At 35.2% G+C, this 139,825-nt stretch overlaps 14 protein-coding genes and 2 long non-coding RNA genes across 38 annotated transcripts in view; 6 read left to right on the top strand and 10 right to left on the bottom strand.

The window, feature by feature from the left end:
• LOC148175528 (retinal guanylyl cyclase 2) overlaps nt 1–6,392 on the top strand; it is a 42,462-nt gene extending 36,070 nt beyond the window's left edge. The window contains exons 10-18 of one of the 4 annotated variants that reach the window (XM_088035890.1): nt 613–762; nt 1,245–1,557; nt 1,682–1,946; nt 4,026–4,218; nt 4,271–4,448; nt 4,653–4,664; nt 4,766–4,990; nt 5,574–5,850; nt 6,240–6,392. In XM_088035890.1, the coding sequence (XP_087892016.1) occupies nt 613–762; nt 1,245–1,557; nt 1,682–1,946; nt 4,026–4,218; nt 4,271–4,448; nt 4,653–4,664; nt 4,766–4,990; nt 5,574–5,850; nt 6,240–6,392 (1,766 nt within the window). Of the gene's footprint in view, nt 1–612; nt 763–1,244; nt 1,558–1,681; nt 1,947–4,025; nt 4,219–4,270; nt 4,449–4,652; nt 4,665–4,765; nt 4,991–5,573; nt 5,851–6,230 lie in introns of all 4 variants that reach the window. The other 3 variants (XM_088035889.1, XM_088035892.1, XM_088035891.1) reach the window with 3 other exon arrangements.
• A 3,409-nt stretch (nt 6,393–9,801) lies between these two features.
• Nucleotides 9,802–13,864, top strand: Hr83 (nuclear hormone receptor 83). Its single transcript, XM_088036988.1, has 7 exons — nt 9,802–9,811; nt 9,867–10,001; nt 10,040–10,140; nt 10,214–10,271; nt 10,325–10,465; nt 12,877–12,972; nt 13,021–13,864. The coding sequence occupies exons 1-7, from the start codon at nt 9,802–9,804 to the stop codon at nt 13,599–13,601; spliced, it is 1,122 nt and encodes a 373-aa protein (XP_087893114.1). The 3' UTR covers nt 13,602–13,864.
• On the bottom strand, nt 13,611–40,374 carry LOC148175525 (GATA-binding factor A-like). Of its 2 annotated transcripts, none has more exons than XM_088037132.1 (5): nt 40,285–40,374; nt 20,620–20,986; nt 19,569–19,741; nt 19,275–19,524; nt 13,611–14,567 (listed from the first exon to the last, which is right to left on the bottom strand). In XM_088037132.1, exons 2-5 carry the CDS (start codon nt 20,951–20,953, stop codon nt 14,248–14,250), a joined length of 1,077 nt encoding a protein of 358 aa, XP_087893258.1. In that variant the 5' UTR covers nt 20,954–20,986; nt 40,285–40,374; the 3' UTR covers nt 13,611–14,247. The 2 variants fall into 2 exon arrangements, with proteins under 2 accessions (XP_087893258.1, XP_087893259.1); XM_088037133.1 differs by having other exon boundaries at nt 19,275–19,509.
• LOC148175526 (uncharacterized) lies at nt 16,045–16,568 on the bottom strand. The gene is made up of 2 exons (XR_015770207.1): nt 16,261–16,568; nt 16,045–16,208 (listed from the first exon to the last, which is right to left on the bottom strand). It is a non-coding gene; the product is annotated as an uncharacterized LOC148175526 (long non-coding RNA).
• Nucleotides 40,375–49,922: 9,548 nt separating the features above from the next.
• On the bottom strand, nt 49,923–61,914 carry LOC148175524 (uncharacterized). Of its 10 annotated transcripts, none has more exons than XM_088036561.1 (7): nt 61,756–61,914; nt 58,213–58,840; nt 56,492–56,887; nt 55,926–56,054; nt 50,932–51,052; nt 50,499–50,640; nt 49,923–50,416 (listed from the first exon to the last, which is right to left on the bottom strand). In XM_088036561.1, exons 2-7 carry the CDS (start codon nt 58,813–58,815, stop codon nt 50,290–50,292), a joined length of 1,518 nt encoding a protein of 505 aa, XP_087892687.1. In that variant the 5' UTR covers nt 58,816–58,840; nt 61,756–61,914; the 3' UTR covers nt 49,923–50,289. The 10 variants fall into 10 exon arrangements, with proteins under 10 accessions (XP_087892687.1, XP_087892684.1, XP_087892685.1 ...); XM_088036558.1 differs by having other exon boundaries at nt 61,760–61,914; XM_088036559.1 differs by lacking the exon at nt 61,756–61,914 and adding an exon at nt 61,459–61,542.
• Nucleotides 61,915–65,349: 3,435 nt separating this feature from the next.
• On the bottom strand, nt 65,350–95,121 carry LOC148175523 (uncharacterized). Of its 2 annotated transcripts, none has more exons than XM_088037565.1 (8): nt 94,996–95,121; nt 83,694–83,896; nt 83,396–83,640; nt 75,249–75,355; nt 74,680–74,937; nt 67,282–67,457; nt 66,416–66,707; nt 65,350–66,366 (listed from the first exon to the last, which is right to left on the bottom strand). In XM_088037565.1, exons 1-8 carry the CDS (start codon nt 95,027–95,029, stop codon nt 66,065–66,067), a joined length of 1,617 nt encoding a protein of 538 aa, XP_087893691.1. In that variant the 5' UTR covers nt 95,030–95,121; the 3' UTR covers nt 65,350–66,064. The 2 variants fall into 2 exon arrangements, with proteins under 2 accessions (XP_087893691.1, XP_087893692.1); XM_088037566.1 differs by lacking the exon at nt 67,282–67,457 and adding an exon at nt 66,926–67,047 and having other exon boundaries at nt 65,354–66,366.
• Nucleotides 95,113–101,077, top strand: LOC148175522 (uncharacterized). Of its 2 annotated transcripts, XR_015770195.1 has the most exons (3): nt 95,113–95,223; nt 97,537–97,704; nt 100,516–101,077. It is a non-coding gene; the product is annotated as an uncharacterized LOC148175522 (long non-coding RNA). The 2 variants fall into 2 exon arrangements; XR_015770194.1 differs by lacking the exon at nt 100,516–101,077 and having other exon boundaries at nt 97,537–100,394.
• Nucleotides 100,978–106,121, bottom strand: pbl (epithelial cell transforming 2 pebble). 5 transcript variants are annotated; one of them, XM_088037563.1, is made up of 12 exons: nt 105,796–106,121; nt 105,318–105,667; nt 104,577–104,789; nt 104,385–104,528; nt 103,633–104,301; nt 103,226–103,360; nt 102,829–103,176; nt 102,374–102,767; nt 101,737–102,323; nt 101,424–101,681; nt 101,249–101,305; nt 100,978–101,169 (listed from the first exon to the last, which is right to left on the bottom strand). In XM_088037563.1, the coding sequence occupies exons 1-11, from the start codon at nt 105,866–105,868 to the stop codon at nt 101,285–101,287; spliced, it is 3,192 nt and encodes a 1,063-aa protein (XP_087893689.1). In that variant the 5' UTR covers nt 105,869–106,121; the 3' UTR covers nt 100,978–101,169; nt 101,249–101,284. The 5 variants fall into 5 exon arrangements, with proteins under 5 accessions (XP_087893689.1, XP_087893687.1, XP_087893688.1 ...); XM_088037561.1 differs by lacking the exon at nt 101,249–101,305 and having other exon boundaries at nt 102,829–102,998; nt 103,047–103,176; XM_088037562.1 differs by lacking the exon at nt 101,249–101,305 and having other exon boundaries at nt 102,829–102,980; nt 103,047–103,176.
• A 544-nt stretch (nt 106,122–106,665) lies between these two features.
• Nucleotides 106,666–108,352, bottom strand: LOC148175520 (U2 small nuclear ribonucleoprotein auxiliary factor 35 kDa subunit-related protein 2). Its single transcript, XM_088036189.1, has 5 exons — nt 108,179–108,352; nt 107,996–108,087; nt 107,118–107,936; nt 106,947–107,067; nt 106,666–106,899 (listed from the first exon to the last, which is right to left on the bottom strand). Exons 1-5 carry the CDS (start codon nt 108,184–108,186, stop codon nt 106,698–106,700), a joined length of 1,242 nt encoding a protein of 413 aa, XP_087892315.1. The 5' UTR covers nt 108,187–108,352; the 3' UTR covers nt 106,666–106,697.
• Nucleotides 108,353–108,446: 94 nt separating this feature from the next.
• On the bottom strand, nt 108,447–110,493 carry LOC148175519 (MKRN2 opposite strand protein). Of its 2 annotated transcripts, none has more exons than XM_088035518.1 (5): nt 110,086–110,493; nt 109,732–110,028; nt 109,094–109,238; nt 108,971–109,048; nt 108,447–108,926 (listed from the first exon to the last, which is right to left on the bottom strand). In XM_088035518.1, the coding sequence occupies exons 3-5, from the start codon at nt 109,225–109,227 to the stop codon at nt 108,503–108,505; spliced, it is 636 nt and encodes a 211-aa protein (XP_087891644.1). In that variant the 5' UTR covers nt 109,228–109,238; nt 109,732–110,028; nt 110,086–110,493; the 3' UTR covers nt 108,447–108,502. The 2 variants fall into 2 exon arrangements, with proteins under 2 accessions (XP_087891644.1, XP_087891645.1); XM_088035519.1 differs by lacking the exon at nt 110,086–110,493 and having other exon boundaries at nt 109,732–109,862; nt 109,921–109,992.
• On the top strand, nt 110,000–118,656 carry eys (eyes shut). The gene is made up of 9 exons (XM_088035516.1): nt 110,000–110,090; nt 113,659–114,479; nt 114,527–115,241; nt 115,288–115,952; nt 115,998–116,947; nt 116,994–117,200; nt 117,249–117,440; nt 117,488–118,011; nt 118,056–118,656. The coding sequence occupies exons 2-9, from the start codon at nt 113,680–113,682 to the stop codon at nt 118,458–118,460; spliced, it is 4,458 nt and encodes a 1,485-aa protein (XP_087891642.1). The 5' UTR covers nt 110,000–110,090; nt 113,659–113,679; the 3' UTR covers nt 118,461–118,656.
• Nucleotides 118,657–118,691: 35 nt separating this feature from the next.
• On the bottom strand, nt 118,692–120,106 carry Uba5 (Ubiquitin-like activating enzyme 5). Its single transcript, XM_088035517.1, has 4 exons — nt 119,892–120,106; nt 119,514–119,846; nt 119,279–119,465; nt 118,692–119,231 (listed from the first exon to the last, which is right to left on the bottom strand). The coding sequence occupies exons 1-4, from the start codon at nt 120,020–120,022 to the stop codon at nt 118,725–118,727; spliced, it is 1,158 nt and encodes a 385-aa protein (XP_087891643.1). The 5' UTR covers nt 120,023–120,106; the 3' UTR covers nt 118,692–118,724.
• Nucleotides 120,107–120,323: 217 nt separating this feature from the next.
• Nucleotides 120,324–120,829, top strand: LOC148175516 (COP9 signalosome complex subunit 9). The gene is made up of 3 exons (XM_088036160.1): nt 120,324–120,492; nt 120,541–120,613; nt 120,660–120,829. Exons 1-3 carry the CDS (start codon nt 120,424–120,426, stop codon nt 120,695–120,697), a joined length of 180 nt encoding a protein of 59 aa, XP_087892286.1. The 5' UTR covers nt 120,324–120,423; the 3' UTR covers nt 120,698–120,829.
• Nucleotides 120,830–120,883: 54 nt separating this feature from the next.
• Nucleotides 120,884–124,567, bottom strand: Dp (transcription factor Dp). 2 transcript variants are annotated; one of them, XM_088036159.1, is made up of 10 exons: nt 123,773–124,567; nt 123,461–123,582; nt 122,752–122,824; nt 122,633–122,703; nt 122,411–122,586; nt 122,200–122,356; nt 121,796–122,154; nt 121,668–121,750; nt 121,534–121,617; nt 120,884–121,486 (listed from the first exon to the last, which is right to left on the bottom strand). In XM_088036159.1, exons 1-10 carry the CDS (start codon nt 123,819–123,821, stop codon nt 121,272–121,274), a joined length of 1,389 nt encoding a protein of 462 aa, XP_087892285.1. In that variant the 5' UTR covers nt 123,822–124,567; the 3' UTR covers nt 120,884–121,271. The 2 variants fall into 2 exon arrangements, with proteins under 2 accessions (XP_087892285.1, XP_087892284.1); XM_088036158.1 differs by having other exon boundaries at nt 122,200–122,365; nt 123,773–124,566.
• A 335-nt stretch (nt 124,568–124,902) lies between these two features.
• Fsn (F-box synaptic protein) lies at nt 124,903–127,622 on the top strand. 2 transcript variants are annotated; one of them, XR_015770180.1, is made up of 4 exons: nt 124,903–125,531; nt 125,582–125,668; nt 125,714–125,888; nt 125,939–127,622. XR_015770180.1 is itself a non-coding variant. In XM_088037253.1 (3 exons), the coding sequence occupies exons 1-3, from the start codon at nt 124,946–124,948 to the stop codon at nt 125,806–125,808; spliced, it is 768 nt and encodes a 255-aa protein (XP_087893379.1). In that variant the 5' UTR covers nt 124,903–124,945; the 3' UTR covers nt 125,809–127,621. The 2 variants fall into 2 exon arrangements, 1 of the variants encoding a protein (XP_087893379.1); XM_088037253.1 differs by having other exon boundaries at nt 125,714–127,621.
• A 2,342-nt stretch (nt 127,623–129,964) lies between these two features.
• Nucleotides 129,965–133,243, bottom strand: LOC148175513 (transmembrane protein 164). Its single transcript, XM_088037410.1, has 6 exons — nt 133,028–133,243; nt 132,662–132,981; nt 132,499–132,615; nt 131,469–131,547; nt 131,318–131,418; nt 129,965–131,166 (listed from the first exon to the last, which is right to left on the bottom strand). The coding sequence occupies exons 2-6, from the start codon at nt 132,974–132,976 to the stop codon at nt 130,918–130,920; spliced, it is 861 nt and encodes a 286-aa protein (XP_087893536.1). The 5' UTR covers nt 132,977–132,981; nt 133,028–133,243; the 3' UTR covers nt 129,965–130,917.
• Nucleotides 133,244–139,825: the final 6,582 nt, after the last annotated feature.

Below are 139,825 nucleotides of genomic sequence, written 5' to 3'. Positions count from 1 at the left end.
AATAAAATTCTCACCCTTAATAGATTGACGGAAAATTTAGTTCACTTTTTTGCCATCAAGTAGATAAACGAGGAAGAAAAACAGCCGTCTTTTAGTGATTTTGTGTCAAAAGGCATGTAATTAAGGTTAATAAGCCAGTAGGAAGCAGATTAATTATAATGCCATCGCTTGTGGCTTATTTGCTATTAATCACACCCCCTGTGACAAAGGCTGTTGCTGATTAATATGCAACAGGAATATATGACAGACAGGAACTTTTATCACATTTTGTTGGTGTTTTAATTGCGTTGTTACACGAGCACATCCGAGTACAAAAATAATAAAAGTACTTCGCCAAGTTTCCGTAAAAAGTCCCTCAGGACTCGACAAACTCACTCGATATTCAACTTTGGTAAATTTCCTGTAATTCGGCTGAATAATAGAAAGAAGAGTTCTTGACATCACTGTTAAACCTCCAGACCTACTCGTTATATATTTATGACGCAATTAGAAGCAGCCTCAGCAGAACGATGATGATTAATAGCGGCAATTTATCGCTTCGGCGAGCACTTTTAAACAATTAATTAATTCACAAATTAAAGAAGCCTGCTCACATTTAACTTTTTTTTACAGAACTGTTGTGGACATCCCCGGAACTGTTGAGACACTCTAGTTTGAGAAAAAAAGGGACGCAGCCCGGAGATGTGTACTCGTTTGGTATTATTTTACAAGAAGTGGTGGTGAGGGGGGAACCCTTTTGTATGCTTGCTTTGACGCCAGAAGGTTAGTGGTAATGTGACTTGTTGATGATATGTGAAAAATGACGTTGCTTCGTGTGAAGGAGATATTAAAACATCAGCGGCGGAGGGTGATAAAGCCGGGTTATTAATCTCTGAATGGGAGGCCATCGGTTAAATGTGGTGGATGCGCCGCAACAAATATCAGTTTTTATTTTCCCAGTGAAGGTTTTTAATTAAATACTTCAAAAGGTTTAAATCGCTCGGATTGACTCGTCAGAAAACCGAATTTATTCTGCACTTCTCCATCATAATATCCCCGATTTTCTGGAACTGTCATTTGAGAGCGCCGTCTGGGATATCGGAAGTTTTCAGGCGGGCCACACTACCAATATTTGTGTCAAACTTCGTACATAAATATTTGTCTAAAGGGGTAATGGAATCAGAACAAATTAAGTTGATGACTAGGCAATGTTTATAAATTGGGTGATTAATAATGAAAAGATGATTTCTCTGATTCTCTTCCAGAAATCATAGAAAAAGTGAAAAAGCCGCCCCCGCTGATCCGGCCGTCGGTGAGTAAGGGCGCCGCGCCCCCCGAAGCCATCAACATAATGCGCCAGTGTTGGGCGGAACAGCCGGAATTGCGCCCGGATTTCAACACAGTCCACGACCAGTTCAAGAAACTGAACCATGGGCGAAAAGTGAACATCGTGGACACCATGTTTCAGATGCTAGAAAAATATTCTAATAACTTGGAAGAGTTGATACGGGAACGAACCGAGCAACTGGACATCGAGAAGAAGAAAACCGAGCAGTTGTTGAATCGGATGCTTCCAAGGTACTAGTTCATAATTAAGTAAATAAGAAACTTCAGCGCATATTCTTTGAGCGCTCCAACTTCCGTTATTACATTCGGCGAGTTGAGAGTTGTTTTCTAAGTCTTTTTCTCGATGAAATTACAGTTCAGTGGCAGAGAAATTGAAGTTGGGAATGCCGGTGGATCCGGAGGAATTCGAACAAGTTACGATTTATTTTTCGGACATTGTTGGTTTTACGACGATATCGGCGTACTCGACCCCTTTTCAAGTGGTCGATCTTTTGAATGACCTCTACACGTGCTTTGATGCCACCATCAACGCTTATAACGTTTACAAAGTCGAAACGATCGGCGACGCTTACATGGTTGTCGGAGGGCTGCCGGTGCGCGTTCCCGACCACGCCGAACAAGTAAGAAGATTTTTACTTTGATCCCGGTCTTAAAGTTTCCAAAGTTCGAGTTCCTGGTGTACAAAACGAGCCGTAGGCGAAAACAAGTCCTTTGTACTATTTTTTTTAATAAAAAATTTGAATTTTCCAATTCTAAGAATTTTCGTGTTACACGGTTGGTAATGGTTTTGTAACCACGACTTGCCACTTGATTTTCAAATTCAATTTAAAATTTGACATTTATTGATAGTCACTGAATTTTAACCTTACGTAAAAGTATGCAACCTCCCACTCTGGAGGATCAACAAACCCTGCCGATCCATTTAAATACCATTGAAAGAGTTGTTTAGATGCAGTAATTGTTTTTTGTATTGTAGTTGGGTTGCAACTTCTTAAAATGTATTGCTTTAATGATAATTTTGATAAGTGAATGGTAAATGTTTAATTTTCGCCACAATACAATCTGCTATCTCTATTAATTTTTGGCATATTTAGCTAAATTTTGATAAAATTGTAAAGTTCCTTTTTAGGGATGCAACTTACAACATTGCAAAATTTATGACGATACTAGATACACCAGATATGTAAAATTCAATCTATTAGGAATTTTTGAATAAAGCTACTTCGCGTTGGGAATATCTCTAAAAGTTAGGTATTATTCTAAGAGAAGTTGCTTAGAATCGAATTTTAACTTCATTTATACCAAATGGGGAGTTTTTAACAAAAAAAAAAATTAAATAAAGTTCTTTAAGCAGTAATACATTGTATAATAAGAATTGGCCAACCAAAATGAGCCATGAATTCTTTAGTACATACAATGTTGTCAATGCTCTCTTACACAATTTTGAACCACTTTCAACTTTAAATTTATTAGTTCCTATTAAGTATAATTTAATGCGAACTAAAAAATAAACAACATCATTTATTTAGCAGAAATGAACAAAATAATAATATTTCATTATCAATAATTAACGATCGAATTTAAAGATATTAATATTTAAAAAAAAAATTAAAATAAAAATTTTAAGTTGAAATTTTGTAAGGAATGTATTCTGAGCAACTTTTCTTAAAAAACGAAGATGTCCAACACCAAGGAAAAGTTCACTTTATTCCAAAACTCGTGGACAATCTATCATTTCCAAATTCTTTCTTCTAAAATAAAGGAAGATAAAAGCTTATTCAATTAAAGTAAAAATCACTGTATTATTTTTTCGTCTAATCTGCAGATATTTCAATTTTATTTTAATTTTTATCATCAAGCGACAAACGCCTGTAACTTTTTTTTGCGATTTTTAAAATATCAAATTTGTTGGGGTTTCTGGACCACTAATGACGCCAAAAGTTTCTTAAAATAAGCAATTACTACTCAATGGCAGTATATCTAATACATACAGCCGCGGACAAAAAATCTTAGACGTCAATGTCATCTAATTGTCACATGGTGTAAAACCCCAGAATTTGTAACCTTACTTTTTTGCATTGTTAATTTTGACAGTTTTGCAATATTGCAAAGACCTGACTGAAGATCATACCATTCTGGACTTTTCTAATTTTAGCGGCTTTAAATACTTCAGTAATGACAATTCCGAATTGACAACTTGTCAATACTTTGATGTTTTAAACGTCAGTAATGACAATGACAGTAATGCACAGACTACACTCAAATTTTTGAAACGTCAGAAAAATGACATCTAAGATTTTGTGTCCGCGGCTGTATTTAAAAATTTCAACCCAACCGTAGTAAAAACACAGTCAAAAATAATTAAATATTGCATTTAAACAACGCTTTCAATGGTATTTAAATGGACCGGCGCGATTTGTTGATCCTCCAGAGTGGGAGGTTGCATACTTTACAGGCGGTACTGCCCGCATTTCATTGTTGGCCGCAAAGGACAATTCAGTTATATTGATACATTTGTTATTCACGAATCGTAAAATCCGTAATGTGAAATTGACCAAGAACGGGTGACAGCAAGACTAATTAGTTCTGCCAACTCTTTAAAAAAAAAATCCTACTTTGAGTACTCTAATGGACCTATAAGAGCGGCAAATTCGAAAAACGATTTTAAGTGCATAGCCGAATCATTTTATTTATGCTAGATCGCCACGATGGCGCTCGACCTTCTCCACCAGAGCGGCCGCTTCCGCATCACCCACCTCCCCGGTACGCCCTTGCGGTTAAGAATAGGTCTCCACACAGGCCCCTGCTGCGCCGGTGTCGTCGGCTTGACAATGCCGCGATACTGCTTGTTCGGCGACACGGTCAACACAGCTTCAAGAATGGAATCAACAGGTGTGTGTAATCGCATGTATTTATGAACATGAAATTTTAAATATGTTCACAGGTGCGGCGTGGAGGATCCATCTCTCGGAAGCGACGAAAGAGAGACTGGAAAGGGCTGGAGGTTACCAACTCGAATACAGAGGCCCCACGGAGATTAAGGGAAAAGGGACGATGGACACGTACTGGTTGCTGGGGAAGGCTGGATTTGATAAGCCGCTTCCCGTACCACCGGCATTGGGGTGAGTTGCCTTGAGAATGGTGGATGCGCCGGGTTTATAAACCAGTGGATAACTATTTCATGGAAAGTTGTCAAGTGACGTTTAAATCGATGATTCGGCTCGGCTCGTTTATCACGTTGCAAATTGAAAGAATCTTTTTTGTTTCATCGGCGCCTTCACCACCGTAAAACACAACTAATAAAATTTCGTTCTTTTGTGCTTCAGAGAGAGCCACGGGTAAGAACCTCCTCCCCCATCCCCTCCCGTCAAAGTTTCCCCCGTAAAAATGCTCGCTAAATTTCGCGGTCGCTGTTAATTGCCACATGATATTCCTGCAGATTAGACGAAAGCCTGATTATCGCCGAGTCGATATCTGGTAATTTGAAGCACGAGGAAACGACGACGTCGGGTGATTCGATTTCGGTGGAATCTCGTCAGCAGCCAGCCACCGAAGATCATCAACCAAAATCACCTAACCCCAATCCTTCGTTTATTAAAACAATGGAACACTCGAAATTCTCGAGTCTCGTCAAGACACAAGACGAGCCGTCGAACGCAGCGAGGTAAGAAATTGGAATATTACATTTTGATTGGATTGCAAGTAGTCGGAAAGGATTAGGTGCGAAATGACAGATGTTGAAGCGATTTTTCTCAAAAATGCGGAGGAGTCAGTGGAGATCCTTTTTCATTATAATAAACACGAGAATTTCACATCAGCGGGTGAAAATAATATCGCGCACTACAGTTCCGAAAGATTATTATGTTTAAATATCGCTGCGAGCGCATTCTAAATTGCTTCTTTGTGCTGATATTTGCTATTCATGACGGGAAAACAAGTAATCGCGAAAAAACACGGAAACAAAAAATTCCTCGCAATCGCGACATGACTTTAAAACTCATTTCAGAGACACCTAATTTGTTGAAAGCATCTCCTTCAAATTGTTATGAACATTGAACTTGTGAAATTCTCTGCAACTGTAATTAACTAACTTGTTAGAATGACAACCACACAAAGCTGGTGTGTACACTTAATTTTACGTGTTAATTAAAATTTCCATCAATTAATATTGAAGCTGCTAGTTTTGAACATTACAAAAAATGAACCACCTTGTTTGTGCAACGTAACGAATTATCGTACGCTTTCAGACACGATTATCACATGGTAAAAAGTACATCAAGTGACACTCCAATGTCTCTAGGAACGCCAGTATCAGCAACTGAAGTCGCGGCGGCCCTTCTAGGAGCCTCGACTAGCTCGCTGTGTGGTTTCAGAAGACACCGGAAAATCGAAGAAGAAGATCTGAGCACCCCTTATAACCATTACAAATGTCTTAGCCCCAAGCATCGAATTGGAAAACTTCTTCGCAGACAGTTCAGTCTCGATAGAACCGAGGAAAGTAGGGCGGAAGATTCCATGCAAGTTGTAAGTAACTTTGTACGATAAAAACTGGTTTTATGGCACTTTTCTTGTGTGATATGCGAGCTTTACTTAGCTTTCTGTTTTAATTAGAGCTACAAGTTAATTTTCTTGTCAAAACATTGTACAGTCGCGATTTTATATGCATGTTCTTGTTTGTTTACAATTAGGTTTAGACGTTGCGATAGCGAAGAGAATGATTTAATATAAATACGTAAAACCGCCCCCTGGGGGCAGGTTTCGTGGTGCGAAACAAAACACGCAGATTTTGAATAGCGAGCGGATAATTCATGTAATTAAAACAGAAACCTTTTTCAACGATCGAGTTACACAACACGCGCATGTGTATTGTTGGTTGCCTACATTATTGCTCGAATCAATTGAAGTTTTTTCAGGGAAGTCCTCGACTGTTCAAGCAGAACTCGGCAGGTGCCGCAGACTTGGAAAAAATCGAAGAAGTCCCCTTGAGGATCCCCATTTCGCCGGCTCCCAGCACAACACCGTTACAATGCAGTCTATCGATATCAGTAGATTCTCTCATTCATTGAGAACAAACGACAGAATAATCGACGTAATACAATAATAAATTAGACAATCATGGTTCTATTTTTTGTTAACATTTACTTATCGCCGAATCGGTTTTGGTCAAGTATCAATGTATTGTGGGTATCTTCAAAATGCACGAGCTTTTTCAAAATTGCCACAATGTCGTTCCATGTCAGCAATAGAACGTATTTTTTAGTTGGAACTTATTACAGAGCGCAAATTTCTAAAGGTCCTTTATGGTGTACAAAGTTTCCTAGTTCTAGGAAACTTTATCTGTGTAGAGTTAGGCTTTATAGCAATAACGTGTATCAAAAAAAAGGACAAACTTTGACGATATTCTAATAGTAACGTGAATCAAAAGTTTACCTCCAAAAGCGTCACGTATAACTATAGTACAAAGTGTTTATAAATGTTTCTAGCATCAAGGGTGCCTCTGGAATTCCTGTCGTACACTATTTTGCCGCTTTGTTTTCATAGTGAATATAACTATCTTGAAAATTGTTTATAATGTTATTTACGTCAATGACGTTTTGTGTCCAAGTTTTTGATTTTCAGGTTTTAAACCACAACTAGAACAGTTTATTTCTCAAAACTTACTTTGCTCCAAGTTTGAGGTTAAATATTGCAAATGTCAGTTGAAAAATCGAAACCCACATTTGTAATGAGCGGCAAATTTCTTTGACATTTCATAGCCACCCTTGATGCTAGAAACATCTATAAACACCTTGTACAAAAAACCTATAGTTATAAAGTAGACCTAGTATTATTCTAAATCAAATGTTTAGCTCAAACAGCACCTTCAATCTTGTCAACTGAACTACCACTGAGTGTATACCAACGCATTATACCTACAATTCATAATCCCTACTTGTCGTTTTTCGTTACGAATTTATTGTGACGAGAGCGCGAAAAGACCAAATCAAGCAGACCAGGGCTAAGGAATCTGAACGAGCCTTAATATGATAGTGTAAACTTACCTTAACCTCGTTTTCTTCAAAATCATCAAAAGTCTTGATAAACTTCACTCAGTGAGTCAAAAATCGCTAGAGAAGCCACCATAACACAATATTTGCACTGTTTTCATGAAATAACAGACATGAAATTCGCTGAAAACGTACGATTTGAAGACCGCGGCACAATGAGCTTCGTGGAAACTCCGGTTAGATCGAAAGTCGCTAAATTCACACTGGAAATAAACTTCCGTCACTTTTCATGAGATTTGTGATACTCATTTGCGGCAAGAAAATCACCTTTTGCATGTCTAGACAGTCAAACGTGACATTTCGAATAGTTGGTTTTGTTTTGCAAGTTGGCATCGCTGCATAAATGTCAATTGTGTCAATTTGTGTGCAGATTTGAAGGCCATGACCTTCGAAAATAATGAAGGTAAATTAATTAAGTAGAGATTCCACAAAAATTTGCTGAAACACATTTGAATTTAGATTAATCTGCCATCGTTTGATTAGAATGAGATGCTACCAACCTATTTTCCAGCTGATGAAATTCCCCTAAATGAGGGAACGACGTAAAGTTCATTTTTTTATTAAAAAACCACCAACACCGCACTCTCCTACCACTTTACAACCGGCAACGTCGTCGATGGTGACTTTTTGGTGATAAAATCAAATAGGTTAGCTGCCTGATTGACAATTTGATTACACAAAACGGCCTTTCAGGCTGTGCCGAGTCTTTTCACTATTAAATCGTTTGATTTGCAATCGAACAGGCTGTAAAAGAAACGTTTTTAACGGAAACACTGCCTAATTTTCAGAAATGTCACAAATTTGACAGCTATTTTCTCACCAAAAATCTCCCTAGGCAACGTTGCCGGTTGTAATGCAGGGGAAAATTGCGGTGTTGGTGGTTTTTTTTTTTTTTTTAAACGGACTTTATCTAATTCAAACCAAAAGTCAAAATAAAAAACTATTAATACACCTCATTTATTTTGAATACCACATTTCAAGGTCATTATTCGTCCAAATTTTGGGACTGTACACGAAATTTGACAGAATTTATGTATTGGGTTGTACTGTGAAAGGGTAGTTTTACGACTGTATGTTGGCACTGGTGTTGTCATCATCTTGTCATCAGATGACAGACACTTGACAGAAATAATAACAACGATGAAGTTTATCAATTTTCGATGAATTGCATTACAAATAAAGTGGTATTGCGTTTTATTCCATTGTGATTAAAAGTTTAGGACTTTAACTTCACAACAAATTAGGTAGACGAGACATTTATTAAGGATACAAATGTAGTGGTGCTATTGTTTACAATGAACAGTTTGAAATGTGATAATGCCTGTTAATACAAATTAGGAAGTTCTGAATTTTGACAAAAACTTGAATAGTTGCATAGTTTTTTGTTAAATCTAGAAAGTGTAAAGTAGCTCGATATACGAAATGGTTATCATCATCAGCAAGTTCTTCTAGTTCGTTGTTCGTAATGAAGATAGTACCAGCAGTACCTTGGTCGTAATTTCAAAAAACAGTCCTCGTTTTTGTAAAAGACATCGCCAGAGTCAATAGATGATGTGTTCAGTACAACAATAAATGAAAAATAATGCTTTTCTTTAGGCGCACTTGCCTTGACTGTATTTTTTCTACTTGTAGTTAAACTCGGGATGTGGAATGGCTCTACCGTGGATTGTTTTTGAACCAACTTATCAGAGTGTATACGCGAAGTCTACGTGAAATTACATAAAATTAAAAACTTTTCAGGTTATAGTAAACAAATTTATTTTGACAGCGCCCCACTCCACCCCAGTTTAAACGTATTGCCAACGGCCGCTAATTACCCTAAAGTCTACATACACTGCGCGCTCACATACACCTTCCGCCACTAAAATTTGCACGGAGGTATAGGTTCTTAACAAGGAGTAATTGTCGGCGCACAAAATTTCGTCTTTGACACGGCTAGAAAATCTCGGAAATTGAAATCCTTGCATTTCCAAAAGACCATTTTCTAGCCTAGTGAAACAAATAACTATTTCGGGTCTGGAATTAATTAAAAAGCGTACAATGTCGTTAAACGACACAAAATTGCGACGAAAACTGAAATAATCGTAAAAAATTGTGAGCTCGTGAGAACTCGGGAAGGATCGGCGCGCGCGAAATTTGAAATCACTGGTTTGCTTGCACCGGAAACTTTTCGCCTCTCCTTTGTAGCCTACAAACGATGAAATTGAAACGCACATTTCTTAAACTTAGCTATGTACTCTACCATCAAATAACTGTGAATGAATGTCCTAAGTTAACGAAAGACTAGAAACATCCACGTGAATCTGTACGTTTTTCTAGTTTGAATGTGACGATTTTTTTATACCTATAGTTACATTTATATCAAAATTAAGTGTAATTATGATTGAGTAGACAATCCACTCAACGGTCTTTATATAGACGCAAATCAATGTTGATATGTTTAAATATATATTATTATATATATAAATGTTGTTAATACGTATTAATTGATAGATTTATCAACATCTTTTCTATTCGAATTCATTCACGTATTCTTATCTGTAAATAAACACAATAAAATTAAAGTGAAGTTTTTTTCCAAGACACTTATTCCTCCCTTTCCTAACCCGAAACAGTCAATCCCTGCAGGTAATCATTACAACGTGTCACTTCATCAAATATTAAAGAGACACTCGCGTTGAGTGTTGATTATTGTTGTATTAACGAGTGGCGTCAAAGGCCACGTGTTAAGGGTGACCTGTTCACCACCGTTTCAACAAAAACACTTGTAATGGTTTACCTGTCAACTACCAGTCAAATAAGTACCATATAAAGCCGCGAAATTGTAACGTAACAATCAGATCGTCTCAAACGCCAGAAGCGATAAGTGTTTAGAAAGTATCAGAAATATCGACATGGGTAGAATACAAACAAATTTTAAGATAGAAATATTTTTATTTTGTTGCATTTAGGACGGACTTTACCAACTCCGGTGCCTTGTCGAGTTTGTGGAGACAGATCTTTTGGGAAGCACTATGGGGTTTATTGCTGCGACGGGTGCTCGTGCTTTTTCAAGAGGAGTGTTCGGAGGAATATTATGTATACTTGTATCTGTAAGTTTTTCTACCAATATTGATCCAAATTTTGAAAATTTATTTTTTAAAACTGCTTTTTAGATATCAATACGTTTTTTCTTGACCACTGATTTTTTTTTAATTTTTCAAGAAAATTTTTTTTTCGACCTGAGAACTATAAGGTTCTAACATTTGCATTCAGTGTTTACCTTATCATTGATATCTTTTTAATTTATTAAGTAACTAACTTATTTTCATATTTGATAGAAAATGTTTAAAAAAGTCGCAAAACAAACAATCACGTCGCGATTTTTCGAACATTAGAACAAGACAAAAATTTAGTTGATGACGATTTTTGAATTGATACGTTCAGAACGACGTACTTACAATGTTTCTATTTTCAACTACTTAGTTAAATTGGGACTCATTTTGTCACCAACATTTATTGCTCCAACTGTGAGTTTTTTCATTTTTTTTATAAAAGCATTTTTTATTAATGATTTGTTAATTCAATTTGACTAGAGAATTCGATGTTAAAATGTCTTCAGTTCTCAAATTTTAACCTGGGAATGTTAATTTCAAAAATGCAGTGCGAATCTACATATAAAGTATAATTTTGTAAAGTTTAAAATTCCTAGGCAAACCATTACCTCCATAGGAATTCAAATTAACTGTTCTCCCAAATTTTTACTCATTTTATAACTTACAATTTTTAATTTTTTACACAATTTTTTAATAAAGCGTTTTTGAATCATACCTTGTCTAAAAAATAATTTTCGAAAAAGTAAGAAAACTACAATTTTATTAATTTTTTTTGTTCAACGCTCTATAGAATTTAATTTGGCTAGAAAGACAAATTAGTGGTCAAAATCTCATTAGTGTTGAAACTATCGAAGCAATTTAATTTCTAAAATATTTTGATTTGAATTCAATTTGCATTTAAAGGTTTTTGCCACAGATTTTTAAACAAAATTAAATAAAACTTAAATTAAATCTTCTATTTTTGCTTCCAATTCTCAACAAGCAAAAATTTTTGGAAAATTGGATGCCAAAAAATGTATGGAATCATGAAACAATTTTTTATATACAGGGTGATTTATACGGCAGGCGTTTTTATTTATGAACCGATTTCAAAAATTTAAAAAGCAAATTAAATGGTTTTTAATTTACTGTAAACTGATGATTTTAAATTTTTTCTAAGTGTCTTAGTATCTTTTGGTCGATACTCAACTTTCTTATTTTAAATTGGCAACCATTTTTTTTTTTCATAATTTGGAAGATATTAATTTTCTTGATTCAGAAATGTGTAATATGTTCTACTTTTACAAAAAATATTTAAAAAAAAATATCAAAAATGAAAAAATTTAGGCAATAAAAGTTAATCAAATCTAGGACATTTACGAAAATTTTAAAATCATCAGTTTATAGTAAATTAAAAACCATTTAATTTGTTTTTAAAATTTTTGAAATCGGTTCATAAATAAAAATGCTACAACGCCTGCCGTTTTTAAAAAATCACCCTGTATTTTATAAACATTAAGAAAACTGCAATATAGGGAGCTTTTTTATTCAACGCTCTGTATAGTTTAATTTTTATGGTTCGAAACACGAATTGGCCTTCATGACGTCTTCAGTATTAAAACCAACGAAGCGATTTAATTTCGAAAATTGTATTTTAGTCTGAATTCAATTCAAAATTTGCAAGTCCTAATCACAGGTTTTTAAACTAAATTAAATAAAGTTTGAACTATATCTTCTATTTTTACTTGCAATTCTTAACAAGCCAAAAATTTTTAGAAAATTAGATAAGGTACATTTTTGGTACCTAGGCAAAAAATCAAAAATTTAGAGAGTGAATTTTTTTCTATGTTGGTAGCCCTAACGAAATACATTTGTACTAATTTTATGATTTAAAATCAATACCCGGGCTATAAATTTTCCACAAGTTTTGGACTAATTGTTTTTGCAATTCTATTTTTTTATTCAGTTTTAATATCACCAGATACACAAATTGACAGTCATTTAATTTCGCAAATATTTCGATTAGAATTCAATTCAAAATTTGCATTCAAAAATTTTTGAGACGGGATTTTAAACAACATTAATTAAAGTTTGAACTATATTTTCTATTTTTGCTTTTAATTTTCAACAAACAATAGATTTTTGAAAATTAGATGCCCAGGGAATGAATAATTTGGCGTAAGATTTTTTTTTTAATGTTAGTCCTACCTAAATAAATTTGTGCCTATTTTTTTACCAATGTTTAGATCGTGTATTTTTGAATTATGACATCTTGAAATAAAATTTTTGAAAATCCAACCAAATTTAGGGAATTATTTTTTTCCAACTGACTACACAGTTTAATTTGACCAGAAATGATAGCGCGAAACCATAAAATTTTGTTTAGAATTTCCGAAAACGAATAATAAATAAAAAATAAACTCTTTTAGCCGGCGACGGCCGCTGCATAATCGATAAAGCTCGTCGCAACTGGTGCCCCTACTGCCGCCTCCAGCGCTGCTTCGCCGTCCAAATGAACGTCTCAGGTAACTTCCTCCAACCCCCAACCCCACCTTTAAACCTCTCTGTTGTAGCCGTCCAAGAAGAACGAGGCCCTAGAAAACCGAAAACGAAAAAATCCGACTTTTGCGACATTTTCACCCCTTCACTTCTCCCTCCTGAAACGAACCCCACTCACGAACTAGCCGCCCAAATCCTCCTCGTTGCCATAAAGCAAGCCCGATGCAACTCAGGCTTCGGTCTCTTGACGCGTTTTTCCCAAAACTGCATCCTCGCGAATTTATGGGCGCCTCTATTCCTACTGCGAGCCGCATACTGGCCGTCAGATACCGGCGTTTTTCCGGGGGTGGAAAACACAGTGAAGAGAGTAAAAGAGCTGAAGTTGGACTCTGTTGATTTAGAACTGGTGGAGAATGTTTTGTTGTGCAGAAGCGATCTTTTGGAGAACGTGGAGCAAGCGGCGTTGACTCAGAATTTGATGATGAGGTCGTTGGATGGTTTGGCTCTTCGGAGTGTCTTGGACCGGCGGAGAGTTGCAACGATTTTAGCGACGCTGCCCGTGCTTTTCGCTCCTTCAGCGGCGGTGCTGCACTCTTTACTTTTCAAGCCAGTGATCGGGTCTGTTCCTATAGAAACTGTTATTTCGACTATTTAAAAACCGGAAGTTTGTGTCACATGTTTATTACAGATTCTACCGATACATGAAGAAACTAATATGTACATTTTATTACATGTGAGCCACAAAATTTTTGGCTAGGGTAGGCCGTGAAATTTTGTTTTTGATATAACCTCAATTTTTTAATGAAAATATGTAACATTACGAGGTGCAAATAAGAGAAAATCAAATGACAAATGTCAAACTACTGTCAAATTTCTTTTGTCAAAGCCTACCCTAAATAAAAATTTTGTGAATCACACGTTACTAACATTAAATGACTGCACATATTTACAAAGACAAGTGCATGCTACAAATTTTGTTAAATGTTTAGTACGGCGTACCACAATGGTAAATATATACAGCGTGTAACAACTAAATCTTTTATTCCTACGATAGTCTTGTAGCTCAATATGAGCATGAATAAGAACACATGACAATTTTAAATAAACGTCGCTAAAATTGCACGAAACGCGGTCATTTCTTTCGTAACCTAGCTTACAATAATTTAAACAGTTTTTATAAAATTAATAAATACAAACTACTCTACAATCACAAATAAATACACAAACGCGTTCCTACAACTTGGATCTTGATCATCACGAAAACCGAATAAAATTCAACCTTTGGTTTCATTTACCTCGCACTAAGACGAAGCCATCAACTTCGCCGCCGCCGTGACGTGGTGTTGGTGATGGTAAGCGACGTCTCCGCTGTTGGTCGCACCACCAAACCCGAAAATTTGTTGGTACGGATACGATGGTTGGTTCTGTATACAACTGTACTCGTATCCTGGCTCGCTTTTAATGGCACTTGTACTGGTGGCGGGCAAAAGGGAGGTTTGGCCTAAATACGGCCGCTCGACGGGAGATGACTTCTCGACTTGATGGTTGTGGTGATTTTGGGGCTGTTGAGATTGGGACGAATGTTGCTGAGACGGTTGGTGGACTATCGACGATTTGGTTTCTGGAAAATGGAAAAGTTGGGGGTGAAATTTGGTGGAGGCGCCGGGAAGAAAACAGTCGTTGGCGATTTAGTTAAAAATTGGTTCTTCAATCGCTAGACGGATCGGCGCGGTTTAAAGCTGCGTTCTTCCTATAGATTCTTGTTTTTTTTTCGTATTTTTCTAGCGATTGGTTTTCGAATTACAGGCGCTCAAACGGTACCAGTTAAAAAATAAAAAAATAAAAAAATAAAAAATAATTAAGAGCGATCGTAGATATAAAATTAAAACTTGATTAAATTAAAAAGATATATACAGGGTGGCCCATCTAAGACTTTCGGGCTCAATATCTTTGTCATTTATAAACGGATTTTTCTAAAATTTAAAATATAATTTCTTGAATAGGTAAGGATTGATGTGACATTATCAACGCCATCCTTGTCTTAAAAATGTTAATTTTACTTGTCTTATTTTAAATTTTAATTAGTGAAGAGTTATGTCATTTTATAAAACAGCAATAATTATACGCGTGTGCCAAAAATCAACCGTCTAGCAAGTCAAGTTGCCGAGAAAAAGACAAAAAAGAACCTCAACATTTCCAAAAGATACAAACTGATAGTCGCCTATGAAACAATCGACTTCTACAGCGAGTTTAGATTTTGGACATCCCTGACTTGTTGACGTTCTTGACATTTGTGACATTTATTTGAGGTTATGTTTATTTTTGAGCATTATGATGAATACGATTGATTTAAACTTGCACATTCACGAACTGTTGTCCCGATCTTTTGTAACTAATCACAATGCATTGGACCGCGCATCGTTTCTCGCCATTTGTGTTATTTCTCATTTGAGGTTATGTTTACTTTTGAGCATGATGTTGAATATCATTGATTTCAACTTGCGCAGAACGATTTATCTCGATCTTTTGAAATTGAAAACTAATCACAATGCATCAGACAGCGTTTTAGTGCGAAAATTTCGTAGGCACAAGGAAATGTGAGCGAAAAACTTGTTGAAAGTTGGTCGTCACCAGAAAAATGATTGCAGAATGGTTCGCTATGAGGTGCAACAAGTATTCACGACTCCTTTAGCATTGTCACAGGTTTATTAGAAATGGAAATTCAGTGACACGTATACAGTAAAGCCATATGACTCATTTATGATTGCATAAAAACAGTCATTTCAGTTATGATGGAGACAGAATTAGATGATCACAAGATTTCGTCCTTTTTCAAGAAACTACTTGACTTTGATTAACAAATAATTTGTTACAAGGTATTTTATTGTAGGTTACTAAGTTTTAACAGTGAATAAACTATACCAGTGACAATTATAGCAATGTAACACCATATTTTCTACAATAGTAATGAACGAATGTACAAAAATTTACAAATGTATCAGATATTTACACTGTACTCTGTACTTTGAACATTTATAAGAAATGCAAATAATGCTGGAATATTGCGTTTGGTCACTGCCATTTTGCTTGTTGGCGGTGAGACTTGGCTTTTTCTTTTTTACTATCAACTCATTTCTTGAACTTTCTGGTAACGAAATAGACACAAACAATTAGGGGCAGCATAAGTTTTTGGATATGTTCTGGGATGGTGATGATTGAATTTGCGGTCCCTTGAGCCAAGCAAATCGCTTGTCGCTTTCAACTGGAACAATTGCTTCGATGGTACTAGTCATTTTCCTTCGCTGAACACTTACCATATAGTGTTGCGGCGACTCTTCATCGAATTCATCAACAAGCAGGGTTTCGCACTTTTAGCAGCTTGGTTACTGTCCGTCAAACATATCCACTCATGTTAGAAGAATCCAAGTGGCATGTCGTTCATGGTGGTCAACAACACCGTCCAGGACGTTCTGCAATCGTTCTTAATGCTTGCAACAGAGTACGATAGGGTGTTAATGAAAGTCCCTTTCATATTTGCATCTTTTGGCGGTTCAATGAGAAAGAACAGGTTCAACATTTAAAGTAACAGTCCGTGTTGAAGTACTGCATCATTTTTAGTGTGTTGCTTTCAGTCTTGTTCGTCTTTTTTTCACTCGTCCAAGTTATTAATGAATGTTACAATGCTCTAAAGTTAAATGGTCGTTTAAAAAAATAATCCCATAGAAAGAGTCGACCGACGATACTTTGTTAGAAATATCATGTGTGCAATTTTCATTGGAACGTAGGTATAGATGATGTCCATTGTCATTTTGTTCTTGCACTATTTTTTTGACTCGTTATTCTATCTTAGTGAGAAATCGTCGTGATACCGTGCAAGCACATTTTCCATATCATAATAGAGGGGGTATAGTGGCCCTAGATCGTTAGGTAGTTCGCAAGGTTTGTTGAAGCAACAAATACAACTCGCAACATCATGTACCATATTCAGTTCGAAAGCACGAATCTGAAATATCAGATGTAAACAGTGTTTTCCTACAATTTGCAATGACCTTAGAAAATGTAACTCACTATCATGCGTTTTTGGTGATCCAAAACCGCGTAGTTGTAGGTAAGTACATGTATCTGATTTCCATATTACTTATACGTCGTGGTATCATTAGTTGGTTTCCTATTCGAAGTTGCATTAGCCAATCTTTCGAAACGGAATATTAATGGTACTGTACGGCCAATTTGGACTTTCTTGGTAACACCTTTTAGCATGGCGGTCTTAAAAGTCTGCACAATTGAACCTACATTTGTCGATTCGACCTAGTTTCTACAAATCATAATTGAAACATACGAATTTATTAGTTGCATAGCCACTAAATACCATAAAACTCCGTTTTGACATGGGTAAACTTGTCTTTGTCGTTAGTCTTGTAGGTGCTGGGCCACTCAACGATACAGCATTCTTCGTTACTTTTGCATACCAACTTTACCGACATTCACTTGTGAACCAAGTGATTCAAACACTCATGTAGGTACAAGCTAGTGCGCACAAATGGCACATAGCTCAATTCTGCACCAGCATTTTTCGATAGCAGCACTACGTCCTAGATTTCATACGTATTATGAACCAATTTTGACTTCTTGACTACGGCAGTTCACATATTGGAGCTTCGACCTCAAACTACTTTGGATTAATGACATTATAAACAAAAGAAAAATGTTAAAACTATCTAGTACCATACATTTTATAGGCGCAGTAAAGAGGTTTGCTGAAAAAGGATGAAATCATCTAATTCTGTCTCCATCATAATTGAAATAACTGTTTTAACGTAAATGCAATCATAAATGAGTCAAATCGCTTCACTGCATAAGTGTCACTGAATTTCCATATCCAATAAACCAGTGACATTTCTAAAGAAGTCGTGAATTCTAGTTGCACCTCATAGCGAATCATTCTGCAATCATTTTTCTGGTGACGACCAACTTTCAACAAGTTTTTTACTTACATTTTCTTGTGCCTACGAATTTTTTGCACCAAAACGTTGCCTGATGCATTGTGATTAGTTTCCAATTTCAAAAGATCGAGATAAATCGTTCTGCGCAAGTTTAAATCAATGATTTTCATCATCATGCTCAAAAGTAAACATAACCTCAAATAACAAATATTACAAATGTCAAGAACGTCACTGACGTCAGCGATTATTGACAGACCGAACGCAGGGATGTCCAAAATTGGGCGTGGGAAATTATTTTTTTCATAGCCGACTATGATTTTGCATCTTTTGGAAATGTTGAGGGTCTTTTTTCTCTTTTTCTCGGCAACTTGACTAGCTAGACGGTTGAGTTTTGGCACACTCGGATAATTATTGCTGTTTTATAAAATGACATAAATCTTAAGTAATTAAAATTTAAAATAAGACAAGTAAAATTAACATTTTTAAGACAAGGATGACGCTGGTAAAGTCACATCATCCTTACCTATTCAAGAAATTATATTTTAAATTTTAGAAAAATCCGTTCATAAATGACAAAGATATTGAGCCCGAAAGTCTTAGATGGGCCACCCTGTATATATACTACAAATAAAAAAAATTTTAGAATCGCAGAAAATTTTTGAGTTTAATATTTCTCCTTCAAGTCAGATATTTTTAAAGTGCGTTTTTCAAGATCAGTGGAACTTATTTAATTTTATTCCTAATCATTTCCAACATGTCCTTGAATTTTTTCAGATTGTTACGACAATTGGTTTTGCAGTTATAGTGATTTTAGCAAGAAAAAAATACAAATTTTGTGTTTTCTCTTGGCTCAATCAACTATCTCATTTTAATTATGCAGTTTATAAGCTTTTGCAAAACTAAATCAAGCCACTATACATATTTATAGCAAAAATTATCATGTTATGCAAATCAGATATCAACAACTTCACTTTTCGTCTCGTCAGCTCCGTCATTAAAATAAATTAATTCCGCTTTTTCTCCTATTTCAATCTGCAAAACATAATTGTAACTCTTTCATTTGCGTGGGTTGTTATAAATATTAATCATGATTAAATGTACTAATATTGTAGCACATCAATCACACAAAGCTGGTTACATAAAACCGTCGAGTTATTTAAAAATCGTACTTTTTGTCTCAAGCGTCGTAAGTGAACGCGATGATAAAATCGGCGCGCGTGTAAACTAAAAAACATACAAAAAAAATCGTTATTATTATGCCACATCTCTTTGCGCTTTACCAGGACACCATAACAACGAAAAAGTGCGTAGCTGCGTGACATCTCATTATCATAATTCCCCTTTCCTTCCCCTCCAACCAATCAGATAAACTGGGCGTTTCTTACCTTCAACGGAGGCGGAGCCACTGTCATCTCTCTCCCCACCAACGGGTTTCTTCGGTTTGCGTTTGCGTGTTTGAATTCCATCCTTCCTCATAGCTAAAGGCCGGTTCACACCGTGGAGTTTAAAGTATAAACCGCAGGCGTTACAAACGGGCTCTCCGTCGTTGTTGCGACGCCAGAGCGTCGTTGTACGGGTACCGCAGTTGGTACAACAGAGACCTAGTCGTCTGGTTGCCGTCTGAAACGAGAAATCCTATCATCAATTCAGAGAAGGAGTTTGAGGGCTTTTGGGCTTACCAGTCGCTTCGAGGGTTTGATTAAAGGGCGGTTCATCCCGTTCATTTTGTGGTAGAGACCGCAAGCGTTGCAGAGGTAGTGGCCGGTGCCGTCGCGACGCCAGAGAGGGGTGGAGATGGCGCCGCAGTTCACGCATTCGCGGCCTTCGCCGAACTGGAACTCCATCGCACCGTCTGGAGAAAAAGAAAACGTTCGATGACTCTATACCGATAGACTAAATCAGGTGTACCAACTGTACGACAACGCGTATATTTTACTGGTTGTCTTATCAAAACAATATTGTAAGTGAAAACTATAAAAACGGTTGTAAAGATTATTTATATTACGCAAATAAATTATCAACATGCAGGTACTACTATACTCTAGAATGAGATATTATCCTATATTGTCCACGGAGTCGTAAATCACAAATTGGAAGGCGTCTTAATTCCTAAATTCACGCATATGCGTAATATTCATTATCTTATCTCTTGAGGTGTTAAGCCCCAGAGTGTTCTCTAAAAGTTGCGGCAGCTTAGCCGACTCAAGTGGTAAAGATTATTTTCCAGATCTGCGCTCAGGAAACGCCCAAAGCTTTGAACTTGATTTATACTGATGCGTCTTATCACAATCATATCCTAATGCAAGCTTTAAATAACAGAGTGGCGTCTCTGTGAGAACCGACGCTCGTAAAGCCAATTATCTCGCTCTGTTTATTTGCAGAACTGCCCACAACTTTGCGAAATTTCTCAAGCGTCATTACCTCAAAATTTACAGCTTCAGTTAATTTAATTATGGAAAAACCTTGAAATGGTACGACTCTATGGGCGTAAAACTGAGTGACTCCATCAGCGTCATAAAAGTTATACCTACACTTATAGAGTACCAAGTCTCATCTCAAATAAAGAAACGATAGAAAATTTAACAGTTTTTAGAGACATTCCAAAACGAAGTTGCTAAACCTGTTCCATGTTTATAGCCGTTGTTTGCATAATTTAGTTGGTAACACTGCAATGAACCAAAATCAAAAATGTTGTGTATTTTTGGTTGCCTATTTCGCAATTTTTCTTACCATAAGGCGACGTCCTCTGGAAGCCCGCTCCGTCGTAGGCCCTCCATGAGCTCATCATCATGTTCTGTGCGTAAAACTGCCCTGCTGACAGCGCCCCGGCGTGGGGCGACGTCCCCAAAGTGTGTGCTGCAGGAGCTGCCATCTCCCCGTAGGAGCCTCCAGCGTGTGCCCAACTGGTCTGGTGAGCAGCTGCTCCGAAGTGTCCACCAGCAGGTGATGGATACTGAGGTACCGCTCGGCTACTGGGGACGTAAACAGGAGACTGTTGAAGGTGTTGGTGGAACCCCGCGTTGCCGTCGCTGTAACCTCCACCGCCTCCGCTTGAATGGAACATGGTTGAAGGTAGCAAAGGCTATTTTCTGCTCATCTGCAAAGATTGATCAGTAATGAGCTTCCGGTAATCTATTAATTTGTAAAGAAGAGCCTCGGTAATTTATTAGCAGTCATGAATATACGATACATTAGAGGGAAATAAAATAAATCTTCGTCCATTAGAGGCGTCGTAATTTAGAACGTTGAAGTGTTTTGGTGTATAGCAAAGTATTTGTGGTATTTTACGAAGGTTGGGTAGGGTTGTACCGCTGAAAGTCATTAGTGCAGTCGCGAGCTGGATTTTGAGATGTGCTGCACAAAGTGAGCATTTCCAGGAACTCGCACCAGACCACTCTTCTTCGCAATCTTTCTGATTTACGCCGCCGTCATCTTATCAGAACACTCGCTTGTTTATAACTCTGATGTGGCGGCAATCGGAATCTTAAGAGGCCGAATATTGGCCTGTTTCTAAAAACAGACCGACTAATTTACATACATGCACCAATTCCATTCAAATAGCCCGCGAAACAATCTCGTCGCTGATTGGCCACTTTCCGTGCAAACTTCACGTTAGTCATGCGCAACTGTTTTGTTGTCGTTTTGAAAGTGCGAAAAACATAAATTTGTGGTGTTTTTACTTTGTAATTGTTTTGTTTTGTGTTTGTGGAGTTTGTGGCAATAGAGACACCCCCACTCTCATACGTTCACGGCGGTTCTGCAGTCCCTAGAGCCTCGAAAAAGTGAGGTTAGTGTTGTTTAATGTTTTTAAAAATTGTCCAAAATTTAAAGATCAGGGGGGATAAAAACTGACTGATACTAAAAACAGGACTACAAATAATCATTTTCTAAACAACTAGCCACGATAGCATAGGTGGGAAGCTGATTTGCAAAAATCACCCTGGTGTGACGTCATCACCCACTTGATTGACCCAGTTTTTAGTTTGGTAACTAAACCAAATAAAGGTGGCAGCATTGTTTTTCTTTGTCAAAATTCCCCGTCTTACTAATTTATTATCGTTCTAATCTATAAGATTAATATTGGTTTTCACAAATGCGTGTATTACATGTGTACAGATAAAATAATAAACAAACAACGCTCATGACAATAACAGAATTATTTATGCACTTGTAAAATTTTCCAACTAGATATTTATCTACACTTTATCCTACTGTAATTATAGTCTTAAAAGTTATGCGTTTCCTGCATTAAAATCGAGTTAATGCTTCTAGCTTGATTTATATCTAGTTTTATTTATGTAGGTTTAATGTTACAGAAAAATTATCACTATAATCAGTATAAAGAGGGCAGATATAGCTATTAAATAATTACAGTTTGGTACTTTTTCTAGATTCCGGCGTTTATACTTGCTCTTTTTTGCCCGCAATATGACTTTTGCCCGACTTGTCACTCGTGGCCGTCATAATGAATTAAATATGTCATGAAATCCAACTGTTTTCGCAAAGTCCCGATAAAGAATTGTGTAGCTAAATGCGTGGGTCTCGTTGTCGATAAGATATAACAATTTTATCTATTTTGAATGTATTTAACTTACACTAATTGTGCAGATAACACTATCACATTCTTTACGATATGCCACCGTTTAACTGACTTAACTCATCATTCAAAGCACATGATTTTTTATTATTCCACCGTACTTTAAATAAATTTTACATAAATTTCCATGGGGATTGAGGAAGTTACTGTTTTTGTTTTGAAAAATTTCGATACTTCCATATATCAAAGGTGGTGTAAATATCTGTCAGCGATCGTGTGCCAGTAATGTGACCCGTAACATTCCTGACATCGTATTAGGCCATGAATAGCACCTTCCGACTCCTAAATCTAGAGTGTCTTGCTTGGAATTTACTAACATAGCCTTCACCACCAATAATTACATCCCTTTAAACGGCGGTCTTTTTATAACATGTGTGCGAGGTTAGCTAGACATGTTTGTAAAACTTTTAGTTGGCATAGGTTGAGTTATAGAAGGCGGAGGTACCATCACCATTCGTCAAAGAAAGTAAAGTAAAAAAAGAGGTGTTTGTGTTGGTAGCCCTGCAATGCTTGAGGTAGAATAATGTTACTATATTGACGTGTCGCTGAGACTTCTAAACGCGATTTTCTAATTTATTACTTTAGGCGTAGATGTCTTGTATTCACTGCAAAAGTTCAGAATATTAAGATTGGTCACCCACGATATGACATTTCTAACTTCTTTAACATAATAAATCAGGAAGTATAAAAGTGGATTTCAATGTTAAAAAATATTCGTGACTTCCAGAAATCTGATTATACAGCCGAAAGTTGAACATAGAGTTTTAAAGAAGTTTGCAACTCGATGCATTCGTCTGATTTCCCAGCTTAAAAGTGACTAATACTTAGAACTGCCCCCTTCAGGTAGGTCTAATTCTTCGTAACAAATATAAAACACTTATCACTCTTATCCTGAAGCACTCGTCGGTTATGTGCATTTCTTAGATAAACCACCCAACCAACGGTGGCGATATTTGCCCTAGACTATTCTACTTTTCTTAATCTGCAAGCTGCACTTTAAAAAGCACATGTCTAGGATAACAAGTCGACCTAATGAAGGACGATAAGATAATCCCCAAAATTACCTGTCCAGCCAAACTCTAATTATATCAAAGTACAAAACAGGCGTTCGTTCTCATTACTACATCACGACTTTCAGCTAAAATATGTCCCTAATCTAGCCCATTGTAAAATGAATATTAATGAATAAACACAACAACGAAAAGCCTGCATATTTTTTGTCACAAGGGAAAGAAGGCGGGTCTTATCAATATTTCGTTTGAAATGGCGGCGTTATCACTATAATAACAACATTACTGATTAGTTATTTATGTCTTGTTATCACCAGCATTGAATACACACAATGGAAATACATATCTGTTATCACCACTTTCATGTCGGTAGTCTTATCGCTTTGTGATAAAAACACTTGCCTTTTACATCCTAGTGGGTACGCTAATTATTCCGAAAAAGGGTGGACATACGCGTAAGGGCAACTCTGGACTTATGTCCGGCCAGTCAATTTTTTTGTCAACGCCTGTATCACTCTGTATAAATTAGTATAGTGTTGTACATATTATAAATATATCTGATGATCAGCCATTGTGATAATGACGTCACATATACTATCCACGGGTTATTACTCGGTTGGCTCCGCCTCGCGATCCGGTCCAAGACCATGAGATTCCGGACTCTCCATCACCACAGAACCAGCAAGCTCCATTACGATGAACATGGAGATAATTGAGTTGGCCAGCATCACAAATTACCTAATCTAAAAGATCTATGGATAGACGGAGGCGGATTGGTCGGGGAAAGAAAGTCAATATTTTGAAATTATGGTGTACTGGAATTGTTGTAGAAATTATAAAAAAATCGAACGGATCATAGCAAATATTTATTTTTAAACTCGTACGTTGGAAGCAGATGTCTGGTTTGTTTTAAATTGGAATGTAGAGCAATTTGGATAAATATCCACGACATTTTTGCGCAACTTTGTCTGCAGGCATTTCAGTTTTGTAGTTTTTATAAATTATTTTTAAAATGTAAAGACATTTTAGTTAAAATGTTTGGTTGTAATTGTAAAATGCCTAAAATAGCCGTTTTTGTTACAAGTACCAAAAATACAGGTTTTGCGGGCTAATCGTTGATGTTTACGGATGAGGAGTAGCCAAGCACAAATTGTTTGTAACTTTCAAAAATTTGGCCCTCTGGCGACAACCCAAAAGTTCAAACGACTATAACTCAGTTCTTTGTTGATGTAAATTGAAAATTCTCATGTTTTTGGATTCAGCGTGACATTCTGCGTAAAATGAGCCCAGATTTGTTGAGTTTCCTTAATAAATAAACAAGGCATTGGCCAAAAACTGTTTTGAAGACGTCATTTTAGGGTGATTTTCAATCAATTTTTTCAAAATGAAAACGACGTTAAATAGCTTTGAATTACACATCAGTCGAAAGAGGAGCTCGAAATCTATCTACCGGTCAAATTTGAGATCAATCGAACGAATAGTTTACGAGTTATGACCATTATTAAAAAAATTGAAAAATTTTCATCGATTGAGTCGGAATTTTTTTTTGCCAAAAATCGACTATCGAATTTTGGGCTTTTGATAACATTTTCTAACGTAAAATGAGCCGAGAAAAAGAATGGTACAAACCGCATCTCAATATCTCAAACAGTTTCCGAGATATTTAACTTTAAAATTTACGAAAAATGAGGAAAAATGAAAATCAACTTTCCGAAAATTTGATCGGCCATAACTCAGTTATTTGTTGTCGGATGTAAATTTAAATCCCAGATTTGGAATCCGCGGAAAATTCTGCGTACACTGATGTATAATAACTTAAGATTACTCTTAAAAATAAGCGAGATATCGATATCAGAAATTTGGCATAGTTTTAGTCATAAATTTTTACGAAAATTTGCAAATTTTGACTGTAGAAAAATCAAAGAACTTTTTCTTATGTAGAAAATTGCGAGAAAAACGATGGCGCAAACCGCATCTCAATATCTGTAATAATTTCCGAAATATCGAGCACAAATTGTTTTGAACCTTCAAAAATTTGGCCCTCTGGCGACAACCCAAAAATTCAAAGAGCCATAACTCAGTTATTTGTTGACAAAAATTGAAAATTATCATGTTTTTGGATTCAGCGTGAAATTCTGCGTAAAATGAGCCCAAATTTATTGAGTTTGCTTAATAAATAAACGAGGCATCGGTTAAAAACTGTTTTGAAAACGTCATTTTAGGGTGAATTTCAATCAATGTTTTCAAAATGAAAACGACTATTAATGGTATTAAATTATACATCAGTCGAAAGAGGAGCTCAAAATCTATCTAGTGGCCAAATTTGAGATCTATCGGAAAAATAGTTTACGAGTTATGGCCAAAAATAAAAAAAATTAAAAATTTTTATCGTTTGAGTCGCAATTTTTTTTCGCAAAAAATCAACTATCGAATTTCGGACTTTTGAGAACATCTTCTAACGTAAAATGAGCCGAGAAAAAGAATGGCTCAAACCGCATCTCAATATCTCAAATAGTTTCCGAGATATTTAACTTTAAAAATTACGAAAAATGAGGAAAAATGAAAATCAACTTTCCGAAACTTTGATCGGCCATAACTCAGTTATTTGTTGTCGGATGTGAATTTAAATCTCAGATTTGGAATCTGGGGAAAATTCTGCGTACACTGATGTATAATAACTTAAGTTTACTCAAAAAAATAAGCGAGATGTCAAAATCAGAAATTTTGGAGCCCCCCCTTATTTCAACGACACCACGTTTATACTAAAATCGTGTTTTCATAGGTAAAAACCAGAATCCAGCTCTTTCCAAATAAACATTGTGGCAAGATAAAGCTGGAAAAGATAAATTGCGGCATAGATAACCAAGCTAAAACAGGAACAAATTGTCAGGAAAAAAATATGACACTCGCGCCTAATTAATTATGCTCGAATTTTTCATCGTAAAATTTCCCAACTCTGATCCTTTCAATTTGGCGATTTTTAGTCTGCCCTGTGTGAAACCAAAGGGCGTCTGCTCTTTTTTACTAATGACCTATTAGATCAGATGTCCTACTCGACACGTGTGTCTAAGACAGATGTCACAAGGGTCGTGAAAAATTGCCACCATTAATTATACGCCCATGTGTCTGGAGCGAAGGAAAAATTGTTATGATTTTTACAAGATAATTTTATTCTAATTAGAGTGATTTGATGAGTGTGAATTAATGTGGCAAACGCTGCATAATATGATCGTTTACATTACCACATTACGAAATGCGGATTCTGGAAGCTCGACATAAATTATCATGGAAATGATTCTGTTTAATTTAGATAATGAAAATTAGCATAATGTTAGGTCGTTATCTATGGACTGTATTATTTGATAAGTACTGACAGGACTCAAACAATGATACTGAAGCGTTTCACTTTAAGTAGCTTTAGCAATTCGTTCTCATTTCATCAGCGTTGATTTACATTACACACCTAGCTGAAGATATGTCTAGATAAAGCTTAAGACATCTTGCAGAAACATAATTTTGTTAAAAATGGAATATATCAATCTTAAATTAACCAAAGCCATAAATGGTGGATTTGTTTGCTTCTTGATACTTTAAATAACCACCTTCTTTTAACTACACTTTCGTTCATCTATTTTAATTAAATTTTTTGCTAACTTCACTTTTTTTTTCTGAGTAATATCTCATATTTTGTCCAAATAAAGAAGTTAGTTTAGGGTGGATGTAGGTATGTCTAGCGGATATAAGTAAACTCGACCAATTTGTGAAACCGAAACTGGGGGCTGTGGGCGCTTTCGCCTGTGTAAAATATAACTTACTTTGTTCAAAATGTTACAAGCATTAATAAAATTAGTCTTTCTGCTACATTACTTTCATTTTTAGCAACGTTTATTTATCAAGTTTTGCTTTGTCACGTCCGCTACAGTTTTCTAAAAAATACAGTGCACAATTGAATTGGTTATTCTAATTGCAAAGAGGCTTAAAATGTGTGCCTATAGTTCATATATTTGTGTACTAAAGGAGAAGGAATCTGACTTTTGTGATTCGCAGAAATATAGAAAAATGTTATTAAAAACAATAAATTTAATTTGTACGCGTCCCACCCGTGACACCACAAATTAATTTGCTGCTCTACGTTCTGCAATCGTAACTTAACAAATTTTATTTAGATAATTTGCAGCACTTTAACCTACCTGATAACAGTGTACTTCTGCTTGAAAAGGCTCTTAATCGTAAATAAATTAAAAAAATGTTGTCATTTTGTCACACCCCTGACATATGGAATTGCTGTTTTAGTACAGATCTTACTTTATTTTCTTGCAGTACCGACCGAATTTTACCTGGCGCCTGTTTTGACTGGCCACGGACAATTTTATTTTTATAGGGGTTTGATGAGAAAATGATGTCATTCCAAGAGTATATGTGTGTGTTGTCCCATTAGTCGCGGACGTGCTGGTATTGCCGGTATCTGGGCGCCAACACGATGGATGACTTCGATCGAAATGTGACCGACGACAATCAGAATTCTTACGAACAATTAAAAATTTTATTTTGGCAGTAAATTGTTTTGGTCTGTCGGCACAATTTGTCTAATTTTAGATTTATAGCTCTAGATTCGTGCTCGCCAGGTAGAAACCGAGCTTCATTCATGGACTGAAATTCGCTGATGGGTGGTTTTTCAATCCACGGAATTAGAATGTCGTAAAGTTGGTATCGTAGGAAATTTTTATTGAAATGTCATGGTTCGAAAATCCCGATAAGATTCGAATTGTAAAAAGGCTAGTGATGCTTCCTCGATACCAGCAACAATGTGTGTAAAGTTAAGTCATCTCGGTCCAATTGTCCAACATCGTGTTGTCTCGAACCGATGGTACACCATGGTCGAGGTGCAAGAGGGGAGATGGCCGGCGCGACACTACACAGAAACCCTTTCTGAGGCCGGCTCCACTCTGCCGACCTGTCATCGCATCTCCACTTTGGAATTGTATCAATTAGGATTACCGCTGTCTATATCCTCAACAGTCGGACTTTCTTTCATAAGAAATTATCGATATTTTAATTACCTCATCACACATAAATTACCAATTGACGGCTAGATTAAAGCGAACCTCGTATCAATTAGGGTGTATCACAAGCCATCGATACTTTAATTACATCATATTCGACTATGAATCCAAAAGGCGTAGTGAGTTATAGACGCAATTAAATAAATTGGAGACTCTGAGAAATTTTATTATTGGCTTGTGGCCAGCGTCATTAATTACCGGCTACTGGCCGTTATGGTTGGTAATTTTAAACCCCGCTTCTGAGAAGGCCATCAATATTTCGTTCGTTTTTATACAGTGTGACTCAAGGAAATGTGCAATTCAAAAATGCACCAAGTAGGCGCGCTTGTCATAGGCGCGGTTGAACTATATCACAGGCGGCGGTGTATTATAGAGGACTCTATAAAACACTCCATAAGTGCTTCAAGAGCTGCTTTGATGGGTGTGCTGGTCTTGTGTCCTTGTTGGTTAGGGACGACTTTTCTGTGGCGTTGTGACACGGCGGTGCCCACTTTGATTTCGTAAGACTGCGCCCCGATCGTTTTATGTCACATTAGACAGGCGCCGGTGGTTTCAATTTAGAATGCTCGATTCTGAAATTTCGAAAACTAGTCGTAATTTAATTAAACTACCCCTCTGCAATCTCTCTAATTGCAGGGGTAGCACCCAGCAAGCCCAACCCTCATCCAATGCGTTTCGTACACAAGTGGGACTAAATAAGTTGATTTTATATAACACGGCCGGAAGGGATAACGTATTGTTATAGCTGAATGTCGTGACTCGGTATACATTGCACGCACCATAAATGGCCGAATGCGCCATCTTGAACTTCTAAGTGAATTAAATATTGTAGCATAAAGGGCGAAGTCTGATGGAATCTGCTTAATAAATAAAATGGAGAATGTTGATTTATGGTAAAAACGAGGAAAGTTGTTTTTTATGTCTAGGGGTAGTTGCGGATTAGTGCTAAAAGGTACGGATCTCGCCCGGTAATAATCTTATCTTTACTATCTCTTGAAAGAAAACAGTGGGCTGTCAGTATAACTGGCGCCTACTCTGTAAAAGATACCTGGATAAATGTGACAGGTATCTGACCGGAAGTATACATTCACACTGACAAGACACAGCTGGGGCGTTTAGCAAAAAGTCAAATATTGATCTTTTGTTCGACAAAACTATGAATGGACGTAGTATCGTGTGTTATATCTCAAATGCAATTTATTGTAGTGTTTGCATTCATTATAGATACTACTTACATAATTTACATTCAAAATCACATAATTTATTGTTGATTATTCTAACAGTATTGTGTTAACTACTAATTATGATTAGATTTAATATTATGAGTTTATTATGCTAAAAAGGGAGCTACTAAACTGCCATTAAAACTGATGAGATGTTGCATAAATTTTATTTATGGTTTAATTGAAAAGAAGAATTTGACTTAACGATACTTAAGGCCAGAGGAAAGGAAATTTAATGTCATGATATTTTTAACAACGCAAACATTTTAGAGCTGAAAGCGGAATATTTTTCGAGATGACTCTAAAAACTAATAAATTTTCACTAATTAGACAATAAACCACTTTAGGTATTTGCACCAAAGTTTGACTATTCTCACAAAAATATAATTTAGTCTAACTTAGGTATACTCGTAATTCTTTTTTCGTTCTGGCTTAGCCTAATTTTAATTAGACTAACTTTAGTCAAAGTCTATTTCTTATACTGTTCCGATATTTGCTATCAAATAAAATTTCCGCTAGTTCAATTTTGTCTAAATTAGTTAGATTAGTAATTTTATTTGCCGGATTTATAAGTGCAAATTAAGTTAGTCTGGTTAGTTAACGTCGTGATTTTACAAGTTTCAATTAGTTCCATTCAACATGAATTAGTTCATTTATTCCAAGTTTAGTACGAATTATTTGTTTAATGTTATGCTAGTCAATACTGTAATAATTGAACTACAAAGTCAGATGTCATCCACAAAAGTCTAATTATGTTTTAGTTCAACTTGCGCTAGGCCTTTCTAATAGTAGGTTTTGTTATACGGCAGAAAAGTGATACTTTTGTCGAGCGAGCAGTTAAATTGCAGTAGCAAATCATTGATGACAAAGGGTTTCAAAATTAAGATCGTGCAAGTGCTATACAAAATGTAGTCTCAAATAGTAACCGACACAAAAAGTACTTTTTCTGCCTAGGCAGATAAGTGTTTCCATGTCAACGAGCGCTTTTCATTGCTTATAACAAAATTGCCAACTTTACTGTCTAAAAAGAGCTAAAAAATAGTGACTTTTTGTGACGTTTGGAGAAAAAATATTATTTTAGATTTGTTAGTTAATTTAATTACGGTTTAGACTAAGTAAATGATTTATAAAAATGTAATTGTTAATCATATCATTTTGTTTTAGAGCTAATTGCACAATTAGTCCAACTTAGGATGAATTACCTCACTTGTTTTAATTAGTACCTACTTAAAACTCCAACGGCCAGTTTACACAGTAACTTAATTGATATTAAGTTAATCTTGCAATTAATTTGAAGACTGCTGTTCTTTAATTAGCGGAAAAACAGTGTTAAATCTGAATTATAAATAAATTTAATGTAGTTTTTGCAAACTGGGCTTTAGTAGCTTAATTTAAGTACATCAAATTGAATTAGACAAGTCGAGTCGAAACCAATGCCAAAAATGATAAATCCATTTAATAAATTTTTATAAGCGTTTAGAAAAAACGATAATATATTCAATTTTCTTCAAATTTCCTTCAACTATTTTGCCGTAATAAGGTAACCTAATGTTTAAGCAAGAGGTTTTTCACTGAATAAAATATACACATTGTTAGATTTACCCAGAATAATCTCAAAGTCACATCAAACCCACTGTCAGTCAAAATTGGATTTAGTGAGTTTTGAAAAATACTTCCCACTTTTAGAAGAATAACAGGAAATGGCAATTTTACCTCCAGCGTAACTGAAAGTACCTGCTCTATGTTAAGGTGTCTGTTTATTTGTCACCTGTCATTTTCCTGATTACTTTATTATCTATTTCCTCCAAGCCTGAGTGTAACAACCGAAGAAGAGAGCACTCTACAAATCGCACACTCCATTTCTTTAATTTCCTGCAAAGCAAACATTCCCCTTTTAATGATCCCAATAAAATCGGCGTGTTTTGAAATGCATCTGTATTTTTTGATGCAGTAATATAAACAGAATTCTGCATCAGAGAAAATTTTATAGATATAATTAAACAAAGGATTTATGTTTATTTCATGGCACACACTGGCTGATTGAAAAGTATACTCTACGAGCGAATTCAATTAAGTCCAAAGTGTTTTTCTAGGTACGAGACAGTAAATTTGCAATAAAATGCATCAGGGACAAGTCATGGTCCTTTTTGCTGGGCGCCGGACCTCGGTCCATTCGGCCAGAACACATTCCGTGTCCGAGTTTTTGGCAAATTGCAACTATAAATTGAGAGGCGCGTGGCTGAGGAGATAACGATCTCAGGTAGAACTTCTTGGAGTGAGTTTTTTTAGGCTCCGAAGGGTATTATTAGAAGTGTGGTAGCTGAAGAGATGACACGCCTAAGATTCTAAATTACAGTCTCTCGACGTGAAATTACCAGTTCGCACAACTTAATCTGCTGTTAATTTAATTGGTGATAACGATTATACCTTTGCTAATACTAATAAGGCCATAAATTATAATTAATTTTCTCACTTGTCACACTTCGCACGTTTTCCACCAGATCCACATTTTTGATTTGCAAATAAATCGCCCGTGAAGCATAGCGTGGAAATTCGCAAGGTTTTTTTGATGTAATAATGATTTATGACATCATTGTTTACATTTCCATTGCAAGGAAAAGTGAGGAAAAATTTGGGAAAACTAACAATGAGAAAGATCGAGATTTTTGATAGAGCGGAAATTGTATTATAGCGGTCAGCAGGTCAATGATTTCTTAAACTTGTAGCGATTTTATCAGAGTTTACCCCAGTAAGAAGTATTTTTATGAGTGCGAGGATTGCAAGAAGCAGCTGATACAGTTAATACAAGCTCAGAAATATTCTTTTGGCTGAAGTTTTATTTAAATAATTGTGTACTGAAGAATCAGAAAATGGAAATTTCGAAATTTAAGGAAGATCTAATATGATTAAACTATCAAAATGTGTCAAAACAGTCAAAATTTCATTCCATACATTTTTTTTATTACGTTTTTAGTCTACAAAACTTGTCAAAAATATGAGAAAATGTTCTTCTGATTCTGTAACTGGAATCGATAACAGAGCCCAACACTTAAGACATTCTATTTCACACGTTAATTATAATATTAAATTACTGCTTAATTAAAGGCAATTAAATTAGTGCAGGAAGCCATGAGTTATAAGAAGTGATAAACGTATTGCATTTGATATTCCACAGAAACTTACCAAAAGGGCTCTCTAAATTATTTAATTAATTGAAAGAATATCGAGAAACTATCCAAGAGCCAGAATTAGAAAATTTGGTTTATTTTTTGAGATTCTTTTAGGTACATTCCGGACACTGAGACAATTATTTTGAAAAGGTAAATTTTATTTATTTTAATTGTATCGACCGGTCGAGTTCATGTCGTCCGATGCTCGAAGATGTTTCAGTTTCCTTGATCGAAGCCGACAAGACTCCACAGCGATTAAACCGCTCTGTACCATTTAATTAAGCTCACTCGAGATGTCTGTGAAGCAACAGCACTTCTATTATGACTAATTTCATTTCTGTAAAAGAATACTTGAGTTTGAGTCGATCTCAAGATTAGTTAATGGTCAAATCTGAAAGCACGTTAATTGAATGTAAATTAGTTTTAATTACTGCGAGTCAGAGTTGAGAGAATTGCAGGTGAAAATAATAATTAATTGCCCCAGTTCGTAAAAATTTTGAATAAAAGTGTTAACAAAAAGCGGAGAACCAGTTTCGATGTATAAATTAAATTGAGTCCCTGAATATATCGACTTTATGCTTTGGCTCATAAAAATGCGTGGATTGCGTGTTTCAACCGTCGAAATTTATGGTGAGCTGTCTCGATTTTGACATAAAACGAGAGAAGAAAATTCTAATAAATTACGCAACTGTGCAAACAATAAAACGGTTTTAATTGTAGTCACATTAGAAGCTAAGTGATCAGAATTTATTCCTGTCACTCAAAGGTGTTAGTTTAAATTAGCATTAACAGTTCAATACTGTTAGAAATCTTTGCGTAGGCACTAATCTAATCGCCCGATCAGAGCTCGAAAAATCCCGTTAAATAACTCAGTAATTCGAGCAAAAACCACAATCCATTTCAATTAAGTATCATGTTGACGAGAATTTTTGATTTTACGTCGGCGACACTGTTTGGGAAAAAACCATCGGCAAAAACAAAAGCGCTGACCACTATCGACCATATAAAAAGACTCGTGACACACCTAAAAAGGTTCACAACCAGATGGTAAAAAATTAATTGAGACAGTACCACTTGTTACCGCCAATGTTTCCATTTTATAATTGCTGTTGTGTTCATCTGCTACAAAAACTAGTCTTGTGACAAACGGCAAAGAAGAAGTGTGTAGGTCTTATTTAGTTATCAATGCAGGCGAGATTGCCGTATATGGAACTCGGCATTATCAGTTTTAAACAAGGTCTATTTAAATTTTAAATCCCTATTGCATGAAAAATGCATTTTCCGAGCGGTTTTCACTATAATTAAACAAGTATCTATCAATGGCACATAATCGGAATGTTTGAGAAGGCTATTGCAAACAATGTTTTGTTAACTTGATCATGCTTGTTAGACTTTTTACATTATACAGAGTGATAATAAAACGTGCAGTTAAAAGTAGCAATTTTGCATAGGCTCATCACATTAATTTTCGTTATATGGTTTTAAAAATTGTTAAAATCTCGGCTCTAAGGACTTTGGAGTTGAGAATTTAAATATCTAGGTTTGTTTTTTTCTAGGAATTTAAGGACCTAAAATGTACCTACATCTTTTAGATTTTTAAAATATTGTTTTATCTGAGCAGCTCCTCAATTATTGAAGGTGTGAACATTTTTGCTTCTTAGTTCTAACATTTTCATTCCGAGAATTTTTTTAACATTTTTAGAGCCAGTTTAAAAAAGCTAAATTAAATATGACATGTTAAAATGACCTGTGATCGTTTTTCCGCCAAACAAATGTCAGCAATCATTAAATTAGTTGCGATTAACTTTAATTCAAATAAATTGTTGTGTAAACCGACCCGAACACTTTCAGAACTTTGCTTTTAAATTAATTTGAAATATTACGAAATAGCTCAGGCCTTCCCAGTTTTACAAAGATTTTTTTCAGGTTTCCATACACTTTTTAGACTTTCTTTAAAGTTTCTATGTTTACAAAATTCTTAAAATTGTCAGGCTTTCATTTTTTTATTAGACTGTGAGATTCAAAATGTTAGGTTCTCAAGTTTCCAGCTTTTCCCTTGTATCTACTCTTTCGTAAATACTTCTTGGTATTTTAACTTATCTATTACAAAACCAGTAAAAATTTCCTGTAAAAAGTTTATGAAAAACAGTCACAGAAAAATACTTCAAACCGTTTAAATTCTGTAACTTAGATATCTTGGAAACTTTAAATTATAAAAATTGCTAATTTCAAAAATCTTAAAACATTCAAAAATCTAGGGGACGGTTTAATTTCGATTAAATACGTAAATTAAATTAGTTACATTAATATGTGATCGTTTTTTTGACAATCAAATGTCAGCAATCGTCAAATTAGTTGCGAGTTTAATTTTAAATAAATTATTGTGTAAACCGGCCCTAAATCTTTTAGAAAAGTTTCAAAATCACTCAGTTCGTCTCAAAGTTCTTCAAATGATTCAAATAACAAACTTTTAATAAATGTGAAGTACGTATGTTTGTAAAATAGTCCCTGAACTCGCGCCCCAGAGAAAAAGGGCTTATGGAGGCAATAATTTTAAACCATAATTTTGAAACTAAAATTTTTTAGCTCAAAAGATAATCGAGATAAGACGAAAAAACGGTAGCCAATCCCAAAGTTAAACAGAATTTGAAAATTGGTAACTATGGACACATCCTATCATCCATTGGTCAGTTAAACATTACACTCTCGTTACCTAGGAAACTGGGATAAACTTTTACTCCACTTCTCAAATAAGCTTTCGGGATTGGTTATTAATTTTTTATCCTTCTTCGAATAATATTAAACTTTAGAAGACATTCCGTATATAAAACGGATATTTGGTAATTAGTAGGGGAGAGGGGGGCATAGTGGGGAACTTAACAATCAATTAGTCACGCATCTTAAAATAATAAGAATTAAGAAAAATTTTTTGCTAAATATCATAGACTAATGTATTGCGAATGATTTTTGTTGTACTTTTTTTGATTACAATAAAGAACTTACGACATGTGAGCATTATTTTGTAAAATGGGATTTGCCCCGCATATAGGGGTAAAGTGGGGTACCCTATGGGACAATCAAATTTTTGAATAACTGTGTACTTACTTAGAAAAAGTAACATTTTAAAATTACTTAGTCATCAACCCTTATTGCACATAGATGAGTAGGTTCATCATATTTAGCCACTACATTTTACCAAAATACCGACTTTCACATTTTGTTTTATAAAACATATAGGTTTTCATACTTTGTTTTATAAAACACACATGGTCAACTGTCAACTGACAACCAAACCAAACATGCTATTCGACTTTTTTCACGGCGTTTGATTTGAGCAGCAGCAGTGTTGCCCCGCTATGCCCCGGTACCCCACTATGCCCCCCTCTCCCCTACTTATTTTTTGCTCAATTTGACTTATACGGGTGTCCCAGAACGCTCGCACTTTCATCTAAAAGAAAGAAGATGATTTTTGTATCGGAACTTGCAGTTTTTGAGTTAGGGCCTAATTCTAATTCGATTTTGCGTTAACGCAAATCGTGGTTACCATGGATTACCATACTTTTACCCAATTTTGGAGTTAAATCTTGCTTAATCGGTTAACACAACAAGAATGAAATGCTGCAAGTCGTTTCGTTAACTACTTGTCCGCATGTTTTAAAAAATATTGACGCTCGACCATTCTTTAGCGCCCTGTGCTTAATTTTATTTTGCATTTGATAGCTGCCTAACCGATTTGCGGCACTGAATTAGAATTGATCCCTTAGAAGCACTTTAGTTTAGCTAATGGTAGTCCTGTTTCGATGCCAAGTTATAAATTATTATTTGTTTCACTAGACTGGAAAATGTTCTTTCGGAAATGCAAGGAAAGTGTTGCAATCCGAGCTAGGAAGGCGAGGATTTTAATTTCCGAGCATTTTCAAAACATTTTCCAGACGTATTAAACACAAAATTTTGTGTGTCGGCCATAATAAATCAATAGATACTATGGTGGACACTGAATTTTGGACAGTACTTTCCTGTCATTTCAAAAAATCTCGATGTAATCCTAGCTTTATTGTCATTATTATTGACGTTAATATAGAAGTCAACCAATTTTGAAAACGTTTTTCTGCCGTATGTCACCAATAACAATTGAAGCGTCGCCGAGTGGTTTTATTATTGCTAAAATGTCAAAATGACAATTGAGTCAAAAATTAAAACTTTGGTTATGAACAAACGTCCTCTGTAAAGCCCGGTTTAGAAATTATGACAATCAAATGACATTTCTGTCCAAGATGCTGTGTCCACAATAGTATCTATTCTTTTGGTGTGAATTTGAAATATTATCCACTCATTTAGGAAAATTTCATCAGTAGGAAAATAGGTTGGTAGTATCACATTCTTTCAAAAAACTGAAAATTAATGTAAATTCAAATCTGTTTCAATAAATTTTGTTGTAACCTTACTTAATTAGTGTACCTTTATTATTTTCGAAGGTCATCCAACTCCAAAAGGGCACACAAATTGACACAACTGGAGCCTTAAGGCCTTAATCTACAACAAGATATTTTCATTGAACTATTTATCTTATGAAGCAGAAATTTTATGAAAATGAACAGATTTTATAGTTTTCTCAATTTTATTGTCATTTTACTTAGATTGTTCATAGTGCGCTGGACTCTTGCGACTTGCAATTTTTTAAATTCCATGGATCGTTTAAAAATTTGTGAATTAGTGAATTTTGAGTTAAAAAAACAAATTTCTGAGAAAATATTGCGGTCTGGACCTTTGATATTTTACCAATTGGCTGTAAGTAACGTTTGAACTTGTAAACTTTTTCGTAATTTATGACAGCTGTCACTCGATATTGTGGAAATGATAAATTTATGTTTTTAGATTTTTATTAACAGATAAAATTGGTAAACAATCATCAAATTTTACGTTTCTAAAACCAAAAACTTAATGCAACCAACTTAACCAACCTAAATAAATGTAAGCTCCTCTCACTTTTAATGTCTTTTCATCAACCCAGAACGTATTCAAATTAACCTGAAACTCTCCATGTACCTATTTATTTTGCATTTCTACATTATCGCACCTGTTACGTATGCGCTTGTGAAACAGCAGATGTTAAACTCGTCATCTGCATTAGAAGAAAATTAGATTTTAGCATTTCCGTCTATGAAATGTATGGAGAGAATTTATATCGTGGTGTGGGCGACAACCAGCTTTCATACAATATAAATTATCGAACAAAATATTATTAAAACAACACTACATTGTTTGTTACATTGATTTCTTTAGGCGAGAAGTTATTCACCTAAACTGGACCAGTCGTTGTAACTGTTTTAAAGAATAAATTCTAAATCCAGGGATTTACGATGGAAAAACCAGTTAAGAATCTCGGAAGAATGTTCAAAGTTATGATTAGTTTGATCTTTAATTGGGATTAAGTGTAAATTGAGCTACCAAAATAAAATGTTTATATTCAACATTTCAGTCACCCCAATTAGTCAAAGCCTACTCAAAATTAACTTCTCACCAAGAACTACAAGGGGTCTTTCGAGAGAGCTGGCTGGTTTTTTGTGGGTCTCATTTACATTAGGTTGCTCTTAATGTGATATTTATTTTAGTGGTTTTTAAGTATCCTTACTTGTTTTTTTCGATTAAACTTTTTTCATCGGACCTTGCAGTCATTATTTACTTTTAGAAAATTAGATATGTATCATCCGAGACATAAAATAGTGAGAATTAAGACGTTTAGATGATATTTCGAGGATCCAGCGTAGAAATTATACTTAATATCCCGATTTTATCGATTCCAATAACCTGGCAATTAGAGGATAAACGACACTCCAATTATCTGATAGCGATAGCGATCAGAACACGTGTTTGATGCTGGAGGGATTCCAACTTCAAAGGGTTGAACGGACAAAAAGAATAGACACTCACCGAAGACTCACTTTTTATAAAAAAAACTTGAGTGGGTGCCGATGAGTAAGCCGTCGCCAAGTTGACCATCGTCGCGGTCACTCTAGGCCTAATATTTTTTAGGAAATGTGTTGAACTTTAGCCGTCCGACGGGTTTATTCAATCGGACTTTTACCTGGGTGAAGGGTTTATTCTCAGGGAAAATTAGTAGCAATTTCCGATTGTAGTTAGTAAATAAGATTGAACCTCAGTACCTATTTTCACCAACAAAGTTTAATTTTTTGGAATTTTCGACAAAATTTTTAGTCTTGAGAAGTCTAAAACGTTTTATTCTAATCTTTATGTTTAAGCTGCAGTCCCCCACAGAAGGCCTATTTTTTATGATAACATAAATTCTTTTAGTTTTTTTCTTAAAAGGGCTGAAATTAAGCCTGACTTTAGACTCTTAGTTTTTGAAAATATGAAGAACCATAAAGTCTCGGGATTTCATAGATAAAATGTTACCTTTTAGTTAACAAATAGATTTTAATAAGTGTCCAACTTTTACTCTCATTTCTACTTTTCAATTTTGCTGATTTAATCGTTATTGAAGTGTCAGATTCGAAGTATTTAAAGTTATTTAAAAAATAATGCCTAAAATCAAACTAAATTATTTGTTTTACTGCCTTAATTGTGTCAGCAGAATAATAGTGACATTTTTATTCCAAATATTATCTACTTTGTTATCACATTATCACAAGATTGGTAGAACTGGAACACCAAAAAAAGTTGCAGTGTTGCAATTATCTATCATTTTGTGATAAAATTTCTGCTTCATTATTACTGTTTTTTAAGATTTCCACTCTAAAACTGTTCCAGCATTCTCCGAAAATTCCTAATTTTTAGTTAATGAACTAATAAAATAAAATTGCTACTATTATAACTTATTTCGGCATTAATTAGTGTATATCGAACTGTTGAAACCGGCAAACTAAAATAATTAGTAATTAAATTAGTAATTCAGACTGGCTTAAAGCGGATTCTTTGGGTAACAAAGAAAAGAACTGACTAAAAATGATCATATTTTGCATACTCTTTTATCTGTCGAGAAATTCAATTTCGTCCCACGTTTTACGTGTTTCTTGCATATTGCTGAGGCCACAAATCGACATGAACTTATGAAGACAACATTTTTGCAAGAAAACATTGATAAAGACTGGAGACAAAGAAACATGTAGTCACACCCCGTCCACTATTTCAATTAGCCCCAAGAAATTCGCTTAATATTCATGAGTGTCCCCTGTCACTAATAAATAAAAAATCAATAAAAATTAATTAATAGCCTCTTAGTTAATTACATGAAAACACCAAATGGCTCTATCCGACATTGAAATAAATTAATTTTTGATTACTAAAGCTCCTCTCTTGGATATAAAGACTCACCCCTGTTCAAAGCACCAAAATCGTCGTCCAAGCAACGTAAAACCAACAAAATAACTAGAAAACTGTCACAAAAGTCACTGAAACCAAAAGCTCCGAGCTTAATTAAGGCAGCGTGAAGGCGACGAAGCTTTCTGCCTTCGTAACAACAGACTGAAGACTGTGACTTTAGAAACTTTTTGCTCCGCCCTGGGAAGGTGGGGATTAACTTTACCTCCTAAAACCACATTGCTGTATCTAATTACCATAAATTTGTGGTAGATTTTAGATATCACTCGATAAACAGGTCTGATATTTTGCATTATTTGGTTTTACTGTTTTCCAGTTTTCGCTTTCTTAGTTTGTCGTGTCATGTTTTCTTCACGTTTGGTCACAGTTTTTGACAATGTGTAAGACTCGTTCAGTTTTAACTAATTTTAGTTATTTTGAATTTATAGTTATGTTCAATTATCAATGTATGTCGAAATTATGTGTGGTTAAATTTATTTTATTACTTAGTTATTGCTCAACTGTTTAATTTAAGTTAGACGTTATGGGAAATGGTTAATATTACATGTAAATTAGTGTAATTCATTGCAAATAATTAATTAGTGTTGGGATTAACATTACGCGGAAAAATTTATTGCTGTTTAACGCATGAATATAAATCGTGCGATAGTTTAAATTGATTTTTTTTTTCGAATCTTGTTAATTATACTTAATTGAAGCAATTTTGACAACTTTATTTCTATCTGTTGTAACTAACCGTCCTTTCAAATTATAAAATCATTTCTCGAATTATTCTAACTGAAAGTTAATTGGCAAAATTTCGCGAGCTAAGCTTTCTCTAAATATTCATTTTTGTTTGTTTTGGTTACCAGCAATTAATATATCAACCTAACTATATATTTTGGAATAAGATGTTCAAAGCTACTTTTGAAATATGAAATATGTTGGCAAGTCTGCTTATCTAATAATGAGTAATATTATTCATAGCATTTGTTTTACAGTAGGTAAAGTTTTGTTAATAAAAAAGATGCAAAAGGTTTAATGAATGTTTTTTTCATCATATTTTATGCTGCACTTTGTTTACTCTTTTATATTCTTTTAGTAAGAGGAAAACTAATTTTTATTTATTATTTAGTAAAATTATTTATTTACTCAAATTGATTTCTAAATTTCATCGAAACTAATTCTTCAACTATCAAAGTTTCTGTAGAATTCAAGTCGGGATATTTTTTGAATAAAAATCCATCTAATCTAATCTAATCTAATCTAATCTGTAAACTGGTAAATCTGTGAACTATGAAACAAGAATGTGCAGTGATTTTTGTTGTAACGTTTCTCATTTAAAAACTAGAAAACGCTTAAATTGACCATAAGAAACAGTAGAAAAATATTGAATCGAGTTGTGGAATGAGTCAAAAGTCTCAGTAAAACGAGTGCAGTTTTGTTTATTATCCTTTTTTATATTCTTAATGTTTCTTTTATTCTGCACCTACAGACGACACTGACCAATCGTTCAAATTTAACATAATATACAGGGTGAGTCAAGCTTGCGTAGTCCTTCTGTGACGCTTTTATAAATAACTATTTTACCTTTTTGAAAAGATTAATGTATACAGGCTGTTTTTGAAATACACTTTAAAAATTGTCAACTGAGTTCCTTAAAGCTGCGAAAGACTGTGTTTAATTTTTATCGTGTATTTTAAAAACTGTCTGAATAAAATGCATTCAACTTTAACCATGTAGAAGTTGAGATAAAAATGATGAGAATATAAAACTGAATTCATTACACTAAAAATTTACAGAAAATTCTATTTAAAAAAATCAAGTTTTGTCCATTTGTAAATCCTGAAAATTCAAATTGTCTATTTTTTACATTTAAGCATAAAATTAATTTCTGGTCAAATCAAGAGAAAAAGCATAATTTAGTTATTGAAGGTGTCAACTTTTATCTTCATATCTCGCAAGGCAATGGTGCTGTCAATTTTTAAATCAGACACTGCAACTTCAAGAATTTTCGGAAAAAAAATCATAACTTATTAACTGCCACGACCAAAAATTTAAAAGTTTATAGTTTTGAATAGTTTATTAAATAACTCATCAAAATCAACCACTAAAAGTGGTAGGTTGCATTTAAGGAAAAAAAGTTGAATACGGCCCTGCAAAAATGGTGCCCTTTTGACAACTGAAATTAATTTTAAGGTATGCATTTTGTTCATACATAGACATTTATCTTTTCAAAAACATAAAATAGTTATTTCTAAAAGCGCCACAGAAGGACTGCGCAAGCTTGACTCACCCTGTATATTATGTCTACTATGTATATTATTATACAATTATTATGTACAGTATGTCCCCGAATTGAGTTCCCAAGAGGGAAAAAAAGTTTATTTTCCATTTTACAAAAAATTACAAAGAAATAACATTTTTGCTTATTTCAAAACAGATAAATCTGCAATTAAAATTTCAAAATTATTTTCATTATTTTTATTTATTAATTTTTGTAATCGTGTTTAAATAATAGTAGGCTGTGGATTTACAATATCAAATAGTGCGTTAAAGATTAAAGAAAAATTTATTCAATAATGTGTAAGTATAAAAAATTGGAAAAGAAATGCAATTGCATCCTTAACAATAATTGAAAAAATTCGAAACAGTCTTAAAGAATTACGAGTTAGAATTGAACTATGTGCTGAAACAGGTAATGGCAATCAAATAGTGGAAATTGGAACAAATTTCATTCCTTTGACATTTTTTGCAAAATTAAAAATAAAAAGTTTTTCGTTATTTTTTGTTTTTTTCGATTTTAAGAACACAGCTTGATAATATTAAAGTTTTAATTAAAGATTTATTTATTTTAAATTAAGCAAAAAATATTATTCCTTTGTCATTTTTTTGTAAAATGAAAAATAACGTTTTTTTTCCTCTTGTGAACTCAATCCGGGGACATACTGTATATTAACCTACTATCATTTGTTTATCAGGTAAATTGATAAATGTGTTTTTTGGTTTTTAACGCATCTTATTGTCATCTTAAGCTTTAATTGCTAAACGAAATGCTTTAGGACGAAAAAAAAATTTCTTAATTTCTTTTTAGGTAGTTCAAACGCTTACCAGTTTAGGAAATTGCCGTCTATTAGTTAATTAAATTGGGTAATTTTATTAATGTCATTTTAGCCCAAATTAAATAATTCTTTTACAGTGACGGCCAAAACAAAGTGGTATAGCTTTTGAACGACATTGCAATTCAGGCCAAAAATTAATTACTAACCTACAAAGGGTAATTTATGCCTACAGTGTAGAAATGTTTTGAAGATTGCAGATGCATTTATAAGCAGAAAAAAATTTACAAACCACTGTATAAGTAGGCTACAACTGTAAGCATGTCTTTTTTTATTTATTAATGTTATTGTTAAACCTACAAAAATTTTTGAAAAAATGTAGTCCAAAACTTGTACAACTTTATTTTGGCCGTCACTGCATATCGTGCGATTAAATAATAACTCGTTCTCAGTTATCTTTGGAATTATACAGCGTGTCTTTAATTGTCACTTTGACACCCACCAATTTTGAGGTTATTAGATGAAAACTGTTTTGAAATGGTAAAATTGGTAAAGCAAAATAAATATACGCGCTGGGCTTTTTGTAATACAATGCAATGACGACTTTGAGAAAATCTTTTATTAAAATTTTCACAAAATTCTCAGTTTGACAACGTCAAATTTTTAAAACTCATCTTAAAGTTGGCTTTGAAATTTTTTTTTTAATTATTGTTACTTTATAATTATGAGGTTATGAAATGAAATTTGTTTTGAAATGTCAGAAAATTTTGTTTGATTACTTTATAAACAAAAGACGGTCTCTTTAGTCAAGCACGTGACTGAAGTTTCAAAGCCAAATAAGGACGAGTTTTTTTGATTGCATGTTATCTGAAAAGTTTAAAGACTAGGAAGACTGCTGTAGTTTTCTCGAAAAGCAAAAATTGTAGCAGATTCGTTAAAATTCCTCAAGATTAATCCAACATGTCATGCGTTCCGTATATCATCTCGGGTAAATAAACGATAGAGGAGCCACCGTATTCTCGTCTCTCCATATTAGGCATTAATTTTCCCCCAGCCCAGCAAATTCCTTTCCCGTTATCAGTCCGCTACTAATTGACCCATAAGCATAGTGCATACATAAGGAAAGACTTTTTAGATTAGGGTGCATCTATTAAAACAACATCTAAGTCTTCTACGTCGTCTACGTATTGTGTCGCCTTGTATTTCGAACACAGTGGCGCCAGCAGTCCTACAGAACGCGCCGCCAGTAAAAGCTCCATAAATAAGCCCCGGACTTACAATAAAAAAGGGGACCCGTCAAATAAAACAACCACACAATCCACCTTCGAAAGCCGCGCATTGGCATTGGACGTGGATGGAAGCTCCGCCCTAACATTAAGCTCCGATAATGTAATCAAATAAATTACATTATAAAATATGTACGGGAATTAACATAACTGGGAAAAAAATGACAGATATGGAGAAAATCAATCACGGCGATATCTACTTACAATTAACCGGTGTAATGAGCTATTGATTTTCATTTTTTCTTGCATGTGTTGTTTATTAAGTTGAATGTGTTCATACATCTTTATTTTAAAGCTTGTATTCATGTAGTGAAGGTTTTTTGTTTTGCGATACAGACTATAAATTTGTCAGATTGCTTTCTTTGTGTACACCCACGTTGGTTGAGTATGTACGCTTACTACTCTTACGATACTTACAAAGGAATGCATCGTTGAATAAAGCAAACAAAACATCTGCGGTGATTGAATTTTTTTTATGCTGTTCCCACTTGGATTTTATTAAATTTCTGGTTTTTCAACATTATAAGTATTAAGGGGAAAATATGGGACCACTTTTAGAATTTATTTGTTCTATAATATCCTTAATTCTTTGAACAATTAACTCCTCTTGAATTTTTAGTCCCTTGCTTATCAATGATTTGATATTCTAAACTTTTTCTAATACCGCTCTTGTGACTATATTCTATAAATTTTGAACTAGTTTGTTTCTTCAGATTCTTCTTTAGACTTTGTGGACTCTTTCGATAGTGAACACACAAATTTAAGCATTTTTGTTCATTATGTCAGTAATTTCAAATTTAAATAAAATTTGAGCTGGTCTTATTTGAAGGAAAAAGTCTCCATCCGTAATTGACAGTGTTAAAATAACAAAAATATTCCATGAATCAAATGATTATGATTTAGATATGATATAGAAGTATGTAGTTTTTCGTATCCAATGTCTTAACTTCACTCCAAAAATAAGTGAGATATTGAACGAAATAAATTAGTTGTTTTTTTTATTAAAAAATAGCTATTTGTGTACCAAGGCCAAAAAGTGATTCTTTTTTGGCCGAGCCAAAAGAAAGCGAGAAAGAAGAAGAGGGCAAAATGACACTAAAATGGCATTAAATTTACAAGTTAATTAATTTTTATTTATGATTTATTGATTTCATCAATTATAACAACTGAATAATTGTAAATATTCAAAAAAGTTCATATTTTCTTTATTTACATTTGCCGTTTCGACATGAGCAGCTATATTTGTATGAATTAGGTTTAATGTTGTTGCAGTAGCATTGTTAGACATGTTCATTTTCAATAATTCAACACGACTTTGTTGCACTTTACAGCAGTTTGTCGATTTGATTTTACTCAAATATGTAATTATAAAATTGGGGGTAATGGCGGTATCTTGATGTAATAAGCAAAACTATGGACAGATCGGCCAAAAATGATTGCGGCCAGAAAAGACTTACTTTTAGGCCGCTTTTGAGGCCTAAAAATTCCATTTTAGTTTAAGTCGCTTAAAAAATAAATTTTTGGAAAATCTAAGAGCGGAATACGAGTCAAACGATGGCGGTATTTTTACGAAATTTTAATCAGCCATAACTCAGTTATTTGTTGACGTAGAAAAAAAAACAGTAAAGTTGTGGATTCTGCGTGAAATTCTGCTTTGAATAAGCACCAATACCTTAAGTCTGCTTAACTAATAAACAAAATATTGACCAAAATCTGTTTTTAAAACCTTTTTTTAGGATGATTTTCTAACAAAATTTTTCGGGACGAAAATGACGTTCATTTTTTTTTATTTACATTAATCAAAAGAGTTTGAGATCTATAAGACACGAGAAAAACTATGGCAAAGACCGCTTTATTCTATCTTTCGTAGTTTCGGCGATATTGTGAAAAATAACAACCAACTATCAAAAATTTTATTCGGCCGGAAAAATGCTGTTTTATCAAGTTAGTTTCCAATGACATTAGGTAGCTACGTCAAAATTGGGAACTACGTTTACACCCAACTGTCAACATCTTGTGTCACAAATGTCATCTATCCTTTGGTTTGTTTTAGATTGTAATTTAAGTCTTACTCGGTGAAATTGAAAGTTTGTCGATGTTAATTAACGACTTCTGGTGTCTAAAAAGTGCAAAATGCCCGAGTTAATCAAAATTAACCCTTTATTTGAGTGAAAATTTGGTGTAAACGTACATAGTTTGCCACTGCGCCGTCATAATTTTGATAAAACAACGTTTTGCAAAAATTTTAAACACAATTTGCATTAGATTTAAAATAAAAACTCATATTATATGTTTTATACAGTTATGTTGAAAAAATTTAAATTTGCGAGTATGCGAAATTGTAAATTTTTATTTTAGAAATTACCCTAGTAGCACCAAAGTCGGCAATGTATAGGAACCATATCGTTTCAATATAGGATTGTCGACGTAAATACTATATTGGCAAACAATATTGGAGTTATATTGGGTTTTTATCGGCCAATCAATACTGGTTAGTCAATATTTTTCCAATAGGTATAGTTTAAATATTGTGTGCCAATATAGTTTTTATTGTATTTTGCGATTGGTAAAAAACTTGACAGCCAATGTTGGTAGAACTGACATTTAGTTTCCCTCTAGGACACAGGAAGCAAAAATAATAAGAAAAAGAGGAGAAAATGAAATAGTCATAGAATAAATAGAAATAGAATAGGAACGTCATAGAATAAAGGAATTTTCAATAGAAAAATTGATAGTGACTTTGGAAAATAATGAGATTATGTACTAAGATTTAAAGCAAACTATAAATTCCTTGAATTTGTTATTTATTCATTGTTATTCAATATTACGTTCGTTCAAGGCAATAGGGCGCCATCGGATAATTTTTTGTTCGCTCAAGAAAAAGGTGGTGATTAGCAATTTGAAAATTACGTATTAATCTCTATTGAAATCAGTTGTGCTTTGACTTTTCGAGAAGAGAGTCGTTTTGATTGTGTGTGTGCTGTTCTGAGAAAAATGTTTGCAAGGTGATTGGTAAAAATTCGTTACTTTGGTAATTTTAGTGCTACAGCTATGAAATTTGGGGAAATTACTAGTTTTCAGTTGAACATTGACTCTGGCAAATTGCAGTGTTGTAGATCGAAAGACACAAATTTTAGAAATTTTTATGTTCAAGGTGAACCCGAAATAAGAGAAATTCTCCCTTAAAATTCGTAATTTTGGTAATTTTAGTGCTGCAGCTCTGAAATTTAGGGAAATTGCTAGTTTTAAATCGTTTATTAACTCTGCCAAATTGCAACATTGTAGATCGAAAGACACAAATTTTAGAAATTTTTATTTTTAAGGTGAACCCGAAATATGAAAAATCCTCTCTTAAAATTCGCAATTTTGGTAATTTTAGTGCTACAGCTATGAAATTTAGAGAAATTATTAGTTTTAAATTGTTTATTAACTCTGCTAAATTGTAACATTGTAGATCGAAAGACACAAATTTTAGAAATTTTTATTTTCAAGGTGAACCCGAAATATAAAAAATCCTCTCTTAAAATTCGCAATTTTGGTAATTTTAGTGCTACAGCTATGAAATTTAGGGAAATTACTAGTTTTAAATTGTTTATTAACTCTGCGAAATTGCAACATTGTAGATCGAAAGACACAAATTTTAGAAATTTTTATTTTCAAGGTGAACCCGAAATATGAAAAACCCTCTCTTAAAATTCGCAATTTTGGTAATTTTAGTGCTACAGCTATGAAATTTAGGGAAATTACTAGTTTTAAATTGTTTATAAACTCTGCGAAATTGCAACATTGTAGATCGAAAGACACAAATTTTAGAAATTTTTATTTTCAAGGTGAACCCGAAATATGAAAAACCCTCTCTTAAAATTCGCAATTTTGATAATTTTAGTGCTACAGCTATGAAATTTAGGGAAATTACTAGTTTTAAATTGTTTATTAACTCTGCGAAATTGCAACATTGTAGATCGAAAGACACAAATTTTAGAAATTTTTATTTTCAAGTCAAATCCGAAATATGAGAAATCCTTCTTTAAAATTCGTATCTTTGGTAATTTTAGTGCTACAGCTATGAAATTTAGGGAAAGTACTAGTTTTCAATTGTTTATTAACTCTGCCAAATTACAACATTGTAGATCATTCAATCGCTCTATTACCCGACCGCTCCCATTACCCCGCGTTCCCCTACTATGCAAATTTGAAAATTGTTATCTTTGAAATAAAAGACGATTTTGGGGGTATCCATACCTAAGTTTTGCCGGACTATGTATAGATATTAAAATGAATTAACTACGTATTTTGGTTTAAATACTTATAAGATTTGTGTCGTTTACTTTATCTAAAATCTTAGGTGCAAATTGAATTGAATTGTGATCTTAAACGTTCCGTCGGATTGGATTTTATGCGCAAAGTTCTAAACATTGTCATAACCAAATCAGCTCAGTTTTAACAAATAATTGTAAATAAAATAATAGCATCTAATAATTAAATAAATAAGTAAAGAAAAAAAATGTGTGGACAGTACAAAAAACTTGGCTGTTTTTTTTAACTGACAGCATTAATTAAAACTAAAAATAACTGAATCAAACTTCATCAAACAAAAAAAGTAAAATGCGAAAAATAATTAGGACGAATAATTTATCAACGGAAAACGTAATAGGTAGGTGTAGGTAAAACTAAAATTTCCGGACTTGGTATTAAATTTTAACTCATTTAACAATAATTGTCTTAGTTCAAACTTGGTCAAATTAGTAAGTACATAAATTCGAGAAATCGATAATTTAGCTTTTATGTAAAAAATTGACTACAGCGCCATCCTTTACTAGAAAGGTGCATTGAAAATATCCAGCTTTTACTTCTAGATGGCGCACATGTAAAAATTAAAAATAAATTCAAATTATTATGTAATGTTGTTAATTTTTACTCATTTAAATGAAAAAGTCATTTTTTACAAAACTTCTATAAAAGTCTCATTGTTAGAATAAAGCTATTCTATTTACATTTCAACGCGCACCGGTCAATTTTTTGCCCTTGAAAATGATAGATGAAGTCCAAAAATTTAGACCTTTCACTTTTATTTTCCTCACATCTTTCGATAAACTCATTTAAAACCGTTTTTCTTTTTTAATCCACATCACAGAAAAACGTGAGTATGTCTTATCGAATCTCGTTTGCATTCAGATGGAATCCAGTCAATAAATTAAAGTCGACGACAGTTTTGCGTTTCCAGGAACCGAATCTTGCACGAACAACCACTCAACTTGTTTTAAACAAATCGATCGTTTTATTCGAAACCGCTGAACTTTTGAAACAGTGAACAATGAACCCTACCCTTTATTAAATTATAGTTTTACAAATGCTGTACTTAGTAAAGCGAAACTAGAATATAAAAGCAAGAAGCAGATTTATAATTAAATACATTCGTTCAACTTATCACAGGACATGAAATATATAAAATCTTTGGCTTTAGCCTAAAAGTAAAAAAGAAGCGCAAGAATAACCAATTTCATGATTTTAACCTTAAATTTTGTCAATAGTATGGCAATTTATTTATTACACAAGTGACTGTAGCACCTAATATCTTATAATAGGTGCTAAAACAAACCGAGATCTTTAGTATAAAAATATTGTACACTTTCAAGTGTACAATTGACTGGAATTAAATACATTTAAAACTAGATTTAAGCGTTGTTAGGATCTTCTTCTTCTTCTTCACCTTGGCGGCGATATCTCGAATTTTGTGATGTTGAGGTGATAACACTTGTTTGTTCATCTGGTGCGACTTGAATGGGCTCCAAGGGAGCTACGCTGCAAAAAAGGTTTTAAAAACATTTCATACTTTATTAGTTTACAGAAATGACTTTGTACTGTTTTTTTTATAAATATTTACTTTGTGTTTATTTGTCGTGCCAACTGCTCCGCACCGGGAAGCCTTTGATGAAACTGATTGGTTTGAAACATCCCTGCAGTTGGCGGAAGTTGGTACTGGTCAGGTACCATATCTTGTTGAGGGGGGTAGTAGCCATGAATAACTGAAAGATAAAAGTGACGATTATTTAAGATCCTTGGAATGAAAAACTTGAGTTTTGAGAAAGGATGAAATAATATCTAATAAATCATTATTACGTTCTGTAGCACTTTATCTCTAATGCAAGTAAATATTGTATATAAAATGAAGTTAATCCTTATCACTCGCTTGTCAGTTACAATTATTTACATAGCACTTAGATTGTTATCGCGATGACACAATAGTCGTTTCAACAGACGCCACGAAACGAAATTGTTTTTTCCAACAATTTTGCGATGAAAAGTCGGATTTTTACCCATTCGATTGTTGACTGTTTGACTAGTACTCGGACTTGATTGGCTGTGCGAGTTGGAGTTCTTTGGTCTTCGTTTCCTCGTTTGTATTCCTTCCTTTTTCATGCTCAGAGGTCTGTTCACCTGCAATTATCCCACTATCAGAAAAACGACATGAATGAAATTATCTTGAAAAACGTAACAGATATTATATCTTATATTTACCAGAGATTTTTGCTGCTACTATATCAAAGTTGATAGTATGCATCAACCCCGGATAAACTGATATTTTGGAACAATTGAGATATCGTATAAATATTTTGTATCTTTTAGATTAGTCACCAGACGGCTTGTCTGATTTTTGCTAAACAGTTTACTGATTATGCAAAGTAATTTTTATCTTGTTATCACGGCGGCTGAGAATATCAACGAAACGTGAACGGAAAACTGCAAAATTTCTTTTTTTTATATTATTCCACGTGCTGACTATAGTAGAAGCCACTCGAGCTTATCAGAAAATGAGGGTGTGTTTAGCTTGGGTTCCGATATTGACATTTGTCGATAAATAAAAATGTAGCTGATATAGGTACGTTTATTGTAACTAAAAAACCACCGGGAAAATATGTTTGTTTTTCTGTCGAATGAAAATAATGTTAGACTTGAGCAAACAGTGATGGTGCCAGCGAGCTTGACGTCACACACTCGAGGCTCGAAAAATTGGGAAAGTTCTGACACTGTGTAGACTAGTCAGCAATTTTCAATGATTTAAAAATCAGTAAAACTGAATTTGATTGTTTTGGTGTTAAAGTTGCCTGAAATTTCCCAATTTTGATACAAGAATTCAAATGTTGCACGTCTGTGCGGGCAATCTCTTGCACAAATAAAAGTTTGATAAGTGATCAATTAGTGTACTCAACTAACAATAAACTTGAAATAGTGTAAAAATTAATATCTTATCTAGACGATTACTTATGAGGGGAATTTTGAATATATGGTGTCCTTACAATTGTCTACAGATTGGATTTTTTGATATGAGTTCTCTAACATTAATTACACTGTAACTTCGGCTTAGGTTGTTGAATCAAAATTGTATTTGTAAAAGTTTAACAAAATATTCTTATAATTTAGGGAGTAATTGCAGAAAAACGATTTAGACTTTAAATCTACGCTGAAATTTTATAATTTTCAACCAGCAATTGCCGACAAACGACAGAAATTAGGACTTGGCCGCAAATATAAGCTGTTTGTGAAATAATAGCTCTTTCTTGGAAATAACGATAGGAAAATAATAGAACTGTATTTTCATATTTGCACTGCATTATTGGACTAAGCCATGGACCACAGGAAAAATGTTAAAAAAAACTCCTATTTCACATTCCTGTGCATTTGTTATACAGAATCGGAAGCAAAAATTTGTTTTTAGGCGACTTAAACTGAAAATGGAATTTTTAGGCCTTAAAAGCGGCCTAAAAGTGAGTCTTTTCTGGCCGCAAACATTTTCGGCCGATCTATGGTGGCGCCATCTATCCATAGTTTCGCATATTACATCAAGATACCGATATTACACCCAATTATCTGGGTAAAATCAAATCGACAAACTGCTGTAAAATACAACAAAGACTGAATTATTGAAAATGAACATGGATAGCAGTGCTGCTGCAACAACATCAAAAAGCACATCAAACCTAATTCATACAAATTGTGAAGCTACACATGCCGAAGCTGCAAATGTAAATAAAGAAAATATGAACTTTTTTGAAGGATTTATAAAGATTTACAATTATTCAGTTGTTATAAATGATTAAATCAATAAATCATAAGTAAAAATTAATTAACTAGTAAATTTAATGATGTCGCCTACAAAATTTTGTGTGTATCACGGCCAAAAAGTGCCATTTTGCCCTCGCCTTCTTTCTGGCCTCGGCCATTAAAAAAAGGCTCGGCCAAAAAAGAAACACTTTTTGGCCTTGGTACACAAATAACTATTTTTATCACCAGTAATTTTGTCGTCGCGACGCTTTAAAATTGTAATCTGTAAATTTTAGCCATTTTTGAGGCATAGTGGAACCAAACGCTATTTTTTTTAATACATATAAATCAGTTAAACATATCTCCTCAGTTGACATTTCAGATTTGTTTTTAAAATTCAAAGAAAAATGCGTTTTTATCAAATTGAACAAAATTGGAAACTATGCATACACCAAACGATCCTTTAGTTCACTTTAGATTGTAACAAAAGCCCTACGATCTTAAATGTCTTCAGACAAATAAATGAAATGATTTGTGAAAATTGGAATTAATGTAGTTTGCAAGTGTTTCGTCATGATATTGAAAACTAGTTTTTTTTCAAATTTAAAAACACAATTTGCATAAAATTTAAAATGAAAACAGAAACTTTTTTATCACAGTTATGTTAACCTCTAAAATTCACTTCTTGGGCGTCGCGACGCCAAGCTGACAGTAATAAAAAAAGCGTTATATTCTAGAACTTAATCAACCATAAGCTGTAAGCATTTGAACAAACAGCGCATATTTATTTTTCCACTAATTTTGGATTTTTTTTTAATTTAAAAAATATAAATTAGGCAATTTTGTGCTCTCATGTTACTTCAATCAGTTAGTCACAATTTTGATCACTTTTTCCATTATCAAATATATAATATACCTCGAATATACAGGGTGATTTTTAAAAAACGGCAGGCGTTGTAGAATTTTTATTTATAAACCGACTTCAAAAATTTAAAAAACAAATTACATGCTTTTTAATTTACTATAAACTGATGATTTTTTATCTTCTGGGCGATATTCAACTTTCTTATTTTGAATTGGCACTCATTTTTTTTTTCATAATTTGGAAGGTATTAATTTTCTTGATTCTGAAATGTGGAATATATTCTACTTTTACAAAAATATTTTTAAAAGAATTATCAAAAATGCAAAAATTTAGGCAATGAAAGTTAATAAAATCTAGATGCGTGGTGTCAATTAACACAATACCGTAGTTGTAATGTCAAAAACCAGCAAATAACAGAAAAAAAACTTTTTTTTTTAACAAGATGGGGCTACACCTTTCAATGCACGAATTAATTTAATTAATTAGATGTTTTTTCTGATTTGTAATGATTATTGTCTTTTGTTATTAATAATTTCATAAAAGGTTGTCATTCCTTTCTGTTAGTTGCAGCTTTTTGACATTACACTAACGGTATTCTTTTATTTGACACCATGCACCTAGATTTTATTAATTTTTTTATTGCCTTTTTTTTCAATTTTGATAATTTTTTAAAAAATTTTTTTTGTAAAAGTAGAACATATTACTCATTTCTGAATCAAGAAAATTAATATCTTCCAAATTATGAAAAAAAAAATATCTAAAAATTCTGAAGTTTATAGTAACAGTGACTGCTCACTGCCCAAACGAAATCTGCAGAGCGGGCTGAGTAGCGACCGCCCTTACAGTTCATCAAACGCTCTAGTGCGGTTATGGCTTTGGCAAACCCCATAAACATAATAACCCTCAAGTGGTTGGGTCTTATCTGCCTTGAAATGAACCGTAATAAATATTTTTACCCAGTTGGTCAGTCTTACAAATCGAAACAATGAAATTCCTCAAAATACGACTTGAAGTGCAATTATATGAAACTTACAAATAGAATTATAATAATTAGCTTATAACTCGATTTATTGACACGGTGAACTTGTGGAATGAACTTATTATCTCACGTAAACTATAACAAGATAGCCAATTATTCTGTTTTATTTATTTTTAAGATATTCGTATCTCAACTTGTGGTTGAACTACCTCATCGATTTCGATAAATTCCATGTTGTCGCCATTTTCTTGAAGATCAAATTCGTTGTGATTCCAAGGTCTCAACATAATGATTCTTTAATTATAATAAATGTAGTTCTAATTTTATATAAAACATACCTTTATGAAAATAAAGATCTGCTATTGTTAGTCTTGAGAAAGACTGTTTGAAATTCGAACTCGAAACTCAGGAACCAAAAAAAATACAGAAAAAGGGAAGACACACGTTGACGAAGCTGAATTTTACTAGAAACTGATTCTTTTCAAAAGTGTAAGCACTAAATAAATTCTCACCCCCACATTTGCCCTCTTACTTTATTTTTAAACCGACATAATAAAAGAAACTGGAAAGTCCCAAAAACTTGGCGTCTTGGTGAGTTTATATACCTGAGAAAATCAGATTATACCATCCGTTTTTATCCACTGTCCAAGAAAATCTCATCCCCTCATTAGCCCTTTCTTTGCAGTTTATGAGGGTCAAAGATCAAATATGCCGAAAAAACATTGAAACTTCCGGTAATCCAGAATTCCTAGACGTGTTTTGAATGTTGTGTCTTGATTATTGTTATCGGTCAGCTCTATTAAGTATAGCAATCAATAAATAGACATCTAAAATCAGATAGTTTTAAAAATTGATGTTAATTTATTAATATATTCATCGCTTTATATAAATTAATGTTGATGATTTGTTGAAAAAGAATCATTTTAAAAACTTTTTCCTGTATTCATATGATTAAAAATAATTGTAATTGTACCTAAAGTTTCAAATAACTGCTCTATCAGAATGATAAACGCTAGCTACTTTGAGGAGTTTCATTGTTTCGATTTGTAAGGCTGACCAGCTGGGTAAAAATATTTATTGCGGTTCATTTCAAGGCAGATGAGACCCAACCACTTGAGCGTTATTATGTTTATAGAGGTTTGCGGTAAGGTGACTGTAAACGATTTAAAAAGTCAAAGCCATAACCGCACTAGAGCGTTTGGTGAACTGTATATTCAAGCTTTTGGTATAACATGGCATTGAATTTTTTATTGACTTTGATGGTCGTTATTCACACCCATTCAATAGCGTCAAAGGGGTGGCTTCCTGTTTCAATTCCGTATGAAGGCTACAACCGAAAGTTACATTTTCCGAGCAAACAGTGACGCGAATGAAAGTAAACACGAATAACGGAAATTTGTTTAAATTCACGAAAGAGAACTTACCCCGTGTAGCTTGTAATAGAGTCCACAAGCATTGCAAACGGGCTCTCCCTGATTGTTCCTCCTCCAGAGCGTGGTGGTGCCAGTTTTGCAGTTGGCGCAATTAACGCCGTTTCGTCTTGGTCCCGTCTGCTACATGAAAAAGTCTATCACATTCAAAAACCCAAAAATTAGTTTAGTACTTGGCATAAAGTTAGACCTCTGAATTCTTGGAACGTGAACGTTATCATTAAGTACACAAAGACGACCTATTTTTGCCAGAGTACATTTCTTTACGCAAACATGATGTAGTTTATTCCGTTTTTTCTACTTTGGCACGCCATGATTATTCAGTTTTGGCGAAAATAAGTACGTGATGAAAATCAAGTATCGCGACATTTGATAATAACTTCTACTCGTGCTTATCTGAGGTCCAAAAATAAGACACTTTGGGAAAATTTTGCGACAGGCAGGTCGATGTGACATTTAACAAATAATTAGTGCGAAGATTCAAGACGGACTGGTTTAGTTATCATCGCTTCTCTAACAATATCAACACACAAAATTTCGTATCTTAAATTCCAACTTACCGCCTGTGGTTTTTTGGTTGGCCTCACTGGCGGTCTATTAACACCATTAATTTTGTTATACAGACCGCAAGCATTACAGAGATAGTGACCGGTACCATCTCTACGCCAAAGAGGAGTAACACTGGCACCGCAATTCACGCATTCTTTGATATGTACCTCTCGATATGGTGCTCTAGAAGAATCCTCGACGGACGAACTGTTAGGCCAAGTCGATGGTATACTCGAAAAACTTTGGGTACTATCTGGTTGGTGAAGTGGTACGGTCTGTTGGTACTGGAACTCAGTGCCACCAGAATTTGGCCACGGTGGGTTTTGAGCGGGGTATGAGTACGAGGCTCCGTTTGCGCCTAGTAGTGTTACTTGGTTGTTAACGCTGGCATTTTGCACTTCGAAGGTCTGGAAAAAATTACGCTTTTCACGGTTTTGTACCATCAAGATCAACATTCATACTTAAATTAACATGGATAATTAAGTTTGTTAATTATGCTGTTATCTAATCGGGATATCTGGGGTTCTGATTAACGTTGTGATGCATAATAAATTATTACTCCATCGCAGTATAAACAACCACGTCTTTCCGCGTTGGTAATAGTATATTACGCAACGTGTGGGGTAAGAAGCCAATTGCGCACGAGGGGAAAAATTGTGCGCGAGGCGAAGCCGAGCGCTATAATTCCACGAGAGCGTAATTGACCTTACCCCCGAGTCGCGTACTATACTTTTTCTACGACTTGCTTTCCCGCAGTCGTGTAATGTTTTTTGACATTTTCGACATGGTATCATCAGTTGCACTAACTGCTTGTGCCGGAATTTTGGGAGTGTAGCTTGCAGTTCACACTCGGAGTCACTGATCATGATGAAACACACCAATACAAATTGCAAATGTCAATTTTGACAAATTTTTATGACATACACAGCAACTGCTATTTCTCTGCACTATTATGTAATTATATACAGGTGTCCGGAAAGTGGCGCACCACCTTGAAAGGGGGTAATTGGGTGGTCCTCCAGAGTACCAAAAAAATGTTAAAAGAAATTCCAGACTCTCTGTTATCGCAGGAAGACCAAAAGAAAATTAGGAAAATGGCAACATTGCTGAACTTTTCCTCCAATAATTTAAATTTCTAGTATTCAAAGCCATAGTAACGTTGCTGTGGTATTGTAACTATGGTTTCAAGTGAACGATGCCACACTGATGGAGATTGTTGATTCAAAAACCTTGTTAACATTTCTTGCAAGATTTTTCCGATTTTCTTTGCACCATGCCTTGTCGCAAAATGCCTTTTAGGTAACAAATTCATTTAAATGTAAACTTATTGCACAGAAATCGTTAATTTTCGCATCAAACTTTGCCTCTTTAATCCATCATATCTCGAAAAATTGAAGACATGGGTTTTTTTTAACATTTTTCCGGTGATCTATGATAGTTTTACGGTGGTGCGCGACTTTCTGGACACTCTGTATATTACCCACTGGTCATTACATTGCAGTGTGTGTAACCATGGATTTACTTTGAAGGACAACCGTTTGTAATTTATAGATTACTATAACAGGAGTAGAAAAAAAATTTTCTACTTTGGGAATTTGTAATCTATTGGTACTACCTGGAAAATTTTGATTTTGTTGACGTATTTTCCATTGATTGACGCGAATTAAGTTATTTTTTTAATGTCAGGTGTACCAATGTCTATCACTAAGCACAAGATAATAAAAACACTCACCTGATATCTCGATGAGGCAAGATTAGGATCAGTATCTCTAAAGAGAGCAGTCGGTGGACTTTCAGCTCCTGCTCTATCCACCGTGTAATTAGAATACTGACTCTGGTACTGGTGGTGCTGCAAGTACTGACTGGCATCATTCGCGTACTGTCCACTATAATGAGGATTGTTGACATTGTCCAAATCCGCGTACTCTGCCGAATCTATCGCAATCGAAGTATTTGTTGGCATGTCCAAAGTAGTGTAAGCAACAGGTTGTTGATGGTACTCATTCTGGGTGACGAAACTCTCCGTAGTGATCACACCTTCAGTCACATACACTTGCTGTCCAGACTCTTCATAGCTTTGCTCGGTGGTACCTTCTTCGTAATGCACAATCTGCTGGGCTCCTTCTTCCGCTTGTTGCTCGGGCGACTCTGAAGTCTTCACAATCTCTTCTCCGGCGATCTGTTCAATCCTCGCTTCATCCGGAGACTCTTCTATAGTTCCCGCTGTTGTTATAATCGGTCTTCTTATAATAACACTCGGTGGAGGCTGTTCGTTTTCAGGTTCTTCAATTTTCGGTTTGATGTCTGCTGAAGGCGGCGATTGATTCGGCTCCATCGCGAGAAAAAGAGACAGCAGTGACCTGGAGTAGGAAACAATTGTTTTAAACAAAATATCGTCTACACGGATCATCTTATTTTGTTAACACGGCAGAATTGTACGTTGTTGGTACTTTCGGTAAACACAATGAGAGAGATAACATTTTTGGGCGTGTAGAAAACGCCGTGTTTGGTCTTGTCGGCCAAATAGTTAACGCTAATTTCAGTGTGGCTTGCAAAATGATTATTTTTTTGAACTACAAGGATTGTACAGTGGAAGGTGCGAACGCATCGTCGGAAGATGATGATGTGGATATATAGATTTGTTTGAACAGTGATATCCGTTTTCCGCCACGCGAGTTCTGTTGAATTTACAGAAACTGGTTGTGAGTTTGTCTTATTTGAGAAGAAAAATGTCTTGGTTCCTTAACGAAGAACAATATCACGCGGATTTTACATGACTCATCCACCGAGGTTAACAGCGAACAAAATAGAAATATAAATAGTACTAATAAATTTAATGCAAACACTGTAATCTTAGTTTTACATATTAGGCGACAACCTAAATCCCGTTTCCAACCTAAATCCTTGCAATAAAATGCTGCCACAAGGTCATATGCGGTGGTAACAAGGTACCGATTTCGCCCTTATTTGATCGATGAGATCAGTGCCAACTTTATACGCATGGTGGCTTAGTTTATGCAGATATCAAGGAAAGTGTTCAATTTTTTTTAACTTCAACGTACCTAAGTTTTGAGGAAATGAGTTCGTTTTAGCCCATTTATTTAGATTGTCTTAATTTTTATAAAATTATGAATTTTTAAAGAGCAAAATGTTGTTCAAACTTTTTGGTTTTGTCAATTTTTTTTCTCCAAAAACTACAATACAATACAATTTGATGCATCTAGGAACTATTATTTCCAATTGCAAATCCTATATAGTCTTGAACCATCGATTTTGCAATTTTTGAAATCTACATAAATACTAAGTGACCCAAAGATACTATTGAATTATATAAAAATCTTTTTATTGTGGTCGTGTTTGCGTAATAAAGACGCATCAAAAGTAAACAAGCCACATTTGGACTTTTAGAACAATTTTAGACAAACTTCTCGGAGCTCAACGAATCCCGCCCAAATTCGGAACTACGCGCCAAATCCAAAATTTCTCGACTCAAAAGGCTTTCACTTGAAAAATCATCTCACCATTCATTACATACCCAAACTTCGACGATAAAACTTATCACAAGCTGTCTACGCTTCGATGTCTAACATGAAACTGATTCAAGCTCAGGTATGATCCAATTTACCTCAAACAGTGCGCCATTTTGATGACATTCATTGACAAACAAGATGGCAGACGCTTATTTAAATGATCGACTCAGGACGTACATTGCAGTTTTAGGAAGTAAAGATCGATATAACCGAGGGAATTCCTTACTAAATATTATTAAGATAATGCTATCTTGGTGATATTGTCCTTAACCTCACTCGGTACGTAACGTACACTAAACTGTTATATCTCTTACAAGTAAAACATTGTAAAATATGTTGTAAACAAATTTAATCTAATTTGTTCTTGGGGGCAGATAGAAATCTGAGATTTTACAGATATCAAAATTTCACTAGTCGGAGCGTGGAGCGGCAGCTGTAGAAATTATTATCAAGCATAGGAGTCGGTATTGATACAATATTAAAAATTCCAGCAGGCTGATAAAATAGTGGCCCTGTTATTAGACTTTTTCGTGATAAGAAAAGTCAATACAACTAAAATTAATGCCAAATTTGGAACAAATTCTTAAAACTATTATTTAACGAACTAAATTTTATCTCATATCTGTCGATAATGTTAACAGTTAGCTTAACAGTTAAGGGTAGCCGTATTATAAAAATATCACTAGTACTATTGTAGAGTTCAACAGGGATGGTCTATGTTACTCACCAAAGGGCAAGGAGCTGAAGAAAGATGAAACTAACTACACTCGAAAGAATCGAACTGATTTAGGCAGAATTCGGCTTACAAATGATCCGCCATTATTGGGCAAATATAGGTAGATAACGTATTGATATTTGAACGACAGCTCTTATCAGTTTTATATAGGAATTACATAGCGTTATTACACCGAAAACTGCCTCACTTTTGGTGTTTTATGTGGGGGATATGCTTTCATTTTCTCGCTTCTGCATAATATCAAAATTTTCTTGGAAATTGCGATTATTTACAAAGACTGATAACAGTTACATGCGTAGACAATTAGGATGCCCATTATTGCGAATGACGACAGAAAAACCTTGCGAAATCGTACTTTTCTGAATCACATAGATATCAATCAAAACGACAGGAAAAGAATGATCTAACTGTAAAAAAATACAATTGCGACCAATAAATTCGAAACGGAAAGCTTTAAGCTTCATTTTTCGGTGAACTTGGATTACTGACTTTTTTCCTCCTTTATAATCCAAATGAGATTAAACTGCGAAAACAGGGGTTGGCACATTTTTATCTATCCCCCAGAATTCTAGGTACATAACGCAAAAATTGGATATAAATAAAGATGACGAAAGGCGACAAATACGCGTTGTGCAAATCCTTACCACGAATTGTGGGCTTAAATTTTTGAGCTTTTAGAACTTTTAACAGTTGTGCAGGCACGAATCTTTACCGTTTTCAACAGAATTTTATCAGAACAACTTTCTTCTTTGCCGACATTCTTACAAACAAATGTTGCAACAATTTCCACGTCTCACCTATCAACTAATAGAATTATTATTTTCAGATATCGTATCTTGTGTGATATGTTAACAGTTAAGTTAACTGTTTGGGGTATAAAAATATGAGTAGTATTAGTTTAGATCTCAAGAGGGATGGTCTGTACCAGCGAATTTGCCCAAATTTGGTAAATTTTTTGTAGTCATGAGCGTTACGTAAGAACGAAATGAGGAAAATGTTAGGTACTCACTCACCAAAGGGTGTGGTGTTGATGATCCTCGAAAAAACGTTAGATGGACAGTGATGTAGTTGCAAAGGTGTTGTGGGCGTTAAAAGAAATTGATTTTACTTTACTGGAAGGGCGAAATTAACTGATTTTAGCAAAAACCGGATTAAAAATGATCCTCCATATTGGAATTATTGGGTAAATATAGGTGGATCGATTGGTGACATCATCAGCTTATCAGTTTGGTACTTATAGGTACTGAAATAATAAAGTTAGGGATGAATTTAGCTTGATTTAGATGACTGTCTTCATGCAAATATTACAATTGTAATTTGTTATAAAAGTATTTGCTTCTGAATAATCTCTGCAAATTTCTTGGTACTCATAATTGGTGTTACTCACAAGGATGTCGGCGATAACGTAATTGTAAATTATGCTGGTGGAATGTTTAGATTTCTCAGTTTGTTTTTTTGAAGCCCTTTTGTTGCTTTTCCTCCTATTCAGCAACAGTGAAATTTCAGATCAATTCTGGCAGTTTTCAGAATTTAAAACGATTAACGCGCTGTGTTCAAAGTTTTCAATTTTCTAAAAGAAATTACTCTAATATAATTAGGGCCGGTTGCAAAAACATGGTTTAAAATTTGAACCAGTTCAAATCTGACTTAACCCAGGCTTAAATGATTTTTGCGTTGTACAAACATTTTTGAGCGGTTCAAATACAAGTTAGCACGGTGTTAAACTAAGCCAGGCTCAGAGGTGGAATAAGCCGGTGTTCAAAGTGACAGCTGGATTTGTGAATTTTTAAATTTACAAAAAATACACAAATTTAAATTCAAAATTCAAATGAATTTAAATCCCAGATTTGAAACCTACGGAAAATTCTGCATACACTGATGTATAATAACTTAAGTTTACTCTAAAAAATTAGCGAGATATCGATATCAGAATTAGTTTTAGTCGTGAATTTTTGCGAAAATTTGCAAATTTCGACTGTAGAAAAATCAAAGAACTTTTTCTCATGTAAAAAATCGCGAGAAAAACGATGGCGCAAACCGCATTTCAATATCTGATATAGTTTCCGAGATATCGAGCACGAATTGTTTCGAACCTTCAAAAATTTGGCCCTCTGGCTTCAACCCAAAAATTCAAACGACCATAACTCAGTTATTTGTTGACGAAAATTGAAAATTCTCATGTTTTTGGATTCAGCGTGACAGTCTGCGTAAAATGAGCACAGATTTGTTGAGTTTTCTTAATAAATAAACGAGGCATTGGTCAAAAACGGTTTTGAAAACGTCATTTTAGGGTGATTTTCAATCAATGTTTTCAATATGAAAACCACGTTTAATAGCTTTGAATTGTACATCAGTCGAAAGAGGAGCTCAAAATATATCTAGTGGTCAAATTTGAGATCTATAGAACAAATAGTTTGCGAGTTATGGCCAAAAATTAAAAAAAATGAAAAATTTTCATCGTTTGAGTCGCAATTTTTTTTCGCGAAAAATCGACTATCGAATTTTGGACTTTTAAGCACTTTTTCTGACGTAAAATGAGCCGAAAAAAACGATGGCGCAAACCGCATCTCAATATCTCTAATAGTTTCCGAGATATTTAACTTTGAAAATTGGGAAAAATGAGAAAAAATGAAAATCAACTATCCGAAACTGTGATCGGCCATAACTCAGTTATTTCTTGTCGGATCTGAATTTAAATCCCAGATTTGGAATCTGCGTAAAATTCTGCGTTCACTGATGTATAATAACTCAAGTTTACTCTAAAAAACAAGCGAGATATCGGTATGAGAAGTTTGGCCATAGTTTTAGTCATGAATTTTTGCGAAAATTTGCAAATTTCGACTTTTGGAAAAGCTAAAAACGATTTCTTATGTAAAAAAACGCGAGAAAAACAATGGCGCAAACCGCATCTCAATATCTGAAATATTTTCCTAGATATCGAGCATGAATTGTTTCGAACCTTCGAAAATTTGACCCTCTGGCAACAACTCAAAATTTCAAACGGCCATAACTCGGTTATTTATTGACAAATGTTAAAAATTTATCATATTTTTGGATTCAGCGTGAAATTCTGCGTAAAATGAGACCCAAGTTTGTTGAGTTTGCTTAATAAATAAATGAGGCATTGGCCAAAAACTGTTTTGAAAACATCATTTTAGGGTGATTTTCAATCAATGTTTTCAAAATGAAAATGACGTTTAATAGCATTGAATTATATATCAGTCGAAAGAGGAGCTCAAAATATATCTAGTGGTCAAATTTGAGATCGATTAGACAAATAGTTTACGAGTTATGGCTAAAAATAAAAAAAATGAAAAATTTTCATCGTTTGAGTCGGATTTTTTTTTCGCGAAAAATCGACTATCGAATTTTGGGCTTTTAAGTACTTTTTCTAACGTAAAATGAGCCGAGAAAAACGATGGCGCAAACCTCATCTCAATATATCTAATAGTTTCTGAGATATTTAACTTCAAAAATTGAGAAAAATGAGAAAAAAATTAAAATCAACTTTTCAAAACTTTGATCGGCCATAACTCGGTTATCTGTTGTCGGATCTTAATTTAAATCCCAGATTTGAAATCTGCATAAAATTCTGCGTACACTGATGTATAATAACTTAAGTTTACTCTAAAAAATAAGCGAGATATCGATTTCAAAAATTTGGCATAGTTTTAGTCATGAATTTTTGCGAAAATTTGCAAATTTCAACTATTGGAAAATCTAAAAACGATTTCTTATGTAAAAAATCGCGAGAAAAACGATGCCACAAACCGCATCTCAATATCTGAAATAGTTTCCGAGATATCGAACACGAATTGTTTCGAACCTTCAAAAATTTAGCCCTCTGGCGTCAACTCAAAAATTCAAACGACCATAACTCAGTTATTTGTTGACGAAAATTGAAAATTCTCATGTTTTTGGATTCAGCGTGACAGTCTGCGTAAAATGAGCCCAGATCTGTTGAGTTTTCTTAATAAATAAACGAGGCATTGGTCAAAAACTGTTTTGAAAACGTCATTTTAGGGTGATTTTAAATCAATGTTTTCAAAATGAAAACGATGTTTAATAACTTTGAATTGTACATCAGTCGAAAGACGAGCTCAAAATCTATCTAGTGGCCAAATTTGAGATCTACCGGACAAATAGTTTACAAGCTATGGCCAAAAATAAAAAAAATGAAAAATTTTCATCGTTTGAGTAGGAATTTTTTTTCACGAACAATCGACTATCGAATTTTGGGCTTTTGAGAACATTTTAATTATAATACTTATTATTGTATTACATGTCAACTTTAGCAGATGTGAATTTTTACATTTTTCTGGTTTTGTAATTAAAGAAACTTTGTATTTTTTGTGATTTTCAGTTGATAATACGTCTCTCTTTAGGTTTCCCTTTCGTGGGAAAAAATATTGGAATAAATGTTAATAGTTAAACTGATAAATATAATTCCTGAAAACAAAAAACTACTAAAAAAAACACAGTTCATCTTGTAGAATTTATTCAAGACATTCAACAAACGATGAGTAAATCTCCAACATTAAATTAAATAATTTTATTATGAAATATACAAGTACAAAATAATAATATCATTAATTAACCAATAGTCGTATGAGTTAAAAAACGATTACAAAATAAATTCATTCAAATTTATGAAAATTTATTTTAAATTTGTAAATAGATAAAATTAAAATAGTATTTATATAAAATGCAAAAATATTACGAAACCTAAACCTGCAGTGCACAAAATGTACAAGTAACTGGAATGTAAACTTTTGCACGTGATAGCTGATAATAAATAACAGAACCAGAGAGATGTTATTTTACAACAAAAAAATCTTGTAAAACAAAAACTTAACTTCTAAAATGATTAGAATAAACACTCTTTTCATAAAGATCCAATAAAATATCAGATCTTTTAAATATTATTGTCTTGTGTAAATTCGAATCAGTCAAAAAATAAACAATATTTTATAAGCGATATATGTACAAAAAGTTAACCTAAGGTCAGAAACTACTGTCTTTGGTAATTCCAGAGAAATTTAATTATTTAAGTATATATAATATACATAATTATGCCGCTACTTTTGTACTTGATAGAATGTCCGTAAAATTTGCCTATCACAATTTGAAATTTTGAATAAAGCTAAGAAATTTCCAAAAATGTCATGATTTTAAAAATTGCAACACTCTCGTTGATCACATGATAGGACTCGTTACCTAGGAAAACAACTTATCAACAAATAACCCTAAGCAAATAAAATGTTATTGCAATTTATGTATAAATTTATACGTAACTTATGGTACAGTATATAAACAAATTATGAGGATAAAGACACCACAGTTGGTCTGTCCATATTATTAATATTCTCCCCATTCATTATAACTTTTGTGTTATTGTTATTATTGTTTGCAAGAAGCGGAGTCGTCGGACTCGAAGAACCCGTCGATGGCGGGCTCGGACTCGCATGTTGAAGAATATCAAAGTAACTATTGGTCATTTGCGAGGGCTGGGATGTGTAAGGAGACATTCTTGTATGAGACTGATTATTGTAGACATAATTCGAAGAAGAGTTGTGTTGCATGTGATTGAGAGTGGCAGATCGCAACTCGTTGTAGTTATCTGTAAGGGAAATGTTAAAACGAGCTTTTCCAATAAGCAAAATTGTTACCTAAAGTGGAATGTTCCAGTTTCACGGACGGCAAGCTCTGCTCTAGTTTGATATTGTTGATTGTTGATTCTAAGGCGATCGACGCCCGGGTGCTGTCTTTACTACCCTTGGGCTTTCGCTTTCGGGTCTGAATGCTGTCCTTCTTCATGGCTAAAGGCCTGTTCACGCCATGCAGCTTGAAATAAAGCCCGCAGGCGTTGCAAACTGGCTCTCCGACGGTGTTTCTTCGCCACAGCGACGTGGTGCTCGTGTGGCAGTTCGTGCAAGTTAGCCCAACTCTTCGTGACGCGGACTGTCAGAAAAGAGAAGTTAGAGTCGTGTTAAAATAAGAAGATTTTGGAAAAGTGGACTGGAGCAACACTAAATTACGGAAAGACTTGGTCATGCACAAACCTGTTTTGCTCCAGCCCAGGGTATGATGGGGCCACTGCACACTATCAGTAGAATTTTTGCAGTGTCAAGAAAAAGAAAGAAAAGAAAGAGTGCTTTTGCTCAAAGAAGTGAACCTACCAAACGTCGACTGGATTTTTCTTCGGTGGTGTGCAAAGCAGGGGCCCTATTGGCCCCATTATACCCAGGGTAGAAGTTCTTGTAGTAATCAGGAACACCCCCGTGTCCCGGCTCTGCCGCCACTGCAACGCAAATAAACAGGGAAGTTAGCTTTGTTAAAAAGAGGAACCGACTTGAATGTAGCAGCTTTGCCTCGCACATCGGGGGTGTTTTACGCTTATTACAGACGACCGAACAACAGTTGAATCGTCATGGTACCACTAACACTAACATTAACATGCAATTGCCCAAAATGTCCCATGCAGTGTTGTTCGGTCGACTGTCGATAAAAACGATGGGTTAAAGTGTAAAAGTACCAATCTACGAGGCTGCTTCACAAGGGGCCGGTTCATGCCGTTCATCTTATGGTACAGGCCACAAGCATTGCACAAGTAATGGCCAGTACCATCTCTTCGCCATAAAGGTGTGTCGATGGCACCGCAGTTCACACATTCTCGTCCCTCGGTAAAGTACTCGGCAGTACGAGGGTCTACTGTTTAAAAAAAAAATTTAGTTGACAATGAACGATGAGCTTGAAAATACCAGACGATTGACTCACGATTTTTCACGGTTTATTATTTACCTATTGACTTTTCCAAATGGGTACACAGACGAGGGTATTGTATAAAGCGGAAACAGGTAAGACTAAGTACTTAGAGACAACTAACATACCGGAAATGTCGGAGTAAGTCGATGCGCCACCACTTAACCAAATACATTCTTTATCGCCAGACTCGCTTCAGACGCGTGCCAAGATATTAAACAACATCCTTTTATCTTAATTGCAGGTTCGGGTATGGGCAGGCCCATCGAACCATCGGAAAAATCACTTCACTCAGGAATTATTAATACCTTTTTTAAGAGCGGTTGCTACCTAGCCCGCTTTGCAGATTTCGGTTTTGGCACAAAAATTACCCATGCTTGGGTCTAATAACCGCCATAAAAGAATCAGCTTAACAAAACAATTTTTTCTAAGCAAATTGTAGAACCTAGAGATGCACTTTCTTATTTGCTTTTAAAGCATTTAAAAATACCGGAATTTTTTTATAAAGTAAGATGCATTTTTTCTCGTTTTTTCATCGCGGAAATGGAGGTGCGTTATACAGGGTGATTTTTACAAAACGGCAGGCATTGTAGAATTTTTATTTATCAACCGATATTACAAAAATTTTAAAAACAAATTAAATGGTTTTTAATTTACTATAAACTGATGATTTAAGAATTTTTCTAAATGCGATATTCATCTTTCTTATTTTAAATTGGCACCCACATTTTTTTTTTCATAATTTGAAAGAAATTAATTTTCTTGATTCAGAAATGTGGACTATGATCTACTTTTAGAAAAAAATAGTTTAAAAAAAAAATCAAAATTGAAGGCAATAAAAAAATTAATAAAATCTAGGTGCATGGTGTCAAATAAAAGAATGCCGTTATTGCAATTTTAAAAAAGCTGCAAATAACAGAAAGGATTGGCATTTTTTTTTGAAATTATTAATAACAAACGACAATAATAATTACAAATCTTTCTTGTTGAAAGAAAACTTGTTCTTTCTGTTATTTGCTGGTTTTTGACATTACAATAACGGTATTGTGTTATTTGACACCACGCACCTAGATTTTATTGCCCAAATTTTTTCATTTTTGATAATTTTTTGTAATTATCTAATATTATAATAATTATTATAATTATATATTATTATATTATTATATTAAATAATATAATAATTATATAATAATAATTATTTATTACAATATTTTTTGTAAAAGTAGAACATATTACACATTTCTGAATCAAGAAAATTAATATCTTCCAAATTATAAAAAAAAATGACTGCTAAGAAAGTTGAATATCGCCCAAAAGATATTAACACAATTAGAAAAATTCTAAAATCATCAGTTCATATTATTTATCATTTAATTTGTTTTTAAATTTTTGAAATCGGTTCATAAATAAAAATTTTACAATGCCTGCCGGTTTTTAAAAATCACCTTGTATATTCGAGGTATATTATATATTTGATAATGGAAAAAGTGATCAAAATCGTTACTAACTGAATTAACATGACAGCACAAAATTGCCTAATTTATATTTTTTAAATTAAAAAAAAAATCCAAAATTAGTTGGAAAACAAATATGCGTTTTTTGTTTAAATGCTTCAAATGTTGATTAAGTTCTAGAATATAACGCTTTTTTTATTGCTGTCAGCTAACTCTTTTTTTAACATAACTGTGATAAAAAAGTTTCTGTTTTCTTTTTAAATTTAATGCAAATTGTGTTTTTAAATTTGAAAAAAACTCTAGTTTTCAATATCATGACGAAACACTTGCAAACTACATTAATTCCAAATTTCACAAATCATTTCATTTATTTGTCTAAAGGCTTTTGTTACAATCTAAAGTGAACTAATGATCGTTTGGTGTATGCGTTGTTTCCAATTATGACTAATTTGATAAAAACGCATTTTTCTTTAAATTCTAAAAACAATTTGAATCAAATCTGAAATGACAACTGAGGATATATGTTATACACATTTATACACTCCCGTTCAAAAGTATTTGCCCACTAACTCCAGTAACTCCAAAATAATTTCTTTCTTCCGCTTTTGTTTGGCGTTTTTTGTTTTCATGTTTATATACTCCATCCATGCTAACAGCAATTTTTTCTTTTTTTATTTTTTTAGAAAATATCATTTTTTTTTTAATGTACTTTTAGAAATTTTGAAAAAGTTATCGTTTCACATATTTTCACAATCCATCAGTCTATAAATGTAAAACGAAAGTGTTGATTGACGTTTACCGTTTTTTTAATATCGTGAAGGTGTTTGACAACAAAACTTCTTTAATTTTTGGTTGCGGAAGTTTACTGTTCTTCAAGTTTTTCTTAAAAAAATAGTGACAGTTTTGTACAGAAATGGTGAAGAAAGTTAAGTTAGGTGTGGAAACGCGTGCAATGATTATCGCTTACTACAGAATCAGCAGAAATAACCGCGAAATCGCAAAAGAATTAATAATAATTTTAAGTGGGCAAATACTTTTGAGCGGTAGTGTATGTATGAAAAATCAATTAGCGTTTGCTTCCACTATGCCTCAAAAATGGTTAAAATTGACAGATTACAATTTTAAAGCGTCGCGACGACTAAATTATTGGTGATATACAAATCTATTATTTACCTATTGTTCCTAAGTTTCCTAAGTCCTAATTTCTGTGGTTTGCCGGCAATTGCTAGTTGAAAATTATAAAATTTCAGCGTAGATTTAAAGTCTAAATCGTTTTTCTACAATTACTCCCTTAATTATAAGAATATTTTGTTAAACTTTGGACGATTGCATTGACAACAATTACTTCTACAATCAATCCAAATACAATTTTGATTCATCAACCTAAGCCGAAGTTACAGTGTAATTAATGTTAGTGAACTCATATCAAAAAATCCAATCTGTAGACAATAGTAAGGACTCTCTTAAGTTTCGAGCTTTTTCATTCATGAAATTTAAATCGCTAGCGAAAACATGATGACATGGTAACAATTTGTTGAATGAAGCGCATTTTTCCCGCGCCTACACGTCCCGATAATGTTTAAACAAATTCGTCGTTCGAATATCGAATTTCATGTGAATTTTTTCTGGTCATCCTCTTAACGGTTTCCCACGCGTTGTTTATTTTATTGGAATGGGAGAGAACGACGCCGGTAGCAGATTATAAGCTTACTAGGTCACTATTTTGTTTCAAGATGCAGAAATGAAAATAGCAACAAAAGGTTCATTTAATAATCACACGGTGTTGTGCTGCGTCATGTTAACGATTCCAAGAAAGAAAAAGGAATGCGAGCAGAAGACGCAACATCTATGGGAATATTCATTCAAAGGTATTCAATATGTGTCAACATTCTTTGATATCGAAGCCCGCAATGTGTTTTTTTAGCCCCGATGAAATTCTGCATTTCGAATTACCACTTGTGATAAATATAGTCGAGTGTTCTAGGGCCTGATCGATGTACATCTGTTTTCCACCCATGCATCCAGATCGTATTATGTTTGTCATAAATTACAATACACTCGTCTGTTAAATTTGACTAAAATTAACCTACTTTCAATTATTCAAAAAAATCCTTTTAGTCAAGAGTCGAGATTTATGGGTCCGCCTAAGACTTAATCCTGAAAAAAGTGGCGCCACCACCTAACCCGGGCTAGGATTTCCAATAAATCAGTCGGGGCGCATTTTTTGCCCTTTAGTCACTCTAACAAATCAATTACCACGCTTTACTTTGTCATATTGTCGATAAAACTTTACATGTTCCAATATCTACGTTAGTTTAGACCTTGCTACAACACATGTTGGCACTTAGACTTGGATGACCTGAAAGGAATGTCACACAATTTGTAGCAAAAGGCAAAAAAACATGCACACACGCTTAAGTGAAAAAGATACCAAACACATCCCAAGGGTTTACGCCCCTTATCTGCTTTCTGTCACTCGTCAAGCCACACATAGTGACCATGTTACGAATATGGGGCTCCTTTTAATGTGCCGTCACTCGTAAATCGATGACTGATCCAAAAAGGGATGATGTGTAAACCGAGCCGCTGTGCTAACGGATTTATTCGAGGACGCTGGGACGCGGATTTTACAACTTTTATAAAACAACTTGGAAGCTCATTCATTATAAACAATGTCCAGTTTTATCAATTGTTAGATAATGGCAACATTCGTTGCCTAGCCATTTTATGACAATATTATAGACTCAATATTTGTATTACATTTTTTGCATGTCTAAACAACGCAGAATTTATGGTTTTACTAATACGATAACGTCACATTGTAGCGATATTTCTGAATTTCGTTATCACGTTGTGGGTCGGTTGTCTTTAATGAAAACTTTACAATGTCATTCATTACTTGGTCAGTCAAATTTAAATTATTACAATCATATTATTTCAAAGTCGTTTTTACGACTAGTTTTGGTATTTCGTACTAGTCCAAACAAGATGTGAATTCCCACTACCAAGTCCAAATTTTAGAGTGAAACTGATATCAAAAGTTCTATTTTTGGAAATATCAATTAAAAATTGGTTAAAAAAATAAATAATTTTAAGAGGGAAGTCCAAAATTCCGTAAAAATTTGACCAACTATAAGAGATATAATTTAAATTTAATTCTTTGTCATTTTTCCTGAGATTTGTGACACCTTTTAAATCTAGGTAGTCAAACGTGACATTTCAAATAGTTGGTTTTCTTTTGCAAGTTGGCATCGCTGATAAATGTCAATTGTGTCAATTTGTGTGCCGATTTGGAAACCAGTGACCTTCGAAAATAATAAAGGTAAATTAATTAAGTAAAGAAAAATTTGCTGAAACACATTTGAATTTAAATTAATCTGCAATTGTTTGATTTGAATGGAGTGCTATAGTAAATCCAGCGAGTAAAAAGGATGATTTGAATTGTATGGCATGAAACATGGCAACTTGAAATACTCTAGAATTTTCCGTCTTTTTGGGGATATTAATCTCGATTTAAGTTGGTTATGCAACTACGCCTTCCCGCCTTTTTTTAGAAATTTGTCAAACATTTGACATTCACTGACATTCGTCATTCTTGACCACTTTAAGATCCACTTTTTGCACTGCTCCTTGAGTTTTGTTGGTAAAATAGTGTCTAATTACTAGTTACCTGGCACACAGCTTTAAAGTGTGTAAAAATTGAGGGTTTTTGAGGTTTTCTCTACGTTACCAAATTAATGACAAAACACCGAATTAATTAGTTTGTTAATTCCCTTTCTATAATCAAGTAATAGGAGCCATTTTTATAGCAGTAAATTTAGTAAAAATAATGAATTTTAAAATTAGCATCATGACAAGTATTTTAAATTTGGCGGTTGTTGGTACTAGTTTTTATCGCGCAGATTTGGTTAGAAAACTGTCATCTATTTATTCGTTGGACAGGCTATACCAACCTATTTCCCAACTGATGAAATTCCCCTAAATGAAGGAATGACGTTTCCAATTCAAACCAAAAGTCAAAATAATAGTACATTATTACACGTATTTCATAAGGCGAGTATAGTAGCACGAATGAGTTTTAAATAGAATGAGTGCTACAAGTCGTCTTACGAAATGAGTGAATATACTATTTTTTCTACTTTGCAAATTTAAAAATTGCATTTGAAAGAAATTATTTTCGATTAGGGATTTTTGACAAGTTAGGTTGGTGACAAAAGAGGTAATGACATTTGTCTAACAAAATTTCAATTCAAATAATTACTGACGTTTTCTGTTTAATTTTGCAAAATTAGGTTTTAGGTACAACGTTTGCTTTTCTTCTGATTCATTATTTCTAAATTCACATTTTCGTGATCATGATGATGATCATCATTGAGGTTATGATTCAACGTTTAAGTGTCGGCATAATAACATAGCCAACATAACCAAAAAAGAATACTGTTTTGCGTGCTATAATTAAAACAATTGTTTTTATTGTGAAACGCGTTTGCGTTTCGCAAAGTAGAAAAATGACTATTAATGATTCACGTTCGGCCTCGTTGAACAGATGTCATTAAAATGACAGTTTTTGGTTTGTCATTAAAGGTAAATACTTATTTTCCAAACGAAAAAGAAGAAAATCAGAGCTTTTCATCTTCTGACTTTGATTCTGTTAGTGTTACAATCATTGAAGGAATATTGTCTACATCTGCGTCTCCCAGTCTTGCCTAATTAATTTTTCGCAGTGTGAAACAAAGTTTTTCCGGTTGTTTGGTGTGCAATGCGAAATTGATTTTAACCATAAATTTCTGACTTTCTTCCTTCCGATTCCTGCAGAAAAATATTCTGTTTTCTACCCTTTGAAACTGGTTGTCTTATAATAGTCGATTCCATCTCGTTTTATTGTCAAATTTGAATGACCAATTTATTTGATAGACAGTGATGCCAATGTTTAATTAAATCCAACGTAGCGACACGAAAATATCCGTTAGTTACTTCTACCGAACGTGAATCGCTAATGTTAATAATATCGGAAATTGAAATCCTCGCCCTCCGGGTCAGATTTTAATACTTTCCTTGCATTTCCCAAAAATCATTTTCAAGTCTAGTGAAACAAATAACTGTTAATTTTAAAACGCGCCTTGAAAACCTCTTGGAATAAGTAAACTTTTTTCGACCGCCGCCGTCGGAAAAAATTCCCCGCTGCAACTTTTCAACATTCCGACCAGTTTTGTTAATAAAAACAAACTTTTCTAATGGTTTTTAGATTATCGTTTTCATTACGAACAGCACGAAGCGACAAGACTGAACTTATAAAAGACAGCCAAGGTGATTATCGAGTCAAATTGATTACCTATCAGAAACAAACATAACATGATTCATTAAATATTCTTAGCCAACGCAATTAGCTCTTTCGGCGTAGGTCAGGATTTTAATCACTTGTTTTTTCGATAATATGAAAAAACAAATTTCTGCATTGATACAGATCAAAGTTCGTTTCTTCATTTCATTTCAAAACTCTCCTCAATTAACCTGTTATCAAAATAAGGAACGCGTTCTTTTTTAATCTGAACATACAAACCGACTTTCAGAACACGAATAAACTATTAGAAATTCAGTTATTTGCTTTCATACGATAAGGGTAATTAGATTTGAGAGTACTTAGTACTTACATTCGTTTCCACTACAGCTAAGAATGAGAATGATTTAGCCCCAACCCTTGAAGAGAAACTACTTACTTGCTGACAATGACGCCGACGCCGACAAGGGGCGATTCCGGGCACCTCCAGAACTCAGGATGTTGTATTGAAGAGTACTGGAAGGCTCTGAATATTGCCATTCGTTGTAATTCGTCGACGTGGCCACGGGGTAAGATGTACTCCGATGGTGAGAGTTACTGTGAAGGGGTGGAAGTCTGTTGAACCCAGGAAGAGTCGTCGAAGAAGTCACCTTGGGGTAGTCATCAGCGAGAACCAAACCAGCGTTGCTGTTTATCCCTAAAAGGGGTAAAAATAACTCTGTTATCAGGTTGGGTCATTTCGGACGCGATAATTTTTCTGCGCTTCATTATCACGTGTGGGACAATTGATGGCTTATTTTTAATCCTGTTTGTAGCAGGTCAGTAATTTTATCAAAAAAAAAAAGTAAAAAACAAGAAGTATTGTTGTGTTAAACGCCATTTCGCTGTAATTGTAAACAAACAAATGAGTACATCAGGTACGACATGTAATGCAAATGTATTGTAAGACTTGGCGTAAAGTCAACAAGTAATTACACGGATAATGAATAAAAAACACGACTAGCATACCTGAATTTGTCCACAGTTGGGAGGACTGCGAGGATAATTCCGGCGATCCTGTTCCATAGTAAGGCATCGCTCCGGTGTAACTACTCGTGTTCCGGGAATACAAAGTACTGGAAAATTTAAAAAAATCAGCCCAAAATCCCCACAAAAAAATTAAATCTAGCTTAAAAAGGGGCGTGATTCCTAAAACACCCACTTCTTTGATAGGAGGTGTCTTAATATCGAAGACATGACCACTGCGATAATCTTATCACTCGTTGATAAATGAAAATACAGATAATAAATAATCACAGATGCACCACCGTTCAAACTGAATCGCAAGAACCATTCATTTCAGAAAAACTCTTTCTACAGTAAAAACTAATAAATAAAGCATGATAAAAACTAACTTGGCTTGTAAAAAATTTAAATCCATCTCTGGGTTTTATTTATTTGAGAGAGCACGTACTTTGAAAAACACAATTTTTTATTTGAAACTCGCGCACCAATTTTTTGAGCATCGCCCGAACTCTTCGAACAAAATGCGACAACTGACAATGGATTACTAATTGTTGGGTAAACGGAGCGAACCATCTTACAAAGCTGGTGAGGATCACGTGGTTGGGTGACGTCAAGTTTCAGCGCTACTGAACAAAACGGAAGTTTGTGGTGGTTGAAGAAATGCGGAGTTGCAGGAGGAAAATCGAGACTTTGCGGTGACTTAAAGAAAGTTGTGATAACAACCAGAAGAAGAGACGGAAATTCACGCGAAAAACTTGGGGAATTTTTTATGTTGGAAATTAAAGGGGCGCAGAAAAATAGATAATTATAATGATAATTTTGTAAGTTTTGGTCTGTTCGATCACCTAAACTGTCTATTTGAAAAAAATAAATATATAAATAGGCTGAAAAGAAAACTAAAGTGTTTTCCCGCGGCGTTTTTTTTTTGTGGCCGCCAAATTTAAAACTAGATTAAAATTTTAAACTCCTGCTATTCCTGCGATATTTCGGTACCTCAGAAGCATAAAGGTTTATCTCCAATTTTTTTGAAAAATGAGTTAAATAATGTTTTTTATTATCTTTACATCTTCTTTAAGGCAGAGAAAAATAATCCCCATTAGATGAAAAACAAACGATTTTAATCCGTGTATTGGAACATTCCATTAAAATTTTCGTTGCAAGACCAAAAAAATGCCACCAATTTTTAAGATCTGTACTTTTTTATTTTTTATGCGATTTTAACGACATTTGTGGAGATTATCACTCTTGACTGTCTTATTTACAGTGCCGATTTACAAAAATTTAGAGCGAAGGGAGAATTTGTAGAAATTTTTATTTCGCGGAGCAAAGAAAAATGTTTGTTTTTTGACCAAAAAAAAAATGTAAGCAAAAATTTTTACCAATCTGTAAGTTCTTTATTTTTAATGCCACTATAACCAAATTTGTGGAGTTTATAAGTCTTGACTGTCTTATTAAGAGTACCGATTTAGAAAAATTTAGACCAAAAAGGAGAATGTTTAGAAATTTTTATTTGGACAAGTGTGAAAATGTCAATTTTTTCAACACTGTAATTTCGTTATTTTTAGTGCGACTGGAACGAAATTTATGCATGTTGTTTCTTTTGTTCGTTTTAGTAACATCACTAATTTGCAAAAATTTAGATCAAAAAGTCGAATTTTTCGAAATTTTCGTTTTAAGACCAAAAAATGCCACCATTTTTTTTTTAAATTCTGTAATTTTCTTATTATGTGATTTTAACGACATTTGTGCAGATTATCACTCTCGACTGCCTTATTAAGAGTGTCGATTTAGAAAAATTTAGACCGAAAAAGAAAATTTATAGAAATTTTGATTTCGAGGAGCAAAGAAAAATTTTCGTTTTTTGCCCAAAAAAATGTGACCAACAATTTTTAACGACCTGTAAGTTCTTCATTTTTAATGCCACTATCACCAAATTTGTGGAGTTTATAAGTCTTGACTGTCTTATTAAGAGTACCGATTTAGAAAAATTTAGACCAAAAAGGAGAATATTTAGAAATTTTTATTTGGACAAGTGTGAAAATGTCAATTTTTTCAACACTGTAATTTCGTTATTTTTAGTGCGACTGGAACGAAATTTATGCATGTTGTTTCTTTTGTTTGTTTTAGTAACATCACCAATTTGCAAAAATTTAGATCAAAAAGTCGAATTTTTACAAATTTTCGTTTTAAGACCAAAAAAATGCCATCAATTTTTTTTAAAATCTTGCAATTTCTTTATTTTTTATGTGATTTTAACGAAATTTGTGGAGATTATCACTCTTGACTGTCTTATTTACAGTGCCGATTTACAAAAATTTAGAGCGAAAGTAGAAATTTTGATTTCGAGCAACAAAAAAAAATTACAAAAAAAACTTGAACGCGCTTTAATTTCGACATTTTTGGTGTCACAAGAACGAAATTTGTGGGAGTTTTTTTAGGGTTAAATATAAGTTGGTAAATTTGGGTTGATTTTAATATATCTTTGTTAGCCAATATTTCTAATAACGTATTACATTTTTATTTGTAAAAACATTGTTGTTTTTTTTTGAAACTTTCTATTACTAAGTGGGACTTAAGTCCAGATAATCCATTTTTCCGCTCTTAAATTGCATATTTAAAAAGAGATTAATGACACCACTGTGATTTTTTAGAATACCTTTTTTGTTAATTTTCTCGAAACTATAATTTATGGAGATAAACCCTTATGCTTCTGATTTAATTAATTTGGAATTGCACAGTGAATATGATTGTTTTGACTTTTGTTTTATAGATTTTTGAACTTTTAAAATCTCATTTCGAATTTCTCAATTTGTTAATTTTGGGGCTGTTTAGCACTATAAATTTTGCAGATTCTTTACATAGTAAAAAGCTACCGAACTCTCTGTATCTTTTAAACCCTTCAGATGCAATAGATCCTCAAATTTTAAAATTTTTTATATCCTGTCTTCAGATTCTTTGATTTCGGAGTTCACGATTTGTTACTATAAATAGATACTTTGAATCGCTAAAGAGTCCCCAAAATTCAGACGAATGAGAGAAATCAGAAAGAATTAGATGAATCTAAAGGAATCATGAAAAATCAAAAATGTCTGCATAGTTTTCCGAAAAGTGTTAAATTTCCAGTCCAGTTAGCAGCAGGTTCATTGCTTCATTACCACCAATCATTGTTTATAAAATACATCATGCCCGTGAAAAATTACGTGCAGAAACTAGAAAAATGATTGTTAGAACAAATACAATCTATGAAGCGTTCAGTTTTGAGGTAATTTTATTGCTTTTCCAACACAACTAACACAGTCTGTAACCTTTGAAGGCCATTCAGTTCATGGTAAAGCATCATTTAAAGGAAATTCAATGTGTTTTATTTTGGCACGTAGTTCGGTAATTTAAAATAATTAGTTTTTAATGAGGAAAAAGCTCGAAAAAAATATTGACCCCGAGCTACCAGAAAATAGTAAAACTCAGGATGTTGTCAATCGGTGGTTTAACAACAGATATCTCACCTCATCGTGGCATCAAGGAAACAAGACCATATTAACTGATTTCGGGACACGACTGCCAAGAATTTATGCATGTACTTATTTATTGATAGATAAGATTAATCAACAGTTCAAACTTATATGGAATTTTTCATCACTTTATCGTATTTTTAAATCAATATTAACACTTGAACCGAATTTAAAAATAAACCAACGTAAACAGTTAATTAAGCTGATTTTTTTCAGTGGACTTTAGCCACGGTTGGGAAAATAAATCCGAAGCTTTCTTCATTGTTTCCACGGTCGTTTTTCCGCCAGCATTGGTAATAACATGCGGGTTTTGTTATCAGTGAAACGGGGTAATGTGCTCGTTACTCCGCTGATAAGGAAATATACATTTAAACGCACCTAGGTACCCGAGCATACATTAACCGAAGAAGAAACCTGTGCGGACAAAACAACGAATTAAACAAAACAATAATATTTAGGTTCATTAGCCGGAGTTATAAAACTCAAGTGTCAACAAATGTCAATGCCAAGAACGACTTCAAGATGAAAAAAAGCGTCGACGAAGTGTGCCCGTGTCGCGTGCCACACCGGTTCCAATAAGTAGAACTTCATGTACCGGTAGTACCAACCCAACGCGTGTAACTACATTGCGCACGTGGAAGCGATGAAGCGAAATTGCACTTCCGCTTTTCTTACCATAAGGTGTCAACGATGAATAATTCAGTCCATATAGAACATGGAACTGTAACAGGAAAGTTCGAGTTGATAAGAGAACTTCCGCTTGAATATTTTAAAATAACAATAAATGATTGTTGAAAAATATTCACATTTCAGAGATAGAGTTGAAAAACTGGTTCCTAATAGTTTTTTCGATAAACCTTCGTCTGGTAGACACCTAGACGGTCAATTTGTAAAATACATTAAGAAAGGTATCTCACTAAATGTTTATAAATGAGTGCCCAGCAAGTCAACGAAAACAACAATTCCGTGGTGACCTTGACGTGACAAAACCTCAAACAAAAATTCTCTTCTTTGTTGGGATATTTTAAACGTTGGGTTTGGTTGAAACAGATATGAAATAAGACACTGCTTTGTTCGTCGAGGGAGTGGAATTCAAGAACAATTGTAAATATTATGGAGTGATTAATATGAATATGAATCATGATCAATATCAATGATAAGCAGATATTTTAATATAGGTCTAAAGTTTTGTTTATTAATGTTACTCATTTTACGAATTTTAGGACTGTTCAGCAGTTTGGTGATTCATAAATATTTTGGCTCGCGTCAACACTTCTTCAATTTATTATGATAATCCAATAGGTGGTAAAATATACTCACATTTTAAAGATTCGTTTAAATCTGTTTATACAATATGCGGAGAAGTCGTCTTCAAGTTATGACATTTTACAAATATTAATAAGAAAAATTTAAGACGAGAAATTGGGCAAAATATTAATTATATTACTGGGTTTATACTGCGGAACTTACGGAAAAAAACTTTGGAAGTTTGAAATCAATCCGCATCTTTCTCTGTCAAAGTCTCGCAGATATGAAGCTTCAAAAATTAAAAAAAAACTTTTTTAAGCGACTTTAACTGAAAATGACATTTTTAGGCCTTAAAAGCGGCCTAAAAGTGAGTCTTTTCTGGCCGCAAACATTTTCGGCCGATCTATAGTGGCGCCATCTATCCATAGTTTTGCAGATTACATCAAGATACCGATATTACCCTCAATTTTATAATTATTTGGGTAAAATCAACTCGACAAACTGCTGTAAAGTGCAACAAAGACGTGTTGAATTATGAAAATGAACATGTCTAGCAGTGCTCCTGCAACAACATTAAAAAACACATTAAACCTAATTCATACAAATTGTGAATACGTGCTGAAACTGCAAATGTAAATAAAGAAAATATGAACTTTTCTGAAGGATTTATAAATCTTTACAATTATTCAGTTGTTATAATTGATTAAGTCAATAAATCGTAAATAAAAATTAATTAACTTGTAAATTTAATGTTGTCGCCTAAAAAATCTTGTGTGTGTAAAAGAACCACTTTTTGGCCTTGGTACACAAATAGCTATTTAATTGATAGATACTACTTTTGAGTCCGGGATATGTAAGACCAGATTCTAAGCAAAAAAATGCTAGAAAAATGACGGATTTTTTTTTCCATCTTGGTTTCGGAGATATCGAGCGTTAAACATTTACAATCCAACACATTAATCGTTAATTTAATACGTAAAAAATATGGTAGTTTTGGATTATGCGAAATTCTGTGTAAAGTAAGCAGCTATAACATTAATTTGGCTCCCAAATTGGCGAGATATTCTAGAAAAAATTCAATTAATTAAATCCGGGATATGTAACACTTGTTCCAGGAGATGCAAGACCGGATTTTTATCGGCCCAAGGGCAAGAAAAACGATGGTAAAAGCCCATCTTTCTGTCCACCTTAGACTTAGACTACTGTCCAAATCTTTGATTGGCCATAACTCGGTTATTTATAGTGGTACATGAATTTACAACACGGATTTGAAATCTGCTTGAAATTATGCGTGCAATGAGACCCAAAAACGTTAAGTTTGCTCTACAAATAAGCGAGAAATCAACCAAATTAGATTTGCAAACATGTTTTCAAAAAAAAATTTTTTATTCCGGGAAATGTAACAAGGCGGTGAAAATCGGATTTTTTTTTATTTGTTGTAGTTCAGAAGATACAAGGTGTTTATAAATGTTTCTAGCATCAAGGGTGGCTATGAAATGTCAAAGAAATTAGCCGCTTATTACAAATGTAGGTTTCGATTTTTCAACTGACATTTGTAGTTAACCTCAATCATGGAATAAAGTAAGTTTTGAAAAAAAAACGTTCTAGTTGTGGTTTGAAACCTAAAAATCATGAACTTGGACACAAAACCGTAACTGAAACGTCGTTGGCGCAAGTCACATTATAAATCATTTTCAGGATAGTTATATTCACTATGAAAACAAAGCGGCAAACTAATGCCTGACAGGAATTCCAGAGCCATCTTTGATGCTAGAAACATTTATAAGCACATTGTATAAAGCTTCAAAAATAAAAAATAAAAACTGTTTAACTGCTGGAAGATGCCTAGTTATATTCTAAATTAAAAAAAAAATAAATTTTTGAATTCGGAATATGCAAGTCCGGATTCTTACAGAAAAAAATGCGAGAGAACGTTTATTGAATGGACAAAATTACATAAATGTAGATCGAGAAGTTCTAGCAAAATTAAAGAGGGTCTAAAAAGGGTCTGGAGAAACAGCAGAGAATCCGTAAAATCCGATAGAAATCTAGGAATTGCAAAAAAATGTGAAAAAAATTTAGAACATCAAAAACTATATTTTTCATCCAAATTTGAAATTTCTTGTTAAAAAAGAGTTTGACATGGAATTCAAAAATAGAGTAGTATACAGGGTGGTTTTGAATTTCGATGCTAAACGACGATTTCTCGCTGATTCTCGCTGTTTTCTGGCTTGAATTCGCAAAGAAGAGCTCGAAATCTACAGAACCACCAGTTTTTATCAATGAATCGCGAGAAAACGGCTGAAATCAGTACGAAATCATCAAGATTCTTTGAGAAATCCGCTTATTTCGATGCTAAACGACGATTTCTCGCTGATTCTTGCCGTTTTCTAGCTTGAATTCGCAAAGAAGAGCTCGAAATTTTAAAATTCAAAAAAACTGAAATTCAAAGCGAGGCGTTAATGCCTCTAGAGTTTAAAAGCGGTTTGACACGGTCACATTTTTTCTCAAATTTTTACCAATACAAATTTTAGAATCTCGTGGCAAACAGCGAAATTGGGAAAAAATATTTTATAAAACTTGTTTTCAAAATGCACAAACAATTTGACAATTTTGCGCAGTAACAATGCGTCAAGTGAAGAGAAAAAATCCTCAACCGCTGATTTTAGAGGTTGGCGAACAGAAAAAAAATTTCTGCATTAATTTTTTGACAGATCTTGAACGTCAATTTGCAAGAAAAATTCTAAAATTTGAGAAATAATGTAAACGTGTCATACCGCCGTCAGTTTAAAATATTTTGAAAATTTAAAAAAAACTCAAATTGCAAACCTCGGCTACGTCATGACTACAAATTACGTCCGTTTTTGCTTCTCGGAAATTATTGTTATATTAATTGGTTCTACATACAGGCTGTCCCAGAACTCGTGACCTAGAGAAAAAAGGTTTATGAAGGCAACAATTCTGAACCAAAATTTCGAAACAAAAATTTTCTAGCTGAAAAAATAATCGAGTTAAGACAAAAAAACGGTAGCCAATCCGGAAGCTGAACAGAATTTGAAAATCGGTAACTATGGACACATACTATCGTTCATTGGTCAGGTGAACATTACACTCTCGTTGCCTAGGAAATTTTACTCCATCTCTAAAATAAGCTTCTGGGATTGGTGGTTAATTTTTTATTCTTTCTCGAATACTATTAAACTTGGGCAATTTTTGTTTTAAAATTTAACATTTGTATTGCTGCCGGCACCCTTCCTTGCTCTCTGGGTTATGAGTTCTGGGACACCTGTATATTGCAGTAGGTATATTTTTTCTGTGGTAATTTCGGCACACCTCTACCCATAAATTAGGTTTAACGTAACTTAACTTAAACCAAAAACAAGAATAACTCACCTAGCTAAATTAACTCCACTCTGCGCCTCAATGTCCCCAGTATAACTAATATGGCTAGTTAACTGCGTAAGATGAGATCCCTCAATATTGTGATGTTCCGACGATTGAATCGAATTAAGATGTGTGAAAGCAGCGCGTCTCGGAGAGCCGGAACTCGAATTCCCGCTTCCATTTGGAGATCCATTGGAGACGTGTACCGTACCTAACTGAAGATATTCAGTACCGGAGGATTCTTCAATTGGCACCTATTTGAAGAAAGAAACAGTTTAACTCGTCTTCGTGTTGCTTCCGGTGTTACCTCATCTATCCTTTGGTTGCTGAAGAGGATATTGTAACCCCCTTCCGTTCTGAGCAAGGGGTAATTTTCTTGGTCGACTTCCGTAGCGTAGGGGAGAGATTCGAGAGGCGTCGTCGCTCTAGAGTGGGGCGATGGCTCGGCCCCGTCGTGATGGGAGGCGGGACTGTACTGCGTCGGTTCTTCAGAGTACCGGCCATCGATGGCTGCAAGTCAACAAACACAGAGGTGTATTTTCAGTTGCCTAAGGAAAGCGCCGAAATTGAATTTTAACGTTCAAAATAGTGTTAAACTTGATGGTGTAACGTGGAATGACCCATGAAGTACAGTCATAACACGCAGACTTAATGTCTTCTCGAATTCCAATCAGATTAACCAGAAGGTAATAAAAATAATTAATTTGGTTTGAGCAATGAATTATTATTAACAGCATGAAACTGCTTAGCAACAAAAAGTCATTCAAAGGTCAAAGTTCAAAGGAGCTGTACTACAAATGAACGAATTTTAATGTAACATTTCACGATAAAACCGATGATCACGTTATTATACTAACACTGATAAGAACTACCGTCTATAAGGTCAAACAACATTAACATAAATTCTCGACGTGAAGCTCGAATTCCTCCCCAAAAATCGAGTGAAAAAAGCAGATTCTGCATGGTGTTGGGGTAGGTCAAGTCCCGATTAAGGTATCAATACTTTATCGTGACTCCAGTAATCAATTTCATGGCCATAATTTACAATTAAGTTTGAAATTATGAGAATATTTTTTTATTTCGATTTCGTAATAAATTATAGAACGAGGGCGGTAAAGCGGTTTTGTCACGCCGCGACTAATACTAATAACCCTTCACTAATACGAGAGAGCGAGGGTAAATTCCGCTTCCCCACGACCCGTGATCTGCCGAGATGACGATGGCTGTGGTTTAAACCCACAAACCATATTGTAGTGTTTGACGTTGATAAGATTTGACATTTATGTAAATAATGACTTGATAAAGTCTGTTATTCTGTGTTTGTGATTCTGATCTAGATAAGGTTACTACGTAAAAACCATATTATCCCGCAGTGCAGGCAACGGACTTCCTGCAAGAGTGATAAGAGAACGCTTGGACCACAGCAGAGTGCCGCGTTGACCACAAATTTTATAATTCATTTAAAATAGGTTAATCGATTATTTCAAGAATGCTGGTACATACATGGTGTACAAGAAGCCATAAAATTTACTACGGTCAACTAAGCTATAGCAAACAAAGAATGGTGCTGTAATTGTAACGCAGGTTGTTACACTGAACCACCTATTTGTAATCGCTTCCGTGGTTCGTAATAAGTACTCCCACGGTTAAGCGGTCTCCAGAGGATCGACAAAAATGTGGGTCGTTTTATTTTTACGCCCTGTATAAGAAATGTTTACACTAGTCGTCGATTTTAAGTAAACCTCCACTGTGCAAGTTCGTTATCTGTACATTTAGTTGGTTCTATGATAAGCGTTGACCTCTTGTGCAAACTGGAATGGTAATTTATTGCATTCTGGTCGTGACGAAAGGGACGAGTTCGGGCCGGAAAATTCTACTAATTTTAATTAGATCGGGATTTTACTAATTAAGTTGATTCAACTTCATTTTTAAGTCTAATTTAGTCTTAGCTCATTAGAGTCATAACCAATTAGACTGTAGCCAGCGAATTTAGGCAAATTTATTTATTTATTTATAAAAGTTGACAGTGATTTCAATGACTCTCATGATTCTAAATTTCGCATTGGAAGATAGAATTTTTGATTTCATGAGGACAATTTTAGATTTATTATCAGCCAATTGAGTCGTAGACGAAGTTTAATCTAATTTAGATTTTTTTTAATTTCAATGTTTAATTTCACAACATAGAAAGAATAGCAGTTTAGTATACCTGAATGAATTCAATTTCATTAAATTTCGACTATTTTAATGTGATATTTATCTAAATTTAGACTGACTTGCTTAAAATGTAGTGTAGGAAAGCTTACGTTCTCAAGAATGATCAAATTTCAGTAGTTTTAACATTTAAAAAATAGGTATATTTTGAGTTTTTGAAGACTTGAAAGGTTCAGTTTTCAAAATTTCTAGTTGCATCTAATATCTCTGGAAAGTTTAGAAATTAAAAATTTAAAAACCCATTAGTATCATTTCTTAAAAAAAATTAGTTAATTTAATTTAGTCGTAAACAAAGTCTTTCTTTTGTTTAAAGCTCTTCCAAATCTCCATAAATTATAGTTTCGAGAAAATTAACAAAACAGGTATTTTAAAAAATCACGGTGGTGTTATTAATCTCTTTTCAAATATGCAATTTAAGAGCGAATTGCGAGTTATTGATGACTATTTATTTCAAATCGTGCGTAATAGTCGTAACCTTTGATCCAAAAATATTTTTTTAGGCATATTTTTACACTTGGTTCCTTATGCTCCTAAGAAAAATTAGATTATCTGGTCCCACTTAGTAATAGAAACTTTCAAAAAAAAAAATTAACACTGTTTAACCTTTCACATAACTTTCGTTCTTGTGACACCAAAAATGTCGAAATTAAAGCGGTCTTAAGTTTTTTTTGTAATTTTTAGCAGCTTGAAATAAAAATTTCTACAAATTCTCCTTTTCGCTCTAAATTTTTGTAAATTGGCACTGTAAATAAGACAGTCAAGAGTGATAATCTCCACAAATTCTGTTAAATTCGCATAAAAAATAAAGAAATTACTGGATCTTAAAAAAAATTGGTGGCATTTTTTGGTCTTAAAACGAAAATTTCTAAAAATTCGACATTTTGATCTAAATTCTAAAAATAACGAAATTACAATGTTGAAAAAATTGACATTTTCACAGTTGTCCAAATAAAAATTTCTAAATATTCTCCTTTTTGGTCTAAATTTTTCTAAATCGGTACTCTTAATAAGACAGTCAAGACTTATAAACTCCACAAATTTGGTTATAGTGGCATTAAAAATAAAGAACTTACAGGTTGGTAAAAATTTTTGCTTACATTTTTTTTTGGTCAAAAAACAAACATTTTTCTTTGTTCCGCAAAAGAAAAATTTCTACAAATTCTCCCTTTCGCTCTAAATTTTTGTAAATCGGCACTGTAAATAAGACAGTCAATAGTGATAATCTCCACAAATTTCGTTAAAATCACATGAAAAATAAAGAAATTACAGGATCTTAAAAAAAATTGGTGGCTGTTTTTGGTCTTAAAACGAAAATTTCTAAAATTTCGACATTTTGATCTAAATTCTAAAAATAACGAAATTACAATGTTGAAAAAAAATTCTAAATAAATTTTCTAAATCTTCTCCTTTTTGGTCTAAATTTTTCTAAATCGGTACTTTTAATAAGACAGTCAAAACTCCACAAATTTGGTTATAGTGGTATTAAAAATGAAGAACTTACAGGTCGTTAAAAATTTTTGCTCACATTTTTTCGGTCAAAAACGAAAATTTTTTTTTGCTCCTTGAAATCAAAATTTCTAAAAAAAATTTTTTTGGTCTAAACTTTTCTAAATCGACACTCTTAATAAGGCAGTCGAGAGAGATAATCTCTACAAATGTCGTTAAAATCGCAAAAGGAATATGGAAATTACAGAATTAAAAAAAAAAAATGGTGGCATTTTTTTCTTAAAAGGAAAATTTCTAAAAATTCGACTTTTTGATCCAAATTTTTGCAAATTAGTAATACATATTACTAAAACAAACAAAAGAAACAACATGCATAAATTTCGTTCCAGTCGCACTAAAAATAACGAAATTACAGCGTTGAAAAAATTGACATTTTCACAGTTGTCCAAATAAAAATTTCTAAATATTCTCCTTTTTAGTCTAAATTTTTCTAAATCGGTACTCTTAATAAGACAGTCAAGACTTATAAACTCCACAAATTTGGTTATAGTGGCATTAAAAATAAAGAACTTACAGGTTGGTAAAAATTTTTGCTTACATTTTTTTTTAGTCAAAAAACAAACATTTTTCTTTGCTCCGCGAAAGAAAAATTTCTACAAATTCTCCCTTTCGCTCTAAATTTTTGTAAATCGGCAATGTAAATAAGACAGTCAAGAGTGGTAATCTCCACAAATTTAGTTAAAATCACATGAAAAATAAAGAAATTACAGGATCTTAAAAAAAATTGGTGGCTGTTTTTGGTCTTAAAACGAAAATTTCTAAAATTTCGACATTTTGATCTAAATTCTAAAAATAACGAAATTACAATGTTGAAAAAAAATTCTAAATAAATTTTCTAAATCTTCTCCTTTTTGGTCTAAATTTTTCTAAATCGGTACTTTTAATAAGACAGTCAAAACTCCACAAATTTGGTTATAGTGGCATTAAAAATGAAGAACTTACAGGTCGTTAAAAATTTTTGCTCACATTTTTTCGGTCAAAAAACGAAAATTTTTCTTTGCTCTTTGAAATCAAAATTTCTAAAAAAAATTTTTTTGGTCTAAACTTTTCTAAATCGACACTCTTAATAAGGCAGACGAGAGAGATAATCTCTACAAATGTCGTTAAAATCGTAAAAGAAATATGGAAAAATTGGTGGCATTTTTTTCTTAAAACGAAAATTTCTAAAAATTCGACTTTTTGATCCAAATTTTTGCAAATTAGTAATACATATTACTAAAACAAACAAAAGAAACAACATGCATAAATTTCGTTCCTGTCGCACTAAAAATAACGAAATTACAATGTTGAAAAAATTGACATTTTCACAGTTGTCCAAATAAAAATTTCTGAATATTCTCCTTTTTGGTCTAAATTTTTCTAAATCGGTGCTCTTAATAAGACAGTCAAGACTTATAAACTCCACAAATTTGGTTATAGTGGCATTAAAAATAAAGAACTTACAGGTCGTTCAAAATTTTTGGTTAAATTTTTTTTGGTCAAAAAACAAAAAATTTTTTTTGCTCCTCGAAATCAAAATTTCTAAAAATTCTGTTTTTTGATCTAAATTTTTCTAAATCGACACTCTTAATAAGGCAGTCGAAAGTGATAATCTCCACAAATGTCGTTAAAATCGCATAAAAAATTAAGAAATTACAGGTTCTTAAAAAAAAATTGGTGCTATTTTACCTCGAAATGTAGACCTGTAAGGTAAATCTGGGAACATCGAGTAAAAAAATCGATGTTGAACTCAATTTCAACAAGAGCACAATTACATCGATCTCCAATACATCACAGAAAACATCGATTTTGAAAAACAAAAATTAATAAAAGTATTAAGTAATAAATAAAATAATAAGTAAATAAATTATAAAAAAATAACAAATTCGAGATTAATCAGAATAAACAAAATTCAAAAATATAACTCCCTTAAATTAAATTATAGTCTTCTTTATTTAGACCGCAGCACAAGTAAATCCAGCCCTGCTTTGGTTCTGTACGTTGACAATCAACCAAACGAAATATCACCAAAATCAAGAGTGTAAAATAAAATACATACATCGATTTTTAATGATACATTGAAAATAAAAATATACTATGTATTAAAAATCGATGGTTTTTTTGGCGAAATCGATATTAATAAAAAATCCCAGATTTACTGTAAAGAGTTGATTCTTTATGCTTCTAACATGATGTGGTATTTAGTTCCTTAGAGAAATCTAAAATCGTTTGTTTTTCATCTAATGGGGAATATATTTCTCTGTCTTAAAGAAAATGTAAAGAGTAATAAAAAACATTATTCAACTAATTTTTCACAAAAATTGGAGATAGACCCTTATGCTTCTGAAGTACCGATTTAATTACTTGGAAGATTTAACAAACTTAACAAATCGTACAATGAATTTGGAAAGATTAACCTAGAATCTTTATTTCTTTATTTAAATATTCTGTAGGAATTTCAAGATTTCTGGAGGATTGACCAGTTCAGAAACATTTATATCTTACTTTCAACAATTTTAGAGAAACTTAAATTTCTTTGGCTCATCCCTCCAATTCGAGGCTTTCAACATTCAACTCGTCTAGCAATTTTTTCTGTGTTTACCTATATTTTAACAACCCGATAAACGAGCTTTAACGCAATAAAACCCACTCAAACGCCGGCACCCTCTACCCCCATTTTTCACACATCATCCCATAACCCTGTCACAACGGCAATTTATCAAATCATAAATGTCTCAGTATCTCCAAAAAATGAAATTATTAACTATCCAACCCATTTTATAGATCCCTCACATTAGATTTATGTTGACTGATCGGAGATAACGAGCGCCGTTTGTAGCGATAAGCCGAGAAAACAACTCCGGTTTGGCAATTTGGTGTCAAGTCGCAAAAGTTATTTCAAGTCTTCTTGTTAACTCTGGATATTTGCCTAGGAAAGGAATTAATTTGCGTTCATATATAATGGGAAATGAAACGAATTGAGCAACTAACGTAATGAAATAGCGGTATAGTTTCAGGTTTCAGAAAAGTCAGTTCAGTCCCCGATACAGACCATTACAGCATTTGAATGCGCTGTTGTTCACGGCAAACGTTTCCTTATTGCCAATATTTCATCTCTGTTTAAACACCTGTCGGAGTATATGGGGAATTTTGTTGGGAATTATTGCGAGACGTTAGAAATCGAAATTAGTCATTTTTTTCGTTCGCTCGCAAGAATCCGGGGAAATGCGACATTGATATGGCAGGAGAATACGGTAACCATTGAAATGCGATCGTGTGAATTGAGATTACGTATTACTTTTGTTATGACTGCTTTCGGTGAATTTCATTCATGCATTGAAACTCGAGGAGGTTGTAATGTGTAATCAAGAAGAAAATGAGCTTCTCTGTCATTGAAATCTCCAAAGATATGGAAGGTAATTAAATCAATTTAAAGTTGATTTTTGCAAGTGACTCTGGGACTTCCGCTTTTTTTCTGCGAATTTATGTAGGTCGCGTCACTTATTGTTTTCGCTGAAATATTTTACCGGCACAGTCATACTCTATAAATGCGCATAATTCCTTGCCAGCACACACCTGTACAGTGTGAGAAATGGTCTCGGTGAAACTTTTGTGGCAAAATCCAGACCTAAACACACAAAATTAAAGAATATTTGAAGACAAACAGGTTTAGTGATCTGGATAATATTTGGCAAATATCCATTTCGAGTTGACGCTCCAACAAACAATTCCTCGTGGGTCTATTGTTTGACCACCTCAACCATTCTACCTACGTCGTGGCGAAATTGCACATTAGTTACGTTGGTATTGCGGCACGCGTTTTACGTCGTACGCCAAAAGATAACAAGTGCAAGGAAACACCCTCGCCGAGCGTCTTATGAATGACTTTATCAAGCTTAGCTGTTGATAACACCACAAAATGCACCAAAATAACAAAGGTGATAACGTATCACAATATTATCGCCACCGCTAAGATATTATTATTATGACGAAGTGTATACAATTTTATCAGGACTTTGATAATAATGCTATGAATTCGCTATTGCTTAGGGAAGGGGCCACGATAATGCAATCTCTACCGGGGTATCTCCAAGTCAGTACACGGTAAAGTTTGTAGGTGTTCACAACGGGTCTAGGACAACGTGGAGCCATGGAGACGACGCCCACGGAAAAATCAGTGCTGTGCGACAGGAAATACCGCAGTGGTTACAGTGATTGTTTTGTTCAACGACACGTTCGAGTGTGCATTTGACCCAGACTCGGAGAAAATTTTGGAAAATTAAAACAACGCTGCTTTGTGGTACAAAATGTTGACAAAGCCAACGGAAACCATATGAGAAAGCAAACTGTTGTAAATAACCATAAATACGAACTAAACCACGAACATTTGTTCATAACAAAGGCCGGCCTCAACGTAAATAACTTAATAGAAATCAGTTTTGATACGCTATTTAGTGGATAATTTTACTTTTTTTCCATGCTTGTCACTCCGGTCGGTAGTCAATACTTTTTTTCGTTATTTCGACCGCCATTTTATACTGATAACAATGCACGTGCTTCCTTGGAATATAAAACGATTGTTGCTCTTTTATTGAATAATTCTCAGAAAATTTTACTGTTTTCGAAAATTGTGCAAAATGTCCAGACGAGTTGTTTGTCGCAAAATTCAAATCTAGGCTGAAATTTGACTTTTTTTTCGTCCGATTTTCATAAATTTGGTATTCAAATAAGGGCCTCAGCATAAATAAAAAATAAACAGACTATTAACGTTTGGTTTAAAAAAAATTGAACCAATGATATGACGCACGTAGCTATAAAATAAGCGCGTCCTCAATAAAAGTGAGGGCTTTTTGTTTTGGGGAGGAAAATTTTGCTCACATTTTAAGCAGTCAGGTCAGTTTTATTATTTATAGAGGAGTGCCAAGTTAAAAGAATTTTAGAACGATTTGCTTCGGATCATTTTGAAGATTTTTGGGCGTTTTGACCTGATAAATTAAATAAAAAAGCATTTTTGGTTTTGAGCAGCATCAGAATCACTTTCATTTCTTTTATTGAGTCCATCGTTTGAGAATGTTTGGTTTGTTAATCATTCATAAATTGGTAAAGATGAGAATAGTAGGTATATTAACGAACGTGTTTTATGATGGCCGAGTGCACCAATGCCATTATAAAACAAGTCCTTTATTTTTTTTTTCGAATTTGCACCCTTTTTTTAATAAAAAATTTAACTTTTCCATTTCTAAGACTTTTCGTTTTACACGATTGGTAATGGTTTTGTAACCACGACTTGCCACTTGATATTCAATTCAATTTAAAATTTGACATTTATTGAGTTTCACTGTCACTGAATTTTGACATAACGTAACCTAACCTCACAGCCAGTATTCACATCAATTATATTTAGGTACAATTATTGTTGGCCGCAAAGGACAATTCAATTATATTGATACATTTTTTGTTTACGCAGCAATTTATTAAACACGAATCGTAAAATCCAAATTGACCAAGAACTTGACAGGAAACAGGTGACAGTCAGACTAATTAGTTCTGCCAATTCTTAAAAAACAAAATTTCCTACTTTGAGTTCTTTTATAGATGCCTATAAACGACTCCAAATTGAGTACTTTAATGGACCTATTAAAGCGGCAAATTCGAAAAAATTTGTTTTGTAACTTCATTTCGAAAAAAAATTCATAAACTACCAATAACCTCTTTAGATAATGAAATGTCGCCTTACGTTGGGGCAGTTTTATCTGATATTCGTGACGGATTATCGCGGGTTTTCTGTAGCCAAGATGGCACATAACATAGATTTTAGTAATGGTAAAGTGCAAGAAGTGCATGGGAATCCTCGTAACGATGTGGTCCGCAATTTTGAGCATTTCTGTAAGGTAAAACAGCAGTCACATGTCCTTTTACACTTAAACTATCAATTCATTATTTCCGTTTTTTGTTCAGTAAAACAGACTCTTTGGAAACCCTCTGTAAATTTGAGATACAAACGAATCCTTTACATAAGCTAAGAAAGAAAACATATTTCTTTTTCTCATATAAAATAAATGAGTGCTGCATATTTGTCTCAATTGTAGGCGCTTCACCCCCTTTCTAAGCGGGCGTGCCAAGCGTTTATCACAATTTACTTCCGAACCGTTTTTCAAATCATAATGCTCGCCATGCCTCGTTGATTTTTTGTCAAAGGTAGAATTCACATTTATCATCCCTGCAATGTTTAATTTCCCCATTTCGTCAAGCATTGTTTCGACGATTCTAATAATTCTGAGAACGAAAGTTCACACTTTTCATTTTGTTTTAAACGTTAATTACGAATTAATTTCAGAAATATTTCTTCCGTAACTTAAAAATCTTTGGCTGTGGTTTTAACATTACCAAATTACCGTTAAGCCACAGAATGAATTAGCGTAAATTAATTAGTCCCCGGATAATTGGGACAACTGTTTTATAAAAAACTGAAACAAATGGATCGGAACTGAATGTTAAAATATAGACGGCATTTTTCGAGAAGGAAATATAAACAAAAAAAATTGGGACTCCGCACTTTAATTAGTTTTAAGATTTAAGGAGTTAAAAAAATTCTTAAATAACGAAGAAATTAAATCGGTGTTTTTTTAAAGAGAATGATGGAAATCCTTTAGACACCCTTTGCATTTACGCCAATTTCATTGATGACTTGAAATGATTTGAAGAATATAAGGCAAATCTTACTTCTTAAAAAAGTCACTTAATGTGTATTAAATTGAGATTTTGTTTTTCTTTTCGTACGAATTTTTTTTAATATTATTTTATTTTTCTTTGAGTTCTTTCTGATCTCGGTTTATATGGACCTGCGGATTATTGGGACAAAAAATATTTTCCTGTTTTGCTCTTATTTAAGCGAAGTCGACTGTAATTGAATTCCAATTTTAATTCATTATGTGATTGTTGAGCAGACTCTTGGTTAAAATGTCGTTAATTTTACACTACAATTTCAATCGTTATCAAGGAGAAAAAAATGAAAATCTTGCTCATGTTCTTGGACCAAAGTCTGAGCGCCGAGGTCAAAAGGTCGGTAGTATAAAATCTCTTTAAAATTGGTTGATGATGAATTCTCTTTCTTCTGTCCAATATTTGTTATGTAAACATCTTATCGCGCCATCGTTTAAAAATAGGTACCATTACGTAGATAAAGAGAGATTTTACTTTGCTGAAATAAATCGGAGGGTAAAATCAGCCAAAAGTGCAAATGAAATCACTTAATTATGCAAATTTTATATTTATCTTCACAAAGGAAACAATTTTGCTGTCGGAAAACAATCAGAAACGAAATTTCAAGCCTCAATTTTCTGAATTTTGAAACACTTGATATAGAAATTAGGCATTGGTTTGAAAGTGATCGATTTTAGCTGCTATAATTGGATGAATGCAAGCAACAAGTTTTGACAAGCCAAACATTCATAGCATTTTAATGCAACAGCTTTCACAGCCGAATAAATTTTTCAGAATTCATAATAAAATTACCACTTTAAAGTAGATTGCAATAAAAATTAAACGAGGTCATAAAAATTATACAGGGACGCTTCCTTAAATGCAAAACTATTCTAATACACACGTAACATCACAATCAATTTCTTATCAATGACTTTGCAGATGTGCGGAGAGATCATCTTTGATAAGCTCATTTCACATGACGTCTTTGAAAATGCTGACGGAATAAATAGGTATGTGAAATAAAGAAACAAAGAATATAGTAATGTGAATAAAATAAAAAATATGAATTATTGTAAAGGTATTTTTCCGCGGATGGCGGCAATAATTCACCGAAACTGCACCGATTTGAGCGGGCGTTAAAAAGAATAATAAAGCATTCAACCTACGATAAAATAATCTATGTATATAAAATTTTATCTACTTACCGTATGGTCGTTGATAATCTGGTTTCGTTGCCATATCGATAACCACTATCAACAAAACCAACTGCAACGTTTATAAGACAGCACGAACAGTCATGCTAAGAAGCACGAAGCGTTCGGACAGTTTATTTTTCAGTGCCTGTAATTGAGTAGTGGGGAGTTGGTGCTTGTGTATTGGTGGAAGTGGGGAGAAACGCCTCAATTTTATTTGCTTTCTTATTTTGGACAAGCGTAAGTATCATGGGGTCTTCTTCAATCCACGTTAAGTAATCATGTCCACTTTTGCAAATGGAGGGCTTGATTGCTGTGGCCAATACCACGTCTTTTTTTTTCGCATTTTTTATGCTAGTTGGACAATGGTCATTATCTAGAATGAAGAGGACGAGGATTCAACATGGCGCCAAGGAAAAATTGTTGACTTTGTTGTTAACAATAACATCGGCAAGCGCGGCTTTGACCATTAATAAAACCCAGCTCGGTTTTCCGAATTTATCACTTTATTTTCTAAATTTTCATTGACTGCGAAGGTGTCTAGTGGGCCAAGCATTTTTTAACATGTTGGTACTTCTGTTAACTGTCAAGTTTGGCATTTCAGGGCTGTCATGAAACGCATGTCAACAGTGACATCTTTGCATGTCATTAATAAATGTTTAACCTTAAACTGTCAAGATGACGTTCGATGCAAAGTCTACCATGTTTAAAATTCCAAAGCCTGCTTATTAAAACGCTGTAGTTTTTTAATCATAACATTTCATTTTAATATTTTTAAATTCTCTGCCTGATAATTTAAATTTTTATATTTAAGTAGAACGGGTTAAAAAAACTACTGGAGTTTCAATATAGAACGTCATTAGGACTATTAACAAAAAGTAGGCAATTAATTAAAGGTGCCTATAGGACACAAAAATAAAATAAAATTAATAGCAAAATTATATGCAGTTCTAAACAAAATTAACGTATCGCATTAAAATCTATTCTAGATAAAAATGTTATAAAACCTTTAATTTTATTGAAATTTAAAAAATAAATTAAAAACAATTAACACATTAATGTCTACTTGTTATCAATACTAAAAAAAATAATTACAGTATGTACAAAACGTCATTCTTTCTGAAATTCCAAAAATGCAGTCAGTTTTAGTTAGGAGGGCAGAGGCTGATAAAACACGTATTTTCAGTTTTCGGAACAAAACATTTAATTATTACTAATGTTAATGAAGACAAAATAAAAAATGTGACTTTTTAATTTACAGCAAAGCAGAGAGCTCCATATTTTGATCACATTTTTCATTCTTTATTTGTCGGTTTTTAAGAAACTGTTTAACGTGTTAATAACTCTGCTTAACATTTTCTCTAATCATTAGGTTTTAGTTATATTTTCCTAGTTTAAAGTCAAAACTAAATATGTTGTTGTTTTTTAACTTCCTTCTCGCGAACTTCCAATCCAGATTAAAAACTTTCATTAGAATGACTCAATCAAACTTCCAACAAGTTTCGGCATGTTTAAAAATCAAATTTTTGGTACAACTGGAATGTGCACTGTGAATAAAATTTTTATCTTTTATATTTTTTATATCAATCGTTAAAATTGTTAGTTATTATTTTAATTATCTTAATCAAAAACTGTTATTTGAATTGCTTATCAAAAAAATTTTCGTTATAAAACACAAACATTGTGTCTAGATAGCACAAATGTTTAAAAATTTTGAAAAATAATTTTAATTGTCAACGCTGCCTCAACCTGAAAATATTTTGTTTACGCTCAAAATGTGCAATTAAGTCCCCATCAGGCAAGAAGTCTTTAAGTTGTTTGTTGTTGACAAGATTAGAGTTGTTATTGCAGCACCTTTATACCCAAGTTTCCCCTATGCAAATTCTGTGTTGTAATTTAAAGATTCTTTCCAATGAGACGCGTTATCTAATTTATAGTTAAAGTCAATAAACCCATTTCTGAATTTTGTCGTCGTCGTTAATTTCTTATTTTACTATTTCAAAATGTCATGTTAAAGTCAGGCGAGAGCATTCATCATTAAATAAAAAACAAGGGCTGTGTTTCGTTGTTATCAGCTGAGCTTTTGACACTTGACATTGGGTCAAATTGGAAAAGACCTTGAAAATTCATCTGCACCTCAAATACGTCAATGTCTCTAAATATTTCAAGGCATTTTAAAACAAAGATTCAAGGAAAGTTTTTATCAGCATTCAATAACAACAAAACTCTATGAACTGTGTTAATAAATCGTTCGATTGGCGCAGTGAAATCCAAATTTCTGCCTTTTGTTGTTGTTTTTTTCGATTGCTTGTTTACTCATTTGTTATTCTCGACATTGCAAAACATTGTAAATCATAATGTTAATAGGTAATAGTCAGTTGCTCCGCCTCGTTTGCAGATTAGGATCGGTCCTTTCACCCTTATTTTGTTTGCTGCGTTAGTCATAATTTTCAATACTGTTTTATCTCTGTGTATTTAGCTTCTGAGATAAGAACTTTGAAATGTCTATTTTTACAATGAGGGCAAATAATCATGCTGTACTTGTTTTTTCAGGTTTGTACGACCGATGGACAAGCATCTTGGCATCTGACACGTCTATGCAAATTAAAGTAACCCCTTTGGGAATTAAGCGACACCTTGAGAGAGGCGGAAAGGCCCAAGATTCAATAGATTTTTTTAACAGTTGCGGATGCGGGATTTTTGGGCGGAAAATGACGAGTGGTAGGTATTAGGGAAATTTCCAGAAATACATGCTAGAGGAACAAGCAGATTTTTTTAAATTCCAAAATTCATTTCCTTAGTTTGACTTACCTACAATTTTGCAATTTGACACAGTTTATAAAAAACTTTAGATTCTAACCTCCCTAAATTTTATTGCTGCAAAATTAAAATTAGAGTTTCATCCGTCAAACTATTTTTTCAAACTTTTTTGGTTAATCTCAAAATAAAAATTTCAAATTCTGCATCTTCTGGTTTATGTACAAAGTGATGGATGTTTTTACCATCAAGGGTGGCTATGAAATGTCAAAGAAATTTGCCGCTCATTACAAATGTGGGTTTAGATTTTTCAACTGACATTTGCAGTCAATCATAAAGCATAGTTAATTGGGAAAAAAACTGTTCTAATTATGGGTTGAAACCTAAAAATCAAAGACACAAAATCGGAACTAAAATGTCATTGTCGTGAGTGACATTTTAAGGTGTAATCAAACATAAAGTCGTTTTTTTTTTTAAAAACCACCAACACCGCAATCTTCCCCTGCATTACAACCGGCAACGTTGCCTAGGGAGATTTTTGGTGAGAAAATAAATGTCAAATTTTTGACATTTCTGAAAATCTGGCAGTATTTCCATTAAAAACGTTTCTTTTACAGCCTGTTGGATTGCAAATCAAAGGATTTAATAGTGAAAAGACTCGGCACAGCCTGAAAGGCCGTTTCGTGCAATCAAATTGTCAATTAGGCAACTAACCTATTTGATTTTATCACCAAAAAGTCACCATCGACAACGTTGCCGGTTGTAAAGTGATGGGAGAGTGCGGTGTTGGTGGTTTAAAAAAAAAACGGACGTTAGTTATATTCACTATGAAAACAAAGCGGCAATATATATATCGTCGTCTAAGCGGCAACTTCCACAATCTCAATTTTTACAAAGTCAAGCGGGAGCGCAAACAAACGGATTTTTTGGCAGTGTAAATAATTTTGCTCAATGATTACTTGGTATCAAATCTTAGCTTAAGATTAAATCTATTCAAAAATATGAAAAATAATTTCCACCAGTAAGATTCCCGCGAAAAATTCATCTGAGAAAAAGTAGAAACAAAATATTTTCAAAACTGAGATAGCGGATGTCGCCGCTTAGACGACGATATAATATATAATTAAAACACGGCTTATAAACAACATTTAGTCATTTTGTCGTTAAAATTACCAGGCTTACAACCCTTAATAAAATTTTGTTGCATTTTTTGATCGATCTAAAAAATAAGAATTTCTAAAATCGGTCGTTTCTACCATAAAATTTTAAAATTTTGCATAGTTAGCAACTATAAAAGCCTAAATTAGTAACCTAGAGCTTAAATTACAACTCCAAGTTACTAACTTCCCCAAATTTGGGTTAAAATGGCCACAGTTACAACTCATTTTTTGGAAGTTTTTGGTTCCTCAAAATAAGTAAATTCAAATTTTGACTTTTCTGATCTATGCAATTTTGTGTTCTTACGAGATTCTTCAGAGTTTCTGAAAGAGTGCTAATGATTGTCTTTAGCGAGCATTTTTCTATAAAATTACACTTTTAAAAGCCCGTTTGATTGATTCGTTCAAAGAGGTACATTTTGCTTTCTTATTTTCTTCTGCATTTATTGATTAATTTATACGGATGTTTTTAAAATGCGTGTACAAAACAGTTCTGCGCTATTTCGGAAAGAGCATGAAGTATGAAAAAACTATTTTTTAATCAAAAACTGACAAGGTGAAGGCGCACCTGAAATGACTTGTTTCCTAAGCAACCAGCAATTTGATTTTTTGTTCACTTTTACAACAGTGGCGCACAACCAAATTTAGTGAAATTTTTGTACAAGGTGTTTATAAATGTTTCTAGCATCAAGGGTGGCTCTGGAATTCCGGTCGTGCACTGCTTTTTCCGCTTTGTTTTCATAGTGAATATAACTATCTTAAAAATTATTTATAATGTTTGTTACGTCAATGAGGTTTCAAACCCCAACTAAAGTCCGTTTTTTTTTTTAAACCACCAACACCGCAATCTTCCCCTGCAATATAACCGGCAACGTTGCCTAGGGAGATTTTTGGTGAGAAAATAATTGTCAAATGTTTGACATTTCTGAAAATTACGCACTATTTCCGTTAAAAACGTTTCTTTTATACCCTCTTGAATGGCAAATCACAAGATTGAATAGTGAAAAGACTTGGCACAGCCTGAAAGGCCGTTTTGTGTAAACAAATTGTCAATTAGGCAACTAACTTATTTGATTTTGTCACCAAAAAGTCACCATCGACGACGTTGCCGGTTGTAAAGTGGTGGGAGAGTGCGGTGTTAGTGGTTTTTTAATAAAAAAAACGGACTTTAGAACAGTTTTCGTCTCAAAACTCTATGATTGAGGTTAACTAGAAATGTCAGTTGATAAATCTAAACCCACATTTACAATGAGCGGCAAATGTCTTTGACATTTCAATGATGCAAAGAAACATTTATAAACACCTTGTATAATTTTATCTCAGAAACAAAAAAACTTTTGCTAAAACTTTTTTCTCTTAATACAATGTGCGACAAGGAATGACCACTCTTTTTGTAGATGCATTTCAAAAACATCCTGTTTAGCGAAAAAGCGTTTTTTTTCTGTTTTCAAAAAGAGTTCTGTCAAAAATTATGGATACTTAAAAATGCAGGTAAATGGCCTTACCATCAGCCATTTTAATACCATGAGAAAAAAGTAAAGTAATCTTAAAAATGCAATAATTGCATGTACTTATATTTTACTTTTTATACATATTTTTTGTTATTTTATATTGTCAGACCTTCCACCATTCAAGAAATTCGAGGAATAGAGGACTCGCATTTATCCAATTTTTTGCCGAATTAAGGGTCAATCCTCTTTCAAGTTATTATTCTAATTTGCAGTAAAATTGATGAATCCGATAAATGGCAACGGTATAACTTCCTTCTATTATTTCCACGTCTAAGTAGGTCACGTTTATCATCCGTCCCACCTTTGCGATAAACTTTTTGAAAGGAAGTCATTCTAATTAAAATTTTACATTAACGATATTACAGTGCGCGATAAGAGTAACGCCAGTTTGCACAGGTAATAACGTAAACGTTTTATGAGTGCGAGTTTGAACTGAAATAGGGTATACGTGGTCGTTGCATCACTTGCTCGGAGCTTTCAGGTATGTAAACTGTTGATGGAAGCTTTTACGAGTTATTGTGAACGAAGAAGTAATGGCACTGACCGAGTTAGGCGGAATAAAAAACGACTTAAAATGTTGATTATATTAAACTTAGTATGTACAAATATATTTGACGCAATAAAATATATTAAAAAGACAAACTTTACAACCGCTTCATAGCGGTGACATTTAATGATGCAGTTTTCATTTTCCGCGTTGGTTGGACCGACATTGGCGCCGTGGGTGGAGATTCCGAGGCATTTTCAGCATTCCCCAACTCCTGGAAATGAGATTATTTCATCACGAGTTCGTTCACTTCTCCTCATAATTTTGCAATGTTAATGGAGCTAGCGACGTACCTTTCGCAAATTGTCGAATTAATATCCAGTCATAAATTAGAACTTAAAACCTAGAAACTAAAAAACATTACCGTAGAATGAAGAAGCGGAAAGTTATTTGTGCGTACAAAGAATAAAATGCGCTCCAAACAGTGCAAAATTACGTCACCACCAAGCAATTTCATTTCTTACTCACACTAATGTTATTGCAGCTTGCCAGCCGCATTTGAGCTAATTCAGACGAGGGGGTTATGTTGTTTGAGCTACCAAAAGGAGACATCATCGAAGAAACCGCACGTTTTAACTTCGATGGGGTTTTGTGGAACGAGAAAGCACGTCCTACTTTCAACTTCGTTCTTGTGGCGAACTTGAAGGCTTTGGTGAGGGTGCCTTTATTCAGATCCGATAGGTCTATATCCAACTGATGTGATTCGAGATAAGCTAGAAACTTATCCTACAAAAAAAAAAAAAACAATTCAGATTTAATTCAATTCTTCACACCAATTTACCGCATCAGGTGTGCAAGCGTTGTTTGCCATCTGTTTAGTGAGGATCTTCAGGAAACCCGTCTTGTCGGCATCTTCATCGGGCATCGCAAAAGAATACACTTTTTCTTTGATCTCATCGTTGTTCCGGCAAACGAAACAAAAAACTTTTTGGCACTGTTCCGTCTCTTTAATGTCTATAACTTTCTTTATCGTGTTTAACGGTAGTAATTTGACGTGTTTGTATAATTTTGGTCGTTGTAAACTGTTGACTCCGCTGGGACTCTTGGGGTTATTGAACGCTTTCGATTTCTTCTTACACACTTCGACGAGATCGGAGAACAGGAAGAGAACTAAAGAGTTGCCTTTACTCGACAGTCCTTCCGTCGCCGACACTTGGATTACTTCAGCTTTTCCTATGAATTTTCGGTGCGAACACACTATATCAGGGGGACAGTTATCAATGTCATTGAACATGTTGAAGAGGGTGACTTGAGCTTCCGCTTTTCGTTTGTCTTCGTTTATCAGATCCATGCCTTCTTTGAGACTGTCGAGAGCGCGGCAGAGCTCCACGTGGTCAGGGTTCGTTTTAGGGGTGTGTTTTATGAGATCTGCAAGAGAAAGTTACTAACATTTCGGACGATTTGTTACGACGACTTACTTGCTAGAAGGAGGCAAATACTCCCCAGCCTCTGCACGGGTCGTATCATCAATTCTTGCAGACTCTGCCGTCCACACTCAGGTTTAGTTTGACAGGCTTTCAAGAACGCGTGAAACCTAGGCTTGTTCTGATCACACCTAGTTAGGATTTCTTTCATTTCTTCAAAGTAATTAATGTAAGGGGGGTACGATTTTAACAGGTCTTTGGAGTACTTCTGGATAACGCTGCCTATCGTGTGGTCTTCAGACCACGAAGACGCCAACACCCGAAACTCATCGCGCATTTTTAAGTGCGTTTCGTAGATCGCGGGCACTTTGCCGAAGATCAGGTTCAATTCGGTGTTGTTGAGGAGAGCCTCCTCGTCCGCCATCTCTTCTAAGTGTTTCTTAAACATCTGCAAGGTTAGTGTTAGTACCACCGCAAGCTGTAACACCGTTAAACCAACGCCAACTTACGGTGATGATGGTGTTTAGGATGTTAACGTAGTTGCACTCAGTCTGAAACAACTCCAGGAAGACCTGCTGCCTGGAACTCAACCCCTTTCTCGGCGTATCGATGGTAGGTTCCGCACCATCAGCCAACGCCTTGTCTGGACTTGCGGTGCAGTCTAGGAAAGAACCAGACACTGACAACAGTCCTGCATCACTCACTGAAGATCTTCGTTTATGCAAACCTGGTGATTGCTGATGAGTCAATGATAACACTGCCTCGTGGAGACGTTTCCGTTTCCGCCTGCTGCCGCTGGTGGGCGTCGCTGAATGCGATTCCCTCCGAGCACTCGGGGAAAACGTTTGCTCGACGTACTAAAAACAAAAGTAAATATCACTTGGTTTTTGCACCATGCGGACTCACATCGTCATAGAGGTACTCCTTTTCGTCCAGACAGACCTCTTTCTGCACCGACGTCCAGAACCATTCTGCTTTTACGACAAAGATCTTGGGGGATGATGCGTCCGGGCGTTCTGAGACGGACGATTCGTCCACAACCTGGACAAGACACAGAGTTACATTGTGGCAAGGGGTGGAAATGGAGCGGGTGAGGTGATGAGTGAACTTGAAGTTAGTATCAAATGAGAGAAAATGAATTTTGGGGTGGTGTATCTGCCGTGAAATCCAATTAATTTTTATGTTTAGCTCCCCCAAAATCCGGATTTCATGAAAAATACACCATCAACTAGGAGGACAGTTTTTTTACCCCCAATTCGGTGAAAAACTGTCTTCCTTGATGACTGATTAATACAGATTGATGAAGTTAGTACCGATAAAAGAGGTCCACGAACATCCCTGGTGCATTCAGTGCGAAGCTCACTTTGGGAAATCGGATTCAGGGAAATGTTGGGAAAACAACTAGCGTTCAAAGGCTCGTCATGGTCTGAACCCTCCCCAAACGACAACCGCGTGGCGTTCAAATTACTCTTTTTCGCTTTTCTCGTGAATTTCGACGAACTAAACGTTCTTGTGAACAAACTCTTTTTTTTCTTCAAATTTGGAGTGAACTGACTCTCGTTCAAGGCACTCAAATTCTCAATCGCGTCAACAGTAAACACCCCCGAACTCGAAACAACACTTTGATTTAACGACTCATTGAAACTCGTAGCGTCAATTGTGCGTCGTCTATTGGAAAAGTAGCTCAACGGAGTTTTGAAAATTCCGGGAACTTTCAGCTTCTTCTCGCTATAACTTTTGTCTTTACGTCGTTTGCTTTTGACCAATGAGAGGTCAGCGGAGGAGTTCTTCCGTTTCCGGTTACTACTGGTCTCGGTTTTGTCGAGATCACACTCCCGCGATTTTTCGTGCAACGTTTCGAGAAAACCGTTGTAATTAAGGTTGTCGTCGACGGGTTCGGGGAGAGAGGGAGTTTGGGGTTCTGTGGGAGAAAGCTGTGCACTAGCTGCTTCTAGTGTGTAGACTTCCGCATGTTCCATTACCTAGAACCCATGACCATGCTTTATGATGGAGTCAAGCGTGGAGTGACTATGAACCGTTGTCATTAGTTTTCCACGGAACTTACCACGTGGGTGCACTGTGGATCGTCTAGGGAAGAAACCGTTCCACCATTCGACAACAGGATATCAGTCATATGTTTTTTCTCGTCTTCGGCGAACCCGACGAAGCAAACTTTAGCACCATGGAACGGTTTCAGTCTGTATTCAGCCTATAAAGAGGTTTTTAGCACTGGTTCTGGCGTTTTTGTCGATCTTACCACAAAAACATCTAACGTTGCGCTGAAGTCAACGTCATCTTTTTTCTCCCAACTGGCGTAAACCCATTGCGGATTCATCACAGGCACTCTAAAAACAGCCGCGTAACGATACTTTTCTCCACTACAAACGTTCGCAATTAGGTGGGTCACTTTCTGGGATATGTTTTTTCTAATGGAACCACCCATGTGGTGGATTAAAGGTACTAGAGAAGCCTGAAAAAGAGGTAAATTTAAACAAGAGGATGTGGACGTAATTAGCGCTCCGGCATGACATCATTTTCAATTGATGCAACGATGTAATCGGCTCTTGTAGTCTGGCCTTTATGATATGATTGCTATCATAATACGTACTAAAACAATAACGATTTCTGCGATGTCGGACTGCAGTCCCAATAACTGGGATAAACCAGCAGTTTCCGCTCAAAGTCCACAGGTTAAGTATTTAGCAAACGAACTGTTAATAGTCGTTAACAATAATAAATTATGTAATGTAAACACGAAAAATTAACACGCCGTGAAGGAAAAATCGTCATACAGAGTGATTCTTAAAAATAATGGGCCGTTGCTAAGATGGCACTAATTTGATTGGTGTTGCTAACAGTCAATATTTTTCGAGAGCCACCCTGCACATCTAAAATCTTACCTAAAATGTTCACCTGTGGCGTGCAAAAACAATAAGAAAGTCAGAGAAAGTCACGTCATAACAAACACATTAAATAAAAATAAAGTATAATTACTCACCAAGTCATTTTTGTCCCGAAATCCGGTAAAACACACCACAACACCCGTCATGGACAGATTAAAAAGCGGTCTCGTATTATCAGGCAGTGATTCATTTTTGCTGGCCAACTGTCTGAGAGCCACGGGCCCCAGAAGACACTGTTTTTGTTTACATAAACAAGTATAAACATCTCCGTCAAAGTCCTCCAGGACAAAAACAGTGTTGAAGGGGTCTTCGTGGTGACAATCAGTCCCATCCCGTGACGTCACGACAGGGACTCGAAAGGACTCAGCCACGGTTTTGAGTCCTGAGTTGGCGGCCAAGTTGCCCACCAAACAGATTCTACGATTGTCCGAAATGGCAGCAGCCGCTGAAAAATAACAGTCAGTCTAGTGGTTTCAGGAAGTCAACATAACCTCACAAAATTTTGTAAATTGAATCGTGAATGGGGGCTGTGGGGGTGGTGAGTGTGTTTGAAGTAGGATGACAAGGACTTACCATCATTTCCTGAATTTTCTTCCCCGTTGGAGTCGCTGCAAATCGAACTTTGGGGCTGAATGCGTGCGTCCATTTTGAAGCGACTTTTTGGTTACACCATCAGTACAAAGACACAACAATTATCACAAATTCGAACAAATCCCGACAAAATTTACGTCACACAAGTTTAAATATTAACAGTTTCACGATTTAAACCACCTTAAACACATTTTCGAGCGGTTTTACTTTGTTTGGAACCAAAAATGCACCATCCTTTCCATACCAAAACTTCAAAGTCAAACGAAGCGCTCTGATTGGCTGACAGGGTTCGTCCGAAATCGTCAGGTACAAAATTACTATCAATTCCTAGCTCAATTTCAATGTTCTTCACGCACGTTTTGCGTCACTCGTCTATTTCTTGGTGAAGCGAGCGAAAGAGATAGAGATGCGACGTGGCGAAACTTACCAGAAATTCTCTGGTCATTCAAATTTACGTACAACCGTTCACTGAAAATGAGTCATGCGACGCGGCAAAAAACCGTCATCTAAATAAATTTACCCGGTTATTGGGAGTTCAGAAGAAAATAGCCTCCGTGCCTATTTTCGTGGCTAATCGAACTATTCTTAGGCACGGACGTCCATTTTCATAGGTCAGGTTCAAAGAGCGGGAAACGGAAGTTGGGGGCGTAAGCAAAGTGTGAATGAAGCGGCTTCGGGGGCGCAGCAGACCCGTAAAACCAAAGCCTGGGAATTCTCAGTAGCGGTAGTTGAAATTCTTTCTATTGATAGCTCTATTTGTAACGAGCACTTGCTTTTTATGGAATTGCATGCGATCGTGTATAATTGGTTGCCTACTCTCATCGTTGTTAAAAAGAAATTCACTGTTTTGTTGGTTGCCTACGTATCAAAACAACAATTTATTTCTAACTCTTTTTACATCGTCTATTTGATCTGCGCTCCCTTCTGCTGCTGTCCCTGCTTTTCCGCCTTTTTGACTTCCGGTCTGTCGAGCGATTCCGTCTTCTCTTCGTCCCGTTTCTTCCGTGTTTCTGACTGAGTGGCAGCCGCTCCGGCGATTCGGACCACCTCCAACTCCGCCGTTCTTCCGATTCTGACCTGTCAACACTAGAAAACTGTAAAAAAAGAGGAGAAAAATCCGTACAAAATAGTACCTTCTTGGTGGCGTCCTGTGTTCGTCCCTATCCGCGTGATGGAACAAGTTCTGTGGGTTGGGAAACACATGAAGAAAATTACAGGAACTACCCTTCGGACACCGCTTCCGACTGTGCAACCCTGAAAAGAACTCTGAGGTTACAAAAACAAGAAAATTTCTTAGTAGTAACCACAAATCGCCGACTTCCAACTGTCGATATTGCAGAATTCGACGCTGAGTTGTTTTCCTCCGTACCAGCGACCATTAAACATCTGGAAGCTCTTCACGGCCTCTCTGGTACAACTGTACTCAACGTAGACGTTCCCTCTGAGGTGTGACTCGCGATTACAACAAACTTTAAATTGTCTAACATTCCCACATTTTTCCAATTCTGGTAAAACGTCGAGAAAGAACTCCTTGAAATGGAGATACGTCTCGTGGTTCTCAAACTCCAACGAGGAGTCCCCGTGTTCTGTCTCAATCTGCTCCAAACTATAATGCGAATAAAAGTTCGGAATGAGAAGAACCCGACTGACTCCAGGTTTGATATGATTCCGGGAACACGAATCCCGGAATCGACAAGTTCCCGTTTTTTGAAAGAACGGACAAGGGGGTTTGTTGGGGTTCATTTCAATGTTCACTTTGAGGTGCTCCGGCGTGGAGCCGCCATGAGCGACAAAGTTCTCGACTTCTTCATGGAGTAATCTTTGTCTTTCCTCGTTTTCTTCTCGTTGTTTTTCTTTGGCTTCTTTGAGTTCTTTTAGTCTTTGTTGTTCTTTCTCCCATTCTAGTTTAATGAGGATGTTCTGGCGGAGACGTTCTTCGCGAGCTTCGTCCAGACGCTTCTGCAGCTCTTTCCACTGTTTTTGGGCCTCTTCTTCGATTTTTAACCAGCGTTGCTCGGCTTCATGGTGTTGGCGCGCTTCTTCTTCCTCTTGGAATTTCTCCTCGACTTCTTGGTCTTTGAGGAGGCGGAGATACGTGGGGGACTGCTCGCGGCGTTTGCGTTCTAGATTCAGGGAGAAGGGGTATTGTTATTACCACTAAATGGTAATGACAAAAACAAACCTTTTTCTTCCTTGGCATTTTTTTCTTTTGCTTGCGCCTCTCGGATTCGCTTTCTTCTGGCTTTTTTAGCAAGTTTTCTCCATTCCGTATGTCTACACGGGTGATTAAGAAAACATTACGTTTATTTAACAAGCAAATTTGCGAAATTCAAAAAATCATTGTTTTTTTTAAAAGGATACCTACTTCCCCATCACGCTACGAAGTTAACCTAAAAATAAACTTATTTTTTTGTAAAACAAGACAGAACTGTAGAAATAAATAAAAATTGGCCAGGAGAAGAAAAAATTAAAAGGTACGTTACAATCACAACACTTTTAACCTCAAATGTCACATCTGACGTTTGTGCGTGAAGTTGGTTGCAAGACGAACCCCAATCAAATTGCGCGATTCATGGCGTGCTTTTCAAACTAAAACTTGGGATCAACAGGTTCCGCACCAAAAAAAAAAACAATAATGTTGTAAAATCGATATATTACATTGTGTTATGAATAAATAAATATACAATCTTTATTTGTGCCTTGTTGCAGATCTGTGCACGTAAAATCCGCTTTCTTTGAGCTTCCGGTACAAAGAGATATATTTCCCCGCAGAAGTCGTCCGCGGCACTATAAACTTTTCACAAAACAGCGTCCTATTTCCCGCAGCCTTGCTCAAATTTCCATAGTTCAAGTTCGCCAAAAACGTCAACACAAAAGTGTAACAGTTGTGTTTGTTTTCACTGTACGACTTCGGCGACCAACAGTTCTGTCGGCACACTTGCAGAAGAGTGTTGTCCCAGTGTTCAGTCCAGGAGCTCGGCGCTTGATCCAGAAGCAAACACTGATTCCACTGGTCGTTACAGTGTCTCCGCAGTCCTTGTTTATCGAACTCCACGATGATCCCGGTGGATGTTGTCACGCCGATGTGTAAATCCATCGAGTTGTAGTAGTCACTAAAGAAACCACTGTTACTGAGCAAAGGGGAAATTTTACTTACTTTAAAAAGTCGCCGGAAGTTGGTTTTATTATTACGGAACAAGGGTACTGTGATGCTCTGATGAACGGATACGGAACTCTAGAAAGAGGAAGTTAATTGTGGAATGCAGTTGGGAGAACTTACCGAAATGGCAAGAGAGAAAAATTGGTTTGAGAGAGGTCCGCGCCGCAAACGGGGCATGTTTCCGGCAAGAAGAAGCAGAAAATTTTGGGGCCGCAATGCTGGAAACAGACAATACCTGGATCCATGACTTTCATTGTTGCTGGTTCTGTAACAATGATGAACACGATATTTATGTAAGCAGTTAACACATTTACATAATATTATTAGTGAGCCAAATATTTACCTTTGTTGCAATAAATGCGGTTTTCTATTGTGTAGTTCTAATAGTTTTTAAACATATGTAGCATAACAGAGATTGCAGTTCCGTTAACGACTTAACGAGTCAATTTGCAGTTGACAAAAGAACTAAATAGACAACCTGCCATTCATAAATAATAGATATGTAGAACGTATTTTCCGATGTCCTAGAAGCGTTTTCAATCAATCAGTGATATTAAAAAATATTCAGAAAGTGTTCCAAGTGACTGTTTTTAATACAGTCGGATTTCGGGATGGTGACATCTCAAGCACAGTACAATTTTTTTCCACGGTTTCCAACTCTAATATTTACAAGAAATGCAAGACAATAACACGAAAACTTGCAAAATATTGGTTACCTAATAACAATAGGTGACATTACTCAAATTCCAGCGAATTACCTTGAAACTCCAATTAAGCGTTGCACTCCTCCATGTATTATCCTTCAGATCACCTTTTGGTGGTTCCTCCAACACGGAAATTCCACAAGACCCCAAACGACCATCCTCCCAGCACCAGCTACAGTAAACAACTGAAACTTGAACACTGAATCATCGTCGTAGTAGGCCGTGCGGTCATAAAACTTTTACCTTTGCGTACCTGCCGTTTCTTGACTCACCTGTGTTGTTGATACGTTACCAAGGCAACCGTGTGTGGTGTGGAAGAGTGGTACGATCCCGGCGCGCTTACGAATTTTTCTATTAGTAAAAGTGTAGCAGGTGGTGGATAATTGGGACGGAAATGTTGAATTATACCTTTTGTGAGTATGGTCCTGTTATTTTTATAGATGGGGTGTGAAAAATGGGTTTTTCGGCGAGTTGGAGAAGTTGCGGTTTGTGTGTCAATGTGGTGAAGGTAATCGATATTTAGAGAACACCGTGGAAGTTCTTTCTCGTGATGGGAGGGATCCGATGATAACTTCCTTCATTTACTGTCAATCAAACTTTCAATAATCAGAATACAGTGTGTATTTTTTTATTATTTGCGTTGTTGCTGCAGAATTAAAAAGGCATGACCAACTTCGCACGAAAGACCCACTTGTATAATTTATCAGATCTCCACTGTAATTACTGTTATTTATTTTCAAACTTTCATGTTCTTGCTCCCAATTATCACGCTTCCACGCTCTAGGTTCATTAAAACAATTACGAATTAATTTCTTCACAACGTTACTGCTAGTAAAGCCCCTTCAGAATACAAAACACTTTTTAAAGGAAAAAATTGTGTCAGCTTCTAGAGCTTTGCCAACTATGAGAGCATGCAAATTTTCAATATTTTAGCTTTATACGATTTTAGTAGTGACCACAAGTGTTGCCGGACCCTGTTAAGGCTGATAAAATAAATGAAAAAGAAATTAATTTGCTTGAAAAAGTTTATTAGTAACTTTAATATTTTACTTTATTCAGTCATTTTTGACAAATACTCTTTTACTGTCTAAACACTTTAAAGAAAATTATGTCACATTTCCATGACAACAATGCAAGCATGGTTTTCTAAACGCTAAAAATTTGTCACTTCTGTCAATTCTTTTAATGCCTCAGTTGCAACCAACAGAGGATTTGAATAAAATTTAGTATTATATTCAAGTGTAAGGACAACTTTTCACTCCAGAAATCTTATTGATTTTTTGTCGTGAATAATTTGCCTCCTTACACTTTTATACAGGGTGAATTTAAAGTAAAAGCGGAAAAAATCACAACTTTACAGAAATACGTAGAAGTTTTCGGTATTTTTATTAATTTTAAGGTAAAGGTAAAAATTTCAAAGTCCCGACTTCAGTCGGCGCCACTGATATGCACAAAATAATCGTAACAACAACCCAGAGCATTTTATTCGTTAATAATGTACAAGGTGTTTATAAATGTTTCTAGCATCAAAGGTGGCTATGAAATGTCAAAGAAATTTGCCGCTCATTATAAATGTGGGTTTAGATTTTTCAACTGACATTTGTAGTTAACCTCAATCATGGAGCAAAGTAAGTTTTGACAAGAAAACTGTTCTAGTTGTGGTTTAAAACCTGAAAATCAAAAATTTGGACACAAAACCGTCCGTGAGACGTCGTTGACGTAAGTAACATTATAAATAATTTTCAAGATAGTTATATTTACTATGAAAACAAAGCGGCAAAGTAGTGCACGACAAGAATTGCAGAGCCACCCTTGATGCTAGAAACATTTATAAACACCTTGTACCTATGCATAGTAACCTTAGTAATCATTAGCGTGGCATGAAAATTGGAATCAATTTCTGTTAATTTTTTTCTGAGACAGCAATTTAAGAAACTAACCGCCAAATTCCTTCATTTACAATAAACTGTAATGGATTTTTTTCCGCTTTTATTTTAAAATCACCCTCTATAATAAATATCTAAAGTCCAGCTCATTGCTATCAGTCCACTTTCCTCTGTGTAAGTTTTCTAAAATCCTTGGGTGTAAATCCGGTTTTCAAGGTTAACACGTTGTCAAAGTTGGTGTATCAACATAATCTAATCTCACATTAGTTAAAAATTAATTAATTAATTAAAATTAAGGTTAGTTCCAAAAGAGAGATTTAAATAAGGATTTAACAAGTTTTGGAAAACTTGCGCAGGACGATTACCTTCTACGCATGTCTCAATTGCTTCAAGGTCAAACGCTTTTTCTGCCAACTGTTTCCGATAAAATTTCTAGGAGTTGTTGCCAACCTTACTTTTTAATAAGTGGATCGATAGTAATGAGCTCTAGTATAAAGTCCGTTTTTTTATTAAAAAACCACCAACACCGCACTCTCCCACCACTTTACAACCGGCAACGTCGTCGATGGTGACTTTTTGGTGATAAAATCAAATAGGTTAGCTGCCTAATTGACAATTTCATTACACAAAACGGCCTTTCAGGCTGTGCTGACTCTTTTCACCATTAAATCATTTGGTTTGCAATCCAAACGGAAACACTGCCTAATTTTCTCACTAAAAATCTCCCTTGCCGGTTGTAATGCAGGGGAAAATTGCGGTGTTGGTGGTTTAAAAAAAAAAACGGACTTTACTATTTACTCGTTTCTCAAAACATAATGTAATTCCCTACGCCCTAGAGAATAAAGTACTACTTTATTCGCACTTGATTCCCTCATTGTTTCTAGAACAACGTATGTTCAAATTGCTTAATTAATTTAAATTTGAGCTTTGAAGTTTTATCGAAATTTTTTCGATCCTTTCGATTCCATTTGATTTTAGTAGTTTGAATATTTACTGTCCGAATTTAAGCATGTTGGAACAATTGAAAACTTTCTTAAATAAATTGACTTTAATTAACATCGTCTCTTAATTAGTTAATTTCTCACAATTAATTTGATTACAAATCAAAAGATTATTAGTCGAATAATAAACCAATGCGCACCGCACTCTCTACCCTCTCTACCAAAAATGGTTTTTATTAATACAGGCTGTCCCAGAACTCGTGACCCAGAGAAAAAAGGCCTATGAAGGCAACAATTCTGAACCAAAATTTCAAAACAAAAATTTTCTAGCTCAAAAAATAATCGAGTTAAGACATAAAAACGGTAGCAAATCCGGAAGCTGAACAGAATTTGAAAATCGGTAACTATGGACACACACTATCGTCCATTGGTCAGGGGAACATTACACTCTCGTTGCCTAGGAAATTTTACTCCATCTTTAGAATAAGCTTCCGGGATTGGTTGTTAATTTTTTATCCTTTCTCGAATACGATTTAACTTAATCAATTTTTGTTTTAAAATTTACTATCTGTATTGCTGTCGGCACTCTCCCTTGCTCTCTGGGTCATGAGTTCTGGGACACTCTGTATATCAATTTTAAAGTCAGATGTTTGATCTTTTCTTATTACATTTTTTCCTAAATAAATTAACATTTATTGACTTCTTCCAGACGTTTTTGACCACTAAGATTAAAATAAATTACAGTATCATTTCAGTTTATCCCTCTTTGCATTTGTTAGGATAAAATTTCTATCCATTGGAACAATTAAATATGTGTTCAGCTGTTTGTTTGAGGTTTAAATATACCTATAAATAAATAAAAAGTAGTAAAATACTTAAAAAGTTTCGTGTTACTAGTTAGTAGTAACGTTCAGTTTACTAGATAGATTTCAAATCAGAATTTAATTAGTCGACCGTGAAGACATATTGTAAGCCTCATAACTTTAAAGAGAAATTTCCTTCTATTGTCTACTAGATGTTACAATAAGATGTCTTTATGGGTCAAATCCGCGGATATCCGACCTAAAATAAGCGACTGTCGAAAGTGTGAGAACGGGGTTTATGAAAAATGATCTGATTTTCCTAACAATTCGTGTAATTATCGTTCTTTGTAGCCCTCTAGCCGATAATGCGTTATGCAGTCGGTCGGCACCACCGGGAGAACCCTCTTCTTCCTCTCCTCTTTCCTCGTCTTACCCCCGCAAGTATGGTCCGGCTTCGCCTGCCTCAGCAACCCCTGCCTCCACGGCGTCTGCTTGGACGACCTCAACTCCACCTATTTCTGTTACTGCATTGACGGTTACACCGGCATCCAATGCCAAACCAACTGGAACGAATGCTGGTCGTCACCTTGTCAAAACGGGGGCACCTGCATCGACGGCGTCGCCTCGTTCAACTGTACTTGTCCCCTCGGCTTCATCGGGGAACTCTGCGAGGAAGACCTCAACGAATGCGAAAGCAACCCCTGCCAGAACAACGGAACGTGCTCAGACGCCGCCAACGGCTACGCCTGTAATTGTCTACCGGGCTACTCCGGCACCCACTGCGAGTTGGATGTGGCTGTTTGCAACGCCACCAATGAAACGCGATGTGCTAATGGAGGAATATGCGAAGAGGGCCCTGGTGACACCTTCTCCTGTAACTGTCCTTCGGGTTGGGGCGGTCCTCTTTGCGAAGGCGAAACCGACGAGTGCATGTCAGCTCCGTGCAGAAACGGAGGTGTTTGTATCGACTTGATGGCCGACTACTCCTGCGCGTGTTTATTTGGTTTCGCCGGTCGTAATTGCGACGAAGCTGTCGAAATCTGCGATGTCAACCCTTGTACCAACGGTGCGTTGTGTCTTCTGGAAGAAACCCATCCGACGTGCTACTGCGTCCCTGATTTCCACGGGGAGCTGTGCCAGTTTCAATACGACGAGTGTCAGTTGGGACCAAAGTAAGACCTCTTGTTTTGTTTTTATTTGACTTCTTGGGTGCTTCTAGGTGTTTGAATGGAGGGACGTGCGTTGATGGTATCGACAACTCTACGTGTTCTTGTCCGCCAAACCTTACAGGTGTTCGATGCGAGTGCCTTATTCTTGACGAAAACGAGATAGATTGCACGTACACCAGCCCAGAACCAATGTCTCAAATTGGTACTCTGCCTACGATAACAATCACAGAAACAGAAGTGCCAAATACCACAGTACCGTTTACTGCAACGTGGACGACTGAGTTCGTACCGACGACTTTTTACATCTTCAGAAGTACCGAAACGACAATCCTGACGACGAGGATGATCGAGACCACGCCAACATCCACTGAAATTACCAAACGAAGCGAGGAGAGTACCACTCTTAGCACCACAGAGGAGACTGTCTTGACATCCACGACTGAGGCTATCACTTTGACAGTACCAACCGCCGAAACGGTTATTTCCACCGGTAGCACCGTGAATGTGCCATCAACTACTGAAACTACGCTGATTGCTACAACGACTGAAGAAGCGACTTCTCCTTCAGAAGACACGGTCTTCTCTTCATCGATCACTACGTTTTTCACCAAAGAACCTGAGACGACTGACGAAACAACACTCACAGAGACAACAGTTCTTTCTACTGATAAGACAGAGCCTACGACTGGTAGTACCTTTGATTGCACCAAGAGCCACTGTCAAAATGGAGGGACCTGTGTCTACAGATCAGAAGGAGGCTACCAAGTAAGTTTCGTAAAGACAGTCCAACAAGGTAAAAACTCTTTTTCAGTGTGTTTGCCCCTTTGATACTGAAGGCGCTCTTTGTGAGACGAAGCTCGGTGTCCAAAGAGCCGCCTTCACTGGTGAGTCGTACCTTAAGCACCGCTTGCCCGACACTACGAACATCAGCATCGAACTTGAGGCGAAGACACTGGAAACCAAAGGAATGCTCTTCTACGCCAACACCGACTCCACTTACATGGTACTCTACATCGAAAACGGTCACTTGAAGTTCAAGTTTTCTTGCGGGTACCAAACCATGTTGCTGAGCGAGCTCAAAGTCCCCGTAAGCAACGGAGACTTAATGAAGATCAAAGCCAAATTGGAGTTTACCACAGACCTGAAGAGATGTTACGCTTCTATTAAAATCAACGACACGCTGTCAATGACTGGCGACCAAGTGGCGTTCAGAAGACACTTCTCCAAGCCTTTGGGGTGGTTGTATTTGGGCGGTGTTCCTCACGAGTTGTACAGTGTTAACTTACCCGATACTGGACTCATTGGATGCATGTTCAAACTGAAAGTCTCTGAACGCTACTTGGATATATTCAAACACGCAGAAGACGGTTACGGCGTCACCGAGTGCTCCTCTTTAGCTTGTCTCTCAAATCCGTGCAAAAATGGGGCTACTTGCGTTACCAAAGGCGACAACTGGAGCTGCAGCTGTAGAAATGGGTAAGTTGGAATAAAACAAGTTTAATAACGGCGGCGTTCTCTTAGTTTCTTAGGAAAGATGTGTGAAGTGTCCGTCTGCGACGACAACCCCTGTCTCTTCGGCGGTACCTGCATCCCCTTTTCTGGAAGTGGCTACATTTGCCTCTGCCCCTTCGGGAAACACGGGCATTTCTGCGAAAATGATTTAAAGATTACCGAACCAAATTTCTCGTCAACGATCCGTGGATACTCTTCTTACGTCGCGTACCCCATTCCTGGGGGCATTTCCGAAACCATGGAGCTTAAATTCAGGTTCACTCCCACCATGATGGACCAAATCTCGCTGTTAATGTTTATGGGGCAAAAAGGACACCACGACTACTATTCCGACCACATCGCTGTGAGCTTCGTTAAAGGCTACATCATGTTAACATGGAACTTGGGCGCAGGACCCCGACGAATCTTCACCTCGCAACCCATAGAAGACGGCGCTAGAGACTACTTGGTGCAAATAGGGCGCTCCGGACGCAGAGCGTGGCTCTACGTCGAAAATTTGGGAAATGTCACTGGACGATCACCGGGGAATTTGGCCCAGTTGGATGTCTCCCCTATTCTCTATCTAGGGGGGCACGACTCTATGAATTTTTCTACTTTGCCTCACGATTTGCCACTTCATACTGGTTTCGCCGGGTGCATCTTTGATGTTGAATTGATCTCCGGGAGTCTCGTTATTCCCTTACAAGGGTCGCGACAAACTGTCGGGAGAGGCGTCGGGCAATGTGGAACGACAGAGTGTTACGACCAGAGTTGTCAAAACGGGGGCATCTGTCTCCACCATGGGAGCACCTTCATGTGTTTGTGTCAAGATGGGTGGTTTGGGCCGTTGTGCACGTTTAAGAGAAACCCATGCGATTTTAGCTACCATAACTGTTCGTCTGGAGCTACTTGTGTACCTGTCATGTCGGATTACGAGTGTGATTGTCCCATTGGTAAAACCGGAAGGTTCTGCGAAAAAGGTAAATTCTTAACGTGTTAGGATTTGCAACATCTGTTAACTTCCAGACGAAGACATATCGGACGTCGGCTTCAGCGGTCTACGCTCGTACTTGTCGCTACCTCCCAGTGAAGTTACCGACAATCGGTTTAACATCGAGTTGGAAATCCGCCCTTTGGACGACAACGGTCTTGTGTTCTTCGTGGAACGAGCAAGGATGAGTTTCCTCAGCCTGTCGTTGTACAGTGGGAGCCTTGAACTCAAAGTATTGTCCAGTAAGTAGCAGCAGCCACGTTATGCCCCAGTTGACCCTATTTTGATAGATAAAAACAAGATATCAATAGAGGAGCCCACGGTGGTTACCAGCTCAAAAATCCTAGTCAAGGGCATCTGGTACAAAGTGAAATTCGGTGTCTTCGGCAAAAAAGTGTACCTATCAGTTGACAACGTTATCAACTCCGGACTACTGACCACAGAAAGTGGTATAAATATATCGAAAGAAAACATTTTCTTAGGTAAGATTGTAACGTGGGTGAGTTGGTAACAACGCGATGACTTCCAGGAGGTCTTCCCGACATTTCTTCTCTACCTCTCCCGTCTCTATCAAAACTTCCAGTACCTTTCAAAGGCTGCATCCGCCACTTTACCATCAACTCCTACCAAATCCCTCTGAATAAAGCCACGATTCTCAATGGACGTAACATCAAAGACTGCGATGGCACCCCTTGTGGTAAAGACGCCTGTTTAAACGGCGGCACGTGTTGGTTGGACTCTTTCATGAAGCCCCACTGCTCGTGTCTTCCTCCTTTCCATGGAATCCACTGCGAAAACGTCTCAGAATGCAACGAAACGAAATGCAGAACTACCGGCCAGTGCATCGGAGGAAAATGCTCTTGTCACGTCGGATGGCACGGCGCTTACTGTGAGACTCAGATAAAAGTCACGACTCCGGAGTTCACCGGTCCTAGCTACTTGGTCGTGAGACGAAACGATAAGAAACGCGACACTTCCGGGGTGGAACTCAAAAATTTGTACCTGAATTTCACTACAGTGAAGAAAGACGGTTTGGTGCTGTGGAGCAGAAAGGTTGTCAGAAGGTCAGTTGAGTTGTAATTAACTGTGGGTTTCAGGGGAACACTTTCATTGGCGTCGGACTCGAGAAAGGCTTCCTCAAGATCGCGTACTGTTTAGACAACAATGTTGGTAGCACCGTTTTGCCTTTTTATTACAGGATTTCCGACGGTCTATGGCACAGTATCGAAATCAGTTTTGGTCCTTTTGTGATCAAGCTGGATCAAAATAAGATGAACTACAAAGGGAAGTACCGGAAAATGCTGGAAAATACGACGGTTTCCACCGATGGGTTGTTCTACATCGGAGGGATACCAGTGAGGTCTATTAAAAAAGAAACGAATGGGACTTTTGTCGAGTCTTTTGAAGGGTGTATTGAAGGGTTTGGTACCAATGACGACAAAATTATTCGTGATTTCACCAACTTTGAAGGAAGGGAAATCGATGTCTGTAGGGTCCTTTGAAACGGTAGTGAAATTAGTTAGATTCGCGTCTTTGTCTGTAGAAAAAGGAGAACGAGGCAGTTTGTGTCATCAGCTACTTGTGAAACTGCCAAATTTCAGACTTACTTTAGATTTTTATCTTAGCAGCACCTCGTATTGAATTTTATAGAAGTGTGCATTTGGAAATAAAGAAATTGTTGTCTTTGTAATTTAACTAAACAGGAATGTATTATATAAAATATAGTTAAAAAATATCGTAAAATACTTCAGTTGCGGCCATTAGATTTACATAGATTTCATTTGCGCCATTAGTTCGTCTAAACTAGTTCCGTCGCTCTGTGAGTTATCAGCATCCCCCGCCGCCTCCTTCGCTGGTATCGAGTACGCGAGCTTTACCCCCGAGGCTACACTTTCTCCTGCTTTCTCATCCTCCGCACTTTCATCAACTAAAGAGATTCCCCATTCGTTATCTTCATGCAGAGGTTTATCATCCTCCACTTTTTGAACAACTTCCACTTTAGGTTTAGCTAAAAATTCTTTTTGTCTCAAACAACAATTCCTATCGTCACAATTAGGATTGGGTTTTAAACCCATGTTAGGAAAGAAGTCGGTTAAAGCGCTGTAGCCTAGATAATTAGAAACAGTGCCGAATTTTAACAAATATTTAAGAGCGTTTTGAACAAGGAAACCTGCTATTATTCCCATGGTTGTTGGAAGACTGGCTGCACAAACTCCTTCTCTTTTTAAGGTTTTCTCGTCAATGTTTGATGCCACGACTAGAGGTGGAGCACACTGAAATTTCAACTTGAGTAAGGAATACAAGGACAAGTGAGACTTACAGCAAAACAGGCTGTTTCTCCTGGTACTATAAATTGCACGTGGCCGGAAACGGCGTTTTCTGATACTCCAGACTCAAACCAAATCAAATTGAATTCGTTACAGACCGCATTGATGGTGAATCTGGCTTCAAAGTTGTCTACACAACTCAGGACCAGATCTACAGGGCCATTAGTTAAACTATCATTCCTACAATAAATTTTTGATAAAACGGTCATAAAAACTATGTTTTCTTACGTTAAAATGTTGGCAAAATTGTCGAAATTTTCTATAGAAGTTATGTTGTAATTAAAAGTGAGAATATCAACATCTGGATTGATGTTTCTGAGTGTCTCAGCAGCAGCTTCTACTTTACTCAAGCCTGACTGGTGGGGCTGGAAAAACAGCCTGTTCATATTAGCTAGTTCTACTTTGTCGTAGTCAAAGAGGATAAGTCTGCCTATTCCACATCTTGTTAACATTTCTGCAGTCACACTTCCTACTCCTCCAACGCCAACGATGGCCACAGTAAAGTTTCTGATGTTCTCATAGTTGTCGACTATTCCCATGCGCTTGAGGGCCATCAAACGACTAAAACATTGTAAGAAAAGTGAGATTTACACCTGGGGCTCTTACCTGTAAGGGTTTGAATCGACCACTTCTGAAGACATGGTCTCAATTCTTTCTCTAACATTTTTACCGGAGAGTAATTGAAGTTTATTTTCTAGCTCAGCGATTCGGGCTTTGAGGGCGTCTACGTTTTCCATTTTAGCGCTAGTAATACTGTTTCAAAACAGCTAACATATGGTGAGTAACCACACGGGGGCACGGCACAAATTAACTACTGTCAAAGTTGCATCGTGTCTACTTTTGCCATCTGTGGGTAGGTACAATGTCAAAGTTGTGCATCTTATTTCTACTATTTCCACTTTTTAAATAATTACAAAAGAATAACAAATTAATTGTGTTTTTTTTCTATAGAGCAAACATGTTTTTAGCAAGTTACGTTTTATCTAATTATCTTTTGTTTTGTTTTTTGAAAATGAAGTGAATTTACAAACCGGAGTGAAAGTAGGTATTTTGCCTATTACGCATCGTTGACAGTTGTCTTTTGAGGTTATAACACATCAGTAAATAATCTTGAATTGTTTAAATAAAGCCGAGAAATATGAAACCTGCTATTGTGGCCGATGAAATGTTTCCCGAGGGTGCAGGTCCGTACATGGATCTTGAAGAGGTGAGTGAAACTCATCTTGTACATACTTTCATAAAGTGAGTTTTTTAGGCTGGGGGCTCCAGCGGGCTGCTAATGGATCTTACGACGAACGAAAAGGCGGTCCATGCAGACTTTTTCAATGGTAAAGAAGGTTTTTAACTTTACAAGTGTTGAGTTGGTTGTTTTAGATTTTGAAGATCTTTATGATGATGAGGATCTTAATTGAGGGAAAGAAACTCAGCTAAATTCAAATTATTTATTTTTTACAAACTTGAGTCCATCGTAAAATGAAGAAAACTTAAGACTTTAATTGTTAACAACTAAATTTAATTTTTAATTAAATAACAATAAAAAAAGATTACACGTTTTTAACCTTATATACAATGAAAATGGCTGAACTTCAACATTTACAAATCTAAAAAAGAAATTAATACAACTTGAAAATAATCTAACTCTTACAATTTGTTTTTGGAATACTCTAATCAAAAAATATTGGTCCACTACAAAAATTTGACCATTCCTTTTAAACACATTTAAATTACAAGCACTTGTTATCACAGGTGCAAATTTATTTGCAAAAAAAGCAAAAATTTTACATAGAGAATACCTATATACAGATATTTTGAAATGTGTGAAAAAGTCGTTACCAACTAATATACAAAAAAAACTTTGTAAAATAGACTCACCTATTTTATAGAAATAAGCTTCAAGTAAATTTTAGTACTTAACCGTAAATATACATCACTAAATATAAAGAATCTGCCTCTGGACAGACATTGAGACATGGTAGAAAAAAAACACTAGTTTAACTCGGTATCACTTGACATATCTGAATCTGCCTCCTCGTCACTAAAATCGGGGACTCCTGGAGAAAGAGGATCGCTCGACGACTGGTGCGAGTTCTCTTCATCTAAAGTAGCTTCCACAAAATCTTCCGTTGTTAACATGCTGCTGCTACAAGGTGTGTCGCTCTCCAGCAAGTTGTCAGCTTCGTCTGTTGTACCAAACGCCAGCTCTAAAAAAATGGGATGAGAACAAAGAGAGACAAGATCCCAGACTTACGATCCACGTAATTTTCGAGAGATTTAGGTATGACTTTCTTAATTTTTTCTAGATTTTCGGGGGTGCACTTTCCGGTGTCCAAACCTAAAACAAGTATAAAATCCAGTTCGCTACCGCTTGTCAGAGATACCAACCCATTAGCATTCCAATCGACTTCAACACCTCCACGTCGTCTTTAATCTCGAATTTATCGTTGAATTTAAACACGTACTCTTTCCTGAAAACAACAATGAAACTCTAGAAACACTCAACGAGCACTCACTTGTCATTTGAGATGCTACAGTCGATCTCAGTCTTTTTGTTTGTGCTTACAATAAGAAAAGGCAACTGAATATAAGAATTCGGAGCTGGTGGTCCGTTTGTTTCTTCCAGCTCTCTGTTCCTCTGAGCCAAGTTTTTAAAAGATATCTGATTTAAAATTAACTCCTGTAATTGTCGCTTTTTTTCTTTAATCGTCGCGATTTTTTTGAGTTTTTCCCTCTCCAATTGCATGCATTCTTGAAGCGAATTAGTCGGTAAGCCGATCCATCGAATTTCTTTCTTCTCCTTGGAGATGATATTCATGGCCATCAGGACGTTTAAGGCATCGTAAACTCGTCTTCTGATATTCTTCTGGTCGTACTGTTAAAAAACTGTCAGAGGGAGTTGCACAAGATAGGAACCAACCTGATCAGCTAGGGAATTATTGCTGGACGCACTCGTGAATTCTCCTACCAGTTCATCGGCGACTTCGTTATAAGTGGTTTTACCTTTTTTCCGGACTTTCTCGCAGACCTTCATGGAGAAGTGGCGGAGACCTTTTCCGACTTTCTCTGATTTTCTGCTGCGTTTCCTGGAGAGTGACAGTTAATGAAGGAAGATTAAGAGCGTGACTTACGAGTCCTGTACGTAGTCGACTTCAATAGGATCGGCTCGTTTTCGCTGAAGAATGGGGGGCGAGTTGTTCTTGTTTTGGTTCTGTACAGTGTGAGCTTGTTGTACGATTGGAATAGTCGTTGGACTCTGGCTGATTTGCACTTTCTGATTATTTTGCGTTACAAACTTGATATTTTGCTAAAAAAAACGGGTAAAACGGACTCGGGCTCTGGCACCAACATACCACTTGTGTGGGAGTTAAACGAATGGTTTTCGCACCTTTGGGAATCCCACTCACTTGTAAGGTACTTCCTTCTGAAATTGTCGGGTTAAAAAAACAAGACAGACTTTTCAGAGCCTTACTTGTAGTTACGAATTTTGGAGTCGTTGCTATTGTCCTTATTATTTGTGTTGAAGTGCCCGTAGTGCCGTACACCTAAGCAAAAACTTAATTAATTTAATCGTGCGATTTTCCTATTTGCCGCCCATTTCTTTTATTACGTTTTGTGTTCTTATCTCTAATTGGATATTGAAATCCGAGTTCATTGCTTGGAGCGAACGTTAATTATCTCCCAGTAATCGAAGCAAGGGACGCGATTACAATGCAAACACTGACATGATTGCCAAGTTCAATCAAAATATGTGCGATTTATGCATAAATTTAATTTAGATGGTTTCAATTGGAAAATAACTTGCATAAGATGTTGCGTAATCACGGCGATGATCAACAAATTTAATTAGATGCATTATTCAGGTCATTTTAAATCTGGGCGAGGGTAGAGGAAGTCGACGGCAACAGGAAGAAGGGAAGTAAACAAAATTGGCGTCATTTTCAATACAACAAAAAAACTGAAAATTATTGCCTATTTTCCTTAATTTCACTATAAGAGGGCTTCAATTTTACTGCCCCCAATTATTTTCAAATTTAAGGGTCCCAGTGATGTGCCCTTTAAACGCCCACACAACTTGTTTTGCCCCATAAACCCGAAAGTCTGAAAAAACCCCTAAGAGTTCCATGAAAGTGCTCCAAAATCCCCATGAAACTTTCCCACGTGAATTGTGCCCCTTTTACCTGGACAGCTTCCTGGCTGTTTGGAGACTTGAAAATCTTAACAGGTTGTCCAGAAACCGAAGTCACAATCCCACTAATGGGTTTTCCGCTTGGCTGGACAACTTTGATCATCTGTGGTTGTCCTGTGGATCAAGAAAATCGCAATGAATACAAGAAAATCTAGCAACCAACGTGGTCGCCGATAATGGGCGGAAATAACCACAAGTCGTGTGCTTAGATTGATAATAATGAAGGTGTGGATTCGTGGGGGCTCGGGCTGACGCCCTGTCATGTTTTTTTGGTGGAAAATGGGGTAAAAACGAAAAAAATTACCATTTGATCCTTGAATCACCCAGTTGGTTGTGCTGTTTTGTTGGGTCATTTTTCCGGGTATAATCGACGAAAACAAGGTAAAACAATCACGAGTGGATATTTTAAAGCATTATTTCCACGAAGAAGCAACACTATAAATTGGCCGGGCTAAAATTAATTTACTGTGGTTTACTACTTCATCCAAGTCCAACAAAAATGGCGACTGTAACTAGGCGATATTTTAGATTTAAAATACGAGAACCGCGCACAGGATAAATTCGATTAAAATCACGCCCGAAGTTCCTTCGATTATCGCGTTTTGTGTTTTTACTAATTGCGAATTGTTTGTAACTAACACAACACTTGGGGGTGTTTTTGAAGATGAGCTATTTCGTGCAGGTAAAGCCACTACGAGCTTGGCGGCGGGCACAAAGGCCTTGTTGCCATTGGTCGAAACTCTTCACGTGGGACACGCTGTTGGTAGTTGAGAAAACCGCCACAGGAGGGTTCGAAAAATTTTGGCGCCTTTTTGGGGGAGAAAAAACCGACAGGAAAACTGCGAGAAATGGGGGCTCCTCCACCTCAAACAACGGATTTTTGACACGAGGACGGTGACAGCGCGAGTTTCGAGGTTAGAATAGTTGGAAATTTACGGTTGCAAACGTTACGTCGCGAGGGCACGGAATTTCACCTAGGCGTCAATATTTACGCGTTTTTAGCTTGACTAGGCAAGAGTTCACGGATAAAACACCAAGCGAAAGTGTAAAGTTGGTGACTTTGGTGGGTGGCGAACCTGGCTGTCATGTCAAATGTCAAGTACATCTGTCAAGGTTGGGGTTGTTGCCAGATTTCGGCAAAGTATTCGGTTCCCGGAAATTTTCACAGGTTTCGCAAAATCGGGCAACTGGGGGGCTCTTTCACTTAAAAGCGAAAAGAGATCCGTTAGTGCCAGCCACCAGACCTACTTTCTCTTGGATTGATCAAGATTTTAGACCCCCCCCCAACCCTTACTTGAAAGTCCCCAAATTTCAAGTTTAGGCTTTAACGGAGGCAGATTGTGTGTGCGGGGGCTCTTTTTATGTGACCCGGAACAGCTTTGATTCCTGGGTTGTTGTTTTGATGCTCCTTGGGCGAAACGGGGATTTTTGTCGGTACTTTTCCGTCAACTTGGCAACGCGGGATGTGTCTTCAAAAATGGATGCCGCTGTAGCATCAACAGTGCCCGATAATGTCTTGGAAGTAATATTTTCTTATTTATCTCTCCATGACTTGAGGAACTGTTCCCTAGTGTGCAAGCGGTGGTATAGTTTTTTAAATGACGAAAATAACGACGTGTGGAGGCTGCACTGCATCCGCAAACTTGCTGAAGAAGCACTAAAATCAGACTTACTCTCTTCAGTTCCTACCTACAAGGCGAAATTACGGGCTTTCTATCATGCGTGGAATCCAAACGACTGCTCCAGAAATATATACATTAAGCCTAACGGGTTTACACTACATAGAAATCCTGTAGCCCAAAGTACTGATGCTTCAAGAGGAAAAATAGGTTTTAGACATGGGAGACATGCTTGGGAGGTGATTTGGGAAGGACCTTTAGGCACAGTGGCCGTGATAGGCATAGCGACGAAAGACGCACCTTTGCAGTGTCATGGTTATGTCGCGCTCTTAGGTTCTGACGATCAAAGTTGGGGTTGGAATTTGGTTGATAATCATTTGTTACATAATGGGGATGCTCAAGGGAACTATCCTTTACTTAATAACGCTCCAAAGTACCAAGTAGGTACCCCATGGGGGTCAATGTCACTGTTCTAATTCTCGTTTTTTAGGTAGGGGAAAGGATCAGAGTTATTTTAGATTGTGATGATAACACGCTGTCTTTTGAAAAGAACTATGAATTTTTAGGGGTTGCTTTCAGAGGTAATATTTAGCCAGACTGGAAAACTAACTAATTGTCTATTGTAGGGTTGCCAGATAAGAAACTGTACCCAACAGTTTCTGCAGTCTATGGAAACACAGAAGTTTCAATGGTCTATTTAGGGCCCCCTCTTGATGGCTAACACATTGGGTGGAAGTTAGATTAACTAATTAATAACTGAAAAAAAGGGATAGAATGTTTCAAGCTGGTTCATCAGGGACAGTAAGGTTTGCCCATGTGATACTTACATTTTACTTCAGTCATACTTCCAGAACATGTAGGACAAATTAACAATGGTAGATTTAGACTTTTTATAAAAGTAGACTAAGAGTGGTGCATTTGAAGTATGTGTTGTCACAACCTAAAAGTCCACCAAAGGGAATTGAATTGTGTTTCACAGTGCTTAAGTACGTTTTTTGTTCTAGTACTTACATCAAATGCACTATATTTGCCATATTTCGTGACCTGATTCTTTACCTTTGTTGCTAATATCAAAGAGGGTTTTATTTCCATTATGTGTTCAGAATCAGAACTAGGTGCTGAGGGAAGTTTGGCATTGGAATTTGTGAAACATACTTTAAAAGATAACGCTTTTATTTTGTTTTAACAGTCTTTATTACGATTGGTACTGAAATGCATCAACTGAAGCTTCATCATGCTCGTTCAAATTTCGCGCTTCAATTTCACTTTTTAGTCGACATTCGGTTCAATTTGCGCGCGAAATTTGAATGATACACATACAGCGTGTCCCAAGTAACTTTGGACGGAATATTGCGCGGTTCGGTACACTCCACTTTCTTTTTTTTTCTGTTGTCCGTCCATAGACCTCTGGAACACTTTATAGACAGTTCTAAATATCTCGTGCCTTAGAAGTTCCAACCTGCTTCTACAACGCGGCAATAACACAACATTTCCGTACCACTTGTAATGAAGACCATTTAAATTCGTGACATGTGATTAAATTTACTTACGAGACTACATTTGTTTACTTACCTCCAATGTAGTCTTCAAAGTTATTTTACTAAGCCATCGTTGCCTTGTGAATTTGGCAAAATTATTTTCTCCACAATATTCTTTTCTGTGATATTCGGGCATATTTACCACGTTTTAATTTTTGCCTTGTAACCATAAGACTCTCGTTTCAGTTTTGATATTATTTGAATTGCTTTTTTAGCTGCGTAACGTTGTAACCACGAAATATAAGCATATTCGTCCTGCTTAAAGTAATTTAGTGACGACTGAAATTAATTTTGGCACGTTTTAAATTTATTTTTTTACGAGTAATTGTAATCTCCGATTTGTACCAAACCTTGTTTTAGGTATAGTTTACTTTGTTAACTGTGTTTTTAGGTTGTACCTGTAAATATGTATGTATGTACCTTTACATTTTTTAAAAGTAATCAATATTTAATAGTATTAAAAATTAATTCTAGTCATTTTATTATAACTAACGCAATTCTGACAACGCGTATCTCGACCAAGATATGGTTCGTTGGATGTGGAGACTTTCCAAAGATGCACAAAACTCGTTTATTGTGCCAAACAATGTAAAATCATGCATATCGATTGTGTTCCCACAACTGGCGTTCGATATTTTCGAATCTCTAAATTTAAATCAGTTGCACCACATTTACAGGTCGATGAGGCAAACTTTATTTTGATTTTCAGTTGTTAATGAGGTGTGGGGCAAATTGTGGTCCCTGAAACATTGAAGTCTTTTATTCAATGTTCCTAGAGGACCTCCGGGCTTAAAAAGGTTGTAATGCTCCAATGGGGGAAGTATTTTTGTGGCGGGATACGCTTTTATGCGTTGTAATGTTGATTACAACACATTTGTTTTTATTTTCTATGGTTTTGTTTGTTTTTAGTAGTTACCATTTTATTACAAGATATGTGCAAGTCTAGTAGGTATTCATGGTTTGTATAATACAAAATTGTTTTTAAATATAAAGAGAAAATGTTAGTGTTTTTTTCCATTATTTCAACTTTTTCGATTAATAATGTTACCTATATTTGAAGCATGTGAATAATGAATCCATAGGTGGTGATTTTTATAATTCACTAGTGCACTGAACCAATAAAAAACCCTTGGGTGGTTGCTATGACAATTTGCATTATTTCAAATTGTCCGCGCTTATGCTAACCTATCACAGAAAAGAAGCAGCGTTACCATGGTGACAGTTGTTGATTCTCGTGTTCTGATCCTGTTTACAATTTCACGTTCTAAATCTAATAATTGCAGTGAATTACAGAGGGTTTTATATTAAAAAATGGATAGTGATGATAGTGATTTGGAAAATTCTACTCCTCCAGAGATAACTAAAGCAGCAAAAGCAACAACGGCCGCTTTACTGCCACCTAAATCGGTGAAACTTTATGAGACTATAGTTCGTACAGTGAGAGTTTGAATGACAGAAAAGTCACTAAATCTACGCAATGAAAAGTGTACCATACGCGCGAAATTTAAAATAACAAAATAACCCCAGTTACTGACAACCCTGTCATTGTCAACCCATTTCGCGTAGGAATTTAGTGTTTTTAGTGTATTTTGTAGCATAATTTGCTGCCAGCCTATATGTCAACTGTCGAAATCTCCCAATCTCTCACCCAATGACATGTTATAATATACCTAGACGGTGAAAAGCTAGTGGTGGGGGTAAAATCCGTGTTCCTAGCATGGGCCATCTTGGAAATATTTGTGTATGCAATGATATAAATCTGATACACCGGCGTATCAAATGTTGCCTATATTGCAAAATCTGTTTTACATTTTAAAAGGTAAAAAAAATGTTATAACTTTTCTAAGATGTTTATTCAACGATGGCATTAAAATAAGCTGACAAGCGTCGTTATTGATTAAATAATGAGTTAAATAATAATTTATTTGTAAGAAGTCAATGGTAGTCTGTTTTCTTTTCTTTGTTGTAGAATTTTCAGTGATTTTTGATAAACTAGTTCCATTTTATCGTAATCCAATGATAATGAGTGTAAATACTAAATGGTCTGTAGTTTTTATAATGTATAATGTATAATTTTAATGTATAAAAATAGTTTAAAATTGTAGGATCAATTTTGAAAATTTTTAAAATGGTTAAATAAAACCTAGTTATTAATTAAAGCTCTTGTTTATAATTTTGGTCGTTTGGTATACAACTTTAGTCATAATTTATCAAATTTTGCATGTTTCTTTAGACTTTTTTCGGTGGTTTATTTAAACTTAGAGTAAAACATTACACTTGAAAATTGCGGGTTGCCTAAAAATTTAAATCCACTATTTTCAATATGGCTGGTGAGTAGGAACATCATGGCGGGTACTTTGCACCATCTAGGTTATTTAGTTAAAGTAAAGTCAATGCTCTCACCGGATATACTATACAAGTTTGTAAAACTTGCGTGTCTAAAAATGTTACTAATGTTTTTTTTTACTTGGATGGCATTAATTATGGGTGTCATGGGTGCCTGCCGGTGCAATGAGATGAAAGAAATAAATATTCAGGATATTCAGGATTTAACGTCTGCAATATTAATGACCCTACCGAACACAAAAAATAAGATAGTTCGCAAATTTACAATCCCAGGTGATTTTTATGAAATAATCAAGAAATACATTGCCCTACGCCCTCCTGATGTTGCATGCCGTTCTTTTTTTCTCAATTATCAAAATGGTCCGTTGCACAATTCAAAGAATTGGAATTAACAAGTTTGTTTCGATTGGGAGGCAAATTGCCACATTTTTGGATCTTCCTAACCCTGAATTGTATAATGGACAATCATTTAGGAGATTGTAGTGTCTTCAAATTCAAATTTCAAACTTTTCGCGCCACAACGACAGCAGGAATTTTTGTGTTAACAAGTTGGTGGACTTGTGAGTTGGGAGTTGGGACTTGGGAGGCATTCATTCTTGGTACGACTTCGGGATTACCAAGGTGCTGTGTGTTATCGAGTGCGTTTCGCCATATTTTTCAAAGTGTGAATTTTAATTGCTATTTTGTTCTAATTTTTTTTTCATTTTTGTGTTTTTGTTAATTTGTAGTTTGTCAAAAACTTGTAAACAATTTTCTTTTTTAACCCATTATCTTTGACGGGAGTGTAGTGACTCTTTTACACCATCTATAAGTATTGCAAACTGTTCGAATTTTACAATAAATGTCCAGAAATAAACAGAGTTCAAATTAAAATGTTCATTTGTAAAAATTTAATTTTACTACTTGGTCGTAGAAAAAGTCATCCTCGTGAATAATGACTACCATAATTGCTCATATAATAATATACTATTATTTATCCAATAAAACAACGAGTTGGTAACGATATTTTATTGTGAGTTATTGACTAGATTTAATATTTAAAATTACAGTTTTGTTTTAAAAGTGTACCGGGTACGTCACAAAAGTATCCCAGATTCAGATCTCGATTCGCCTCCACGTCCACTTTTAGGTTGGTAGACGTGTCTTATTACGCACCCAAACAAAAGGAACTTTAGTTAAGCCCTAACCAATAGAAGCAGCTTAAATTTTGTGAGCGGTTTTACAAAATATGCTTTGGGTGTCAATTAGAACACCTCTATAAATAACGTGTTTAATATAGAGAAGATGCTCCATATGAGAACTGTATGTACACTGAGGATGTCCTCGTACGAAGCACCTCGTAAAGAATTTTACTGTACAAACAACTGATATTGAATCAGACTATAGTTATGTTGAAGCGGCAAACACGGTCAATGTGATCGTTTTCGTTGGTACTAAAGTGCCGTATTTTAAGCATCGGAAATCCACGCTTGCCACACTGAACGTGTTCGTATTTCTAGCTACTTATGGTGTAATTTTTGAACAAAAAGTTGGACCAGAAGAGGAAATTTGGAGGTGATATATGGCACTTTAGTATTTTCACAGCTTGAAGGCAAACTCTAATATTACTCACTCAAAGTTACTACTCTAATTAACTTACCTATTACGTGTACGTATGTCTTATTGTTAGAGCAAAGGTAGATATATTCAACAAATTTCGAAAAACTGTTCTGATGTTTTTTATGTGTATATTGGACGCTTGATTCTAGACCGAAAGCCGCTAATTAAACTACTCAAACTGTCTTTGATCAAAAAAACTACACACTTTTAGGTCTAACTTCATAAAAAATACACTAAAGTGTGTCCTCTAGCGCCTAATAAAAAATACTCCTTATAAAGTTAAAAAGTTGATACTGATATACTCTTAAACTAGTTTCCAACTGCAGGTAGTACGTTGTCGTTTCTTCTCAAGTTTGGTGAAGATGTTCATGATTTCTGGTGTCTGTTGATCCATCCATGACTTCGTAGTAGAGCGTGGATTTGACTTTAGTCATCCAAAATTTCGTTAAGAAGAAATTCGCAATTAGGCAAAACAATTTGTTCAGTACTGGACAGAGTATCGCTTGATGCACTACTGCAAATATTCTATACAGTTGACCTTCGAAAGGATCCAATATGGCCGGACATAACATGTGGTTCAAATTCACTTCAGTTGGCTAAAAAGTTAAAAAAAATTAAGAATTCGACGAAGTGGCGTTTCACATGCAAGATGGAGATGCGAATTGATTATAATCAGAATTTTTTTTTGTGTAATTTATCACGTTTTTTGCGTGTGCATGCCATTTACTAAAGTCAGACTATACGTACAATTGCAATCGTTTGTAAAAATGCGAAATGATAAATAACATTAATGCTGTAGCTGAAAACATTCCAACTGACGTCGGAAAACTTCTCAACATTGTAAACCCCTGAGAAAATCGATTGTAAGTTAAAGTGAAACCTTATAAGACACTTTTACCTCCTAATCTAAGCAGGTAATAAGGCACGACAAACATCATTCCATGTTGTATCCAATATATCGCAGATTCTAATGGCAACTGCAAAAGAACGAGACAATGAGCGTTTCGATCGTTAGCATTCCATTACAAATTGGAAACAATTCGGCCCAATCTTGAAACTTGGCGAATGCCATTCATTTACCTGTTACACCGATTTGCATGAAATTGTTTTCATTCACATCACAAAGCAGCTAATAAATTACACACAATTTTTCCCGTCTCTTGCACGTTTTTACGAGCCGTTTCACTAATTAGAAAAATGGGAAATCAATTTCTATGTAGGTTAAATGTAAAATTTTTTACACAAATCTAAAATCAATAAAATGAGTGCACACGTTTTAAGTCGCATTATTAAATCAACGTGGACTCGGAATTATACATAAGATTGATCGTAAAATTGTTTATGGACAGTTTTAGGTGAATACAATCGAAATTATCACGGAAATCACTATCGATTTGCACTGGCCGAACTTTTTCTTTGCCACAACGTGCGTCAGTGTAATAAAATATTGACGAGCTCGTGATTTTTTTATGGTGTTTCTATGAGTCGTAAATCATTTCGGGAGCTGCTAATTTTAATTTAAAAAAAATATTTTAATAAACCCGGCGCATCCACCATTTTTCTATTTTATTTATCATCACTGTTTTTTCCCACAAATGCCGAAATAATTGTTTACCAGTCTAATAAAAGTTGGCCGAAGAATAGATTAGGCAAGAGATATCCATCAATCTGGCATTAATCACTGTCATAATTCGCTTTGATGTAACAGGTTTTTACGATGGCAATTTCCTCGACTCGCGATTACCTCAATCCCTAAACATTTTTAAATTTAATACAGTTAAAAGCGGAAGAATCCCATCGGGAATTCGATCTAATGGATAAATTGTAAATCCGGCGAATATGGAAATTTGCTTGTTCCAGGCTAAACTGTGATTAACAGTGACATTTAGCGTCATTTAACTGTATCGATTTGACCCTGGTATACTCACTATTCTAGTGTCTGTTTCTGGAAACAAAAATGCCAACAGTGGTCCATTCAAGAGATTTAAATGTACTCGAAATACTGCCGTAACGATTTTGCTGGGGGAAGCCGCTAATAAATAAATCTGCAAAAGAAGCGTTTTTATCATTTCTCCGTCAAGAGTTTTTCACCTGTATAGCCGTTGTTACGTGACAGGGGTTTAACAAATATATCACAGTACGCGATGAGAACTTATAGCCTATTTCCATCCCCCATATCAATGACATCATCACCAGAAGGGCTCTACGACCTCTTCGGTCCCTGCGGACATACACAACCGTTGGTAGGGTAATTTTAGAATGACTCCATTTCAACAAAGTCACAGCGAATGCGAGGACAAAAACTGTTTCGATGCGTCGCCATATGGGGTTCATGAATTCGGCGCATTCCGGACCTGCATTTCGGGGCACGGTTTTGTTTACTCCGCTGTATGCCCACTCCATCATTTTACCTACGAGCAGTTACCGCCAATTTGTTTTTTTCTTTATTTATTTTACCTTGTTTTCCATATTTTTCTTCAGTCCATGCCTTTGCTAAAATGGGCGAATGTGGGCTTTTTGCTGTAAGCCCCACGTCAGGTTAAGTCTTGCTAACATCCTGACGTTCACAGATGAATTGTCAGAATGCAGTCGGATTGATTAAACTTGAAAGCACGCATTGCCGAGACGACGTAAAGCTACACTGGCTATGCGCTATCGAGCTCGAAGCTTTTCCTGAGCTTTCAGCGGAGCGCCACCTCCAATTTTCAGGGAAAAGTACGCTCAACGCCGCGACCGCAGATTTCGGCACGAAGGGCGGCCTGTTTTTTTAAGCGACTTAATCTGAAAATGGAATTTTTAGGCCTCAAAAGCGGCCTAAAAGTAAGTCTTTTTGGCCGATCTATGGTGGCGCCATCTATCCATAGTTTTGCATATTATATCAAGATACCGACATTACCCTCAATTTTATAATTATTTGGGTAAAATCAAATCGACAAACTGCTGTTAAGGGCAACAAAGAGGTGTTGAATTATTGAAAATGAACTAGCAGTGCTGCTGCAACAGCATCAAAAAGCACATCAAACCCAATTTATACAAATTGTGAAGTTATACATGCCAAAACTGCAAATGTAAATAAAGAAAATATGAACTTTTCTGAAGGATTCATAAATATTTATACCAGGACTCATTACTATCAGGCCACCCATTAAAAAGTTAAGTTGGCAGCAGCGCCTAGCGATTTTTATTCGTAACAGTTGACAGCGAAAGCGTTTGGCTTTGACGCAACTGTGGCATGCGTAGAAACTAATCGTCTTACGCAAGAACGCCAAAAATTGTTAAATCTCCATTGAAACCTTTCTTTTACAACAAAATTTAGTTAATCATTGATTAATACACTCGACTTTGACAACGTGTTAACCTCAAAAATCGCCACCGTCAATTTTCCCCTAATTTTCTCCCTAAAGAATTTGAAAGCCTGATTTACACCCAACAATTTTCGAAAATTTACACATGAGAATGAACTGGTAGCAATGAGTTAGACTTTACAATTATTGAGTTGTTATAATAGATATTTATTATATAAGAGTGTAATAAATTATTCACCACAAAAATCAGTTAATTTCGAGATCGTAGATCGAGAGAATAAGATTTTTGGAGTGAATAATTTGCCCTTACACGAATATAATACTAGATTTTATCCAAAGCCTTTGTTGGTTGCAACTAAGGCATTAAAAAAAATTGACAGAAGTGACAGCAGAGACAAATTTTTACCATTTGGAAAGCTATGCCTGTTGTCATGGAAATGCAGTATAATTTTCTTTATTGTGTCTAGAGAGGAATAGAATACTTTATTTATCGCAAATGAGTGAATAAAGATCACTTTATTAGTGCATTTTGGATAAATGATTAAATCAATAAATCATAAATAAAAATTAATTAATTTGTAAATTTAATGATGTCGCCTAAAAAATCTTGTGTGTATCACGGCCAAAAAGTGCCATTTTTCCTCGCCTTCTTTCTTCTTTCGCCATTAAATAAAGGCTCGGCCAAAAAAGAAACATTTTTTTTCCTGGGTACACAAATAACTATTATAACTTACATCTAAATCCAGCTAATGTTCTTTTAAATCGAAATAAAATCAAAATAATTAAAATGTGGTGGTTTTCTTGAAAAAAAATTTCTTAAACCGTCCAAAATTCAGTGTTAAATTCATGTACGATCTCTGATTACTATACAGTGTGAGATAAAAAACACAAACCTGGAGGAGTAGACAAAGAAATCTTTTTTTCCACACGCCACCTCTGGCGTTCGCCCGAAACCAAACTCCTTCAGACCGCTGCCGCTGTGAGTGCGCCCGCCCCCGGATGGCGGCACTTTCCCACATTTTCTATCCACGTATTCGCAATTTAAAATTAAAATACAAATACGTCACTCTCAAAGCCTTTCACGTTTTCATTTAAACTCTGTCGCGAATAAAACAGTTTTTCCCAACATCAATATCTGACCTTTTATCAAGTTTTTTCGCAACACCCAAGTCTCTCATTTCGCCTCTTCGTCCTTATCTCCATTTACACTCGTCCTTTGTGCGACTTTATCCCAAATGCTCGCCATTTCATTTGTCAACTACAAAAAGAAACAATTTAGAGAGCGTCCTCTATTTGCAATTATACAGAGAAAAGCGGGTTGGGGCCTGACTTTCGTTCTTTTTCCGCATGTATTAATTTTTGTGCAAACTCAGATTTCGGTTCCTTTTATGGTTTTACGACTAAACAAAATGGGAACAGAAGTGCGGTGTCCTGAGGGAACGAACATCTACCACCAGCAGACAAAAACAGCATAAATGAACTTAGAACTTTTATCGCTGGAAAGCAGGAGTGGACAAATCTCTGGAGATGTGCATAAACGTGAATCAACAGGGTTAATATGGAGGGCCGCGAAGTTAGGAGTTTTGTTACATGCTAAATTTTATCTAAAGTGCTGGAATTAATTAGGAATTTTTGGTTGAATTAATCACTGGAATTTTAAAAGTTTTTCGAATTAATTAAATTATAAGACACTTGTCCAAGTCCTCAATCTGTTTATTTTCTCGGAATTCTGTAATTATTCGGAGGCAGGAAGATTTTTCGCGAATCTGTTTAGCGTAATAATAATAAAGACTTCCTTTAAAACCCTCCGCTATATTGTTAAAACATTCGCAATGATAACGTTGAAAGGGCGGCAAAGATAAGTAGATAATTCTCAATGTTAAGAATCTTAAAATTAATGGGAGTAATCTGGTTAGCGTCAGACGTTTTATAAGTGCTCAAATAGACTAATTTACTCGGGTTGTTAATTAATTAAACGTTAATAAAATTGCTCATAGGTGAGTTGAATGCCGACAATTTAAACATTTCACATAAAGTGCCATTGTAGGAAAAGTTTAGATTAAGTTTTTAAAAGTTTGTTAGTTTTACTAGCTAGGAAGGAATTTATAGGTGGTTGTTATGTATTAAGGGGTGGATCGAATCGTAATTCTAAGTAATTGCTCTTGTCTAAGTAAACTCCAGCTCAAGTCAGAGTGCACGATTATTTACACAATTAATGCTAGACGTATCTTCTGTTTGCAACTTGCTGCATTGCCCGAATATGAAGCAGGAACTGCTACAACAATTTGCAGAAGGATATCTGACACATTTCTACGTGTTTTTTTTGCTTGGAGCGGAGAATATTTAAGTTCGGTGGAAGTTAGCAGGACAAAGATAAATATCTTAAAAGTCAGTATCCCAGTTAGGTACTTGAAGCAGGAAATGAACAAAATAGTTTTTCCAAGTGGGGAGCCGACTAAACCAAAGCAGGAAACAGCACAGTGAATTCTTGTTGCGTCCTGCGAGTGAAGTGCTGTATATCCTGCTACTTTTGTATTTCCTGTTTTCTAGGCAAAGCACGAGTCTTTTGGTGTTTCTTTTGCGATTTTTAGAAGGTAGGTTAACAAATGGCTTGTAATAAAAACAAACTGGCATTGTCAGCGTAACGATAATTAGCCACAGGTTAGTGTTAAGAGCGGCTAATTGCCAGTGCCTGTGTTTGGTTTATGGATGTATGAAATTTCCGCCTTTTAATGAGATTACCAATCGATTAATTAAAACAGAATTTGCTTTAATCCCTCCTTGTGCAAACGCTGTAATTTCCGATAACTTGTGATTACAATAACGCGTCCTGCCCGAATTTATTCCGTTTTTTACGAGACCATTGCTCACGAGAGATGGTTGTATGCAGCGTCCGGTTGTCAACGAGATTGGGATCACCGGTTTGATTGATGTTGGATATATAGTGTCCTGTTACAGCATGCCAGCCACAACGGAAATCAATTGAGTGTAGTTACATGACAGCACGTTTGTTTACTGCTAGTGGTTGGTACGATTGGGATTTACCGAAGTACCCCATTTGTCTTGTTTACCATTGTTGGTAGTAGCTTTTGATCTATTAGTATCCACTTGTTAACTTAATGTCGGTTCCAAATATTTCAAAAATTTTACAGACCTGAACTAATCGCTTGCTATTTATTGCTACAGTTTATTCCCAAACAACTACGTTTCTATCATGTTAAAGTGGGGCAATATGTTTCGATCAGGGTGTTACCGAGGGCCTTGTTGGCAGAACTGCATGTAACTACTAAATAACAACCTCGTTTAATAAAGTACAGAAAACTTTACCAATTTTTATTGCTGTTTGATAGGTTTCGTTTACAATGAATAAACAAATGGCAAATTTAAGTCCTGCGGTAGCCCGGCGCATCCGCCATTTTGTCGATATTTAATTTTCTTCGTTTAGAGATAATTCTATTAAAACTTACATTCTGAATAACTTACGCTCTTTAATAACGAGAGCGCAGCAAACGAGTGAAAAAAAGCGACTTTCAGAACGTGTTGTACACAAAATTTTTTTTTTGATCGTCCAAAGTAATAGAATCGAAGTAACATTTTGCAATTTTGCTGTCTTACATAATGTGACTTTTTATTTTGTAATTTGTTAAAATTTCCAATAATTACTGTAAGTATAGTTTGTACAGTGAGAGATTGAATGAAGAAAAGTCACTAAATTTACGCGCGAAAATTAAAATAGCAAAATAAGCCCACTGTCCCAGTTTGCGTAGGAATTTAGTGTTTTTTTGTGTTTTTTTGTAGCATAATTTGCTGCCAACCTATATGTCAACTGTCAAAATCTCTCAATCTCTCACCGGATATACTATAAAGTCTGTTTTTTTTTTAAAAACCACCAACACCGCACTCTCCTACCACTTTACAACCGGCAACGTCGTCGATGGTGACTTTTTAGTGATAAAATCAAATGGGTTAGTTGCCTAATTGACAATTTAATTACTCAAATCGTCTTTTTAGGCTGTGTCGAGTCTTTTCACTATTTAATCCTTTGATTTGCAATTTACCAGACTGTAAAAGAAACGTTTTTAACGGAAACACTGCGTAATTTTCAGAAATGTCACAAATTTGACATTTTTTTTCTCAACAACAATCTCCCTAGGCCACGTTGCCGGTTGTAATCAAAGAGAAGATTGCGGTGTTGGTGTTTAAAAAAAAACGGATTTTAGAATCGTTCAACATTCTTAAAAATAAAAATCGTAAAAAAAAGTGGTACTATTCCGGCCAAAAGTCTTTGGTTGTCATTTCTGTCAGTTTAAAAAAATTCTAGCTTTAAAATGACAGTTTGACATTAGATTTTTCATCTGCTCTCTTGCCAAAGGAAAGAAAAATCTTCTTACCTGTGAGAGATTGTTTCTAGGGCAAATAACAGAACGATTATCTACTAAGCATATCAAAAAGTATGACAGCATTAGTTTAAAATGCATGATGACAACGTTGACAGTAGTTATGAATGAGTAAAAAATAAGGTTAACTTTTCGTAAAGCTTCGTTTACAAGTCACCTAAGTGACATTGACGACGAAAGAGTTTTGGCCGAAATTAAATCTGGGACTTTTACATCGATTTTTTATTAATATCGATTTTGCCAAAAAAACATCGATTTTTAATACATATATTTTTATTTTCGATGTATCATTAAAAATAGATAATTGCGGTTTCGATGTATGTATTTTAGTTTACACTCTTGATTTTGGTGATATTTATAAAGAAGACTGGAATTTAATTTAAGGGAGTTATATTTTAGAATTTTGTTTTTCTTATTAATCTTGAATTTGTTTTTTTATAATTTATTTAATATCCATTCACAAAACATAAAAATCAAGTTACTTTTGATTTCTGTAAAATCAGAGTGTACTTTTTAATCATCATTTCATAGGATTGTACTTTGAAGTTTGTTGTCAATGTCAGTTCAGTTTGTTTAATTTTAGTTTACCTTAGAGAACTTCTTAGTGTCTTGTTGAAACTTCCCAATGCTGAAATTATCTATTTCTTACGCTTTCTTGCCGAATGAGTCGAAATTAAAGATTTCATTTTGAAATTTTGCATTATAATTGTCAAATGTCCATTTGGTTACCAATCTCACCAACTGTTCTGTTTAGGGTTATTTTTTATCGCCAACCATAGTAATTTTTATGTTTTGTGAATGGATATTACTTATTATTTTGTTTATTACTTAAGGTTTTTATTTATTTTTGTTTTTCTTGTATTTGCTTATTATTTTGTTGCTTTATTAAGAATTTCATTTATTTTTGTTTTTCACAATAAACTATGCTATATTGAGTTTTTTTATTTACTATTGTTCATACGATTTTTTAACAAAAAAAGTCCGGTTATTTGATCACTATGCAAAAAACCTCAATGTTTTCCATTAATAGTCGTAAAATAAAAAAAATGAAATTTTCGAAGTCTAGAAAAAACCGAATTCTTAACACAAGAAAAACGATGGTGCAAATCTCATGTTTCAATTAGTCTTAGTTTCGGAGATACCGGTCCCGGAAATTTCTGGAATTTTACAAATTATTTTTTGATGTACAGGAAAATAAAATAAAATAAAAGAATTGAAGCTCTTATCAGATTTTTGGTAAAATGTTTAGTTTTTTGGCATTTCCAAATACTACCTTATAAATGGGTGTGGAAAAGTGCAAATTTAAGATTGCGGAAATTTTTAAATCTAAGAATTAATTAATTAAGTCTGGGAACTAAAAATTTCAGATTTTGAAAACGTGAAAACCTCTTGTTCAAATTGTCCACTTTTGTTGTCCTAGAGATCCTTATAGATTGACTATTCTTGGATTTTTTTTTAATGATTTGAATAGGACCTGTGGTTCTTCATCTAAAATTTATTTTGTTAGATGTGTTATAAAATACAGTGTATTGACAAAATATGAAGAGAATAAT

Source organism: Gnatocerus cornutus, chromosome 5 (assembly GCF_029298725.1).
Source record: "Gnatocerus cornutus isolate USDA-ARS CGAHR chromosome 5, icGnaCorn1.1, whole genome shotgun sequence".
Taxonomy (NCBI): Eukaryota; Metazoa; Arthropoda; class Insecta; order Coleoptera; family Tenebrionidae; genus Gnatocerus; species Gnatocerus cornutus.
The sequence above is the reverse complement of the archived record's forward strand: the minus strand, read 5'-3'. Positions and strand labels throughout refer to the sequence as shown.

Bases quoted from the DNA above. Each gene is read 5' to 3' on its own strand.
- LOC148175525 (XM_088037132.1), bottom strand. From the start codon at position 20,953: ATGTTCCATTCAAGCGGAGGCGGTGGAGGTTACAGCGACGGCAACGCG. The intron at 19,525-19,568 runs GTAAGCCCAAAA...AATTGATGATAG, and splicing joins TCAAACCCTCGAAGCGACTG to GATTTCTCGTTTCAGACGGC. The intron at 14,568-19,274 runs GTAAGAAACGCC...TCCATTTTCCAG, and splicing joins TGGCTCCGCCTCCGTTGAAG to AAACCAAATCGTCGATAGTC.
- LOC148175520 (XM_088036189.1), bottom strand. The intron at 107,937-107,995 runs GTTTGTTTTTGT...CCCTGAATCTAG, and splicing joins AAATGCCAAGGAAGAAAAAG to AACGCAAACGCCGCGAGCAG. The intron at 107,068-107,117 runs GTTACTACTAAG...AGTTCTTTTCAG, and splicing joins TTGGAAGTCGGCGATTTGTG to GGTTGCACAGTCGGAAGCGG.
- LOC148175516 (XM_088036160.1), top strand. From the start codon at position 120,424: ATGAAACCTGCTATTGTGGCCGATGAAATGTTTCCCGAGGGTGCAGGT. The intron at 120,493-120,540 runs GTGAGTGAAACT...TGAGTTTTTTAG, and splicing joins CGTACATGGATCTTGAAGAG to GCTGGGGGCTCCAGCGGGCT. The intron at 120,614-120,659 runs GTAAAGAAGGTT...TGGTTGTTTTAG, and splicing joins CCATGCAGACTTTTTCAATG to ATTTTGAAGATCTTTATGAT.
- LOC148175524 (XM_088036561.1), bottom strand. From the start codon at position 58,815: ATGGAGCCGAATCAATCGCCGCCTTCAGCAGACATCAAACCGAAAATT. The intron at 56,888-58,212 runs GTGAGTGTTTTT...AATTTTTTCCAG, and splicing joins TTGCCTCATCGAGATATCAG to ACCTTCGAAGTGCAAAATGC. The intron at 56,055-56,491 runs GTAAGTTGGAAT...TTTTTCATGTAG, and splicing joins CAACCAAAAAACCACAGGCG to CAGACGGGACCAAGACGAAA.
- Fsn (XM_088037253.1), top strand. From the start codon at position 124,946: ATGGATGCCGCTGTAGCATCAACAGTGCCCGATAATGTCTTGGAAGTA. The intron at 125,532-125,581 runs GTACCCCATGGG...TTTTTTAGGTAG, and splicing joins CGCTCCAAAGTACCAAGTAG to GGGAAAGGATCAGAGTTATT. The intron at 125,669-125,713 runs GTAATATTTAGC...TGTCTATTGTAG, and splicing joins TTTAGGGGTTGCTTTCAGAG to GGTTGCCAGATAAGAAACTG.
- Uba5 (XM_088035517.1), bottom strand. From the start codon at position 120,022: ATGGAAAACGTAGACGCCCTCAAAGCCCGAATCGCTGAGCTAGAAAAT. The intron at 119,847-119,891 runs GTAAGAGCCCCA...ACAATGTTTTAG, and splicing joins GTCGATTCAAACCCTTACAG to TCGTTTGATGGCCCTCAAGC. The intron at 119,466-119,513 runs GTAAGAAAACAT...AATTTATTGTAG, and splicing joins AATTTTGCCAACATTTTAAC to GAATGATAGTTTAACTAATG.
- Hr83 (XM_088036988.1), top strand. The intron at 10,002-10,039 runs GTAATCATTACA...CAAATATTAAAG, and splicing joins GAAACAGTCAATCCCTGCAG to AGACACTCGCGTTGAGTGTT. The intron at 10,272-10,324 runs GTAGAATACAAA...TGTTGCATTTAG, and splicing joins TATCAGAAATATCGACATGG to GACGGACTTTACCAACTCCG.
- LOC148175523 (XM_088037565.1), bottom strand. From the start codon at position 95,029: ATGGCAACGAAACCAGATTATCAACGACCATACG. The intron at 83,641-83,693 runs GTAACACCGGAA...TTCTTCAAATAG, and splicing joins GCAACCAAAGGATAGATGAG to GTGCCAATTGAAGAATCCTC. The intron at 74,938-75,248 runs GTATGCTAGTCG...TACCCCTTTTAG, and splicing joins CCAACTGTGGACAAATTCAG to GGATAAACAGCAACGCTGGT.
- Dp (XM_088036158.1), bottom strand. From the start codon at position 123,821: ATGACCCAACAAAACAGCACAACCAACTGGGTGATTCAAGGATCAAAT. The intron at 123,583-123,772 runs GTAATTTTTTTC...CTTGATCCACAG, and splicing joins GGTGATTCAAGGATCAAATG to GACAACCACAGATGATCAAA. The intron at 121,751-121,795 runs GTGAGTGCTCGT...TGTTGTTTTCAG, and splicing joins TGTAGCATCTCAAATGACAA to GAAAGAGTACGTGTTTAAAT.
- LOC148175519 (XM_088035518.1), bottom strand. From the start codon at position 109,227: ATGAAAGTCATGGATCCAGGTATTGTCTGTTTCCAGCATTGCGGCCCC. The intron at 109,049-109,093 runs GTAAGTTCTCCC...TCCTCTTTCTAG, and splicing joins TTTTCTCTCTTGCCATTTCG to AGTTCCGTATCCGTTCATCA. The intron at 108,927-108,970 runs GTAAGTAAAATT...TGGTTTCTTTAG, and splicing joins ACTTCCGGCGACTTTTTAAA to TGACTACTACAACTCGATGG.
- LOC148175513 (XM_088037410.1), bottom strand. From the start codon at position 132,976: ATGATGGAGTGGGCATACAGCGGAGTAAACAAAACCGTGCCCCGAAAT. The intron at 131,419-131,468 runs GTAAAAGTGTCT...CGATTTTCTCAG, and splicing joins TTACCTGCTTAGATTAGGAG to GGGTTTACAATGTTGAGAAG. The intron at 131,167-131,317 runs GTACGTATAGTC...TTAACTTTTTAG, and splicing joins TTTTACAAACGATTGCAATT to CCAACTGAAGTGAATTTGAA.
- pbl (XM_088037560.1), bottom strand. From the start codon at position 105,868: ATGGACGCACGCATTCAGCCCCAAAGTTCGATTTGCAGCGACTCCAAC. The intron at 105,668-105,795 runs GTAAGTCCTTGT...GTTATTTTTCAG, and splicing joins AGAAAATTCAGGAAATGATG to CGGCTGCTGCCATTTCGGAC. The intron at 103,361-103,632 runs GTACTAACTTCA...TGTCTTGTCCAG, and splicing joins TTCGTGGACCTCTTTTATCG to GTTGTGGACGAATCGTCCGT.
- eys (XM_088035516.1), top strand. From the start codon at position 113,680: ATGCAGTCGGTCGGCACCACCGGGAGAACCCTCTTCTTCCTCTCCTCT. The intron at 116,948-116,993 runs GTAAATTCTTAA...GTTAACTTCCAG, and splicing joins CGGAAGGTTCTGCGAAAAAG to ACGAAGACATATCGGACGTC. The intron at 117,201-117,248 runs GTAAGTAGCAGC...CTATTTTGATAG, and splicing joins TGAACTCAAAGTATTGTCCA to ATAAAAACAAGATATCAATA.